At 41.7% G+C, this 143,314-nt stretch overlaps 10 protein-coding genes across 16 annotated transcripts in view; 6 read left to right on the forward strand and 4 right to left on the reverse strand.

Moving 5' to 3' along the window:
• The window catches only part of LOC311061771 (uncharacterized protein), a gene marked incomplete at both ends in the record, with an annotated part of 38,227 nt that extends 32,363 nt beyond the window's left edge, over positions 1 to 5,864 (reverse strand). The window contains one exon of the mRNA XM_084080463.1: positions 5,819 to 5,864. Coding sequence (XP_083936589.1) covers positions 5,819 to 5,864 — 46 coding nt within the window. The remainder of the gene's footprint in view (positions 1 to 5,818) is intronic.
• A 4,162-nt stretch (positions 5,865 to 10,026) lies between these two features.
• LOC311061123 (tubulin beta chain) lies at positions 10,027 to 27,429 on the reverse strand. The gene is made up of 7 exons (XM_084079663.1): positions 27,261 to 27,429; positions 21,310 to 21,418; positions 18,007 to 18,117; positions 16,591 to 16,835; positions 13,953 to 14,620; positions 10,782 to 11,934; positions 10,027 to 10,340 (listed from the first exon to the last, which is right to left on the reverse strand). The coding sequence occupies exons 1-6, from the start codon at positions 27,315 to 27,317 to the stop codon at positions 11,790 to 11,792; spliced, it is 1,335 nt and encodes a 444-aa protein (XP_083935789.1). The 5' UTR covers positions 27,318 to 27,429; the 3' UTR covers positions 10,027 to 10,340; positions 10,782 to 11,789.
• A 681-nt stretch (positions 27,430 to 28,110) lies between these two features.
• Positions 28,111 to 39,461, forward strand: flot1a (flotillin 1a). Its single transcript, XM_084079983.1, has 13 exons — positions 28,111 to 28,157; positions 30,974 to 31,030; positions 31,489 to 31,564; positions 31,944 to 32,034; positions 32,223 to 32,366; positions 32,595 to 32,714; positions 33,466 to 33,561; positions 33,776 to 33,928; positions 35,674 to 35,855; positions 36,876 to 36,921; positions 37,927 to 38,064; positions 38,917 to 39,081; positions 39,306 to 39,461. The coding sequence occupies exons 2-13, from the start codon at positions 30,985 to 30,987 to the stop codon at positions 39,324 to 39,326; spliced, it is 1,278 nt and encodes a 425-aa protein (XP_083936109.1). The 5' UTR covers positions 28,111 to 28,157; positions 30,974 to 30,984; the 3' UTR covers positions 39,327 to 39,461.
• Positions 39,462 to 44,253: 4,792 nt separating this feature from the next.
• On the forward strand, positions 44,254 to 63,678 carry znf384a (zinc finger protein 384 a). 5 transcript variants are annotated; one of them, XM_084081499.1, is made up of 13 exons: positions 44,254 to 44,386; positions 47,055 to 47,122; positions 47,586 to 47,874; positions 48,995 to 49,084; positions 49,664 to 49,789; positions 50,696 to 50,871; positions 50,989 to 51,065; positions 51,628 to 51,852; positions 53,420 to 53,587; positions 55,213 to 55,291; positions 55,822 to 55,980; positions 58,706 to 59,118; positions 61,127 to 63,678. In XM_084081499.1, exons 2-12 carry the CDS (start codon positions 47,060 to 47,062, stop codon positions 59,111 to 59,113), a joined length of 1,860 nt encoding a protein of 619 aa, XP_083937625.1. In that variant the 5' UTR covers positions 44,254 to 44,386; positions 47,055 to 47,059; the 3' UTR covers positions 59,114 to 59,118; positions 61,127 to 63,678. The 5 variants fall into 5 exon arrangements, with proteins under 5 accessions (XP_083937625.1, XP_083937624.1, XP_083937628.1 ...); XM_084081498.1 differs by having other exon boundaries at positions 58,706 to 59,092; XM_084081502.1 differs by lacking the exon at positions 48,995 to 49,084.
• Positions 63,679 to 65,119: 1,441 nt separating this feature from the next.
• LOC311062052 (carboxy-terminal kinesin 2-like) lies at positions 65,120 to 72,937 on the forward strand. Its single transcript, XM_084080820.1, has 17 exons — positions 65,120 to 65,205; positions 65,356 to 65,436; positions 66,135 to 66,239; positions 66,533 to 66,635; positions 67,031 to 67,090; positions 67,647 to 67,875; positions 68,277 to 68,442; positions 68,642 to 68,830; positions 69,601 to 69,714; positions 70,103 to 70,186; positions 70,296 to 70,493; positions 70,707 to 70,871; positions 71,084 to 71,222; positions 71,530 to 71,669; positions 71,913 to 71,986; positions 72,102 to 72,177; positions 72,517 to 72,937. The coding sequence occupies exons 2-17, from the start codon at positions 65,431 to 65,433 to the stop codon at positions 72,559 to 72,561; spliced, it is 1,893 nt and encodes a 630-aa protein (XP_083936946.1). The 5' UTR covers positions 65,120 to 65,205; positions 65,356 to 65,430; the 3' UTR covers positions 72,562 to 72,937.
• Positions 72,938 to 74,308: 1,371 nt separating this feature from the next.
• On the forward strand, positions 74,309 to 79,475 carry LOC311061772 (zinc finger and BTB domain-containing protein 22-like; the record flags this gene model as incomplete). The annotated part of the gene is made up of 5 exons (XM_084080464.1): positions 74,309 to 74,461; positions 76,350 to 76,583; positions 77,477 to 78,241; positions 78,454 to 78,723; positions 79,191 to 79,475. Exons 2-5 carry the CDS (start codon positions 76,350 to 76,352, stop codon positions 79,473 to 79,475), a joined length of 1,554 nt encoding a protein of 517 aa, XP_083936590.1. The 5' UTR covers positions 74,309 to 74,461.
• Positions 79,476 to 79,687: 212 nt separating this feature from the next.
• Positions 79,688 to 88,207, forward strand: LOC311062104 (carboxy-terminal kinesin 2-like). Its single transcript, XM_084080910.1, has 17 exons — positions 79,688 to 79,825; positions 79,976 to 80,056; positions 81,228 to 81,332; positions 81,626 to 81,728; positions 82,129 to 82,188; positions 82,699 to 82,927; positions 83,485 to 83,650; positions 83,850 to 84,038; positions 84,809 to 84,922; positions 85,311 to 85,394; positions 85,493 to 85,690; positions 85,906 to 86,070; positions 86,347 to 86,485; positions 86,816 to 86,955; positions 87,199 to 87,272; positions 87,388 to 87,463; positions 87,803 to 88,207. The coding sequence occupies exons 2-17, from the start codon at positions 80,051 to 80,053 to the stop codon at positions 87,845 to 87,847; spliced, it is 1,893 nt and encodes a 630-aa protein (XP_083937036.1). The 5' UTR covers positions 79,688 to 79,825; positions 79,976 to 80,050; the 3' UTR covers positions 87,848 to 88,207.
• A 1,334-nt stretch (positions 88,208 to 89,541) lies between these two features.
• LOC311062103 (zinc finger and BTB domain-containing protein 22-like) lies at positions 89,542 to 104,448 on the forward strand. Of its 2 annotated transcripts, none has more exons than XM_084080908.1 (5): positions 89,542 to 89,694; positions 91,405 to 91,638; positions 92,567 to 93,310; positions 96,008 to 96,283; positions 97,823 to 104,448. In XM_084080908.1, exons 2-5 carry the CDS (start codon positions 91,405 to 91,407, stop codon positions 98,897 to 98,899), a joined length of 2,331 nt encoding a protein of 776 aa, XP_083937034.1. In that variant the 5' UTR covers positions 89,542 to 89,694; the 3' UTR covers positions 98,900 to 104,448. The 2 variants fall into 2 exon arrangements, with proteins under 2 accessions (XP_083937034.1, XP_083937035.1); XM_084080909.1 differs by having other exon boundaries at positions 91,411 to 91,638.
• Positions 104,449 to 118,880: 14,432 nt separating this feature from the next.
• Positions 118,881 to 134,756, reverse strand: daxx (death-domain associated protein). Of its 2 annotated transcripts, none has more exons than XM_084080684.1 (11): positions 134,433 to 134,756; positions 132,828 to 133,086; positions 130,787 to 131,224; positions 128,398 to 128,529; positions 126,688 to 126,804; positions 125,600 to 125,831; positions 124,354 to 124,520; positions 122,907 to 123,102; positions 121,873 to 122,377; positions 120,665 to 120,800; positions 118,881 to 119,018 (listed from the first exon to the last, which is right to left on the reverse strand). In XM_084080684.1, the coding sequence occupies exons 2-11, from the start codon at positions 133,047 to 133,049 to the stop codon at positions 118,959 to 118,961; spliced, it is 2,205 nt and encodes a 734-aa protein (XP_083936810.1). In that variant the 5' UTR covers positions 133,050 to 133,086; positions 134,433 to 134,756; the 3' UTR covers positions 118,881 to 118,958. The 2 variants fall into 2 exon arrangements, with proteins under 2 accessions (XP_083936810.1, XP_083936811.1); XM_084080685.1 differs by having other exon boundaries at positions 132,828 to 133,089.
• Positions 134,757 to 136,615: 1,859 nt separating this feature from the next.
• On the reverse strand, positions 136,616 to 143,051 carry tapbp.1 (TAP binding protein (tapasin), tandem duplicate 1). Its single transcript, XM_084080806.1, has 8 exons — positions 142,846 to 143,051; positions 141,367 to 141,549; positions 140,290 to 140,538; positions 139,452 to 139,811; positions 138,616 to 138,939; positions 137,968 to 138,069; positions 137,765 to 137,790; positions 136,616 to 137,653 (listed from the first exon to the last, which is right to left on the reverse strand). Exons 1-8 carry the CDS (start codon positions 142,904 to 142,906, stop codon positions 137,642 to 137,644), a joined length of 1,317 nt encoding a protein of 438 aa, XP_083936932.1. The 5' UTR covers positions 142,907 to 143,051; the 3' UTR covers positions 136,616 to 137,641.
• Between the last annotated feature and the right edge of the window lie 263 nt (positions 143,052 to 143,314).

Genomic DNA, 143,314 nt, shown 5'->3' on the forward strand with positions numbered 1-143,314 from the left:
TATAGCAACAGGGACGGGAATGACAGAAATGAGTCAATTTAAGAGGATACGTACAATGTTGGTATTTTTAGCTGTTATCTAACTCAACCAATGAGTGAGCAGGTATATACTCTTAAAGCAGGATAGATGGTTGCTGATTGGACATATTGGGAATTGGCTGTGGTGGAGGGACAATTCTCCGACCTTCCAATTACAGGATGGCCTCTCCTACCACTATAGGCCAACCTGCCTGAACTAAACACATGGTATGAACCATGAACTATCTGCAGTGAATTACACTTGATTAAAACCATTTCTTGGCAGATAAAGCCAACTGCAACTCACCACAAAGGTTAAACAACTGTAGATGGTCATGATAAGCATGGTTTGTCAATAAACTCATCCTCGCCCTTGTTCTGTCAGTCATGTTCGTTTCCACGCTTATATTCTGCAGACATACGTTTTATTATTCATATTTATTGATGTAATCCACATATTTTAATGCTATTCATAACTTCCTCAACATTCATACTCTTTTCTTCCATACATCACTCACTCATATTGTGTGTAATTGTTACTTATATAGTACATTTCTCATGACGTGTAGTTTTGCACAGCATGTGTGTTCAAAGTAATTTCCCTCTGCGATCAGAGCTTGTCCACTGAGTGAAGGCTCAAGTCATTTGTTCGCAGAGACCGCCTCCAGGATAAGATTTTGCTCAATGAACGAAATAATTAGTCATCCGTTCGCACTGATACACAGTTACTGAGTGAGAGACCACCACTTTCCTTCAGTAAACGAGAATATTATTATTTCAATGACGCAAGTCATTTAGTTTGCAGGCATACACACCTGAGGAGGGATATCCGAGACAAACAGAGCCGATCATCCTCAAGGAGCTGTATTTCAGTCCAATGGCTTGAGCCTGGCATTAGTGCCAGAGATACAGGTTCTAATCTATGCTCTGTGCATGGAGGCATGGCGGGTTTCATTCTATTTGTGTGCTTACTGTGTACAGCAAAATTCTGAGTTAAAATAACATCAGATTTTACTGTGTTGGCAGAACACTAACACTGCTGAGGCTGTAGCGTAGGGATTTCCAGGGAGGCTTGTCCAGCTAAAAACAACTCTATGTATATACATGCATCCCCTGGGACATTATTGACCTTCATGTTCTTACTTGAACTGAAGGTTTGCACAGGCTGTTCATTCACTTTGTGTGTCTTATTTTCTATTAAGGCAGATGGTAGGAAAGCTGAGAGACTGTGAGTTCTTAGCTGTGGCAAAATCCTAGGCCACAAAGCGTACATGCGGTTCTAGAGGTGAGTATCTACACCGCTGAAGGCATTACATAGTAATATGTAATGCCTGTCAGAATCATATTAGGGTTCTTTAGGGGAACAAACTAATGATCCATGACACCAAGTGAAAATTGCCAAGACATTAATTTTCACTTGAAAATGAAGACAGATATTGGATTTTCACAACTTCCACATTTGTGCAAACTGCATTAACTGAGGTATTAGTCTACAATAAGACAGGTTCCAATAACGGCGTGGCTTCCACGTGGATCTCATATTGAGTCAGTCGTGACTCAGTGGGATGTTCTAAATCATTTTTTTCTGAAAACCTAAAATGTACTATATTCTGTTTACTAAAGAGCTGGAGAGACCCCTGTGACCGAACAAGCACTCTGTAGCAATGATTACTCAGAATATTGTACTTTTTAACCTTTTTAACAAAATAAAAAAAGATTACCAAAAAATATCACTTACCCTACCTTTAAGTTAAATATTTCAAAAAAATAAAACATGAAAAAAACTAGCTGAAGAATGAATGGTAACCTAACCTACTAAGTTGGCCTACTGGAAGTGTGCACAAGAAATGTGGCACTGATCAGTGCAGTGGTTTGCAATATTGGCTCTGGACAACAGACAGATAGACGGCTATAGTCTCCAACAGAGCCAAACCGATATAATCTATCTTTCTGCCTATTTATTGACAAACCAACACTGACATTTTAAATGTTGCCCAAAACATCAATCCAGGCAGAGACATTGCAGGGGAGGTTCTGATTTGGAACCACACCATAAATTGTAACCACAGCCCTGTGAAGCATGTTTGAATGGTGTAATGATAATGTTCACCAGTTCAATTAGCTTATTGCACGTTTGGGCCGTTGTGTTGTGCTGTCATGGTCCATAAATCATGGGTTTAATTAATTCATGGAAGTCAAGCTTCATAAATCTGGAGAGGTGACATGGGTGGTCCTCTGCGATTATGAATACAGCAGGTGATTTGCTTTGTCACATTTGCTCAATCACTTTCGTTTTCTCTCCCACACTAAACAGACACATATAGAGGAGAGAGAAAGGGATCTGGACATTAAACATATTCAAACACACATATACACACGTACATCTACTCACACACTTGTGTAGGCGTGAATGGGATCATCTTAAGGGCTTTGTTATCATTTATTAGAATTGCAAGGGCCTAGAATTAAAAGTGGTGTCTGTACAGTCACACACTCTCTCTCTCTCACGCACGTACGCACGCAACCACGCACGCACGCACGCACGCGCACACACACACACACACACACACACACACACACACACACACACACACACACACACACACACAGGCTACAGTAAAGTAATTCTGCTCTGGATGAAAGCAGCAAAATTAAATTAGGTGACAACATGATGCAATGAAGTTAGGATACACTTAACCAACACTGTAAAATCCTGTGTGTTAATTTAACTCTGTACAAATTTGACCAAATAGCCCTGTAATGCGATGTCCAGTGTCCACACCAAGCATAACTGTAACAATACCCTAACGGAGGCAATACCCTTGCGGCCCACCAGTGGGCCCTGGGCCCACATGTTGACAACCACTGCTCTAGACCAGTGGTTTTCAACCCTTTTCATATCAAGGTCCATTATTTATTCGGCATTTGAGCCACGGACCACCGTTTGATGATATTTAGCTTCTCAGACCCCAAACTTTGAATATTTTGGCGTTGGATAAGATTTTGTCCACAATTCCATGCTGTATTGATGTTGGTACCATAGGAGATAACAGGAAAACGTTGATCAAAAATAACAATTCTTCTACATTCTCTAATTGTGTAAACTTCTTGTAAATTAAGTAATGATTATGTTTAACCATAATTTAACTCTTGAGAGTGTAAAATGAAACCAAATGGACCCGTAAGGGTCCATTTGGTTTCATTTTACACTCCCAAGTGTTAAAGATCTATAAGGGTCCATTTGGTTACCAACTCCTCCATAATTTAGCTGGGGACCACCTGGAACCCCCTCAAGGACCACTGGTGGACCCCGGACCACTCGTTGAGAACCACTGCCCTAGACGTACCCATCACTTAGAGTTATTCAGCTACAAGATAAGAATGTAATCTCATGCCATTGTTGCAGTCATTTTAAATCAGAGCACTAGTGGCTAAATGCCAAGAGCCCTTTAATGTTATACGCGACATAAATTTTTACCACGTCTGTCTTTAAGTAGGGATGGTTGCATGTTATCAGCAATTACTGTAGATCAGTCGGTCTATACAGAGCTCAGGCCTGACTACAGTTTATTTGACACAGTGTCCTTCCCTCCCATTTACCGTACTGTAAAATCCGCAAGGTTAATTTAACGCAGAGTGTCACTTGGGTTAAATTACCAGAGGAAAGTAAAACAGAGTAGCCTAAGCTGTTCTGATTTAGTCTTTTAGTTCTATTTTAGTCATGTGAAATTGTTTAGTCTTTGTCGACTAAATATCAAAATCTTAGTCTTTTAGTCTTTTAGTCTTTTAGTCTTTTAGTCTTAGTCAACAAAATTAAATAAACACTGCCAGTGTTAATTTTGACAGCACATTCTGATTTAGTCTAGTCTTAGTCGACTAAATATCAAAATCTTGTTTTTTTAGTCTTAGTCTTAGTGAACAAAACTGCTACATCATTCTCTTGTGTCATTGACACATTATAATCAAAATGATCATACAGTGCAACATGCAAAATATGTCAAGTGTAGCCTAATCAGAAGAAGAATAAGCAGAAGAAAAATGAAAATGTACATGAACATTTTACAGAATGCCTACTTTACATATATTTTGAAGTTGTTATTTTATGTCATCTAGGGCTAGGCAGTGTTTCTCAAAAAGTTTCATGTCAAGGACCCCCAAATTGATACCAGGGACCCACATCAGAGAAGATCATAGTTGTTAGATTAGATTAGTACATAAGTCTACAACTATACAATTCTGGGCATGTCATAGGTACACACAGCGGTTAGGTGCTGCACGCACATCCAAAAAAATGCAACGGGTGCTGGATCCGACTAAATAAACAACAACGTTTCGGCCGATGTGGCCTTCGTCAGGTACCTGACGATGGCCACATCGTTCGAAACGTTGTTTTTGACCGGTTCATTCATTCAATTATTTTGGGAGCATTAAGACGGTGTGCGGACCCTTTCCTTTTGTTCATAGGTACACACACACACACACACACAGAAATGGAAGCTAAAATAGCCAATCTACAAGCTCACAGCGTGTCACAGCGTGTCACAGCGTGTCGCATCGTGACGCACAGCGAGCTTGTAGATAGGCTATTTTTAAAATAGGGCTTGACTGTGTGAACTGTTCCTAATTTTGCTGGTGACCCCCTGGAAACCCCTGGGGGTCCTCGGACCCCACTTTGAGAACCACTGACCTAAGAGGCTTTTATTGAGTCTCTGGTGGCGAGAGGTGTGGAGACAAGATCCTTCTGTCTGATCTCATCACCATGACTGACTGGCACCCATTCTGACTGGCAAACTTAAGTGCCCGTCTCTTCTCACACGTGAGGAAGAGGAGGAGTGACATTAGTCTTCATCCTACGGATCTTTATCTCTCTCTTCTGTAAATCATGTGATTTCTCTCTCTCTCTCTCTCTCTCTCTCTCTCTCTCTCTCTCCCCCTCTCTGACTGTCTCAGCTCAGCTTTGGCTTCCTCTATCTTATATTTTTATCGTGTCTTCATAGCTATGAAGATATATGTATTTATTTTTGTTTGGTTTTGTATGACTTATGTATCAATATTGTAGATGGTATATTGTAAATATGTATTTGATGTATCCCCCCCACACACACACACATACACACACACTATTTGAGTGGCAGGTACGTACACCCACGCATCCACTCACAGACTTCTTCATATGTGCCCAGGGACACATTAGCACATCATGAACTCAATACAGTACATTTCATGCACTCACCAGCACCACACACTACATGTCATCGATCATACACACCTCATGCTAAGAACCACAATAGAAACAAGCCGTAGGCTTTTTTGCGTAATCGTTTTGATTATGGTGGGTCAGATGTATGCTACATCTGACATATGTTTTATTTCATGATCAATAAAGAAATGAATCAATCAATCAATCAATCAATCGCTGAAGTTTTTTTCTTGTTTGCCTTTTCTCGCCCCTCTTCCAGGATATACTCTTCTCTGTTCTGCATCCCCCTCGTCGCGGACCTTCCCCTTCCACTCATCACCCCTTTCTCCTGCCCTCTACTCCAGTTCTCAAAGTGGGGTCCGGGGACCCCTGGGTGTCCCGACTCCCGACTCATTTAGAGAGTTAGGGGGTTCCCAGCAAAATGGGGAACAGTTTAAACACTTTAAGCTATTTTATTTTTAGGCTATTCGAGGGATGGGCCGTGGGGCTATACACGGCCTATTCATTTTGGGGTTTACTTGACATTAAAATGTTTGAGAAACACTGCTTTAGTCTAAATGTATGCAATGTTTTTCATCTCCTCATTGTCTTCTCATCTCACTCTCACCCTCTTCTCCTCCTCCTCCTCCTCCTCCTCCTCCTCCCATTCATGCAGCCCATAAAACCAATGGAGCATCACAGGGATGGTGCGACAAGGGTGTGTCACTAATGCCTCAACTGGGACTTGGCTGGGGCTGTCCCGTTACCGCGGGGGCGGGGGGGTTTGGGGGGCGGATGGAACATGGAAATTGGAACATTTAGCATTTGAACTTGACTCGTTCACTAGTTAAAGTGTGGGACTGACTACAGAAACAACTGTATGAGGGTTTTTTTGTCTCTCCCCTGTGTCTTTTTTTTAATTTTGTTTATAAAATTCTCACCAACGCGCGCTTTCTTGTACGTAAACCCTCGCTCTCCATCCTCCTATTCCTTCCCTTTCTCTCCTTTCATTATCTCTCTCGTCGTTCTTTCTCATAACACGACGCCACCACGTCGCCACTGACGAGATAATTAACCTCAAGTGCTCCCAAAAGACTTCAGCCTTTCTCTAGTGTTCTGTGTGAAATAACGTCAGCGCCTACAGTAGGCTATGCATGGTTCTGCTGTGCAGCAGCACAGCGGACATTCATTGTCATTTGCGTAACGATTTCCAAGAAAGGTAACAGGATAGGTGGGCACTAAGAAGAGTGGGCACCTCGGTGTTAAATTGGCTATTCTTTCTATGTTAAAAAAAAAATAACAAATTTGGAAAATGTTTTTAAGTAAAGTAAAGTATACAATACATGATTAGAACATGCTTAAACATTCGACAATTAAGGTCTAATATTTCTACAATTGCTACAAATTGCTATATCCAGTCATTTTTGGGCATACAAAAGTTGAAGGATAAAATGAAGTCTGATAATGATGTACCGTGCATGTTCACATCATGTATACATTACTTAAGACCATTTTTCAAATATTTCTTTTTTTACATTTTTGACAAAATAGCCAATTTTACATCGAGGTGCCCAGATGTCGCTATAGTGCCCAGTGCCCACCTATCCTGTATCCTCCAAGAAAATACCCCTGATAGTTGTGGAGGGTATCCCACCACGACCTACACTGTGGGCTGGAATACATAATGCACCACCACAGGCGCACAGATATGGGCAATAAAATAAAGGCTATAAAAAGCGTCAATATCTCTTTGTTTCCCGAAACCCGATTCCAGCGTTATGAATTTGATCATGAAAAATAGGCCTATACAGTTCAACACTGCAGAGATGCTGTATTCCTTTGAGTAAATGTAATATTCAGTGAAATGGGGACGATCGACGGACGCCATCCATCCATGAAATGCACAAAAGCTTTTCCACCTGAGTTTTTTTCTCCCATATTCACGGCCACACAGTCACTTGCACTTCACGTCTCCCATGTATACCTACACGTTTGAAAAGCCTGATTTCAATGAATGTCACCATACTTATAAATTACTGCCATATAAAGAGCCTATGTCGCTGGTTACACGCCCTAAATCAACCGTTATTCGGGGCATTTCAACATGAGAATAAATAGGCTTAAACTAAAGGGAAAGAACAGCACATTTTAACCCATCAATTTCTTTGATACAATGCAAAACTAAAATAAAATAATAATAATCAATTAGGCAACAACACACAGTAGCTATCGTTATAGGACGCCGGCCAATTACCTTTGATTAGCAGCCTTGAATCCCAAATAAACAGCGTGCAGCTGGAGCCTGGAGGCGGGGTACAGTAGGAGGGAGTGGGATTATTCGATAAATCGTCGTTGTTTTTCTGCTTTTATTAATGTCTTCCACCCCCTTTTCTTCGAGCCCCCTCAAACCCGACCAGAGACTTGTGATTAGCTGGAGGAGAGCTTCGGGTGATGTCGTTTTTTTTTTGTTGGAGCATCTCTGAGCTCGGCGACACTCGGAAGTGTTCGTGAGAAAGCGACAGTGTTTGGCTCGGTGCCACCGGCCACTGCAGGTTATCCTCAGGCAACCCGGGCTCTCCCAGGACCCCAAACACGTTGAAATGACCACTGGTGGAAGAAGTAGCCTACTCAGATATACCTAAGTAAAAGTAGCAATACCACAATATAAAAATACTCTGTTACTAGTGAAAGTATATTTGTCTGCCATTTAATGTTTCGATGAATTGAGTAGGCTACAAATTACCCCAATAGAAACAAGCCATGTAGGCTTTCTTGGTTTTAAAATCCTCTTAGCAGACCTTGTATTGAACTGTACTTTCCTGTGCTTTTTTCTTTTTTTTTGCAAACTGCTAATAAAGTATTCAATCAATCAATCAAATGGCCTATGTTAAAAGTGTTACTTGAGTAAAAGTACAACCGTATTGGCATTAAGCTATAGGCTACTTAAAGTATGAAAAGTAAAAGTTCTAAAATGTTTGAAAATAGCAGATCTACAAGCTCACATGCAATGTGAGCTTATAGATCGAGTATTTTCAAATAGCCTATATAAAATAGGGCTAAAGTGGTTGATGTATACATGTTTTATACTATAACTTATATCTGCAAAGTAAATAGTAACTTAAGTTTTCAAATAATTGTAGTGGAGTAAAAGTACAATATTTGCCTCTGAGATGTAGGCTAGTGGAGTAGGCTAGAAGTAAAAGTAATGAAAATTGGAAATACTCCAGTAAAGTAAAAAAAAAAAAAACTCAAAATAGTACAGTACTTGAGTACATGTACTTAGTTACTTTCCACCACTGTTGAAATAACACGGATTGACAAACCCTCAGGTGACCACACACGCCAAACAACAGGCGTCCCAGTCTGACTGATCATGATTCATTCTTCATCATTCGCTGTGCCTCCAGCAATACCTACAGTGGCCGTCACGTCCCGTCAACTGAATGATGATAAATAGATCTCTATATCAAGATAAATGCACAGAGCTACAATCTAACCCACCACCACCAAGTCTGTGTTGACTCATGCAGCGCATTAAATGCACAACAAATATGTCTCAAGTTTCTAAACTGTCAGAATAACATCAGCAAGGCATGCCCTTCTATCCTGGCAGCTGTCTATTGTCAGCGATTTCTCACCTCGCAAGATTCACTCTGACTGGAACACATTCTAGCAAAAAACAAATCAATCCTAAGTTCCTAAATGGTTCCAAAGAATTGGCCTATAAAACATGTTCCCAATCTGTGTGATGAATTTTGTAATATGCACTGTTTGTATAGTATGTAGCCTCCAGTTTATGTCTGTACAAAGTAGGCTATAGTAATTCCTTTCATGCTGTTAAATTGATGAATTAAACTTTTGAAGACATGCTGAGAATAATATAACACACCCATTTCAGTTGGAATTAAACTAACTAAGATATACAGTGTAGCAATAAGAATATTCACCAAATGTTTCAGAGGAAGAAAACTGTTCCTACAGGCAACTGTTTCTGGAGATTTCAAATTGAGAACATACAGTAAACTGGAGAAGGGTATGGCTCTGTAAAACATTCATAAAAACTGTTAAAACAAGTATTAGTAAAGATAGATAGGCATTTCAATATTTTACACAAGATGCACCCTGCTAATTGTCTTTTTGCTACATTTACAGACATTAATGTTCTTGTACCTTTTGCAATCATCATTTTCTGATTTTCTCACCTATTTTGTTTTTACTGAGATATCCCCAAATGTTTGGACAGAGTCTCACTTCTTTGAAGCTGCTGACTCTTTCTACTTTTTAAATCTTAGGTATCTGTTACTGTGATAGTCCAGATGATGGCGCTCTTGAACATTTTATTAATTTCATTATGCTAAACCACTTAAACCCTTTATAGCCTACTTCATTGACAGGGTACTTAGTGGTCCCCTCCCTTTTCCCCTCTACACCAAATCTCTTTGCTGAAAATAGCAGATATACAGTACAAGCTGACAACAAATCATGTGCAACATCACAACAAATGTACCGGTATAAGCTATTGAAACATATTTTTTTCCCTAAATGTTTATTTTTGTGTATGTGTATTCTAGTTTTATTTATGTATTGTCTTTTATTGTTTATCTTTTACACATTTATGTCAATTGCCATTTGATCTATATGTGCTGCTATTGTTTACCTGAATGTTTGCATATTATCCTTTTCTTATACATAGATATATTGAAGTGGTATCAGTAATGGCTTAATTACTTTCTGGTATTGCATTATGAATATGCAGAGAGGCAGTAAACAGGCTAATAATCTACATCTTCTGCTAATGATGACAAATGATGGAGACATTTTTCTACAAATACCATTTTATTTCTCCCAAACATTTCACTTTCACTAAGACCCCAAGTCAAAGATATAAAGATTTAAAAAAAAGATTAGATTACGATAGAGAAAATACACATACTTAATAGACACATAGACGGGAGGATGCATACTGTAGTGGCTCAGAGTGTAAACATTTAGCGGAAAGCAACTCGTAGAAATTCAAAACTCTCATGGTGGAATCACTGGAATGAGACAGAATGTGGCAAATGTATAATTCTCTTGCCATGTTTTCCAGCTGTGTAAACTGCCATATGCTGAGATACAGCTTTATATATTTCGGGCCCTGGAAGCTACAGTACACGGCAGTAGGGGTGTGCCGATACACTAATTTCACGAAACGATACGATACGATATTTGACTCACAACTTCGATACGATTTCGATACGATACGATACGCACTTTTTTTATTATGAAAATATATGGAGGAGAAAAAAAGAAAATGCAAACAAATAATTCTGTTTTTGCATTATTCAGACATGCAAACTTGTAGCTTTTCAGCTACAATAGCCGTTTTGAATCCAAATAGTATGACACCTGACCCGAAAAAAAAAACATGTTGTCACTCTTTTCACTTCGGGGACGTTTGCATGCCTGATTATTATGATTGTAAAAAAAAAAAAAAAAAAAAAAAACTTTTTTTTATTTTTTTAAAAACGATATTTTTTTTTCCAAAACGATACATATCGTCGCGAAAACGTATCGCGATATATCGCGGGACGATATATCGGCACACCCCTACACGGCAGTCAATTAAATGGTAGGATTTTCCTCCTACTATGGGGGGAAAATACTGTCATCTCAAGACAGCAACATGGTTTGGGCGAAATTCAGCTTAAGCCTCTTCTAAACGTTGGCTGGCGTCAGAGAGAGGACTGCTTTTGTGGTTACTGACTGTGATGTAATGATTCAACCTTGTTTCTCAAAAACACAGTTCATCAATATATGAAAGTCACCTTCTCTGATGACAGTTGTGGGAATTATAGGGCATGTGTTTTGAATAAGTGTCACGGACGCATATATGACTATTAAATCTGAAGCGAGAAGGCAGAAGACATTACACCTATTTGAATGCAAATCACCCCCTTAGTTCAATCAATCATAAACCACTTTGCTCTTAGCTTTACTCAGACAGGTTCTCTCCAACTCTGATATCGTATTTGTCAAATTTAGCTCTGGGATTAATCCCACTCCTGTGTCGCCCACTGTTCTTTCTTTCAGATTCATCCTTTTAGACCAGCGTGTGCAGAAGAAAGGAATTAAATTACCGCAGGCAATGAAATGCCTGTGATGTGCTGCACCCAGTGCACTTGACCCTCAATGTCACACCTGCGCTCACCCATCGGCCGTTTTTAAAGTCTAAAGCTGGGTTTGATAAAATGCAGGGACTAAGTCCTGTCCTTACCCCCCCGACCCCATTTACTAAAAGTTAAGAACATAGCACTAATAGAACACACATCTATATTATAAAACAATAAACTACAAACTGTGGCACATTTATTTGGTCATGTAATTTCTTTCCTCCCAGTCATCATCTCCTCTCTTGTAATACTGTCCCCTACAACCACCGCACTCCCTCCCGTCACCCCTCTCCCCCACTCTTCATCCTTCCTGCGACATTCCTTTGTTTCACATTTTAGCTTGATTTATTTTTTTCTCATTTTTTGTGTTGTTTTCTGTGAATCACCCCACATTTAAAGAGTTTTTTTTCTTTTTTCGCTTTGTTTTGCGGCGTTGTTCTTTTAGGCGTCCTCCTCTGCCTCCTCCTCAAACTCTCCTTCTTCCTCTGCAGTGGCGTCCTGGTACTGCTGATACTCCGACACCAGGTCGTTCATGTTGCTCTCCGCCTCTGTGAACTCCATCTCGTCCATGCCCTCGCCCGTGTACCTGGAAGAGTGGAGTTGCTAGTGAATGTTTGCAAAAAGAAAAACCCTAACCCGTTGTCTTTCAAAGATTTTTTGGAACAAAAGTGGTAAGAAAATAAAAGCATCATCATAGCAAAATAACAAAACAAGAATGACCTAAGTCATAATAAAGCCGCATGGGGCAGGCTTTTTTGGCCCCAATCTTTTCATACACCTGATTACTTATGTTTTTTGGATTGCTTGTTTCTCTCGCCAAACCTGGCAACATTAGCCTTAGCGTCGCAGATTAACGCTTGAATGTTTTTTATATAAGTGGTGGCAACATTTTGTGACACCACACGGGTCTTCCCAACAATAGCTGAGATTGAAGTCAGTGTGAACATGGGCAAATAATAACTTAATAGCCAAACTAGGTCTAATGAAGGGTCACCAGACATGTCGACCCAAGACAGCTCGACCAGCCGCGATTTTGAGACAGCTCGACCCAGATCGACCGGGTCTGGTTGTCTGAAGTAGTAGCTCTGTGTAACCCCTAGAGGGTAGTAGAGTACAAGGTACAAGGTGACGGTGAGGGAGGTCCTGAGTATATTTATAGTATATTTAAGACTTAAGAGTAAATATTGTAAGCATGCTCCCCCAGTTGCATACTTTTTTTTAAGAAGTGTTATAGTATATTTAAGAGTACATATTGTAAGCCTGTTTTGTCCTCCTCTCCTCTAAAATCATTTGAAAGTAGCAGATCTACACTAGTTGCCATCATTAAACACAACACAAGAGGTGAAATGAATTAAAGTAACTGTTATTTTATTTGACAAAACAGGGCAGTGTGAAACAATTTCAATGATTGAAAAAAAGGTCAAAAATAGTAGTATATTACAAAAAGGCTGAGTCTGATCGAATGTGCACTATTTCAGTCATACTATCAAACTATCAAAAATAGTTATATAAAAAAAAATGGGGGAATAAAAAAGAGAAAGGAGACCAGGCTAGACCTCGCTGTCCGCTCTTGCCAGTCCGACCCCGTGTGGGTAATAGACACACTGTAAGGATTTAGAGCTGAGGTAAGGAGGTGTCTAATGGCTGTGCTTGAAAGCCTTATCACATCAAGAAGACAATAGGGCTTGAGGTAAGGAGGTGTCTATCTCAATGGCTGTGCTAGCTTGAAAGCCTTTGGGCTTGTTTCACCCTGACAGACAAATAATAATTCTTTGGTAAATCAATGTACATATTATTATTATTATGTCTCTCTCCCCCTCTGTCTGTCTGTCTGTCTGTCTGTCTGTCTGTCTGTCTGTCTGTCTGTCTGTCTGTCTGTCTGTCTGTCTGTCTGTCTGTCTGTCTGTCTGTCTGTCTGTCTGTCTGTCTGTCTCTCTCTCTCTCTCTCTCTCTCTCTCTCTCTCTCTCTCTCTCTCTCTCTCTCTCTCTCTCTCTCTCTCTCTCTCTCTCTCTCTCTCTCTCTCTCTCTCTCTCTCTCTCGCGCGCGCGGTCCGGGTCGAATTTGGGTCGAGTTGTCGGGTCCAAGCGGGTCGACAGGTCCGGGTCGAGCTGTCTTGGGTTGACATGTCTGGTGACCTAATGAAGCATGCTAGCATTTAGGCTAACCCTCCTGGCTGGCCGTCTCCCTTTCTCTCTCTCTCTGCTGTGTAACTCTGTGCGTTGCCTTGTTGTGATGTGTGTTCGTCCATGCTGGCCCCTAATATGGTCTGCTTCCGGGTGGTTCAACCTAACTTAACAATGAGGATCGTTCTGATTGGATCCCTTCCCAACTAGTCCCTCAAAAAGAGTAATTCTGATTGGATCTCTTCTCCATTCGTCCCGCCCTAACATTTTCGTCTCGTCTAATTCGTTGACTAACGTGTCCATTACATTTTCGTCTCCCCATTGGCTTAAAAGGGGGTCTTAAAAGGGGGGAAGTGTGATGGACAGCCAGGACAGCCAATGACACTCAGGTGTCGACACTTTTCACTCGACTAGGACTAGTGCTGTTTACAGAGCCGCTCGCTAGCGCATGCGGCTAAAAAGGGTATCTGAGTTACATACCAGTGGAGGAAGGCCTTGCGACGGAACATGGCAGTGAACTGCTCTGAGATGCGCTTGAACAGCTCCTGGATGGCCGTGCTGTTTCCGATGAAGGTGACGGCCATCTTGAGGCCGCGTGGCGGGATGTCGCACACGGCCGTCTTGACGTTGTTGGGGATCCACTCGACAAAGTAGCTGCTGTTCTTGTTCTGCACGTTGAGCATCTGCTCGTCCACCTCCTTCATGGACATGCGGCCGCGGAACACGGCCGCCACCGTCAGGTAGCGGCCGTGGCGCGGGTCGCAGGCGGCCATCATGTTCTTGGCGTCAAACACCTGCTGGGTGAGCTCGGGCACCGTCAGCGCCCGGTACTGCTGGCTCCCCCTGCTGGTGAGCGGGGCGAAGCCCGGCATGAAGAAGTGCAGGCGGGGGAAAGGCACCATGTTGACGGCCAGCTTCCGCAGGTCGGCGTTGAGCTGCCCGGGGAAGCGCAGGCAGGTGGTCACGCCGCTCATGGTGGCCGAGACCAGGTGGTTGAGGTCGCCGTACGTGGGCGTGGTCAGCTTGAGCGTGCGGAAGCAGATGTCGTACAGCGCCTCGTTGTCGATGCAGTACGTCTCGTCCGTGTTCTCCACCAGCTGGTGGACGGACAGCGTGGCGTTGTACGGCTCCACCACGGTGTCAGACACCTGGACAGACAGACAGAGAGACAGAGACATGTGCCTAATTTACACTAAGTCATAACACAGTTTTTTCACAGAGCAACCTCTGTGAAAATTACTAATTGTCAGTGAAAGACAGTGGTGGAAAAAGTACTCAAATTGTTTACTTAAGTAAAAGTGTCAATACTGCAATGTAGAAATACTCTGCTACAAGTAAAAGTCTGGAAATCAAAATTTACTTGAGTAAAAGTACAAAAGGATTGGTATCAAAAGTACTTAAATGCCAAAAGTAGAAAGTACTCATTATGCAGAATGTCCCATTTCACAAGTTTTCAAATGTATAAAATGTATTAAAATCTTTTGAAAATAGCAGATCTACAAGTTCTAAATGCGTCGCATCGTGTGAGTAAAGCTAAGAGCAAAGTGGTTTATGATTGATTGAACTAAGGGGGGATTTGCATTCAAATTGGTGTAATGTCTTCTGCCTTCTCGCTTAAGATTTAATAGTCATATGCGTCTGTGACATTAATTCAAAACACATGCCCTATAATTGAAAAAGCCCACAACTGTCATCAGAGAAGGTGCCTTTCATATATTGATGAACTGTGTTTTTGAGAAACAAGGTTGAATCATTCCATCACAGTAACCACAAAGCAGTCCTCTCTCTGACGCCAGCCAACGTTTAAAAGAGTCTGAAGCCGAAATGTATACAGAGCTGAAGTGGGTCATGTAGCCTATATTTTGTAATAATAATCAAAATCTACAAAGTAACGATTAACTAAAGTGGTCAAATAATTGTAGTGGAGTAAAAGTATAATATTTGCCTCTGAGATGTAGTGGAGTAGAAGTAAAAGTACTGAAAATTGGAAATACTCCAGAAGAGAAATACCTCAACATTGTACTACAGTACTTGAGTAAATGTACTTAGTTACTTTACACCACTGGCATCCATGCTACTTCAGAGTTTCCGTGAAAGAACACGATGCATCATAACATGACTTTAAAAACACTTTCACGTAGGAACCTCCAGCTTTTCCTATCTACAGCACACACCTGCACTGCAAAATCCTGAGTGACAGTTGAACTCATTTTAACTTTCAGAAAGACCCTTGCCTGTTACAGTCACAGTTAGATTAACAAAAAGGATTTTACTGTGTGAATAAATCCATACATGCACTCCAGCAAAATCTACAAAGTTGCTAACAGCACTCGCACAACCGTACTACTTCTAGGCTGCAGCTAGAGCAGGAACGATACAGTATTCAAGATCACTGCATGCCAGTGCACACCGGGAGTGTTCAGATCGGATTATTATTTATTTACTTCAGATAGTCGTACAATATAATTGGAGCGAACAATGCATTTTGCATCCTGGCTTCCTCAGGTTCACTGCTGGCGTTCCTTGCTTGCTCAGCAAACCCGAGCATGCCAAGATGCAAAATGTATAGTTTGTTCCAATTATGTTATACAACTATCTGAATTAAAATTAAACCAGAAGTACTGCATTGCAGTTGTATGCCTCTGCCAACACTCATCCGTGTCTGTCCAGACTCATAGTGAATGAAGACCTTCACCTTTGACCCTTGACCACCTACTTCATTAATCATTTCATCCTTGACTCCAAGTGGACTTTTGTGCCAAATGTCATGAAATTCCCTCAAGGCATTCCTGAGATGTTGCATTCAGTGTTGGGACAGACAGACGGACGGACGGACGGACGGACGGACAGACAACATAATTCCTCTTGGCCTAGGTTGTCGCAGGCATGAAAAGTTGATCTGAACATTCCTGGTGTGTGCTGGATTACTTCGATCTACATACAGTACACACACACACACACACACACACACACACACACACACACACACACACACACACACACACACACACACACACACACACACACACACACACACACACACACACACACACACACACACACACACACACACACACACACACACACATACAGTACATACATACATGATATTCCTTACCTTAGGAGAAGGCACCACGCTGAACGTGTTCATGATCCTGTCGGGGTACTCTTCGCGGATCTTGCTGATGAGCAGGGTTCCCATGCCCGAGCCGGTGCCGCCACCCAGGGAGTGTGTGAGCTGGAAGCCCTGGAGGCACTCGCAGCTCTCAGCCTCCTTCCTCACCACGTCCAGCACCGAGTCCACCAGCTCCGCCCCTTCCGTGTAGTGACCTTTGGCCCAGTTGTTGCCCGCCCCGCTTTGGCCTGGCGGGAAGGAAGAGGAGCGGTTACTTTCCCGGGGTACCGGCAGGGTGGGTCGCCTGGCACAACATGATGGGACAAACGCTACAGGGGCTGGAAAATCACCGTGCCTGTGTCACTCAGTTGGTGGTGACTGGCAGAGATACAGCCTGGGTTAAATGGATAGTTCACCCCCAAAATTACTTTTTTCCTATGAATTACGCACCCCATGGAGACTTGAATTCATGGAGATTTGTTTGTTTTTGTCACATTCCTAAGACAATAATTTGATGACCGGCGGCGGCTCTGGTAGGAGACATTAGCATCTTTCCGCCGGTCATCAAATTAGTGGCTTAGGAATGTGACAAAAACCCAAAAGTCTCCATGAATTCAAGGCTTCATGGGGTGTGTAAATGATAGATTTTTTGGGGTGAACTATCCCTTTAAAGGTAGGGTAGGCCTAAGTGATATGTTTTTGTTCAAAGGTTAAAGCACAATAATCTATAGAGTGTTTGTTGACAGCTTAATTTTTTATAGTGTTCCAGTTCCAATTGTGTCTGGTAATTTCTTAGTGCGATCACTTCCAATTTCACTTGTTTAATCTGTATTCTGTGCAAGTTCTCTCTCCCGATTGGATAAAATAGGTATCTCGACCTGAAAATGTATTTTCTATTTACTAAAGAGCAGGAGAGACATGGAAACTCCTGTTACTGAACAAACACTCTATAGCGATGAGTACTATCAGAATATAGAGCAATTTAACACATACTTTTACAAAACAATATCACTTAACCATACCTTTAATCACTTGACCAACCCAGGGTCCCCCAGGAGTCCATCATTGGCCCTCATTTTCTCCCTCTACACCAAATTCATTTGTCTATTTCCGCCAATTGTTCGCATATTATGACATGCCCAGAACAGGAATGCTAGAGTTCGGGTGGTTAATTCTCTAAAAATATTCGCTGTTTTTGAGAATTTCGAGAATTTTTCACCTATAATCATATGCTCAAAATAGGAATGCCAGGTTGAAAGTGGTTAAGGGGGTCTATTCCACACGGACATGGGTATGAGTTCCATTCATCTCTGCCTGTCTTTTTCGTTGGATTCATCTGCCTCTTGTGTGTTTGTCCATGTATCTGTATATCCAGCCACCTGTCTTGCTGTCTGTCTTTGTGTCCTAACCCCTCCTTACCGAAGACAAAGTTGTCAGGTCTGAAGATCTGTCCAAAGGGTCCAGAGCGGACTGAGTCCATGGTACCTGGCTCCAGGTCCACCAGGATGGCTCGGGGCACATACTTGCCACCTGCACGCACACACGCGCACACGCACACGCACACACGCACACACACACACACACACACACACACACACACACACACACACACACACACACACACACACACACACACACACACAGGCTTAATAAACAAAACAACATAGAACATAGAAACAACAACAACAACAACATAGAAATACATTGAAATAATCAATCACAGAATGTATTACACACACTATAGGTAGGGAAGTGAACCTAAACTAAAGATCCATTTAAATAAATTATATAATTAAGTGTTCATTCTTTATTCTATAACAGCAAGATTATAAATGCAGTTTCTGCATATGACCCCTAGATGGAGTGTAACATAAAATACAGCAAAGATCCCTGCTGCAATACTATAGAACACAGTTGCCCAGATGTGGAAACCGGGAGAAATTACCGGTACCTATCGGCAAATAAGGACAAAGGTTGATACAGAAATAGATAATATATCGTATAGTAGAATTGGTATACTTTTGTTTGTTTTTAAACCGCAGCCATGACCTTTTTAAAACTACAAAAAGTGGTTACTGGCGCTTACCTTTTGGTGGGCAAATCTGATGCAAAAATTATAAGACATATTTTCTCTCATTTTGGGTAGCAGGATCGATATTTTCAGATCAACTTTTACAGATACTTTTTGATTTCCATCTTAAAACATTTATTTTCTCAATACCTCATCCTAAAGTCTAATCTATATTTCCTTCCCAAGAGTATTTAAATGCTGAACAGATGGGAGATGTGGTGAGAAAACAGCAAAGCTATTAGTGAAAAAGAGTAATTAAAAAAGTAACAAAAAATTTAAATCCTTTTTTCCCCTCTACACAAAATCTCTTCGACAAAAATCTTTTCGCCTATTATGACATGTCAGAATAGGGGTTCATGTGCTTAATCATTCTATTCCAAAGTACCTTGCCTTTTGGTGGACACATGCACGGGCGCACACACAGGCAGGCAGGCAGGCACGCACACACACACACACACACACACACACACACACACACTCGGGCGACACAGCGGAGGAGTGGATGAGAAGTGGAGCATGAAATGTGCACATAGATGATAGAGGACATGGTTCCACAGTGATTATACCTTCATAGAAGGGTACCTGTTCACAGCTAAATACCCTCTTTCACACCAGAGCTATTTAAGGAGAGGGACACCAACCTTGTAAATGGGATTTAAGGGCATTCCTCTGTATGTAGGCTACTGTATGTCTCATGACTGTAAAGAAGAATTAGATATCGCTTTACTTGTACACCAGTAGTGTGGTGCCCTGACGATTCAGGAAGTAACAAGACTAGGTCATTGCTGACAGGGCAGAAACCTCTTACAGTGGCCTGGGCCGCGGCGTGGTGGTCCAGCCTGACAGCTTGTCGTGGGTTCGAGTCCCATTCCCGACGGCCTTTGCTGCGTGTCACTCCCCATTTCCTGTCAGTCTACTGTCCAATAAATAAATGCATAAAAGCCCCCCCCCCCCCAAAAAAAAAAAATCGAAAATGAATGTCCTGGACCTACATGATCATACTAACTACAGCGTCATACAAAAGCATAAAAAGTAGCAGATCTGCTACTTCTGAACTTGATGAAAGGATTTTTTTTGGTTTCCACCCGACAGAGACGATATATCCTCGCTGTTGGGCGGAAAATAGTTACTTTTCAGGAAATGGAAAAAAAAAAGTCAGAATGTCTCAGAAGCTCTTGTTAATACTTTTTATCTGTTCAATATTTATAAAACCCACACTTAACCACTTTCAGTTTCACCTTGTTCTACAATCATATCTATAAACTCACAACTGAGCTTGTAGATCGGCTATTTTTGCCACTTTTCATACGATGAAGTGGGGCATTCATTTACAAAAAAAAGAAGAATTATGGAGATGCAAGGTTTCTGCCAGACAGCACCAATATATAATTGCAGAATGGGGGAAGGACAACATATATTGTACAATATCCACTGAAGGAGGCACGAGAGGAAAGACCATGGGGTCGCCAAAATCGGTACGGTTCTTCCTGCAATCTGTCTGTTAGATTATGAGATACAGTATCTCGCGTGCAAAGTTGATATCTTGGTCTATCTGATTATACTTGCTGCATCTGTGTACCTCGAGGGTCCGTGGACAGCGGATGCAACGTGGTTGTGATTATGCAACAATTTGGTGTCTGCAGGTGGTGGACAAGCATTCAAGAGCAAGAGCAAGAGCACGGGCTGCACTCAATACAAGTGACAACTGAAGGACTGCTATGGCAAGAGGCCATTGTGAAAAGAGGTCTACTGCCCTAGTTGTACTCTATCTTGCGTCAATCTTATCTGTGCATTCCTGTTACACTCTGAAGTACAGATGCTAATAAAGCTTCGATAAGACTTTTTTTTAACAAACCTGCCAACGAACATCACTTCAATTTCAGGCCCTTGATTGTCACATAATATAATAGCAACGGATCTCCTCTCAACCTACTCCTTGACCACTTAAACCCCATATGGTCTTTTTTGCACAGGAAGATTCATCTGGTTTCCAGGCTACAATAAGATCACAAGTACAACGTGTCGCAGTGCGACACAATATGGTTAAGCTGAGCATCTATTTTTCTTTCGTCATGGTTTTGAGCGCATAAAAGAATATGCTGTCACAAAATCTGGGATGCATGCGGATGTCCTCGCAGACATGAGTCAGTGATAAAATGTATATCATATGATCAGATGCAGCAAGTATAATTTGGCCTTAAGGGTGGTGTTAGAGGCTACATCACAGGGTCCCTAAAATGGTTAAGGGTGATTCATTACATTTTGAGGTATCTAGCGGCTAAAAAATACAGCATGGACCTCATTGTGACTGGTATCATGGGTTGACATGTCTCTTCCTCTCTCTATCCACTCTCTCACCACTATACTGTTGAATGAAGTATAAAAGCCTGGACAAATCAGCTTAATCTTTTTCTTTTTTTAAAGGATTTTTTCCCCGCTCATTAAGATGGATAAAGTAAGAAAGAGGCAGGGGTTGATTCTATGCCATTTGGAGTATGTATAGAGCAATGCTCAATACAGAAGTAAGCACCTTAACTACTACATTCTCAATGGGGAGTAGCACATTCCGCAAATACTTACCTTTTTTTATATGAAAGTGTCTGAGGATGAACACATGAATTATACATGATTTATTACGAGGTTGGATTTACCTGTGGCCTCGTTGTAGTACACACTGATCCTGTCCAGCTGTAGGTCACTGTCTCCATGGTAGGTGCCCGTCGGGTCGATACCATGTTCATCACTGATCACCTCCCAGAACTGCATACACACACACACACACACACAGGAACACATGCACACACAGTCACACCAAGGTCATGTAGTGTTACTATGCACCCAAAAGAAAATCGAGAAAGAGAGAGAGTGAGAGATCAATACACAGCATCAACAGAGAGTGCTTTACTCGGATGCATTAAAGACTAACACATGTTGTATTGAAGTTACAACACAAACCAATCTATATCTCACAGACTGATGTGTAAATGAATGCATTACTGTTACATAACCTCGGTTCCACTGAGCAGGCAGAGTATAATTCTATCCTTCATGAAGACTTAATTTAAGAACTGAATTCCCACTTGGTGGGGCTGTTTGACTTAGCTCAAAGTGCACATTAGCACAGACGCAAATACAGAGACGCAACAGACAAACCACGATATAGAAACCATACATAGAATATAATGTGACTAATGTATTCAGGCGAGATTTCTGGAACATCTTCATAGTCTATGTTTAGAAATGTTCACTCAGGGAAAGCTGGGACTTTTAAAGTGGAAGAAGGTCACTTCACTCATGGGGAGAACAGCTGAAAACACTGCTGGCTCACAATCAGCCTCTTTCTTTCTCTCTCTCTCTCTTCCAGGGCCAAGCAAACTGATATCTAATTACCCTTCTGTGGTCACAAGACGCAGAGTTGTGAAGTTCTAAAGTTTGTCGCCTGAACAACATTTTTTTCCCTTAAATATATTTGACTGTGAAGGAGAGTATTTTACTGTAACTAATCACCATTTGACTGAATTGTACTGTATGACTGACTGACAGTGGAGGGGAAAAAAAACGTGATGCGACGTGTTGTGAGCTTGTAGATCGGCTATTTTGGTTAAAATGGTTAATGAATGTTTTATAATATAATAATTTATATCTGCAAAGTAACCAGTAACTAAAGTTTTCAAATAATTGTAGTGGAGTAAAAGTACAATATTTGCCTCTGAGGTGTAGTGGAGTAGAAGTAAAAGTACCTCAAAATTGTACTTAAGTACAGTACTTGAGTAGCCTGGTTCTAGACAAATCTGCCATTGCAAAAAAAAAAATTGCCCTTGGCAGATTAGGTCTGGCCCCTCTCAATAGAGATTTTATTTCTCTCCCTCCAAAGTTGTGAGGGACCAATCAGGGCCCAGTATGCAAATATGGGGCGGGTTTATCACCAGATGCATTTTTTTTATTTGCCCCTCGGAAATGCAGGTTCCACACAGAGATTCCAGACTAATATCTACACAGTGATATTAGTCTGGTCATGCCAGGCTAGTACTTGAGTAAATTTACTTGGTTACTTAACACCACTGCTGACTGACTTGTGGGAGCTGCAGTGGCTCAGAAAGTACAACGACGAATGTCTGCAGTCAGATCTCAGGTCCAGGCCCGGCCAAGTACTGTATATATGTCTTGAGCAAGACACTGAAGCCCTAAGCTGCATTCACACTAGTGCCGACAAAGCAATAGGCTACAAGTAATTTCCAATGAAAGCCAGCAAAACCGATGCTTGACACTTGTCACTGCATGGCGGCCGTGATGTGCTACAAATCAGATCAGCTGGCTTCAACTCCAATGCACTCCAATGACGCAGTGAAGCGTCATTCATTCATTCATTATGTATTTGTTTGACTAAGTCCACTCCCCTTCTCTCTTGGCCACAATTCCTGCTCTGTTCCTAAAATAGAAGAAAAACTCATTCTTGCTCTTAACCAGTGCCCTGTGCTATTTAACCCTATCCTTTTCATTTACACAGTGTGGCTTGAGCAACACTTCAACGGCGACTCGGCAGCAAATATAGCTGGCCACGCTTGGTGGTTTTGTAGCTTTTGTCGCCAACAGTGTGAACGCAGCATAACTGTTTCCCGGGTGCTGTTCATTAGTGACTCTTAATAGTTAGAATGGGTTTAATAAAGAGGACGAATTCCAGGTATGTGTAAATAATAGGCTATTTGTGTGTGTGTGTGTGTGTGTGTGTGTGTGTGTGTGTGTGTGTGTGTGTGTGTGTGTGTGTGGGGAAAGGCCAAACATGCAGGGACCTGTACAACTGGAAATGGATGAGTTGTGCGTAATGACAAGGATCCAAGTAAGTTTGGGCCCAGATCACAGAGCCTGAACAGCTGCTGATGTAAGAACCCCTGAAACAACTCTGTACTACATATGTAGCAGTTTATCCATTTAACCTTCTGCATGTATGACTCACAAGTAGTACTACTCATTAATTAAACACATGTATAGGCCCATCCTCACTTTCAACCTGGCATCCCTATTTTGGGCATGTTGACATTTGTCCAAAATAGCAAAGAAAATAAGATCTACAAGCATCATGATACGTCTTCTTGTGAACTTGTAGACTGGCTATTTATGCAATTTTTTGATTTTTAAAAAAATGTATAAATAAGGGTTAAACCAGAAGTGACTCTCAGAATCAGCTTTATTGTCACATCTCAGGTTTACAGAAGTAAAGAAGTGGGTGAAATTCGTTTTTGTGCATAGTTCGCATAGTATCGTTATTTCCATAGAAGAAAGAAAGGGAAGAAGGAGATCAAACAAGATAAAAACAAATAACACATTATCTACATATTATTTACACATGGTACCTGAGATAAGATGCTGTGTTCACACTAGCGACGACAAAAGCTACAAAATGACAGAATGTGGCCAGCACAGTGCTGCTGATTCATGGTTGAAGTGTTGCTCAAGCCGCACTGCTCAAATTAAAAAGGTAAAGTGAAATAGCATAGGGAACTGGTGGTTAGCAGCGAGAATTGTTTTTTCTTCCTTTTACGGAACACGGCAGGAATTGTGGGGAGAGAGAAGGGATGGTGAAACAAAAACATATGATGGATTGTTTTTGTTTGATGGATTGACACTACGTCATTGGAGCGCTGTCTTGTTTTTGCAACGCACCACGCCTGTCACGCAGCGACAAGGGTCGAGCGTCAGTTTGTATCTTCATGTCACTGAAAATGAAATTGTAGCCTGTTGCTTTGTGGCCACAGCATCAGTCTTCTCTGGATGGAACTGGAAACCCACATAGCTGAAATTCAACACAATATTAATGACTTTTATTAAGTCAGGGCTAAAAGGGAACCAACACTCACACATAATACAACTTTATGGACATTGTTTGGCTGCCCCTCTTTCTTTCTCTGTAGGTGCTGCGAGTGCGAATTCGTTTTTGCTATCCATACACTAAATAGAATGCACCTGGTGCAACAGGCACAAGATTGTTGCAGTGTCAATAGTATAGTGATGTCAACATCAAATAAAATAAACAATCACTGATAAGTAATGACTTAATCTGTATACATGTTATTACACAATAATACACATCAGAAGAGTAACAATGTGTAATATTCTGGTACTATATTCTCTTCTAACCTCTTATATTATGCTCTAATACTTTCTATTGTTTCAATCGTTTATTGGACGCATTTTTACCTCCGCTGTATTTCAACATTTATTTTAGTTCCTCGCTACTGAAATTGCCCAACAAGAGTTGACTTTACTTAATCGACTCTTAAGTCAATTTATAGAGCAGCGAAACCAAGTCGGTCTGAATCTGTGCAGATTACACAGGTCCTTCTTTAGCTGATGGCAGGTCACATGAAAGTCCCATGAACAACACCTCACCTCTTTTATTTCCTTGACTTTCTTGAGGAAAGGAAAGGGCATTTAAATAAGAATGTTTAATCGAGAAAGTTGAGGAAAATATATACTTTTTTTTGCTAATCTAACACTTGGGGACTCAGACTTGAACTTGAAATTTTCCAAGGAATTAAATCAGTGTCATTTCAGTCACAAGACTGCTTACTACAGCTGTGTTTCCCTCATTGAATCCAGGTTAAAACGTTAGCTTTTGAGGTGAGACAGTTGGCCCTGTGTCAACAGGGAGAAACATTAATGCCAGTCTTGTTAAAAACGAGAGCACTAACTGTCAGACTAACTCAATCAACTGGCCCTAATCTCTGCCAAGGAGTAAGAAAGTGTATGTACGTGCTTCTGTGTACACCGCCTGCAGTAGAGAAAGAACGTCTGTGTGAAGGGTAGAGCTAGAGAGAGAGAAGTTCTGCAAGTATGAGAGGGAGAGAAAAAGAAAAAAAGAAAGAAAGAAAGACATACTGTATATTTGAGAAGTGAATGAGTCAAAAACAAAGGGAAGGAGCAAGAGAGACCAAGATAGAGAGAGAGATGGATGGGTGGGTGGGTGGGTGAGAAAGATCTTTTATTCAGCCCTGACCTCGCTACCTTTTGTTTTTTTCTGCAAACTTCTAATAAAGTATTCAATCAATCAATCAATCAATCAATCAATCAATCAATCAATCAATCAATCAATCAATCAATCAATCAATCAAACAAACAAACAAACAAACAAACAAACAAACAAACAAACAAACAAACAAACATGTTCATGACATGTTGAGTATGAAATGTCCCTGTCCCTTGTGTATAAAATGCACCACATATTTTGTTTACCTTGAATATGAGTTACAGTGAGATTACATTGTTCTTACACTAAAGCCTAAACTCTAGATAATACTTTGTTGCACTGAAAATATGTTATTTTTAGTGACACAAAGCACATTTTAGATAGTAGGCTACACAGGGGTCAGGCCACAGCCACTGTCACACTGACAATAACAGATTATAAATACAAATATATAACTTTCTGGAATAAATAAATAACAAAATTAACAATCTGATCTACTCAAGAGCACAATAAATCTATGAACTTAATGACCATGGACCCAATTATGTGTTGCTGGGAAGTGAAGGAATTAAAGGCTGAATTCATTCAGTTAATCCATTGCTAAAACTCAGAGGGGGTGACATCACACTTGCTTAATGTCATTAATACACTTGTTGTCAGCGCACACTACTGAGTTCAGTCTGACTCACTCCATATGTTACTGGCCATTTAAATTAGCTCATCTGTGTTTTCATGCCAGACACTAGTCTCTTGTTATCTTTCTCCCTCTCCCTCCCACCCACCCAGACGCCCCTATAGACACAGTTTCTGCGTTCCTCTCCTCTGTCTCAGCAAATTTCCCGACTTTTCTTTCTTTCACACTTTCTCTGTAGTAACAAAGACTTATTCTCAGAGACACAGGCCGGCCAAGCAGTGTCTCTAAGACCAAGTTCATTAGGAATGGTTCAATGAGTTCACTATTCATCTTCTTCATGGTCAGTCCTCAACACAATGTTCTAGTCAGCAAGTTAGATATTATGTGTAGATACAAATCCAACAGCTGTGTGTAGCCTACTTATAGTTTAAACAAAAAACAAGGAATAGGCTATACCTAACACAGTATTGGTCCCTCTAGACACAACAGTCTATTCTCCTGTAGGCTAGCTTAATTCAGGATGAAATCTTTTGATTTCCACAGATGCTGAGAGGCATTTCTTTCTTTCCCTCAGAGATGGAAACAAATAGCCTTGCAGCAAAGTTGAGAATGGCAATGTTCTCATAAAATATAGAAAAATATGTTCATTTAGATTTCTATGTCATCCCTCAGGTCAGGCAGCCTTGCAGAGTGCTTGGCAAACCCATCACTTTCTAGAACCGTTATTTCAAAACAATGGACCATTAATTCACATAATTTATTGTTAAAAAAAACAATTTGTGTTTTTTTTTCTGAATTCGAGCCCAGAGAGAAGTTTGGCTAGTTTGCTTGTAACAGTTCATAAGGAAAGGAAAACAATTGGTTGCAACTTTTAAGACAGACAAATATTTAAAGTCAACAATATAAAACCAAATCAGTGCACTGTGCACAAGTTATTTTGCAAATAGGCTACAGTATATTCGTCTTTTTTTAATAAACTTTAAATGTTTTGGACTGCATCTTACCTTTGCACCAATCTGGTTGCCGCACTGACCGGCTTGGATGTGGACGATTTCCCTCATTGTGGATAAATAGTGTTGCAGAAAAGTTAGTTTTGAGAGATGATGTGGATAATACTGACCTACTGACTAAACTGACCAGTTTACAGACTCACACAGCTACTGACTGACTGGCTGATTGACTGTCTGCCAAGTGAAAGAGGCGGGACAAAACTTTATATAGGTCTATATTAGCGTTGCCATGTCTGTTTATTATAAGCGACTTTGGGCTTGTTTTTCTGTAAAGTTGCTTGTAAATATCGGTAGTTCAGTCGTGGATTGAGTTTTTTTTGGCTTGTTTGTAAAGTGTAGTTGCTTATTTGGGCTTGTTTCCTAATGTTGTTTAAACATTTTCATGTCAAGGACCCTCAGGTTAATATGTAGGCCTATTTGTCCTCGGACCCCCAACCTGAACATATTTGACCCCCCCCCCCCCCCCCCCCCCGTACCAGATTTGTGTTGTTAAAATGTTTTGAAAATATTCAAAAATATTTGTTTGAAAATATCAAATATAATATATTTTCAAACAGCAATATGTATAAAGTGCTTATGTGGCTTAATTTGGGTTTTGCTTATTTCTCTCTCAAAATCTGGCAACGCTGGTCTGGATCACGCAGCCATGAGAAGGCTGCGCTGCTGATTGGTTGCGGTGGTGGGAGCTCAGCTGCTGATTGGCTAAGGTTAGAATATTTTCCAAAGGGGTTTCTCTTTTCCACTTCCACGGGCCGGAAGAGGACAGGGAGTGCCGGGTTGTGCTGTCATCTCTTCCCTGCTGGAGGCTGGACCCCACTTTATGCTGCTGGAGCCCCCCAACAACATCCATACACACTGACTGTCACTGCATCCATATTATTAGTGGGAAAGGTACTCACATTTCTTACTTAAGTATCAATACTGCAGAAATACTCTGTTACAGGTAAAAGTCCAGAATACAAAATGTACTTGAGTAAAAAGCACAAAAGTATTGACATCAAAATGTACTTAAAGTACCAAAAGTAGAAAGTAGGCCTGCTCATTATGCAGAAATTCACAATGTCCCATTTCATACGTTTTCAAATGTATAACATTTATAAAAATAGCAGATATATAAGCTCACAATGTGTTCAAAGTTTTCAAATAATTGTAGTGGGGTAAAAGTATAATATTTGCCTCTGAGATGTAGTGGAGTAGAAGTAAAAGTAGGCTACAGAAAATTGGAAATAAGTACAGTACTTGAGTAAATGTACTTAGTGTTTTACACCACTGGCATCCATGCTACTTCAGAGAGTTTCCATATTAGAATAGAATAGAATAGAATTTAAATTTCAAGTACCCCCAGTGTGATGTGCATTTAGCCCCTCCCCTTCTAAGAGAATAGAATAGAGTAGAATAGAATAGAATATGGGTATGCTATACATCTGCATAGAAGCCCACTATTACGTCTTAATACATTGACTTGAATGTACATGAATAAGCATACATTGTGATTGCTCCTGAATTTAAAAGAAGGAAGACATACTTTACTTTAATGAAACACTGAGGGACAAGAGAACAGAACAGAATAGAATCTGTATAAAAAGCCTACCATTATTATCATTGCAGCATTTGTTTTGGAACTCCAGTCTGTGTCATAAACACAGGATTGTAGCAAAGCCAGAGATGTCCAGTCAAAAACCTAACAATGTTCTAGTTCACTTTTTCTCCACTAGATGGCAGAAGAACCATGGGGGTCATTGACGTTTGATCGCGTCATCAGTTGCCTGACAACCAACCAGTGTTGCCATGTAGCCGCATTATAAGCGACTTTGGGCTTCTTTTTCTGTAAAGTTGCTTGAATTTTTTTTTAGTTTGGGCTTGTTTCTAAATTATACTTGCTTATTTAGGCTTGCTTCCAAAGAAAAAAGAAAAATTTAAACCAGTGGTTCTCCAATATGTTCATGAAAATGTTTTGTGCCAGGGAGCATTTGTGTTAGAATGTTTCAAAAAATATTCCAAATATTCCACTTTTAGTTTTTATTGCAATAGTTTTTGAAAATAGCAGATCTACAAGCTCACAACGCGTTGCATCGTAACGTGTTGTGAGCTTGTAGATTGTCTATTTTCAAATAGCCGACGCATAGAGGTTTAAAGTGCTCATGTGACCTATTATTTGCTTCTTTTGGGCTCGTTTTCCTAGACCTGTTTGCTTATTTCTCTCACAAAACCTGGCAACACTGTATCTGACTCATGCCCACCATAATGGGGTGTCTGGGAGCAAGCCTCACAAAATAATAAATAAATACAAGTAATTATATTAGAAACTATCTTGCACCTATTTAAACATCAAGATACAGTTTTGCAGCATATTCCTTTAATAACTGGTGAGTGGATCTATGTTAATTATGCATCTATTCACGTATAGTAGCTACATCAATTAAGCAACATCATGTAAACACAATATTGCGTCTGTGGGTCGTATTCAGCAACGAGTTTAGTGCCACTAATGCTAGGTCTACTTGTTTTGAAACAAGATATCATATGTTTTCTTTATGATTGCTTATCATGTTTTTTTTGTGAGTTTACTGCGTATTAGAGATTTAGAGATTGATGATATAATGGCTGTGATATTACATGCATTTCATGTATTCCAAATATGTATGTATGTATTATTTATATGCCTATGGATACACTAAATGTATGTAATATCACAGCCATTCTAGGGCTATAGATTTGATAGCCTTGCAGCTTATTGCAGATCAGCTCAGAATCTCCATCTCGTCCTCTTTAATCTGTTAAAACGTTTACGGAATTGAGGTACCGGGTGTGTTTTTATAATGCGAATTTCATTTGGAAATGTTTATTTAAAAAATAAATTAAACATTAAATATGAGAGTTGTTGTGTCATGCAGGCCTATCAAGAAATACATCTAGAATATAATTTCCACGTTTTGATTGGAAATGTTTTTTTACCCTCCTAATTAAGCAGAGCATCCAGATTAATGCAATATAATAATATACTGTACCAAATTAAGTGTTATCAGGCAGATGTGTTGGGTGGACCTACAGTAGTCCTGTATCCCCCAAACTGTAGGCTACATGCTTCTTTTTGCTTGTAATTACTTAAGTACAGTATGTTCATATTGTGTGTGTGTGTGTGTGTGTGTGTGTGTGTGTGTGTGTGTGTGTGTGTGTGTGTGTGTGTGTGTGTGTGTGTGTGTGTGTGTGTGTGTGTGTGTGTGTGTGTGTGTGGGTGTGTGTACTGTATATATTCCCATTCATCAGTACAGGAGTGGTCATAGGCAATAAGCTTTGTACTTAGCCCCTACACAGCATGCACACTGCAGCAACACATCCTGCATTAACATTGCAGACTGCTCAATAGAACTTGAAGAGCCGGGAGATAAAATACAACCACCCCAATTGTATGAGTTCTATTATATTAACATATTCTACATACAGATTGGACACAATTGCATTTTATTCATTAAAAAAGTTACATAGTGCACCGCTTTAATATAAATATATAGCCTACGTTCTGCATACAGTACAATAGGGCTACCATTCTTTCTGGTTAAGTGGGAAATTTGTCAAAACTACTGTATACTATTTCACCTGCCTCAAAGCAAAGCAGCGCCGGGACCTATATATTGTTTAGGTGGTGCAGAAATGCTGAACAAATACAGAGGAAATATTGTTGTTTTCTTTTCCCTCATTGTTTCCAGAAACTCCAACCATGTTGTTCTACACCTGCGGTCCCAATGAGGCTATGGTGGTATCAGGTAATTACTTAGCATCACACCCTAGCGTTGTCCTTATTGTTTGTAGACCTGTTGTATTGGTTACGCTGTACAGATCGTTGATGTCGGGCAGGAACCTCTTATCTCCATATTCTAACTTTTTGTATTTTTTCATAAATTAGTGCCACACAAAAGTAGCAGAAGTAGCAGATCTGCAAGCTCGAAACGCGGCGCGAAGCGATGCGTTTTGAGCTTGTTGATCTGCTACTTTTGCTGTTTTTGAATTTGAATCCTGAAAAGTACTGTATATGATCCAAAGAGTAGAATTGATTCATTTTGTTTGCCAAATATTACAAAAAAATACTATTATTATTTTAGCCATTATTTTGCAGCCCTATAAGCTAAGTGAAATGAGGATTGAGACATTAAATCAAGAAATAAATCAGGTGGTTGCCTTCACTTAGCACTCCTTTGTTCCTTTCTATTCCTTCTTCAAAAAGGGTTGTGGCGTTCCCCGCCCCTGATGGTGCCTGGAGGCAGAGTATTTGTTATCCCTTGTTTCCAGAAGATCCAGAGGTAAGCACACCATTCTCCTACAAGGTACAAGAACGCTCACCCCAAAACACGCTCGCTGAACATAACCTTATTCCTAACCTTAACCTCAGTAAAACCATGCCTGAACATAACCTTATTCCTAACCTTAACCTCAGTAAAACCATGCCTGAACATAACCTTATTTCTAACCTTAACCTCAGTAAAACGAATACAAGAATAGTACAAGAACCGCTGGGGGCGAGCAGTCCGCGGAAAAAATGTGGGCGAGTGTGTTTTGGGGCGAGCGTTCCGGTTACCATATATATATCATTATGTGTCACAGATCTTGTTGTTTTGTTTGTGTTCAGTTTTCAGTTTTTTCTCACACAGACTCAGAGACTCAATTTCTCTCTTCCTCCAGGATCTCTCTGAACACTCTGACGCTGAATGTGAAGAGTGATAAAGTATACACACGCCATGGAGTGCCCATCTCAGTCACTGGCATAGCCCAGGTCAGCACCCACTCTTATACACTCTTACACACGCGCACGCACGCACGCACACACGCACGCACGCACTACAGATAGCGAGATAGAGATAACACACAAGAGATAGCGCCCCCGCCCGAGTATGAAGTAATGTGGCCACTGTGTGTATATACGGTCAACACCATAACATTTGTTTTGATTTGCTGAAACAGATGAAGATCCAGGGTCAGAACAAGCAGATGCTGGCTGCAGCCTGTCAGATGTTCATGGGGAAGTCCGAGGCGGAGATTTCTCACATTGCACTGGAAACTCTAGAGGGTCACCAGAGGGCAATCATAGCCCATCTGACCGTTGAGGTAATGCTTGGCTGAGTGGTTGTTCGTGTGTGTGTGTGTGCAGTATGTGTCTGAGATTGTCCGGATATAATCTCACAAACCGCTGAACTGATCACTGCCACATTTCTTGGTAGTAGGCCAAAGAAGTACCTCCATGCATTTGTTTTGGTATTAATCTTCAAAATATGTCTCTGTGTATGTCCACTGTGCAGTAACCATGATTGTACCACCACGTTGTTGTTCCTCCAGGAAATCTACAAGGACCGTAAGAAGTTCTCGGAGCAGGTGTTCAAGGTGGCCTCCTCTGACCTGGTCAACATGGGCATTAGTGTGGTCAGCTACACACTCAAAGACGTGCATGATGACCAGGTGATATAGCACAACTGTCAGACACAAGTCACAAACCATGGGGTTGGGGGTAGCATTAGGTTCCACAAGAGAGCTTCTGACCTGGGTAGGGGTTGCCGGTTCAAATCCCCACATTGGCCTCTTTTGCATTCTCTGCAGAGAATGCGAAAGAGAAGAACCGTTCTCCCCATCCCCAGGTACTGAGATCCCCGTAGACCAAGGAATGTGTCAGAGAATGGGGATAAAGTGTGGGATACTGACAGACACTCTTATTTCTTCATGTACACTATCCTTGAAGAAGGCCACAAGCCAAAACATTGGTTATCTTTTTGTTCAGCTCATGTGCTTAATTTGACTAAATACTGTATGTCGTCAGTATATACTGCATGCAATCTACTTTTGATTAAGTGTTTTTCTTATAGCTTCTGTAGTGTATTCTCACAAACATGTAGGATATTGAAGAGACATGAAAACTGTTTTTATGTGTGACTTACATAGAAACCTGTTCACCTGTTTACCACTCAATGGTACATACAGGTATGCATTTAAAACAAAACAAGGAGTAGACGTGTTCATGTCTGTTGGATAAAATAATGAGTGAATTAAAGCTAGCTCTACACTGGAATTAAAACTCCCTTGGGAAGGTAATGCACAAATGCATTTTTTTTCTTTTTGCAGTGTGTGGATATATTTTCCATATACCTATGGCCTTACACGCAACGTGCCTCTTACATTACATCTCACCTCCCTCTCTGTCTCTGTTCATCCTCAGGACTACCTCCATTCCCTGGGCAAGGCCCGCACCGCCCAGGTTCAGAAAGACGCCCGCATCGGCGAAGCAAAGAACAAGAGAGATGCTGTCATGAGGGTGAGACATGACATGACTAGCCTCGGTACCCAGGCTTTCTCTCTCGATCTCTCTATCCTCCTGTCTAGCTACATTATTGCTACTTTGTCTGTTTTCTGACTCCTGCCTCGGTCTCTCTTTCACTTTCTATATGGATCCCTCTCACCTGCCTCTCTCTCTGTGTCCATTTCTCTCATCATCATCAACCCCCCCCCCCCTCTCCCAACCGCTACAGGAGGCCCATGCCATGCAGGAGAAGGTGTCCTCCCAGTATAAAAATGAGATCGAAATGGCCAGAGCGCAGAGAGATTATGAGCTGCAGAAAGCAGCCTATGACATTGAGGTCAACACCAAGAAGGCAGAGTCTGAGATGGCCTACCAGTTGCAGGTATTTGGCTTGATTTAGTTTAGTGTGGACAATGCAAAAAAATGGAAAGAGGGTTTGCTAAAAGAATATGGTAATATATACTGTATAATGATTACACACACTGAAAGATAAAAGAACAAGAAGAGGGCTGTGTAGTTCTGAATAAATATGATATTTTACTTCACATGCAGGTGTGCTTTAGAGCAATTTGGGGAGGGAATGTAATAAAGATGAAGAAAGTCCAAGGCTCTCTTCGTAGAATTAAAAGCCTTTAATATAGGGCTAGTAAATATCAAACCTATTAAAATACCATGATTCAGCCACACATGGCCTTCATCAGGGTTTTTTGCCTTCACTGTTACACCCTGGTGAAAGCCATATGTGGCTGAAACATGTTGGTGGTATTTTAACTACCCCTATATTAAAGGCTTAATGGACTTTATTTGGTCTTGGTGCCTTGTTTAACTATCTATCTATCTATCTATCTATCTATCTATCTATCTATCTATCTATCTATCTATCTATCTATCTATCTATCTATCTATCTATCTATCTATCTATCTATCTATCTATCTATCTATCTATCTATCTATCTATCTATCTATCTATCTCTCTCTCTCTCTCTCTCTATCCAAAATGGTCTTTTCAAATAAGAGTCTCTTAACCCTATACTTCGTTGACTGGGGTCCCCCAGACGTCTATACTTGGCCCCCTCCTTTTCCCTCCACACCAAATCTCTTTGCAATAGCCGATGTAGATATTTTGGCCGAATGTTCACCTATTACAGTATGATATGCCCCAGAATAGGGACGCTAGGGTCTATGTGGTTGTTATGGTCCGGCTCCAAGACCACAACAAAGAAGGGAAACAGGCAAGGGATAAATGCAAAAATGTATACGTTTATTAAATAGAATAATGAATTTAAATAGGTAAATCAAATGTCTCCAACAAAAACCTGGCAGGGAAACTAAACTGCCAAACAAACTGATTTGAATCAAACAAACAAAATGCTCTGTATGGCCATGCTCGGCTGTGGCCCAGGTGGAAGAGAAGGAAGGACTGTGAAAGATGGCTCTTTTATAGTGATTGGAGGCCCAATCCTTGAATGCCACCACTCTCCAACCATGTCCCAGTCAGTGGTGGAAAAAGTGCTCAAATTCTTTACTTAAGTAAAAGTACCAATACTGCAATATAGAAATACTCTGTTACAAGTCAAAGTCCACAACTCAAAATTTACTTGAGTAAAAGCACAAAAGTATTGGCATCAAAATGTACTTAAAGTATCAAAAGTAAAAGTACTAAATATTTGAAAATAGCAGATCTACAAGCTCACAACGCGTCGCGATGCGACGCGTTGTGAGCTTGTAGATCTGCTATTTTCAAATAGCCTATGTATAAAATAGGGTTAAATTGGTTAATGTATGTTTCATTATATCTTAATTTGTATCTGAAAAGTAACTAAAGTTTTCAAATAAATGTAGTGGAGTAAAAGTACAACATTTGCCTCTGAGATGTAGTGGAGTAGAAATAAAAGCATTGGAAATTGGAAATACTCAAGTAAAGTACAAATACCGCAAAATTGTACTTAAGTACAGTACTTAAGTAAATGTACTTAGTTACTTTCCACCACTGGTCCCAGTACACTGAAAAGACCTTGGGATTAGCAAGGCACACACAAACCCTGACATATAGGGCCATAATAGACATTTTTTCAAACATCTCTTGCTCTTGCTCCTCCCTTCCTCTCCACCCATGTGCCGACGAAGGTGGCAAAGACCAAGCAGCGCATCGAGGAGGAGAAGATGCAGGTGCAGGTGGTGGAGCGGGCTCAGCAGATCATGCTGCAGGAGCAGGAGATCACCCGCAAGGAGAAGGAGCTGGAGGCCAAGGTCAAGAAGCCAGCCGAGGCCGAGAGATACCGAATGGAGAGACTGGCTGAGGCAAGGCGGTGAGTAGGGCGGATAACTGAGTTATACGCAGTGGTGGAAAAAGTACTCAAAGGTTTTACTTAAGTAAAAGTATCAATACTGCAATGTAGAAGTACTCTGTTACAAATAAAAGTACGTAATTAAAAATGTACTGAGTAAAAGTACCAAATATTGGCATTAAAATATACTTAAAGTACCAAAAGTAAAAGTACTAAAATGTTTGAAAATAGCAGATCTACAAGCTCACAACGCGTCGCATCGCGACGCGTTGTGAGCTTGTAGATCGGCTATTTTCAAATAGCCTATGTATAAAATAGGGCTAAAGTGGTAAATGTATGTTTCATAATATCATAATTTATATCTGAAAAGTAACTAGTAACTAAAGTTTTCAAATAATTGTAGTGGAGTAAAAGTACAATATTTGCCTCTGAGATGTAGTGGAGTAGAAGTAAAAGTACTGAAAATTTGAAATACTCAAGTAAAGTACAAATACTTCAAAATTGTACTTAAGTACAGTACTTAAGTGAATGTACTTAGTTACTTTCCACCACTGGTTATACGTACAGATAAATCTCACCGGTCTCTCTCTCTCTCGACATTAAAAAGCATTATGATGGTAACCCTTTAAGATCGGGAACGCATCTGTGTGTCATTTTTATATTTCTGCCGCGCTATGAGCTTGTAAATCTGCTATTTCTTTTTTAAATCGTGAAAATGTGTGCAAATCTTTGAATATATATTTTTTAAAGCGATTTATTTTAACTTATGTTGCTTTTATCAGTGGTTCTCAAACGTTTTCATGTCAAGGGCCCCCAAAATTATATGTATTTGACCACGGACCCCCATCTCAAAATATGTTGTTCCAGGGACCCCCCTGAAGCAAAGATTTGAGTTAAAAAATTTCGCAAAGATTTGCAAAAAAAACCACGATTTTATAGTGATGGTAATGATAATGATGACAGTAAAACAGTCTTCTAGCTCTGAAACCATGTCTCTTCCTCTCTTTGGCTGTATGTCCCTCTGTCATTCGGCCTGTCCAGTCTGCAGTTGATCATGGAGGCTGAAGCTGAAGCGGAGTCTATTAGAGTGAGTCGTATAGATCCCTTCCAACACAATTCCATCACACCCGACCACCACTATGACTGGATAAACCCTTCTTATTCTGTTGACTTTCCTCTAGCACCTCCTTCAGTGAATATACAGTACAGTACAGTACGTGAATATAGGCTACTGTATGCATAAACACAATTCTGCCCCTAATAGTCTTATAAAGTCTTATTTATTTATTTACATTTTTAGCCTCTCGTCTTTTGAGATTGCAGTGCTCTAAGCATGTCGGGATTGCAAGGAGCAGCACAGTCTCTAGGGGCTGCTAGCGGTACATTTGTTTTGTTTAAATGATGCCATTACCAAGAAGACATTCACATCAACGGCTGATAACTAATCAACAGTATTTGCTACAATGACATGTCCTGGAGAGAAGGTACAATGGTAAACGCTCAGATGAATGAATTCTATTATTGAGCTCTCTAGATGTGTCATCGACTTACAGTAAACCAAAGACATATCTGTCTATATTCAACTTGTCTATAGTCACCTTTCTGCTGCATGGAAATGGTCCAAATCCCGCCATTTCGTTTTTTCCATTAGGCAAAAGTGCCTGGTACTTTTTAGTATCACCTTCTTCAAGGTTCCAAGCGAACTGAGGCTATATAAAAAGGCCTTGGAAACCAACCGTTCCCGAGCCATGTGGCCCACAGGTCAGGAGCCCATCTTCTGTTTGCTCAGCATGAGGCAGCTTCGGCTTGATCTACTACGAAGTACTGTACGCCCCCCTGGACATGATGCTAGTATGTCGTCGCAGGGACATACCCTCACCCCTTGATTCTGAGTGCCAAGCAGTGAGGAATTGCAATGGGTGCCATTTATATTTTTATAGTCTTTAGTATGACTCGGCCAGGGATTGAACCCCGACCACCCAGTCTAACCGTTACCACAATGCCAGTGAGCTGGTTGAGACGGTTATGCGGTGGAAAAGCAACATATGAATTATCTACAAAGTAAACTTTTTATCCTTATTATCTATGTCAGGTTAAAGGGGAAGCCGAGGCTTATGCCGTGGAAGCTAAGGGCCGTGCTGAGGCCGAGCAAATGGTTAAGAAGGCAGAGGCCTTCCAGCAGTACAAGGAGGGAGCCATGGTGGACATGCTTCTGGAGAAACTGCCTCTGGTGAGCAATGAGACAACATCATGACAAACTGATTTATATAATTCTAGTCCATGCCCTACCCAGGGATGTGCACGCCTCAACTATGTGCAGACTGGGGACCACGACTACATATGTCATAGCCTGTGGCAAAAAATTGAATAAACTGCTTAAATTGCGTAAAAGTTAAACAGAATCTTTGTCCGTCCCTGCATATGCCAATGGTCAATGTGCAATTACAGATCGATTGATCAACCAACTAAGGAAACAAATGCATGTGAATGGATGAGGATGGATAGAATCTTAATTGAGCTATACAGAGTTCACAAATATTGAAATATCATCTTCATCAGTAGTGCATATGCCAATGGTCAATTCTCATGAGCAATTTAAGATAGATTGGACAACCCATGAGGTGAAAAAAGGATAATTAATTTTATAGTAGAATATGATATAAGTATGGTTATATATGTATTAGGTTGGTGGAAGGTTGGTCTGGAAATAGTAACGCTGAATAATGACTAATCGATTGCTGGTTGGATCCATTGCATTGACAGGAGGATGTAATCCCTTTTAGGAGCTGGTGAGTGAAGGAAGTAGTTTATGGTGAGGTGCCCTTGAGCAAGTATGCTCTAATCTCTGTGATGAAATTCATACTTGGGTATCAATAGGAATCAATCTGCTTTTTAGGGGAGAGATTTGTCTATATAACTTGACAATAACAATTTGAATCATGTCCATGAATTTTCATCAATGAACATAGGCTTTTATGGATATTCTTATTTTGCCGCTTGCTTTTGAGTTGTTTTTTTTGTGCTAGCCTTGGTGATGAATTGTAGATTTGCTTAGTTTAATATCCCACGATTTCCCCACCAGATAGCAGAGGAGATCAGCAAGCCACTTTCCAGAGCCCATAAGATCACCATGATTTCCAGTGGAGGTGGAGAGGTGGGCGCAGCTAAACTGACAGGAGAGGTGCTGGACATAATGACACGCCTCCCAGAAACGGTGGAGAAACTGACTGGAGTCAGCATCTCCCAGGTAGCGCGCGTGCACACACACACACACACACACACACACACACACACACACACACACACACACACACTCATACACACACACACACACACACACACAATAAACACACAAGTCATTTCACGAATGCTCACAAAAGCAGATTTCTCAATTACTTCACGTTTACAATGATTCCTCCATCTCTCTCTGTCCCTCTTTCCTCCTCACCCCCAAATCCATTCATCCTGTAGGCGGTCACCCGTACAGAATGAAGAGAAGGGTTCCAGCCTCAGCCACGACAGGCCAGTGGAACAACTGGCCTTATCTCAGTGTCTATATTTACACGTGTCTACTAACACAGCCTTAACCCCCTTTCTACCCTAATCTCTCTCTTCCTTTCTGTGTGTTAGGGCACTTGCATAGATGTGTGTCCCTATATAGTACCCTGTTAAGTGAAGCGCACGCCACAGCAGACGAGGCTGACGTCAAACATCGCCTCAAAGGTTACATAAAATGAATGGGAGCTATTTAACCACTTTCAATCTGGTGTCCCTATTTTGTGTATGTCAGGTGAAGATTTTCCAAAATGTTTAATTTATTTATGCATTTATGCATTTATTTATTTATGTATGTATTTATTTATTTCAGAAAATAGCTGATCTACAAGCATCGCAACATGTTCATCGCAAAATAGTATATGTATAGGAGGGCATATTAAAGTGGTTAATGGAACAGTCTGCTGTGGTATGCGCTTGCCTTTATGGTGACACTTGCTTTTTTCTCTATTGTATTGTCCCACAGTTGTGATGTCACACTAGTGTAGAATCACCTTGTTGTGGTGCCGTGTGTGCCATTTTAATTGTGTCTTCACACCGATTAACGTGCTCATGTCTCTTTGGTTACAGTTAAACTTGTCATTTCGATGCTCAAAATCCAGGTATTCTAGGCCAGCTATGACTGCCACCTCCACCAATCCTACTACTACTGCTGCTGCTAAAACTACTGTTAACAGTATAATCACTACCACCACCACTACTGCTACTAAGAATTTCTGGTATAGATCTGCTGTTGCTTTACATATACCGGATATTTAAGTCTTTGTTGAACGTGGGAGCCTCTAGACCTGGATTCCTGGATTTGCCTGATGCCATTGAAATGATAAATATAACTGTAGCCTCTGTGTGTCTCTTAATTGTTGTAATTTTGACAATCTCTGCCTTAACAGCTGTACGGTATGTCCTTCCCTGTCTTCTCTCACGTTGCTTCATTTACTCTGCTTTTCTTCTCCCATATTTTCCTTGCCCCCTCCATCCCTCCTCCTCCTCCAAAACTGCCCGTGTCTTGCTGCCAAACCTAGTCTTAAAATGTGTTTATAATAGCACGCTGGTCCAACCCCTCACCTGACTAAAACCACAACCTATAATTTCACTACTTGTTTGTTTTGTTTTTTTTACCTTATTTTTTATTTATTATTCTGGGAGACATTTCTGTTCTGAGAGACATTTTATTACAAATAAATAGGTACCTAATCAGCATTACACTATAATTTCAATATTGTCAAAGTATTGCTCATATTTACAATGTTTTTTGTAATTTGTCGTGATTGTGTTTTATCATCACTTTTTGCTGAATTTTTCGTGACTTGGTGACACTTTATTTAAAGTGTACAATACTGATCATGGATTGTAATGAGTTAACAGTGCATGAGCCATTAGTTCTTTTTACATACTAAACATGTGTTACATGCGACATATATGATGATCTTGTTCAAAAACATTTGCATGCATTTTTGAGAAATGACAGCTTTTTGAGCTGACTGCGTGCTGTTTGATAATTAGGAGTTAACTTAATCGATCAGTTCCATCACCTGACTATTGTTTGCTTAGTGCAGGGCCAATTAGAGACTGCCAGGTGTAATTTAATTTGCGTATAGATGGAGGGCATTATTATGTACAGTATCACAAGTTAATATCCACACTTTGGGTGCATTACAAGTTATAATCAGTATCGCTATGATGCTTTAGGGATTTATACTTTACTTAAAGTGTTACCATGTACTTTTACTTGAGCCAGTTATGTAGTATAGTTCTCATAATGTTGTGACATACTGTAGCTAAAGGGGTATGTGCTGTAAAAAATAGCTCTATTGTAGCAATAGAATATTTCCAGTGAAAAATAAGTAATTGTACTGTACTGACAATGCTAGATACAGTATAAGTATGGAATCCCTAAATGAAGTAAAACAGTTCCTTAAACTATGATTGTCAAATTTTATAATGAGGGCTTGAATTGGGAAACAAAGTGTTATAAAGCAATGTCTTATTAAGTAACATTGCTGATAAGGAATGAGTCATGGATATGTTGTTATAGGTCAAGAAATGGTAAACACGGGTGATGGATTTTTGTTGATTTGTTTGTTTAGTTAACACTTTGGATCACTTTTCACACTACTACTTTAATGTATTTTTCAATGACAGTAGTCAATTGTGTTGTGTTATGTACTGTTGTAATATAAATGTATTTATTTGTTTTGGTCCCATAACAGTGTATCACAGATACAATGCATCCTTCAGGAAGTTACATTTGAGAATATGCATTGAGTGAGCACTTTTCATTGCACACCTTTTCTTTTTCTTCTATAACACAATCATCATTATCATCATCAGCATGAGCCAGCAAGGATGATCTGCTAGAGACATAGCAGGCAGCTCGTCATTGTTACAGTAGATCTTGTACTAGATCTTGCAAAATGCCCTAATTTGCCTTCTATCGTGATTCTATCACACTGTAGCCCTCTACCTCATCATAGCCTTGGCTGGGAATTGAAATACCCATCACTGCTATCCTCATTTAACCCTAAAATTGGTGTCAAATGTTTGAGCAAACATTATTAATGGTTTAGGTATCGAGACATGTTTAAAGATGTTCCCACAATGGCAGCTCGAGTTCTCCTCTTGTCAATGACCATTTGTTGAAAGAAACGCCATGATCAAGCATGGTTTGTTTCAGTTTAAATGTGCAGATGATGACATGCTAACCTGAATTTTACACAGAAAATTGTTTATTTAACTGATAAAGTATAACCAACAAGCTGCTGTTTAAGAACTGATTGATTTCGAATTATGAGAAAGTATGATAAATGTTGGTGTAGTCACAGCAGAGTTGATATGTCAGCAACATCCTGCTGAACAGTACTTGTGCATGACAAAATAAACCTTCACCTGGTCATTCATTTCAAGCTTCTCTGGAAAATAATGTATTGAAAATTGTGAGTCTTTCTTAGAAGGCATAAAGTATGCTGTACTGATTATGTATTGAAATCTTATTTTACAGTCTCAAATTATTTATTTTCAGATCAATACTACTGTATTGTGCTAGCAATGAAATCCATCATAATTATGCTGTATTTTAATTGTGCAATTTTATTACATGTTATCAGTTGGAATGTGCACAAGCGTTACTGTTTAATTACCAAAACTAAAGACTGCTGCAAATATTCCCTATGGTCTAAATGTTTGAGTTAGCGATGGTAAAGGGAAATTTAGTGTTTGTATTTTGTTTTATGTTTTAAATAAATGACATATAGACTACTGAAGAATGTCTATGCTTGGATACTAGTGAATTATCTGTTTCATGTAACACTAACCACAAGTCAATACTAACTAATCAACTATTAACTAATTGGTATTTAACAACAAAAACTGTCTTTTTTGTGTAGTTAAAGTAATTTGTCAAAGTACTGTATGTGCTTTTGAGTACTATCCAAATATGGGGCGGTGGTGTTTGATATTTTACTTCATGTGCACTTAAACAAGTTTGTATTTTATTTGAAATGTGTGAAAATAAAATACATAAAAATGTAGAATCACAACATCTGTTGTCACCTATTCTTGGCTCTTTTTTTCACGAAAACATTGCTTACCTGTTTGCCTCCGTAAAGGAGCATTGGTATTTGAGAAATACCAATGCAGTAACTCTGTAACTGAAAAGCAGAAATGGTACCAACTTGCAATGAGCATTAGTGAGGACCAATTATATGAAGATATTGTAAGGTTGAAAATGGGCGAACTGCTCCATTAAGCTTATATAATTATAGATTTCTAAACGTAACTAGTTAAAAATGTAAAAGAAATTTAGTTTGTGGGGATCAATATACAAGGCCAACTCCCCATCACCCATGGAAGTGGGAACCACCGTCATGGATTACTTCCCCAAGTGGTCAGAGTCAAGAGTTTGGCAACCACATGAGGAGAAACTGTTCAACAAGATGTTCGACCAGTTCGTGGCCCCTGAATAAGAGCTCCACAGTGACCAGGAACACAATTTCGAAGCCCAAGTGTTCCAGGAGGTCTGTTGGCGGCTAGGGGTGAGGAAAAGAAGGACCATTCCTCAATATCCCTGTCTAGACTGATGGGCTGGTTAAGCGATTCAACCACACCCTGGCTACCCCAGGTCAGGACTTGGTTGCATGGCACACAGTCGCACACCCAGTTTTTGTGTATTGTTTCAATGTTATTAAGTTGTTATTATTCGCTATGGGAAATGTACTCCACAATTGAGTGAGTTGGTTTTTGTGCTTGGTATGTCATATAAAAGAGTGTTCCTACATCAAAATTCCTTGTTTTCTTATTTAGAGTATTGCCACCCTCCTCTGACATCCTGACAAGCACTAAAGATGATCTGATTGACAGGTGACAACAACAACGAACATGCTTGACCACCCATACCGCGTTGCTGGGTTGAAAAGAAAATGTAGAGTGTTGTAAAAAATATAAATGCCCTGTCTCTCTATTTCTGCGCTAGACAGAAATATAAACCTTTAATCTGCCCAAGAAAGACAATTCCAATATGTGTCTCACATGAATTTGAAATGTTCCAGACATAAAGATTTGTGTTAAGTTGTAAGTATATTATTAGAGTCATTTTAACATTATCTATATATATTAAACACATACACACACGTATATATAAATATACATATACAAAAATATATTTTTATATATATAAATATATATTTATATGTATTTCAAGAAGACTAGACAGGGACAGTCACAGAACCACAGAAACCCCGCAGAGGAGCAGACCGGATATTAATAACCGGAAGAGTACAGCGGAGGAATCGAGCAGACCCACAAGAGAGCGAGAGGCAGAGGGGAAGAAAAAAAATTAAGAAAAAAAAAAAAAAGAAGGGAGGAAAAAAAACATCTGAGAGAGAGAGAGAGAGAGAGGGTTCGGCCGGAGGGGGCGGATCGGGATTCGGACTTAAAGTTTGCGAACTGTCCCCGGTCCGTGGAAGCTCCGAGGTCCGTTGACCGGGACTCCTCTCCAACCGGTAATATTAACACCGAGTTGTTTAGTAGTGAGCGGTGTGTGTTGTTTCTTCTGAGTGTGTGTGTGAGTGTGAGTGTGTGTGTGTGTGTGTGTGAGACTGTGTGTGTATGAGCGAGCTGCAGCCGCTTCTCTCCGCCGTCTCTCTCTCTCTCTCTCTCTCTCCGCCGCCGGAAGTCTGCATGCAGTCTAGCGTCTTGTTTCCCTTCTCTTCTGTTTGGTTTTTTTTATTCCACACTTTTTTTCTCTTTTTTTATTTTGTCACGGAGAGAGAGAGAGATGGACGGTGGGATGGTTGGTGGAGAGAGAGATGGAGAGAGAGAGAGGACGTCTATTATTTAGTAACAACAGGGTTATTATATAGCTTACTGCAGGCCTCGTTGTTAGCGAAGCTAAAGCGAACAAAAGCTGCACAAATTAAATGGAGGCAAGTTAGCAGCACAGACTAGTTGTTGTTTTGGGAGGAGGTTTGTTTACATCCCTGGCGACGATCAGCTGATAAATGTATCCATTTAACTCTTTTAACTGCGAGCGTAACAAATGTAACCAAAATGGACCTTTCGGGTCCATTTGGTTACATTTGTTACGCTCGCAGAGTTAGATGGATACGTGATAAATGATCAGCTGATGAATGTATCCATTTAACTGTATACATTTAAATGGATAAATGTATCCATTTAACTTTTTATCCATTTAACTCTGCGAGTGTAACAAATGTAACCAAATGTAACCAAATGGTCCATTTGGTCACATTTGTTACATTAGCAGAGTTAAAAGGGATACATGAACACAGAGGATTTTCTTTTACTGTACAGCCACTAGCCCTGCTACAGCTGTGCTCCCCATCAAAATGGCGTTCATTGTGAGACATGTACAGAAATAACACCCTCCTCACTCACATATTTTTTGACGCAGAATTGTCAGCCATTCCAGCTGATGAGAAGTGTATTAATGACAGACAGACACACACACACACACACACACACACACACACACACACACACACACACACACACAAGTTCTGCCCCACCTGAAGGAGAAGACATGGAAAAAGAAATAGCATGCCAGATGCATTGCTCTGCTCAATGTTGTCTGTCTGTCTGTCTGTATACTCTAGGTTTGAGTTTCAAATTTTAATTCATCGCATAGATGGTTCTTTCAAGTACATTCTCCCCCCTTTGAAAACTGCATTTTGCATGCATGCTTTTTTATGTGAACACTATGGCTGTGCATGGCAATCATGACAGAAACTTCACAGGCATACAGTACGTGAAGGTTAAAAAAAAAACTTGGTGACCTATCACATGAAAATATGCAGTAGGTCAAATTCAAAACAATGAAACGGAAACTTCCACACACACTTACAGTAACTGAGTGGTTAGTGAGCCCGCATGGTGAGCCAGAGCCCCTGGTTGTCCCTGGTTCGATCCCAGGCCAGGCCAGCAATGTGTCAATGTGTGTCCCTGAGCAAGACTCTTAACCCCTAAATGCCTCCCCCAAGCGCCGTAGAATGGCTGCTCATTGCTCTTAGTAGTTATAGGATGGGTAGATGCAGTTTCACGTATGTGCAAAATATACAGTGACAAAATCGCCCCAAGAAGTGGGGACTATTCTATCGTATCTATTCTATCTATCTACTGACTCAATTATCTCTTGTCTCACTGGGAGAGGATTAACAGAGTATCAGAAGAACGGTGGGATTGATGGTGAAAAGTTGGGAAGCAGTTCCACAAGCAGCGTTGTTTCCAGAGAAAACCATATCACAAAAAGCATGTGTCATTTTCATCACATGCATACTCACACATTGATTGATTGGTTAATGTGCAGCTACAAGTTAGTAAACTAATAATGTAAATAGTACAGTAGGCCTAAGAGTATAAAACAGTCGTGCAACATCAACTGAAATATTTGAAATATTACTGTAAATGAAATATCATGTGATAAATGACGTGGTATCGAAATGGCATTGACTGCCATACTCGCTGATACCAGAATTTTAGGCAATATCGGCAGCTTTTCCGATACTGGTATCGGAATTGGAACAACTCTAGTGTTTTCTCAGCACTTGTCTCTGCTCTGATAATTCTTTGGCATTCTCTCCAAAGATTAAACATCTTTTACTTGATTCCTTTTTCATGTCCTCTTCTCTGTAAACTTTGTTTTGTTTTGTTTTTTGTTTTTTTCCCAAGAGTTTGGAGGGAAGAAATATTCCTTCAAAGAGCAAGATCCCGGTCGGGAAATGCTTTAATGTCCACCAGCCAATGTGACTCGTACGTTAGCATTTGTACCAACCAAATTATTTTTAATTGAAAGAGGCCCAAAGATTATTTTTGGTCACCTGCCAAAGGTAAAAGTACCGGTAAGTAAGAAACTCACCAGTGAAAAATGTGCCTATATTTGGTTAGTGGCTGGTGTTAATTTCCCACTGTTGAAAGAAAGCAGTCAGAACTTGATGTTGTGTTACAACTTAAAATCAGTCATCACTGGAGGAGAGGATGCGCGGAGGGGAAACAAACCAAGATGACTTGAAACGCAGGCCGTGCGCGGTCTCGTTTGAGCTGAAGGAAAATACTGCACAAGAAACAAAGCAAAACGAGAGCCTCGAGGAGGAGGCAGGAGGCGAAGGAAGCAAGGACGGGTGTTTTGCTAAGTGTGTTGCTTTTTAATTACAGAAATAATGGACGAATCCCATTTCAACTCGTCATACTTTTGGTCTCCCGTCCCCACTGTACAAGGACAGGTAGAGACAACCTTATTGAAATGTTGGCATTGTCATATAATACACATGTGTGTAGTGGTACAGTGTAATGTGCTTGGGTGATGACATGCCCCGCAGGCGAGTACTGGCAGTTTGCGTTGACTCAGTCATAATGGTACCGAATAGATGAATGCATAACACCAGTGAGAGACTTGACTCAGCATAATAATGTTGTTGATAACACTAACGAATAGCGCTCGCATCGACTGGTGAAGTTGGCTAAAGCACACACACACGTGACTATTTTTTAGTTTGACTTTGTTGCTCTAGGAAAACATTTTCGTCCCTCGGCCATCTAACCACTCCCTTGCCCCCCTCCCCTCTTCTCCTCCTCTCACCCCCCCCCCCCCCCCCCACCCCATACCTTCTCATATCTTTCCTGATTCCCATCCTCCATTCACCCCCCCTCCTTCCCCACAAAAATCTCCGTACACCCCCCGTTTAGATCGAGAACGCCATGTTCCTGAACAAGATGAAGGAGCAGCTTGGTCCCGACAAGGGAGGCCCTCCTCCATCCTTCCCTCACCCCTCCTCCTCCTCCCACTACCAGACCGCAGTGCTCGCCGGCTCCATGGACATGATGGGGGCGGGGGTGCGGGTGGTCCCCAAGCAGGAAGGGGGCACAGGCGGAGGGGGCGTTCCCCTGAGTGCGGTCGGGGCGCACCTCCACCAAACCCATGTCTCCCAGAACAGCACTATGGTGCCCGTCCCCTCCATGGGAATCATGACTGCAGGTGAGCGGCTCAGCTGTGTGTGTGTGTGTGTGTGTGTGTGTGTGTGTGTGTGTGTGTGTGTATGTGTGTGTGTGTGTGTGTGTGTGTGTGTGTGTGTGTGTGTGTGTGTGTGTGTGTGTGTGTGTGTGTGTGTGTGTGTGTGTGTGTGTGTGTGTGTGCATGTGCATGTGCGTGTGCGTGCGTGTGTGCGTGTGATCTTCCGCCTGTCTTTTTAGTGGCACATGTACAGAATAGTTGTGTAGGAAATAGTTTTGTTTACATTATCTTTTCATTAATGGACATGAGTATTGTCTCATATTTGGACAGTGCTTGTAAGATGTGTCCACTTCAGTTCAAGTTATTTGTCTGGTATGGCAACTTTTCATTTGCAAGTCGCATTCAGAGTACCTGTATTCAGTTACATGGCGTTACCATCAAAATGTCTGAGGCAACTATGCCTGCCAACAACTTAATTGTTCAGTGTCATTGAGTAAAACTACAGTATTATGAGAAGCCTTGTGTGCTCCAAGTGTTACCGGTGGCATACAAATGCGTATCTGTGGCATCTTTTGTCATGGCACTGTGACTGACAACAGCAGAACATGGACATCATGAATAGATAGCTAAATAGACAATTCGTTAATTACCGTTTCACTCATTCAAAGTCACTCCAGATAGCAGCAGAGTGTCCCTGCAAACTAAATTAATTACCATGATGACAGGGAAGGAAAGCCCATCGATGCCAAAACATCACACAGGCTATTCTTTCTGAGTCACTTTAGATAAGAGCACATATACAGCATGCAAAGGTGTGTGTTGACAAGACAAGCTACTCCTTGGCACAGCAAACTTTTAATGCTTTACTGAATAGTAATATCCTAATTGTAAAAGCCAGGATGCATTAACTGGTAGGTCTGGAGACTCCCAAAGTCCCAAATTAATTCGACAAAAATCTAAATAAATATGGCAGATCTGTAACAACAATTCTTAGTAGTTGTAGTGGTAGTAAATGTACTATAAACTCGAAGCCCATTTCACATCAGCAGTGTCAAAATGCTGGCACGTTCTGATTGAGCATCAAGTTTCAATGCAAAGTCTATGGAGACAATTGTCTCAACACTTTTCCATGCCCTCTCTATAGAGACGAGCGTCTCAACACTTTTCCATGGCATCAACAAGCTTCAAAGTTGGGAAAACCTCAACTTCGCTGTTGGTGCATCGGCGTCCAACGGTAACCAGTCATAGACCCCCTTGTCCGCCATCTTTTCTTGCACCACGTTAAAACCAGGAAATGCTCTTACCAAGATTATTTTCTTTTTAGTTGTTAATCAGTGTATATAATATACAGTATATATTTTTCTCAGTGAATCTCTTAGTTACACCACTGTTGTTCATGTGAAGCAGTTTGTTTATGCTTATTTATTATGATTATAAAGATTGCTTTAGATGTTGCAGCTGCCGTGCTGTGTGCAGTGTCGACGCTGTTGGTGTGAATTAAGCGTTAGACAGATTTAACACAAGCTTAAAAAGGCACGGGGCATCCTGGTGGCTCAGTCAATCGGACCCTATTACCTGTGCTTCATGCCCCCCCTCCACCTCACCCCCACCCTCTTGTCTCCCCTCCCTACTGCACTGTCAAAATTTAGCAGGGATGGCCGGATTACTGCCCACTCTCATAATGAAATGAAGAAGATGAAAGTTGAACCACAGGGTGTGAGATACATAGGTCTTAACATGAATGTAATGTAAAATGTATATACTGTGTTGACGGAGCATTGGGCTCAGGTCAAAGTGTCTCTCTCCCTCTCAGCGGGGTTAGTCATCACCACACCCCAGGGCACGCTGGTCCCCACCGCCTCCACGCAATCATTTGTATCTGGATCCCACACCGCCACCACCATGATATTTTCCGCAATCAACCCCCCCTCAAACACAGGTAAAAAAAAAAAAAAACAGGGTCAGGCACAATTGGCTTTTCAATTTTAGTTTCATTTCCTTGCGCAGGTTTAAAATGGAACTAAAGGTGCAGGTTGTTAATTTGTCAGCTATTTTGATGATAGTTTTCTTTTTTTTGACAGCTACTAAGCCATGTAAAGAACGATAGTTCTGTAGGTTAAGGTCCATGTACAGTATGGTTAGAATGTATATAATGGAGGAGGGATTCTGCTGAGCATGTAGATTCTGCTGAGCACCCACTACTGACCCTTCAACTCCCACTGTCCCGTTAGCTTGTGTCCACTCAGACAAGTCCTGATGGATTTCGCCTGCTTTTTTCCCCAGTGTAAATCAAAAAGACGCTGTGTGCAACATACATAGACATACACACGCACTATTACACCAACCCCTTGACTATTACAAATGTACAATACACAAATGCAGCCACACAAAAGGGGATGGAGTTCTTTTTCTGTTGTTTTTTTTGTGCAAAATCTCAGATTTCGTGGTGACATAACTCTCCTTCCGACAGGATGTTTTCCAATGACATGATTACATGTGGCATTGTCCTCTCACACACACACGCACACGCACACGCACACACACACACACACACACACACACACACACACACACACACACACACACACACACACACACACACACACACACACACACACAGTCTCCATCCAAAAGACCCCAGAACAGAGATACTATACTAGGGGAGATATTCCTAGGCCTTATTACGTCAAGTTTGTACAGTTTCTAATGCCTGCTGTCCCTCCCTGTCTCTTTCTCTCTCTTCCACCCACTCCCATACGCAAAATCTTCCTCTCCTCTTGGGTTTTCCTCTCATTCCATCTCATCCGCATTCCTCTCCTATCCCCCATCGCCATCCATGTTTCAGACAAGAAAGACGACATTGCTGTCCATCCCCAAGTCATGCCAACGCCAGGGAAACGAGGCAGAAAGAGGAAACAGGTGATGGGCAGACTTGGCGGACTGGGCGGACTGGGCGGAGTCTTGCCGCCAGGAAGTGACGCGTTAATATTGGCACACCTGGCTGCCGGGGGACAAGTAGGGGTGAGTGTTCTCCTCTCTTCTTCAATTTAGCCTAACCTTTCGTATAGATGTTAAACAGACAGTGGGAAATGCTCATTATTAACACTGTCATTGTCAATGGTTCTGTTGTGTTAACAGCACCACACTGCTGACCCATACGACCTGTCCAATGACGAGGATGAACACACCAACAAAGATGGCCCCAAATCCTACAGGTAGACGACAGGACAGGATTGATTGTGGCCTTCTAAGTGTGTCACATGTGCATTATGTCCTTTTATACTGTATAGACAGTTTTATGTCAAGTCATTGATGAACACTTTATAGGTAGCCTGGCCAGACTAATATCTACGCAGGGTTAGTCTCGCTGTTGCCAGACAGTTAGATATCTAACATAACATTTGATGCATGAAACCATGCGTCACCAGTACACGCACGATTGCACGCACACAGACTGTGTCTCTGTATCCACTGATTCTCTATAGACTGAATATGCAAACTGGCAAAGCGAATTGATCCAGGACCTCTCCTAAGACAAAAACATTTGTGACAGACCTATGAATTGACTATTCATACATTTTGGAAATGCTAAGAGACAGAATGGGGTGCAATCACCCCGTCCAACTCCACTGGTGGTGGAAATGAATGAAATAAACTAAAATGGAGATTGATAAGTGAACAAACTAGTCATTTAATCATGCAAGCAACCCAGCCAACCAATCACTCACTCAAATCAGTCAACCTTTTTAAGTCTCTCTCCCATTCTTCCTTCCAAAGATGCAGGATGTGTGCTGTGACGTTCTTCAGCAAGTCAGACATGCAGATCCACGCCAAGTCGCACACGGAGGCCAAGCCCCACAAGTGTCCCCACTGCTCCAAGTCGTTTGCCAACTCCAGCTACCTGTCCCAGCACATCCGCATCCACAGCGGGGCCAAGCCGTACACCTGCTCCTACTGCCAGAAAACATTCAGGCAGCTCAGTCACCTGCAGCAGCACACACGGTAACTGTGTGTGTGTGTGTGTGTGTGTGTGTGTGTGTGTGTGTGTGTGTGTGTGTGTGTGTGTGTGTGTGTGTGTGTGTGTGTGTGTGTGTGTGTGTGTGTGTGTGTGTGTACGTGTGGTGCCACATCACATTGTTATAATAGTAGAACACCATACATTTATCATCATATTATGTTTTCCAAGTTATTTCATTCATTTTGTTAGTTAGAAACAATTTATACTGTCACTGCACAATCATTGTACAGTGGTACGGTGCTATGATTGCTTTCTCTCTGTTATACGTGTGGTGTTTGTCATCTCATATGTGCCACAGCTCCACCTGTCCTATCTGTGCAACACTCTTTTAATTATGCACTTTTTGGATTGAACCTGGAATAAAACATCACCTGTATTTTTACAAAGTGCTCTTTAAAGGCCACCATTTATCACTGGAGTCTTGCATGATGTTCAGTTATGCAAACAATTCAATACGTAAAATGCGGGTGGCAAGTTGGAACTGTATCAGGGTTCGAGGCACACATCTGCCCTGTTTTAGCATCCTTGGCCAAGCACTATACCCATGCTCTAGAATCTATAATGTAGTTAAGCCAACTGTCATGGCATGCCACCCTTTCCAGTGTAACCCAATAACACTGTAAAATAAACTGTGAAAATATAATTATTACAGTTTTTATGTGATAACATTGAAGCACAAATTCACCACTTATTTTACAGCAAGCAAGTGGTCATACATTTGCATTTTAGGCATTTTAGTCTAGAGTAACTTAGAATGCATGATCAGTTAGTGGTTCAGCATCTTTCTCATTGGCACTTTGACAAAACTGTGATGAACGTACATTGGCTGTCGTGGGGCTCGAACCTGTGACAATTCCATTAATGACCTGGGTACTCCATCCGCCAGCCCACTTCACTCCCCATCACTAAAGCTACTAATTGAACCTTGAGGATACCTTCGACTGTAGCAACTATCTCCACCTCTTTCCATTGCTTTCCACAAAGTGATGCATGCATTGTTTGGTTTCACATGATATGGTCCCATCCCAGATGGCCACGTCAGCCCCCTCCCCCAGACCTCATTTGACGCCCTCTCACCATTTTGTTGCTGTACTCGGCTTCCCCTTGTTCCACGTGTTTCAATTGCCCTTATCGCCACACCCTGGTGATTTCTGTACCTCCGTAGCCATTAAGCTTGAAGTGGCAGATGTACACACTTCACTAGCCTGCCACTTTCCTCAATTTACATTTCAATGTGGCTGCAGCCGACACAGACGGCTACTCACAAACTAGGACATGCTAGGCGAAGAGAGCGACTGCGAGAGAAAGAGAGAGAGAAAGAAAGAGAAAAAGAGTTGAGAAGGGTGACTGTGCTTGCTGTGTGTTTTTGTTCTGTGTTATCACAACTCAGACACAGCACAAAGAGCACACTGTCAGACTAATACCATGTATCAATCAGCCCCTTTTATTCAAGTTATCTCAGCTTATGAACTCTAAAAGTACCTCTCTCTGTTTTCTTTCTCTCTCTGTTTATCTCTCTCCACCCCCTTATCCCCCCTATCCCCCTGTTAGAAACCATACTGAGTCCAAGCCCCACAAGTGCCCCCACTGCTCCAAGTCGTTTGCCAACTCCAGCTACCTGTCCCAGCACATCCGCATCCACAGCGGGGCCAAGCCGTACACCTGCTCCTACTGCCAGAAAACATTCAGGCAGCTCAGTCACCTGCAGCAGCACACACGGTAGGCGACTTGGCTTGGCCCGTGAACCCCAGAGAGATGTAGTTTAGTTTGTTATAGTTTTAGACGCAGCCCTGTTCTATTTGCACTGTAGATGCAAGAACAGTCATGCCGTTAACTTGGTAATACTTACTTAACCAGTAGACAGAAACACACTTTGAAGCCCTTTTACTGCAGGCCAGGATAAACAAGGGATAATACACATGAGTGGGTGGATAAGGGGTGGATGGATGGATGGATAAAGAAATATAAAGCCGTCTGTGTTGTCAGAGAAGAAATACCACAAAAATGTACCTTCTATTTTGGCGGAAGGCAAGATAGAAGGATGGATTGACGTAATAGCAACCACATCGACCATGTCCAGCTCTTCCCACAAGAATCTGTTGATGAGTGCAAACAAAAACAAAAAAATGAGTTCCCTGATGGATTGGTCAGTTTAGTCTACTAATCAGGTAACACATGGCTGATGTGGGGTTAACAACCGACTAATCACATTTTTGGTTTGCCTTAAATCCCCTCTTGAGTTTTCTTTTTTCTTTTTTACTTTGAAATAACCATGAGAATCGACCTGCTAGTCTGCTTTGTTGCAATGGCTGTTGCTATAGACCCCTTAACAGACGACGTCACACTGATAAGAACCAGTATGCGTGCAACCAGTATGCGCTAAATGAAACCCATTCTATCAGGTCTCGCTAGGACGCGCCTCACTAGCCAACACACAAGAGGGGGTTGGGATGTGCTGAAACCAGCGCACCCCGAAACAACAGGTTGGAAATTGATTGCGTGAAACAATCACCTGCGCATCCAGTCTCAATGTTAGTAAACAATTAATTGGTCTATAGGTCCTGTCCTGACATGATTTCAACCCCTTGCGCCGATTAGTGAGAAATCATCTTGAAAAGTATCAGTTGGTAATGAGGAGGTGCATTCTTTCTCTCTTTCACTCTCATTGTATTCCAAAACTTATAACTTCTTATAATCACACTTTGTGCACATAAACAAACCAATATCTCTACCAATATTTTTTTTAAAGAGTCCTGTTACTTAGTTTGGGGAAAGTTAAATGGCACTATTAATGTTATATTAATCCTAAATGGCGCTTTTTAGCATGGCAGAATCCGACGGGTAACAATTTGTAAAATGTCTGCATCTGTTGCGTCTACATGCACGTTTGGGGACCAGAACCGAAACCTGTCCGGTGGACATTGGCTCAAAGCTTAACCCATTCAGCCTAATTATTGGGACAGACTAGTCAACTAATATCAATCAGATAACCCACCAAACCTAACCTGTCATTCTGCATCAGTGTTTGCTTTTCCATGTATGTCCGTCTTTCTGGCATGCTATGTTAACACATCCTCCATTAAGTTTATTTTACCCCCCATGGCTTTGCAGGAACTCTGCCATACAGAATCCACTTTATCTGACAACACAACTCGCATTCACATTCACCTAACCTGAATGAAACAAAATGAAATAAAGAAATCAAAATAATGTAATTTCATAGGTGATCATAATGTTCATCGTGTGTGTGTGTGTGTGTGTGTGTGTGTGTGTGTGTGTGTGTGTGTGTGTGTGTGTGTGTGTGTGTGTGTGTGCGTACTTGTGTTCATGCGTGTTTTCCGTAGAATCCACACTGGTGACCGGCCGTATAAGTGTGTCCACCCTGGCTGTGAGAAGGCCTTCACTCAGCTGTCCAACCTACAGGTACCTGCCTAGCTACAGTACATTTCAGATGGGGGAGGGGATCTTTATTGAATTAGCATCTCAACATCTTTTAAAGCAGATGTCTCCACATGTTCCATTCTTCAATTCTTAAAATTAGCTGATAGCTGATCTGCATTGGAAATCAGTGAAGCTTTCTCGTCAAATTGGCAGATTCTCCATATCTGTTATGAAAAAATGTAAATGGTGAGTTTGTCCTCATCTGCGGACGCTAAAGAACTGTATATTAATGGTTGGAGATATCCCATTATCCCATAATGAATGAATTAACTATCCATATTTCTTCTCTATATTTTCCCACTTTGAAAAACATTGGGTATTTTAACGGCTTAACTCTTTCTTAAGACAAAAGTATTGAACTCACAGAAGTTGTGTTTATTGCTCTGTCACTCTCTCTCTCTCTCTCTCTCTCTCTCTCTCTCTCTCTCTCTCTCTCTCTCTGTCTGTCTGTCTCTCTCTCTCTCTCTCTCTCTCTCTCTCTCTCTCTCTCTCTCTTCCCCTCCCCCTCAAAGTCTCACCGCCGACAGCACAACAAAGACAAGCCGTACAAGTGCCACAACTGTAACCGTGGTTACACGGACGCTGCCAGCCTGGAAGTGCACCTGTCCACTCACACAGTCAAACATGCCAAGCTGTATTCCTGTGGCCTCTGCAACCGATCCTATACCTCGGTAGGCTCTGTCAGTCAAACCAATCACTGCCAAAAGACCCGCCCTCTGTTTAGTTTTTTTTTGTTGTTCCTCTGAATCCTCTTTAAAAGGAGGATTCACAGCCAGGGATAAACTTAAGCCTAGTGTATACTTCATCGTATGACCGCGTCTCTCGTTCAAAGTAACTGATTAACCACTTTTAACCTGGTGTCCCTATTTTGGGCAAATCACAACACGACGTATCACAACATGACGTATCACAACATGACGTTTCACAACGCATCGCATTGCAACGTGTTGTGAACTTGTAGATTGGCTATTTTCTTTCCTATTGGTTGTACAATGAAGTATATAGATTTTTAGGAAGTATTTAGGATCCCATTAGCTGTTAAAAATGGTAACAGCTACTCTTCCGAGCGTTCACAAAACAATATACAAACATATATACACAAAGCAAAATATACTGTATTGTTAAAGGGATATTTCACTTTAAAACATGTTTGGGGTCATTTTAACGTGTGAGCACCCCATACAGTTCTTAGGTTGCTTGATTCGGTATTTAGATATTTTATATTCATTTCATCAGACACACCCCCTTCCTATATAAACCCATTATAACTTAAAACTAAATTTTAACCATATCAGACTCATTGAAAACACCCATGCTTGGTTCTGGTGACTGATATTGGCCTTCTAATGCGTGAAGGGCCAAGTTTTCCAATTGGGCTGGCAAAGTTCGTTGGAGGGGGGCGTGTTTTGGGCTGCGTAGCCAAGAGCAGCCATGCTGGTTGTGTCACTATACCGACCCACCCAATAGGGCACTCTATTTAGCCTGTACAAACAGCGGTACATTAAACACCTTCCGTGTCAACCATGTTAAAAGCCAGCTGCAAGGAGAAGGGGAGCTATGTGGACAAGTTGGATATAGACTCACTAAAACGGTACAAAGACAAATTGTATTTAATTAATGGCACAGATCCATATGAGCTTCCATCCAAAGACTGGAGCCTCGACTCTGCTCTGCTGCCTCCCATTTCACAAGTTCATAATGTATACAAATCTTTTTAAAATACAAGCTCACAATGCATCGCATTGGGAGCTTGTAGATCGGCTATTTTCAAATGGCGAAAATATATATAGGGCTGAAGTGGTTAATGTATGTTTTGTGATAAATCAGCAAAGTAACTAAAGCTGTCAAATAATTGTTGTGGAGTAAAAGTACAATATTTCCCTCTGAGGTAAAATTATTGAAAATGGGGAAATACTCCAGTAAAGTAAAACATCCTCAGAAGTGTACTTAAGTACAGTACTTGAGTAAATGTACTTAGTTACTTTACACCACTGATAGAGTAACTTTTCAGATGTATAAAATGTGAGCATGTAGATCGACTATGTAAAATGTTCTCTGCCCATCCATATTATAATGATCATCAACAGGTGATTTTAGTCAACTGAACTGGTGACCTGAGCCATCATCAGGACCTGGTTCTATTTGCATTGAATGAATGCAGCTTTAGCATTTTGATCACCGTTTGAATGGATATCAGGATAGGCCTATGCATTTTAATCAGGTAAAAGAAAGCGGTTCTATTAGCATTGAATGAAAGCACTATTGAAACTAAATTCACACACAAATGCATCTTTAGCTTGTAGATCGGTTGTAGAGCGGTTCTATTTGCATATACATAATCATTTTATGTAGACAAACTTCACTCTGTAAGTCAATGTCACATGTTGAATGTGTCTTTTATTTGAAAACAGTTACAGGTTACTATAAAAAAAAGGAACATAATATAGCTACAGAGCATAACCTCATGTCTGTTTTAGCTATGCAGAAAGGTACAAATAAATCAGCAGATTACTCAGCATCCAGTTTCAGAACCACACTGGTGCACAAGTTTGTCAGAGCACAGCACGCTCGGACGATCTTGTCAAGGATTGTCATGTCCTCGACCACTCCTGGTTTACGCATCATAGTGATGGGTACTGTACCATTTAATATCTAGTACTTGTTGCGTATAGTGCCTATAACTCTCTCTACATGGATTCTGAGGTGTGCTATCTTTCGTGTTTCTTCCACGTCTTTTGCTGTCATCTGTGCCAGGTCACCCAAGCGTGTAGGGGTGATCACCTTTGCCATCATCAGTCCTACACTGTGTTTGATATCGAAACCACGGTCAAATGTGTAGTCGGCTCTATGTACAGCAGACAACCAAGCCATGCGTCGTCTCTTTGACACGTCCGATATCTGGCTTGACCCACTAGTCCATTAGCTATTTTATCCCCTTTATTCTCTCCTCGTCGATGGTGAGAAGCCTTGGAACAGTTTTTCATAACAATGCACTCCCATTTTGGCAAAACACTGCTGAAAGAGCACGAACACTAAGCTACTTTCCACCTGCTAGGCTACTAGCGATATTCCGAGTGGAGTGAAAGAGATGTTGTTGTTGTGAGCCTGAGCCCTTTGACACCACCAAGAGGGGGCGGGGCCAGCCGCGGCCGCGGAGTGATGCGAGCCTTGCCTGCCCAATTGCTTTTTTCTATAATTTTTTATAATTTGTTTTGAAAAATCAAATAATAAAATAAGATACATGTATTTTTATGTATTTTTGCCAAATGCTCCACCAGAATAGGGATGCTAGGATTCATGTGGTTAAAATACTTTTACATTATTCTTATTTTATTCAATATGATTCTATTTCTGTCCTAGTTCATCCCCATTGTTTCTGTCTTCTCCCTCCTATAGGAGACGTACCTAATGAAGCACATGCGGAAACACAACCCAGACCCTCTGACGGTGGCGGCGGCCGTGGCCGCCCAGCAGGCCCAGGGCCTCAACCCGGGAGGCCCCGGAGGAGGGGGGCGGGGCCGCGGGCGCGGCCGGGGCAGAGGACGGGGGGGCGGCGGAGCGGGCCAGCTCTCCAACCAGCTGAACCCCAACCAGAACCCCAACGCCGGACCGCCCGGCAGCTACCAGCAGCAGCAGCCCACGGAGGCCGTGGTGCCGTGCCCGTTCGACCTGCACCAGTACAAGACGGTGGCGGCCAACGAGATCCAGTACAAGCCGGTCAGCGTGGCAGACCTGGTGGCCCACAAGGACCTGTGCCTCACAGTCTCCACCTCAGCCATACAGGTGGAACATATGAACTCATAATAAGGGTGAATTTTCTTTTTCCCCCTCCACCCGCCTGCCCTGTCTTGAAGGGGTCACTACGCTGCGAAAACTTTGACGAGTCAGATTCAGTGCTGCACCGGAGTCTTGTTTTTCATAAAACAAATGAAGATTCTGTCCTTGTGGGGGAGAAAGTAATTTGTTTCCAGTTGAACTTGTTTCAAGAACTTCCTTTAATCAAGTGGCCTTATCTTGGAGTTAGTGGATCTGCCTTATTCAAGATTTCACTTGAGTTAAAGGCCCATTTCACTGGGAAACATAATTGTCACATTTCAAATGTGGTTATGTATCATTTGGGCAGTGTTTTGACACGGGAATATTGAAAATTGAGGTTAGCTAATTATTTCAGACTCCATTTGACCTAAAACTCAGCTTCACATCAATTGTTGGCTTCAGGATTGCAATCAAAGTGTATTGAACTGCATTCAATGTCATTGGTTGCATTATTATGTCCCTCCCTTCATTGCTGCACCTAGCGTCTCTCCTTCGCTGTGAGTAGGTAGCTAGCTAGCTAGCAGTGAGCTAGCGTTAGTATTGGATTGTCAACCTGTCAATCAACACACAGTTGGGAATCTAAGTGTGATACCCACAAATCAAGACAGGGGCTTACTAGTAGAGAGGTGACTGATAAAATAATTTGAGTGTTTGTAAACATGAAGCCAAAGATGCTTTCAGTAGAATTGTTGCAAAGGTTAAAGGTGCCATGCCAACAATGTCAAATGGATTTTAGCCAATGGAATGGGTCTTTATGAGGAGTTTTGAAACTTGAAAAGTGACTGCATTGGAAACGGAAAGTGGGTTTGCCCCATTTGCAGATTTTTCTCTGTTTTAAGAAGATTAACATTCTAAACCTAGAGGTGTGTATAGTTGAGCTGTGTTGCTCATCATCTGGTAGTAAGTTTAGTTTTTTTTTCTGTGTGTTTTTTTCAGCACCCTCTGGTGGACAGTATTGCAGACAGAGTGACATACAATAGTTTTGCATTGCTATGCGGCTCAACTAATAATACCAGATTAAATTACTTGTTAAGATTTTTTTTTTTTTTGGGCAGTCTTCGCCTTGATTCCTGGCTCTACATAGGACTGCTGGTCTGGAATATGTTTTGGCTTTCTGACCACTGTGAATACGACAGCATAATGGGTTCTCTGCAGTAGGTTTACACAATGGCATCTTGAGAATAAGTTGCCGGTTGATGACACACACCTGCAAAGATTTTACGTCCCTCCACTCACTGCTGTTTTATGTTGAGTGGAGATGGCATTTACATTTTGTAACTGACCTGACCAGGTGCATCTTTTGATATCGTCATAGGTGGTTCACTTCGGATCAGATGTTCAATGTGTCTTTGGTATTATTTATACCTGGAGTTAATGTATTCAGTCTTATTCAAATACAATCTGATCACTGGATGCATGGTGAAGCTAGCTGTGAAAGATGCCCTAATCTAGGGTGACCAAATATTCAGCCCCTCAAACCGGGACCCTTAAATCAATGTGCACGCTCGTCGTGCACACGCGTGGTCACTCATGCACGTTCATGCACGCGCACATGTATACACACCATAGGTGTTGCATACAGGCAACGACTGATTGACAAACATCAGCGTTGAATTCAGACACGCAATGCATTTGTTCATGTTTTCTGGTTGGTTAGGTGAGCATGTGTACATGAAAAGAGCATGATAAACGTTTATGCAACCACTGAAAACAAATTATTATTATTTAGATTCTGGCGAAAACCGGGACAATGTCGTAGTGAATGTTGAAAACCGGGACATATTAATGTTTTAGAGATATTTGTCGGGACTCGGGACACCCAGCTTGAAACCGGGACAATCCCGGCCAAACTGGGACGTCTGGTCACCCTACCCTAATCGCTCTTTGTTCCATTGTAAGTGAATGGAGGGAAGATAGATGATCTTAGTCTGAATTTGCATTTGCACTGGGAAAGTCGGACACGGTGTAAAAAACTAAACCCAAACTCATAATGTCTTGCAGTGGCACAGGCGAAGTGTGCCGGAGGATGGATGATGGATGTCGATAAAGAGCCAGTCAGAGCCAGAGAAGAGACATGACAAACGGAGAGGGGAGCAGGACAATGAGTGTTGCAGAATATGACTGACACCCCTCCCCCCACACAAACACACACACATACACACTGGGATCAATTTGCTTTGCAGGTTGCTGATCTGGTCTGGATCTAGAACAGGAAACGGTGTGTGCACGCGTGTGTGTGTGTGTGTGTGTGTGTGTGTGTGTGTGTGTGTGTGTGTGTGTGTGTGTGTGTGTGTGTGTGTGTGTGTGTGTGTGTGTGTGTGTGTGTGTGTGTCTGTGTCTGTGTCTGTGTGCCTGCGTGCGTGCGAGCGCAAATTACCAGATACAGTACACCAGATCTGACTGGTTAATTTGAAATAGAAACCAGGTGTTCCACAGGGCCTGGTGACACAAGGCTGACACACACATACCCAGGGCTGAGTCTCCAAACAGCATTTACTTGATTCCTCAAAGTGTGCTGCCAATCACCCCCCCCCCCCAACTCATCGCCCACCTTGTCATAAAGTCTTCTCATTTCCATAGGAAAAGCCACGCTGCGTAGCTTGATTCTGTGTGAGTAGTCACAAGGGCCCGGTTATAATTGGTTACGGACTGGTGCCGAGTGCATGAAAATAGCCGCCCTGTAAGCTGCGACGCATTGTGAGCTCGTAGGTCAGCTATTGTCAGTGTGCACGTCTCTAACACGCAGCCAAGTATAATCACTCTAAAAAAGAGTCACATTGTGACAGAGCCAACAGTGTTGAATGAGCGCGTCATTAACGGTTACAAAAAATGCACTTAAATAGGAGAAGACGGCAGGAGTTGAGTAAAGTAAGAGGAAAACGTAAGAAGCTAAAGAAAGGGGGTGGGGTCAAATGGGTTGGATTGGGTCAAAGGAAAGCACTTGATGCGCTTCATCTAAGTTTGTCTCATTGTACTTTTTTTTGTTGTATATCATATGTATGTATTTTTCTACCAACAGACGAATGCGTGAACAAATTTGAGAGAAAGCGAAGTGAGTGTACTGTATGAATGTGAAGGGAAAGGAGTGAGAAAGACAACACCAACAGAGCAGTCGTTTTATTATTTAGTTTTTGTATTATTACTACTCAAAGAGACCATTTTCCATTATATTCCAACTCTAGTCAAGTTGACTCTGTATTGAAGCATGGCTAAAATAGGAAGCGATGATTGTTTGGCAAAAATGTCCGACAGGTACTGTTATCAAGTTTGTTTTTGTTTTTTGAAAACTTTCATACAAAATATTACTACATTCATTATTATAATTGTATGCAAATGTTATACACATTATTATCTGAGGCATTATTGTATTACAGTATCCTGTACATAAAATAGATAGAAAATACTTTTTTTCCATTCATAAAAGGGAAGTATGTCTGCTGTAAACCATATAGAAAGGAATGGAAGGAATTCACAAGTACCAATTAATTGGCTGTGTCCTGGATCACCTTTATAATGCATAGAACGTGAACATTTAAAACAATGGTTACATTGAAGTAGCGGTTGTTTTTATATACACAGGCGATATATATGGGCTATTTAACAGCTCTAAAAGGTGTGAAAACTGGATTCGATTTTTTTCCAAATGGAACAATTTAATTTTTCAATAAGTCTTGAAGGGGTTGAAGAAAGATGTTGCTAAAACATCTGAACAAAAGTTACATAAATAACATTTTATGTAGTAGCAGATCCCAGTCATACCTTTTAGTTCAGCTTTTTCATCACGATTTGAAGGTTGTGTTTATGTTTTTCTCCTTTGGTAAGATTCCATTTGTGTCACACGTACAGCAAGCAATACAAAAAAAGAAAGAAAAACTCCATATATTAAAAAAACTGTCTCATCTCCGGTTATTCAGTTCAACACATACTGGTAGCTTTTATTTTATTTTTGCAAGTTCCTTCATTCAAAGACTTGTACAGAGTTACAACGTTTCTGTCAGTGATAGTCTTTGCTTTTTGGTTGTTGTTTTTTTCACATCACAAACAAATAAAGACAGGACAAACCCATTTACTGTAGGGTTAGGCAGAGTGACCAAGAGTGATCAGTTTGACCACTAGTGGACCATCATCAGACCCTTGGTCCAACACACACAAAATAAGGCACGTAGCTTTTAGGAGTGGTGTGTCATTGGTCTGATAATAGGAAAAGCAAAGAGACCACCAGGAAGGTGATCTGGGACACCGACGCCATTTTTGTAGTTGAAAACTTGTAGGTTATCTCCGCCCAATCAAAAAAAAAAGACTCATTCCCAAACAGACTGTTCTCTAATGTGTCCTCCTCCTTGTATTTCATTACATGTCTTTTTATGAGAAGTAACACAAGTTCTCAATATTCTTGTTAATGTTGTTATTACTGATGCTCCTGATATTACAATTATTAACTACCCTCTTATGCTACACTCTTGCATACTGTATGCACAGTTACACTTCTTGTTCATCTGAATAGACTGTTTCCTACAGAAGGACATTAAAGTTTGAGAAACAGTTGATGAAAACCCATGTTGTCTGACTTTGTTTACTAGGGGGAAAATTATTTACTGCAAGACTGCAATACTGCATGAAATATTGCTTTTTCAAAATATGATGGGGGGGGCTGAGGCTTAAAGGATTTTAACAATTGACACATTCTACCATCTGTGCAGCTTGTAAGACACTTTCAACCTGCCATCCATATTTTTGGCATGCCAACGGTAAAACTTTACCAAACTGTTCACAAATAACTGAACTGAATAATGTGAACTTTTTGTGAGCTTTTTTACATTGTTGAATGCGTCTTAACTAACTTGCTTAGGAGGTAGTATGAAACAACCTTTTCACCTAAGCAAAAATCACACTATGTTACTTGGAAATTGTGTCCATTATTGAGAGCTTGTTATTGTTTTGAATGTTCCTGAAATGTGTGACAAGTTGACAACACATCAATCTTTTGCAGTCACTTTGGGACAATTAGCAGCATTTTTTCTCAAAACTTAGGGGGGAGCGTGGGGGATGGTATCTAATCTACCTTGAAGATACCACCGCTCCTCGGTGCCTTGAATATGCAGTAAAACCGGTTTAGCTGAATCCCGGGTCATCCATTTGCTAATGGGGGCTTATATCTATTGTGTGTTAAAGTGTCTCTCTGCCATAGAGAGAATCTCTCAAGATATATTTTCAATTGCCATTGAAAAGAATACAAGTTATTTTATTTCATTTGAGCTCATTTTGCTAGGGTGGGATGGCCCAGGATAGAGGACAGGATAGAGATACTCAAGACCTCAGAGACACCCTACCTGTCAAACTACTTCAACAAGAGTCAATGGCAATGCAGTGTAGCCGCCGGTCGGCTGTTTTCGGCGTGCCACACACCGTCGTGCGGCGGAGTATAAACTTAACAAGCTGTGTGATATTTCGAATCAGATTCGAACGCGCAAGCCAGTGTTGCCACATTTTGTGAGAGAAATAAGCAAACAGGTCTAGGAAAACAAGTCCAAAAGAAACCGGCTATTTGAAAATAACCGATCTACAAGTGTTGTAGCTTGTTGCTCTGCTATTCTTTTTTTATTTTCATAAAATGTGGAATACTTGGAATATTTCTTAAACATTCTAACAACACAAATCTGGTACAGGGCTCCCTGGCACAAAACATTTTCAGATGGGGATTAGGGACAAATTACATGTTAAATTGGGGGTCCTTGACATGAAAATGGTTGAGAACCACTGGTTTAAACAACATTAGGAAACAAGCAACTACAAGCTTGTTTAGAAACAAGCGCAAAAAGCGCAACCACATTAAAACAAAAACAAAAAAAGCCCAAAGTCGCCTATAATAAGCAAACGTGGCAACATGGACACAGGCATGCGCATGGCCGCGGAGGCGGAGCGTGCATGTGCTGTTTCAACCAATCAGCTGAGCAGATACCAAACAACCGGCCAGTTTAAATCCAAACGGCTGCAGCTGCAGCGGATCCATCCATCAGGCGTTTGTTTGGTAGTTTTTTACAGCCGGAGAGGAGAATTCATTGAAGTCAGCAGCAAACACAGTAGGGAAACGAATTAATTTATACGTAATTCATAACGGGCAGCCAACCAGGGCATTATACGGGTTTCTGTCTCATATGCTGACGATGAAAAATGTCCACTTTGTTTCTATACTGTGTGTGTAGTGAGTTAACAATCCTCTTGTCTGTTAGGAGAAAAACAACCAATCTGCTACCCTGTTCGCTTTAGCAGTCTTGAGAAACTAGGAGAGCAAACGAAACTACAACATGGAGGTGGGTGCTGTTAACTTTGTTTATTTACAAATACACGACACCCATATGGCAATAAATTATAACTTTGGATTGTTATGTTTTGGGTGGATCCTTGCTGGCCTTGGTTCAAGACTATCATAGGTGTATTTTATCAAGTCTGACTGACTTGTATCTATGCAAAAAGAATCGTTTAAATGCCAGTGTTTTTTACTTAAGTAAAAGTATCAATACTGCAATGTAGAAATACTGTTGCAAGTACAAGTCCGGAATTCAAAATGTACTTGAGTTAAAGTACAACTTTATTGGTATAAAATGTACTTAAGTACTCATTATCAAAGTACTCATAATGATACGATGGGAACTATGCACAAAAACGAATTTCACCCACTTCTGTAAACATGTGATGGGACCAAAGCTGACTCATTATGCAGAATGTCACATGACATTTCTCAAGTATTCAAATGTGTTAAAGCTTTTGAAAATGGCAGATCTACAAGCTCACAATGCGTTGTGTCATTCTGGACTGTAGTGGAGTAAAAGTACTGAAAATTGAAAATGCTCCAGTAAAGTAAAAATACCAAGTACAGTACTGAGTAAATGCACTTAGTTACTTTATCATAGATGTATTTTACATAGGTGTAGTCTTGATCCGAGGCTAGGTCTGCTATAATTAACTTAAATTATTATGTGTGTGTGTGTGTGTATATAATATCCAACAGAACGCAGACCCTCCCAAGTCGGTCTCTCGTCTACCCTTGCCCATGAGCTCCACAAAGAGGATCCTGGCTAACGCTGCAGAAAACCATGAAAGCCAGCCTGCCCAGGTTTGTGTTGCAAACATTCCTAATTATACTGTAAATACTTGACCATCGTGTAAGGGGTCACTCTGGGATTACTAGAATGCCCCGTGACTTAATAGCCTAGCCTTGTGTACATTTTTGTATCCCACTCCCAGGTCAGGACCACCTGAAGTTTAGTATGTTTTTGTAAATTGCTTGAATTTCCTGCTAAATATGGCAACCACAAGGGCTGGGAGAAAGTTGTGGTTGTACTATATTTATAATGCCGTTCGTTGGCAGTTTATTGTTCTGATCCCTAACCTTTTCTGTTCCTGCAGAAAAGGCAGCGCAAGGACCCAGAGGCGGTCGTCAGACCAAAGGCAGCAGCCACTGTCATCGGCTCCAAGAGACCCACAACAGCCACCGCCAGACCCTCTGTGTGTAAGTCGAAAATGCTCAGTGAGAGACTCTGACCGTGTACAAATGTAACTATATGGGTGCCCTGTAAGATTTGTGGGTCCAACCCATCTTTAGGACCATGTCTTGCATTTGACATGAATTTCAGCTTTGATTTTAGTTCTATGAATACAATTTAGGCATTTCGCAGACTTAATCCAGAGTGATTTAGTATGGATAACACAAGGTAATCCATCAAATGCATAGAAATGGTAATCTAGGATCATGGGTAAACCAAGAACCTATCATCAGTTTAATCTGTCAATTTGAAGCTATACACACTATAGGATGCCAGGTCTACCAATGACCTGGCAGCTGTCTACATAACATGCTATCTAAATATCGTAACCACTGTCAACCTTTGTGCCTCTGCCTCTCAGCTAAACCAGCCAGATCCATGGCGCCTCCTGCTGCGACCGTTGCTGCTGGGCCTTCTAGAGGTAGACTGTCTGCATACATCTAATTTATCTATTGTCTGCATACAGAGGTTAAACTGTTAAAAGCAACCCATAGTATTGCGATGTCAGAGCCAGGCCACAAACGGCAATAGATGGCTGATTATAATTGTCAAGTGCTAAACACGAGGCACAACGACCTAGATTGGGTAACCTAATCAAAAGGAATCTCCCCAGACCTAGATATCAACCCTAGTCTTTGTGCAGTTTTGAACACTGCCCTGCTAAGCATAGACTTTTTGCACAGAGCCCAGGAAGGCCTCCAGCGAGCTGATTACACCCCAGTAGCTCTGGGTGTCTCCCATAGACCCACATTGTCTTTGTGCTGCCCTGCACAAAAGAAGCTAAAGCAACAAAACTGCGTGGCCCCATGACCCGCTCTTATGCCTGAACGGGGTTAATGGTTCCAACGCCTAATGACTACAAAGGGCAGGAAAGATATTTGCGGCTTGATTTGCTCTTCAGTTCATCACATTGTTAAACCAAACCTGTTGGTATAAAAGTAATAAATAAAACTAACGCACATTCTGATGTCCTACAGGTGTTTCTAAAAGGCCCGTTTCAGCCACAGTTCCAAAAGCAGGTGTGTCAGCGCCCTCCGCGGGGGCAAAGCGACCCAGCTGGGACTTAAAAGGCAAGGTCGCTGACATGGAGGGGAAGCTCGCCACATACCAGACCAAAGTCAAATCTTCTGCCCAAGACAACGTGTCGCTGAAGGCTGCAGTGACCGAGAAGGACTGTAAGATCAGAACCCTGCAGAGTCGCCTCAGGTATGTCATATCACTAGGGATGTAATGGTTTGAGCCTGACCGATTGTGGCGAGTCCTTGACCACTGATTATCAATATTTAACGGATGTTTTGTTTAAAAATTAATAAATGTCCATCTTAGTTTATTTCTTTAGGTACGTAATGCATATATCAAATTGTGTATTCATTGTAATTAAGTTAAATGTTCATACAAATAAATGATACACGCAAACTAAACTTTATTTCATTTAACCACTTGTGCCCTGTTCAAAAAATGTAAAAAGCTATAATGACATTGCCAAAATAGGGACGCCAGGTTGAAAGTGCTGAAATATCAGGACACATCATCTGCATAATTACTGGTTGGGCTCTAGTAACGGTATTTCGTTTTTGGCCAATAAAACCGTGCGTTTTCCCCACCAGTGAGTATGAGGTGGAGCTACAGGTCCTGTCTGGGGTCAAAGCTGATCTCCAAAATGCAATCGGCAACAATGTTGAGCTACAGAGGCAGCTGTTGCATTTGGAGCAGGAGCACAAGGCCACAGAGACCCTCAGAGACAATGTGGAAAGAGAGCTGCAATCTCTAAAGGTAAGCTATTCATCATTACCATGCATTTCATTTCTAATAAATAAAGCCTCTGAACTTGTCTTGAACACACTGTCTCTTTTGCTTTCCCCACCCAAGGTTTATTGGGTTTTTTAGGCATTATGGACAGACTAAATTAAAATTCAGTTGACTTGAAACCTATGGTTCTTAAAATGTAATGTTCTCTCCGCTTCTCTTAAAGGTGAAGCTGTCTGCAGCCGAGTCCAGCCTGACTTGTGTCCAGACGAGCTTCAGTTGTACCCAGACGACACTCCAAGAGACCGAGGAGAAGCTGGCTGCTCACCAGGAGACTGTAGCCCGCCAGAAGGATGAGCTGCACTTTGGCGAGATGGAGCGTCGGCGCCTACATAACATCATCCAGGAACTCAAGGCAGGTTTACCATTGTAGGGCTCTGGCTGCATAGAGGGATGGAGAAGGGTGTTCTGTTTGCCTCTCCATAGACATTAGTGCACCGGTACACGCAAGATATGCCCATAATTGTGAACCCTCACAGCTTGTAATGCAGTGGATTGCAATATGTAATGTTTCAAATTCAGTGTTTGTTTTCCTTGAAGATTGCACTTCAACCTCAGTTGAAAGGTAACTCATCATGGGTTGAGGCTTCTTGAGTACTGCATGCTCTTTCAAAGACGGTGATGAATGAACAGTTACTTGTTGACCTAAACGGACAATTGTTCTAAGCGTTTTGAATTTTTTGTTTTACTGAAAGTAATACATACTGCTGACAGGTGTAATACTACAGTTCCTTAACCTTCCTACACCAGCCCTGCCCTACTAACAAAAAATACTAGAGGGGGAACAATTGCATTCAGTAATGAGCATCAGTTGTAGTGCTGGTATCTTTTGGACTGTAAATGGGACAGGTGTGCGGCTTTCCTTTTCTACCAAGTCTTGTGGAGAGATATGAGCCACTCTTCTCTGGTTCAGTTCTAAGAGTCTGGTATTAAACGTAACACACATGCTGTAGCCCTAATTTATTATAAGCCTTATTATAAAATGTGTGCACTTAACTGTATCTCTCATTTCTTAATATCATATACGTGTGTATATAGACAGTCTATTGTGAGTATGTATGCAATATTTTCTTTACCCTGACAAGTCATTGTTTTGAATTCAAACAAACTGGTTTCCTTCTATAGGGCAACATCAGAGTTTTCTGTAGAGTGCGCCCTCTGATGGCTGGAGGAATGGATAGTCACATCCAGCTCCCTGCTCATGACAACAAGTCCCTGATTCTGGCCAAGAGTGAGGAGGTGAGTCCCATTATGCCCTTATCAGTTGGTTGGACCAATTTGACATAAAAAAAGATTAAACACTGAACTTTAATCTAATAATACTTGGACTATTATATACAAGCTTGTGATGCGCCATGGCCCGTTGTGAGCTTGTACATGGGCTATTTTTTTTAAAGGGAAAGTGAATGGGGTTTATGGTCGAGTCTGAAACTTTGCCCAAATCTGTAGTCTTAGAATAGACTACTGATGCCCCAGACTGACCCCATGAAGTCTGAGAACTACATTGGGTGTAACAGTTATTGGACCGTGTCTTGCTTTGTCGTCACTGGATTCATATTGGCAATGTTCCTTTATATACTTTATCGTCGCTGGACATGGCATCAACTAAATTATTTGTACCCTTCAGTCTCATACAGGCCGAACAGACACGCAGAAGAATTACTCCTTCTCCTTTGACCAAGTCTTTGGGCCCCGTTGCTCACAGGAAGAGGTATTTATATATATGTGTTTATATATATTCTCACTCACTGACCTGTTGGCTATGTTAAGACTTCTTAATTAGCTGTTTATATTTTTTTGTTTCTCTCTCCTTCCTCCAGGTCTTTGCAGAGATCTCCCTCCTTGTGCAGTCGGCCCTGGATGGTTACAATGTATGTTGTTTCGCGTACGGCCAGACGGGGAGCGGCAAAACGCACACCATGGAGGGAGAAGACACGGAGGATGGCAGGGGAGTCATTCCACGGGCAGTCCAGCAGGTGTTTAAGGCAGGAAGGAAACTGGAGGAGCAAGGCTGGCAGGTCAGTCATCCTGTGGGTTTCTTTTTCCTCCAGAAAGGCATCTGGGTGAAATATTGGTTACTATTGTAATATCCTCACACTAAATGTGAGTCTGGGGGTGATCTGACGCTTGACAGTACTTAAAGTTGAAATGTACTTTGGTCTAGGTTTTCAATTAACCTTATTTGTGGAGGAAAAGTTTTCTCACCAATAATCCTCCCCGTTTCCCCTCAGTTCTCCTTCACAGCAAGTTTCGTGGAGATTTACAATGAGACTCTGCGTGACTTGCTGTACACCGGCAAGGCCAGCAACCGGCCTGAGCACGAGATCCGGAAGGCTGCCAACAACACTGTGACCGTCACAAACCTCACCTACAAGAAGGTCACTTCAGAGGACAAGGTACAGCAGCACACTTATATTTCTATGTCAGTAGTTGTCCTGTGTAATATTTCTTACATTGCCACTTTCAACCTAGTGTCCCCATTTAGTTCGCTAAAGCAGTTGCTATTTAAAAATAAGTCCAATAGCTGGGTGGTGGCCTGAAGTGCCACATCATGCTCATTTCTCTCCAAGCTGACTGAATATGCCAATTCTATGTCACCCCATGTCAGGTTAACAAGCTGATAGCCCTGGCAAACCAGAATCGTGCCACCGCTCAGACCAGCGTCAATGACCGCTCCTCCCGCTCCCACTCCGTGTTCCAGCTTGACATCGTGGGAGAGAACGCGGACAGGGACCTGAAGTGCAACTGTGAGTATCATTTAAAAGGGGGCTTCAGCCACTTAATCACTAATCATTTGCGTGAAACATTCCATCCCTGTCTTCGTGTAATTTATTGGTGTCCGCGTTTTGCTTGCTTGGTTACTGCACCAACCCTATAACGTAATGTTCAATTCTGATCTGGGAACCTGTGTTTCATAGAGTCCGTGAAATTGTCTGTACAAATTGCTTTAAAATTTCATTGATGGGTTTTCAAGCTACAATTTTATTGACTTGATTATTCAACTATTTTTCTCAAACCAACTTTTTCTTATCACTGACTATGTACTCTGTACAGCTACCCTATGCCTGGTGGACTTGGCCGGCAGCGAGCGTGTTCAGAAGAGCCAGGCTCAAGGCGACCGCTTCAAAGAAATGACGGCCATTAACGGCTCCCTCACCAACCTGGGCATTGTCATCACTGCCCTGGCAAACAAGGTCTGTGATTCTCTGAACCCTGCTCATCTGATGCTGAATTGAATGTCACTCACTTGTTTAATTTCCAAGTCTGGTGCTTTTTTGACTGGAGCATCTTTAATATTGATGAAAATATAATTGAGTTTTGGGGTTCACTTATGCATTGCGTAACGCCTTCTTGGAAATATTTATGATGCCTTGTGTTGGTAAGGAAAAACTTCTGGTTTGGAGCCAGGCTAAAACAATACTTTCCTTGTGTTCCAGGAGAGTTTCATTCCATACAGGAACTCCAAACTGACTTACCTTCTGCAGGGATGTTTGGGAGGAAACAGCAAAACGTGAGTTTGCTGAACTCTCTGTGCTTTGTGCACAGAGCATAATTATTCTGAACTGTACACACATTGTCAGAACGCATTATGACTGATTTTTACTGTCTTTTTCTCACCCCATCAGGCTGATGTTTGCCAACATCTCCCCAGAGACTGACAACTTTGGGGAGACTTTGAACTCTCTGAGGTTTGCTAGCAAGGTGGGTGGTACTTATTACGTATTCTTTCTTGAGCACACTTTGTAACCATTTAAACTGGGGTTCAAAACACAAATCTGTCTCCCTGGTAACCAAACATAATAAATTAATTAAGCACTGTATTTGAAAAAAATAGAAGTAACTTTGTGAGCTAGAAGATCAGCATTTTTGAAAATATATGTAAAATTGGTAAACAATCCTATATTTGAGAACCATGCTATATTTTTTCAAAAGATGACTGTTAATATGCTTCACTAGTGTTGCTCGTATTTTGACTTTTGTTCATGTCAAGTCGGTGTTGGTGAACTTCTATCATCTATAACATTTTTTGTTCTTTTCCAGGTGAATGACTGCGTCATTGGCACGGCTACAGCAAATAGGAAGTAGCCGTCGCTATGCCTCGGATGACGCATTGGCCTGTCCTTCCACCGGCTTCAGGTGGTCCTTCTGGAACCTCAAATTGTTGCCCTCCACTCGAAGTTTTAATTGCGTATAGTATGTGCATATTATATGTTTTTGTAATTGCGTATAATGCAGCCATATTATACGTAGACCTATATTATGCTGTCTTATTGTTGCTGGGGGGGAAAAATGTTTGTCTAAAGCAGTTATCTCTTTTTCTTTTTTTTTTAACTGACCGATTGTGTGAAAATGACTCGCGACCTGTCGCAATGCAACGTCTCGTGACCTTGTAAATCTGCGGTTTTCTTTTTTTAACATTTGTACTTTTAAAAAGTGTCCAATAAATGTTTTTCATGCCACATGTTGTGTTGTTACTTTCTGACTGGGATGTTTTGTTTCATCACTACATAGAAGATGAACAAGACATTTAGAGTGGTTCATGGAGTAGTTTCAGAGGCAGGGAGGGTTAAATGTGTGGAACACTTTGGCAAAAAAACACCTTTAAACCTGGTGTCCCTGTTATTAAAAAATGGCAGCTAAGAAGTTCTGTCAGGAGCGTGGAGCATGTCGATCCATTTTTGCTCATGCATGTACGACGCACTAACCTTAACGTCAACTATCAGGATATTTTAGAGCACTTTGTGCCTCCGCTCTGTATGTTAAGCTTTATGGAGATGCTGATTTGTTTTTCCAGCAAGACTTGGCACCTGCCCAGTGTGCCAAAACTGCTAGTATTTGGTGTACTGACCATGGTATTACTGTGCTAACTGATATAAAGTTTCACTTTTTGAGTGAAGTCTGAAGGTTATGTATAATCACATCTACAAAGTAACTAAAGTTTTGAAATTAGTATAGTGGAGTAAAAGTATGATTTTTGCCTTAGATGTAGTAGAGTAAAAGTATTGAATTCTAAGTGCTCCGGTAAAGTAAAAAAATACTTCAAAATTGTACCTGAGTAAACTTACTTTCCACCACTGATTATGTAGGAGATGGGTCAACGCAATGCTTACATTTGTAATGAGAGTTATTTATCATGTTTGTTACCAAATCCCACATTTGTCGTCGTGAAATCCCTTATGTCTATATATGGGTCCTTTAGGGGATTCCAGGCCCCCTCCAGCTAAATGATACATAGTTAGGGACCAAATGGACCCTTACAGGTCTAACTGAGTGTACAAATGGAACCAAATGTTGGACACTTGCAGGTCCAAAATGTTATATAAAAATAGCCGCTCTACAAGCTCAGAGTGATTCGCGTTGTGAGACAAAATGTAATGCCTGAACTCCTACAGTGCTTGTCAGGGTGGGGGGTCCCCAGTGCAAATATAATTATTTGGCAGGGGGGCGTGGGCCGCAAAGGGTTGAGAACCACTGGCATAGCATACTGTACCAGACTGGGGGTCCTTGAAATTAAAAATGTCTGGGTACCATCTATACTTCACTCCCCAATACTCTGACTTGAATGAAACACAGGTTACAAAACGATGTATAACAAGTGCTTTTTATTGGCCGCATTGCATAGCAACCACCTGATGAGACACACACACACACACACACACACACACACACACACACACACACACACACACTCACATCATCACATGTTTCCATGGGAACAGTCTAGACAGCTGTGCTGCTGGGTCTCTTTTTTTTCTGTCGGCTAAAGTCTGGCTCGTCTGTCTGGAATGCCCTTAAAGGGGACGCGTCCCTTTTAATGCTGTCTGTCCGCAGCAGAACAAGATGGACAGCAACATCCTCAGCAAAGCTTTGCCTCAAACTTTAGGGGCAGGTTAAGACTGTGACAAGCCCCCCGAATCGGGCTTCCCTTGAGCAAAAAGAAGCTCGGCCATATTGTGACGAAGAGGAGTGGGCGTCATCTTTATCGGTGAGTTTAATGATCTCTCGACACGTATTGCATGCATTTTAGCTTTGCAAGCCCACTTGAGCTATGGCTAACAGGCTAGCATCATCCAGTGGTTCTCAAAACCTTTTGATTTCAAGGACCACCAGAACTCTGAGAGTGTGCAAATGGGACCCAAATGGACCCGGTCCATTTGGGTCCCATTTGCACACTCTCAGAGTTACAGACCTGCAAAAGGGTCAATTTGGAACCCCCCTTCAAGGAACCCTGATGGTCCCTGCCTGGACCCCAGTTTGAGAACCACTGGACCAGACTTCTTCTTGTAATAGAAGTAATAATAAATAATAGAAGTAATAATGTAGAAATACTCATGTTACAAGTAAAAGTCCAGTATTCAACATTTACTTGAGTAAAAGTACAGAAGTATTGGCATGAAAATATACTTGTACCAAAAGTAAAAGTACTCAATTTTCCCCATTTTCACGAGTTTGCAAATGTATAAAATGTATGAAAAATCTTTTGAAAATAGCCGATCTACAAGCTCACAATGCGTCGCATGGTGACGCATTGTGAGCTTGTAGATCTGATATTTTCAAATGGCCGAAATGTATATAGGGCTGAAGTGGTTAATGTATGTTTTGTAATGATAATCAAAATCTACAAAGTAACTAGTAACTAAAGTTAGTAGTGGAGTAAAAAGTACAGTATTTGCTTCTGAGATGTAGTGGAAGTAAAAGTAAAAGTATAGAAAATTGGAAATACTCCAGTAAAGCAAAAGTACCTCAATTGTACTATAGTTACTTTCCACCACTGATTATACCCCAATGTAGAAGCTTTATATAGTGCCAGTATTATGTCATTTCCTATGCCAATCTGGTGGCATTGGTGAAGGACCAACAACATGGACAGTTTATTAAGTGAAATAGAAACATTCTGGCATTCATGTACAGTATATACACATCATTCATTCATATTCAGCGCTCTGTTCAGGCAGTATGGCAACTTTGATTTCATCTGCAGGTGCACTGCCTGTTGCACTTTTACTGTACCTTGATATAGCTACCTCACTGAGTATGGAAAGGTATATGAATTAAACAATATATAGACATGTTTTTGTCTTTATAAATGTACACATGACCACGATGGAAACAAGCCGATAGGGCTTTTGTGTTCTCCTTTTGATAACCATTGTAAACCGTACAATCTGCAAACTGTTAATAAAGTATTCAATCAATCAATCAATCAATTTATCAATGAGGGTAAAGAAGTACACAAAGACTTTTGTAGATACATTAGTAGACAGTAGTGTATAACAAGCTGTGCATGACCATGCTGTTATGTTCATCTAGAATCTTGATAGTAAACAAGGTTGACACAAGAAAGTAGCAATTGAGAGATTAAAGCAGGTGCCTTACTGTAGATTATACTACCATATTATAAGTGGTATAATCTAGAGCAGTGGTTCTCAAATATTTCCACCATGTCAAGGACCCCCAAATTGTATTTGGTTGCGGACCGCTATCAGAAAATAATTTATGCCAAAAAGTGTTGTTAAAAAAAACATTTTCCCACAATCTTTATTTTTAAATGGACAAATTAGGGTTGAAGTAGTTAAACTGATTATTTCCCTGGGGACCCCCTGAAACCCTGCTCAAGTGGGTCAAAGGGGGACCCCTGAGTGCCCCAAGACCCAACTTTGAGAACAGCCTGTCTTTTGAATTGAATTGAATACTTTTATTAGTAAAACATGTAAACAGCACAAGGTACAGTCAGACATTAAGGCTAAAGGATAACACAAAAAGTCCTGGGGACTTGTTTCTAGGAGAAGTGTTAATGGGTTAAATGTTAAATGTTAATACCACTTATCGGTCATCATTTCATGTGAGGTTGTAACTTGATCTCAATTCCCCAGATGCAGTCCCTGTCTGCGGATGCGGGCTGCACTAGCAGCTCAGGGTCCAGCGGCACCCCCACGGGGTCCATGGTGCAGGTGTGCTTCCCCAGCGCCCAGGCCTCCGTGCTGGACAGCCTCAACAGGCAGAGGGAGGAGGGCCGGCTCTGTGACCTCTCTATCCAGGTCCAGGGACAGGTGTTCAAGGCCCATCGCTGTGTCCTGGCCGCATCCTCACCCTACTTCCATGATCAGGTTGGAAGAAAGGGGGGGGGGGCACATAGAAGTTCATTGTTTATTTCTTCTGCCGGTCTAGGTAGTACCGATCAATCTGTCCTCTTATTGATCTATCGATCGTTTTCTTGCATGCTGTCATCAGTAGCAAAACAATGACGCCGCCGTTTCTGCCTAGAAAGGCGACAAATGCACTCCACATACATTTGTGTTCATGACAGGGACAGGCAGTTGGTCAAAAAATGTATAAAGTGAAATAGAATGTTTTTACCCTTTCTGTATCCATTTATTTATTGTATTCTTGTCTTTGTTTTTTCCTCCGATTCTTACCATTTTAACATCAACTTTATATGCAGTCTAGGACCAGTAAACGATGGTTGGCTACCTGCCAGTGTGAGTGGGACAAACTTACATAATCAAAATTCACCAGCATCAGGCAGGAAGGAGGTACTTTGGGTGGAGTTAACAACTTATGCCCTACATATTTCATCATATGACGAATAGCGGAAAATAGCTGATCTACAAGATCTCAACCTGTAGATACTGAAGGCTATTTGCGCTTTTTATTATTATTATAATTTTAAAATGGACAAGATGGACAGGAAACAGGGATAGAGAGATGGGGAGAGACATGGAGCAAAGATTGTCAGGAACGGGACTCGAACCCGCGATGCGCTGTCAGGCTATATTAGAGCCTAAGTGCCCGGACCTATTTTTTACAATTTCCACCTAAAATGACATGCCCAAAAAAAAGATGCCAGGTTGAAAGTGGTTACGGTTAAGAGAGACAAAGGCAGAGAGAGGTAGAAAAGGGGGGGGGGGAAGAGAGAGAGAGAATAGTGCATGAAGAGAATGAAACAAGCATTACACTCATACTCATCACAACCTGTACCCCCCCCCCCCTTCCCCCTCAGGTACTACTGAAGAACATGTCCACCGTGTGCATCCCCGCCGTGATGGACCCGCTGGCGTTCGAGAGCGTGCTGAGCTGTGCCTACACGGGCCAGCTGCGCATGTTGCGGGAGGACATCGTCAACTACCTCACAGTGGGCAGCGTGCTGCAGATGTGGCACATCGTGGACAAGTGCACCGAGCTGCTCAAAGAAGGCCGCGCCGCCACGGGGGCCGGCGGGGGGGGCGGAGGGACCAGAGGCGGCGGGGGGGAGGACGTTCAGACGGGTGGTGGCGTCAGCGGCGGAGCGGGACCATCCAGCAGCAGTGGCGGCGGCGGGTTGTCGATGAGGGCAGGAGGCGGAGGTGCCAGCGGCGGTAGTGACGGCGGTCAAGGACAGGCCGTGGGGTCCAACGACCCCCAGCGCACCCCGCAGCCCCCCAGCCACCCGTCCCTGAGCGAGAGCCAGTCGCCCAGCAGCACCAACTACTTCAGCCCCAGGGACGCCGGCGGCTTCGGGGGAGGCGGAGCGGCCACCGCCGGGGCCTCGGGAGACGGAGCCGGCGCCAACCACACCCCCGGCTACTGCACCCCCTCCGGGGGAGAGGAGGCCTTCCTCATTGAGGAAGACGAGGAGGAGGAGGAGGAGGTGGAGGTGGAAGAGGAAGAGGTGGTGTACCACCAGAGGAAGAGGGAAAGAGGAGGGAGCGCGAGGAGGAAGAAGATGAACTCGGGGTTGGAGCAGGAAGTCGGGGTCAGCGATAGTTTCGGCGTGTCATCTTATCAGGCAAGAGTCACGCGCACACACACACGCACACACACACACACACACACACAGAATACTTTATTTCACACACTTTCAACTCATTGCATACCTATAAATAATATACATATTATTTGTATATGTAATATACATTATTGTACTTTGTTACGTAACATGTTGTTAAAAAATTTTGTATCGTTCTATTCTTCTGTATGCATCGGCTGTGGTCCGTACAGGATGGAGACGAGTTGGCCCAGAAGCGGCCCACGTACAGCCAGCCCAGCATCATGCCCCGCAAGCAGTGGGTGGTGGTGAAGACGGAGCGCGCCGATGACGACGACCTCATCGTGGTGTCCGGGGACGAGGGGGGCGAGGATGAGGATGAGGAGGAGGAGAGGGAGATGGAGATGGCGAGGGAGAGGGAGAGAAGCAATTTCAACATCTCCAACGTCCGGAGCCTGCATGCCGAGCTGGGGGGAAGAGCAGACACAGACATGGACACACAGGTCAGCGTAGGACCTATTTTGGCCATGCCATTATAGACATTAAATCAATTATAGACATGTATTTATTTTTTAAGAAATCTGTTTTTTGTATTTCTGAAGGGCTAAAGTGGTTAATGAAAATGATGTGGTTCTTTTATCATTATCAACAAATGATGACATATAAACATTAAATCTCTTGGGATTCATCTTTATAGTTACAGTACACTCCTGAAAACAGAAATAGAGCTAAATTGACATGGGTCAAGTTAAGGTTAAGGTTTGTGTTTTGAATCAGTGCCACCAGGCCCAGTGTCAAAGGCAAGCATGTGGACAACTTTCTCAATTGACACATTCTCTGTTGATTTGTTACTTTTCAAAGTAAGTCAACATATTATGTATTATTTGTATTATATATATGCATATTATTTTAACCTCTAAAAGATTTGGACATAACCACCCCCACCTTCCACTTCCCCATTCCTCTGCAGGTGGACTACTGCCATACTTCAGAAGACTACCTCAAGTTTGAAAGCAGCCTCATGGACCAAACTCTAGCCCAGCACCTTCACGACAGCGCAGGGGGCCCGAGCCAGAGCAGTAACCGGGCCGTCTCAGCCCTGCTGGGACAGGTACAGTCTGCAGCCTGTGGAATATTTGGAATATTTTTTAAACATTCTAACAACACAAATCTGGTACAGGGCTCCCTGGCACAAAACATTTTCAGATGGGGATTAGGGACAAATTACATGTTAAGTTGGGGGTCCTTGACATGAAAATGGTTGAGAACCACTGGTTTAAACAACATTAGGAAACAAGCAACTACAAGCTTGTTTAGAAACAAGCGCAAAAAGCGCAACCACATTAAAAAAGAAAGAAAAAAAAAGCCCAAAGTCGCCTATAATAAGCAAACGTGGCAACATGGACACAGGCATGCGCATGGCCGCGGAGGCGGAGCGTGCATGTGCTGTTTCAACCAATCAGCTGAGCAGATACCAAACAACCGGCCAATTTAAATCCAAACGGCTGCAGCTGCAGCGGATCCATCCATCAGGCGTTTGTTTGGTAGTTCGTTTACTTCGTTACAGCCGGAGAGGAGAATTCATTGAAGTCAGCAGCAAACACGGTAGGGAAACGAATTAATTTATACGTAATTCATAACGGGCAGCCAACCGGGGCATTATACGGGTTTCTGTCTCATATGCTGACGATGAAAAATGTCCACTTTGTTTCTATACTGTGTGTGTAGTGAGTTAACAATCCTCTTGTCTGTTAGGAGAAAAACAACCAGTCTGCTACTCTGTTCGCTTTAGCAGTCTTGAGAAACTAGGAGAGCAAACGAAACTACAACATGGAGGTGGGTGCTGTTAACTTTGTTTTTCAAGTCTGACTGACTTGTAGCTCCATAAAGAACCTCTCACTCCGCTATACAGCTCCGAGATGAGGTTCTATGTCGTCCTCTCCCAGGATCGGTCGAACGTCCGCCAAGGCTCCGCTGTTTACCCTTTTGTAAACGTCGTATCCCAAAACTAATGGTAGATTCCAAATCTCACGGATGTTTTAGGTTTGGACCGGAGCATAATATTTTAGGTCCTGGGCCAAACTACCCGTTTAAATCGCTTATTTAGTCAGCCTGTGGCCATGTTTCCCATTCAACCCGGAAAACCCCCCTACGTCCGCTGCCAGTACTGCTCCCGGTTTGGCTACAATGGGAAACATGGCCACAGGCTGACTAAATAAGCGATTTTAAACGGGTAGTTTGGCCCAGGACGTAAAATATTATGCTCCGGTCCAAACCTAAAACATCCGTGAGATTTGGAATCTACCATTAGTTTTGGGATACGACGTTTACAAAAGGGTAAACAGCGGAGCCTTGGCGGACGTTCGACCGATCCTGGGAGAGGACGAAATAGAACCTCATCTCGGAGCTGTATAGCGGAGTGAGAGGTTCTTTATGGAGCTAACTGACTTGTATCTATGCAAAAAGAATCGTTTAAATGCCAGTGTTTTTTACTTAAGTAAAAGTATCAATACTGCAATGTAGAAATACTGTTGCAAGTAAAAGTCCGGAATTCAAAATGTACTTGAGTTAAAGTACAACATTATTGGTATAAAATGTACTTAAGTACTCATTATCAAAGTACTCATAATGATACGATGGGAACTATGCACAAAAACGAATTTCACCCACTTCTGTAAACATGTGATGGGACCAAAGCTGACTCATTATGCAGAATGTCACATGACATTTTTCAAGTATTCAAATGTGTTAAAGCTTTTGAAAATAGCAGATCTACAAGCTCACAATGCGTTGTGTCATTCTGGACTGTAGTGGAGTAAAAGTACTGAAAATTGAAAATGCTCCAGTAAAGTAAAAATACCAAGTACAGTACTGAGTAAATGCACTTAGTTACTTTATCATAGATGTATTTTACAGTGGTGTAGTCTCGATCCAAGGCTAGGTCTGCTATAATTAACTTAAATTATTGTGTGTGTGTGTGTGTGTGTGTGTATATAATATCCAACAGAACGCAGACCCTCCCAAGTCGGTCTCTCGTCTACCCTTGCCCATGAGCTCCACAAAGAGGATCCTGGCTAACGCTGCAGAAAACCATGAAAGCCAGCCTGCCCAGGTTTGTGTTGCAAACATTCCTAATTATACTGTAAATACTTGACCATCATGTAAGGGGTCACTCTGGGATTACTAGAATGCCCCGTGACTTAATAGCCTAGCCTTGTGTACATTTTTGTATCCCACTCCCAGGTCAGGACCACCTGAAGTTTAGTATGTTTTTTTCAATTGCTTGAATTTCCTGCTAAATATGGCAACCACAAGGGCTGGGAGAAAGTTGTAGTTGTACTATATTTATAATGCCGTTCGTTGGCAGTTTATTGTTCTGATCCCTAACCTTTTCTGTTCCTGCAGAAAAGGCAGCGCAAGGACCCAGAGGCGGTCGTCAGACCAAAGGCAGCAGCCACTGTCATCGGCTCCAAGAGACCCACAACAGCCACCGCCAGACCCTCTGTGTGTAAGTTGAAAATCCTCAGTGAGAGACTCTGACAGTGTACAAATGTAACTATATGGGTGCCCTGTAAGATTTGTGGGTCCAACCCATCTTTAGGACCATGTCTTGCATTTGACACGAATTTCAGCTTTGATTTTAATTCTATGAATACAATTTAGGCATTTCGCAGACTTAATCCAGAGCGATTTAGCATGGATAACACAAGGTAACCCATCAAATGCATAGAAATGGTAATCTAGGATCATGGGTAAACTAAGAACCTATCATCAGTTTAATCTGTAAACTTGAACTATACACACTATAGGATGCCAGGTCTACCAATGACCTGGCAGCTGTCTACATAACCTGCTATCTAAATTACAATATCAAAACCACTGTCAACCTTTGTGCTTCTGCCTCTCAGCTAAACCAGCCAGATCCATGGCGCCTCCTGCTGCGACCGTTGCTGCTGGGCCTTCTAGAGGTAGACTGTCTGCATACATCTAATTTATCTATTGTCTGCATACAGAGGTTAAACTGTTAAAAGCAACCCATAGTATTGTGATGTCAGAGCCAGGCCACAAACGGCAATAGATGGCTGATTATAATTGTCAAGTGCTAAACACGAGGCACAACGACCTAGATTGGGTAACCTAATCAAAAGGAATCTCCCCAGACCTAGATATCAACCCTAGTCTTTGTGCAGTTTTGAACACTGCCCTGCTAAGCATAGACTTTTTGCACAGAGCCCAGGAAGGCCTCCAGCGAGCTGATTACACCCCAGTAGCTCTGGTTGTCTCCCATAGACCCACATTGTCTTTGTGCTGCCCTGCACAAAAGAAGCTAATGGGTTAATGGTTCCAACGCCTAATGACTACAAAGGGCAGGAAAGATATTTGCGGCTTGATTTGCTCTTCAGTTCATCACATTGTTAACCAAACCTGTTGGTATAAAAGTAATAAATAAAACTAACGCACATTCTGATGTCCTACAGGTGTTTCTAAAAGGCCCGTTTCAGCCACAGTTCCAAAAGCAAGTGTGTCCGCGCCCTCCACGGGGGCAAAGCGACCCAGCTGGGACTTAAAAGGCAAGGTCGCTGACATGGAGGGGAAGCTCGCCACATACCAGACCAAAGTCAAATCTTCTGCCCAAGACAACGTGTCGCTGAAGGCTGCAGTGACCGAGAAGGACTGTAAGATCAGAAGCCTGCAGAGTCGCCTCAGGTATGTCATATCACTAGGGATGTAATGGTTTGAGCCTGACCGATTGTGGCGAGTCCTTGACCACTGATTATCAATCTTTAACGGATATTTTGTTAAAAAAATAATAAATGTCCATCTTTTGTGGCGAGTCCTTGACCACTGATTATCAATCTTTAACGGATATTTTGTTAAAAAAATAATAAATGCCCATCTTTTGTGGCGAGTCCTTGACCACTGATTATCAATCTTTAACAGATATTTTGTTAAATTAATACATGTCCATCTTAGTTTATTTCTTTAGGTACATAATGCATATATCAAACTGTGTATTCATTGTAATTGAGTTAAATGTTCATACAAATAAATGATACACGCAATCTAAACTTTATTTCATTTAACCACTTGTGCCCTGTTCAAAAAAATGTAAAAAGACGTAAAGCTATAATGACATGGCCAAAATAGGGACGCCAGGTTGAAAGTGCTGAAATATCAGGACACATCGTCTGCATAATTACTGGTTGGGCTCTAGTAACGGTATTTCGTTTTTGGCCAATAAAACCATGCGTTTTCCCCACCAGTGAGTATGAGGTGGAGCTACAGGTCCTGTCTGGGGTCAAAGCTGATCTCCAAAATGCAATCGGCAACAATGTTGAGCTACAGAGGCAGCTGTTGCATTTGGAGCAGGAGCACAAGGCCACAGAGACCCTCAGAGACAATGTGGAAAGAGAGCTGCAATCTCTAAAGGTAAGCTATTCATCATTACCATGCATTTCATTTCCAATAAATAAAGCCTCTGAACTTGTCTTGAACACACCGTCTCTTTTGCTTTCCTCACCCAAGGTTTATTAGGTTTTTTAGGCATTATGGACAGACTAAATTAAAATTCAGTTGACTTGAAACCTATGGTTCTTAAAATGTAATGTTCTCTCTGCTTCTCTTAAAGGTGAAGCTGTCTGCAGCCGAGTCCAGCCTGACTTGTGTCCAGACGAGCTTCAGTTGTACCCAGACGACACTCCGAGAGACCGAGGAGAAGCTGGCTGCTCACCAGGAGACTGTAGCCCGCCAGAAGGATGAGCTGCACTTTGGCGAGATGGAGCGTCGGCGCCTACATAACATCATCCAGGAACTCAAGGCAGGTTTACCATTGTAGGGCTCTGGCTGCATAGAGGGATGGAGAAGGGTGTTCTGTTTGCCTCTCCATAGACATTAGTGCACCGGTACATGCAAGATATGCCCATAATTGTGAACCCTCACAGCTTGTAATGCAGTTAATTGCAATATGTAATGTTTCAAATTCAGTGTTTGTTTTCCTTGAAGATTGCGCTTCAACCTCAGTTGAAAGGTAACTCATCATGGGTTGAGGCTTCTTGAGTACTGCATGCTCTTTCAAAGACGGTGATGAATGAACAGTTACTTGTTGACCTAAACGGACAATTGTTCTCTAAGCGTTTTGATTTTTTTGTTTTACTGAAAGTAATACATACTGCTGACAGGTGTAATACTACAATTCCTTAACCTTCCTACACCAGCCCTGCCCTACTTCCAAAAATTACTAGAGGGGGAACAATTGCATTCAGTAATGAGCATCAGTTGTAGTGCTGGTATCTTTTGGACTGTAAATGGGACAGGTGTGCAGCTTTCCTTTTCTACCAAGTCTTGTGGAGAGATATGAGCCACTCTTCTCTGGTTCAGTTCTAAGAGTCTGGTATTAAACGTAACACACATGCTGTAGCCCTAATTTATTATAAGCCTTATTATAAAATGTGTGCACTTAACTGTATCTCATTTCTTAATATCATATACGTGTGTATATAGACAGTCTATTGTGAGTATGTATGCAATATTTTCTTTACCCTGACAAGTCATTGTTTTGAATTCAAACAAACTGGTTTCCTTCTATAGGGCAACATCAGAGTTTTCTGTAGAGTGCGCCCTCTGATGGCTGGAGGAATGGATAGTCACATCCAGCTCCCTGCTCATGACAACAAGTCCCTGATTCTGGCCAAGAGTGAGGAGGTGAGTCCCATTATGCCCTTATCAGTTGGTTGGACCAATTTGACATAAAAAAAGATTAAACACTGAACTTTAATCTAAAAATACTTGGACTATTATATACAAGCTTGTGATGCGCCATGGCCCGTTGTGAGCTTGTACATGGGCTATTTTTTTTAAAGGAAAAGTGAATGGGGTTTATGGTCGAGTCTGAAACTTTGCCCAAATCTGTAGTCTTAGAATAGACTACTGATGCCCCAGACTGACCCCATGAAGTCTGAGAACTACATTGGGTGTAACAGTTATTGGACCGTGTCTTGCTTTGTCGTCACTGGATTCATATTGGCAATGTTCCTTTATATACTTTATCGTCGCTGGACATGGCATCAACTAAATTATTTGTACCCTTCAGTCTCATACAGGCCGAACAGACACGCAGAAGAATTACTCCTTCTCCTTTGACCAAGTCTTTGGGCCCCGTTGCTCACAGGAAGAGGTATTTATATATATGTGTGTATATATATTCTCACTCACTGACCTGTTGGCTATGTTAAGACTTCTTAATTAGCTGTTTATATTTTTTTGTTCCTCCAGGTCTTTGCAGAGATCTCCCTCCTTGTGCAGTCGGCCCTGGATGGTTACAATGTATGTTGTTTCGCGTACGGCCAGACGGGGAGCGGCAAAACGCACACCATGGAGGGAGAAGACACAGAGGATGGCAGGGGAGTCATTCCACGGGCAGTCCAGCAGGTGTTTAAGGCAGGAAGGAAACTGGAGGAGCAAGGCTGGCAGGTCAGTCATCCTGTGGGTTTCTTTTTCCTCCAGAAAGGCATCTGGGTGAAATATTGGTTACTATTGTAATATCCTCATACTAAATGTGAGTCTGGGGGTGATCTGACGCTTGACAGTACTTAAAGTTGAAATGTACTGGTTTAGGTTTTGAATCAATTGACCTTATTTGTGGAGGAAAAGTTTTCTTACCAATAATACTCCCCGTTTCCCCGCAGTTCTCCTTCACAGCAAGTTTCGTGGAGATTTACAATGAGACTCTGCGTGACTTGCTGTACACCGGCAAGGCCAGCAACCGGCCTGAGCACGAGATCCGGAAGGCTGCCAACAACACCGTGACCGTCACAAACCTCACCTACAAGAAGGTCACTTCAGAGGACAAGGTACAGCAGCACACTTATATTTCTATGTCAGTAGTTGTCCTGTGTAATATTTCTTACATTGCCACTTTCAACCTAGTGTCCCCATTTAGTTCCCTAAAGCAGTTGCTATTTAAAAATAAGTCCAATAGCTGACCTACAAGCTCACAACATGTGAAATGTGTTTAGCTTTTAGATGGTCTGTTTCTGCCATTTTCCTGTGGTGGCCTGAAGTGCCACATCATGCTCATTTCTCTCCAAGCTGACTAAACATGCCAATTCTATGTCACCCCATGTCAGGTTAACAATCTGATAGCCCTGGCAAACCAGAACCGTGCCACTGCTCAGACCAGCGTCATTGACCGCTCCTCCCGCTCCCACTCCGTGTTCCAGCTTGACATCGTGGGAGAGAACGCGGACAGGGACCTGAAGTGCAACTGTGAGTATCATTTAAAAGGGGGCTTCAGCCACTTAATCACTAATCATTTGCGTGAAACATTCCATCTCATTTGCGTGAAACATTCCATCCCTCTCTTCGTGTAATTTATTGGTGTCCGCGTTTTGCTTGCTTGGTTACTGCACCAACCCTATAACGTAATGTTCAATTCTGATCTGGGAACCTGTGTTTCATAGAGTCCGTGAAATTGTCTGTACAAATTGCTTTAAAATTTCATTGATGGGTTTTCAAGCTACAATTTTCTTGACTTGATTATTCAACTATTTTTCTCAAACCAACTTTTTCTTATCACTGACTATGTACTCTGTACAGCTACCCTATGCCTGGTGGACTTGGCCGGCAGCGAGCGTGTTCAGAAGAGCCAGGCTCAAGGCGACCGCTTCAAAGAAATGACGGCCATAAACGGCTCCCTCACCAACCTGGGCATTGTCATCACTGCCCTGGCAAACAAGGTCTGTGATTCTCTGAACCCTGCTCATCTGATGCTGAATTGAATGTCACTCACTTGTTTAATTTCCAAGTCTGGTGCTTTTTTTGACTGGAGCATCTTTCATATTGATGAAAATATAATTGAGTTTTGGGTTCACTTATGCATTGCGTAACGCCTTCTTGGAAATATTTATGATGCCTTGTGTTGGTAAGGAAAAACTTCTGGTTTGGAGCCAGGCTAAAACAATACTTTCCTTGTGTTCCAGGAGAGTTTCATTCCATACAGGAACTCCAAACTGACTTACCTTCTGCAGGGATGTTTGGGAGGAAACAGCAAAACGTGAGTTTGCTGAACTCTTTGTGCTTTGTGCACAGAGCATAATTATTCTGAACTGTACACACATTGTCAGAACGCATTATGACTGATTTTTACTGTCTTTTTCTCACCCCATCAGGCTGATGTTTGCCAACATCTCCCCAGAGACTGACAACTTTGGGGAGACTTTGAACTCTCTGAGGTTTGCTAGCAAGGTGGGTGGTACTTATTACGTATTCTTTCTTGAGCACACTTTGTAACCATTTAAACTGGGGTTCAAAACACAAATTTGTCTCCCTGGTAACCAAACATAATAAATTAATTAAGCACTGTATTTGAAAAAAATAGAAGTAACTTTGTGAGCTAGAAGATCAGCATTTTTGAAAATATATGTAAAATTGGTAAACAATCCTATATTTGAGAACCATGCTATATATTTTCAAAAGATGACTGTTAATATGCTTCTCTAGTGTTGCTCGTATTTTGACTTTTGTTCATGTCAAGTCGGTGTTGGTGAACTTCTATCTTCTATAACATTTTTTGTTCTTTTCCAGGTGAATGACTGCGTCATTGGCACGGCTACAGCAAATAGGAAGTAGCCGTCGCTATGCCTCGGATGACGCATTGGCCTGTCCTTCCACCGGCTTCAGGTGGTCCTTCTGGAACCTCAAATTGTTGCCATCTGAAGTTTTAATTGCGTATAGTACGTGCATATTATACGTTTTTGTAATTGCGTATAATGCAGCCATATTATACGTAGACCTATATTATGCTGTCTTATTGTTGCTGGGGGGGAAAATGTATGTCTAAAGCAGTTATCTCTTTTTCTTTTTTTTTTAACTGACCGATTGTGTGAAAATGACTCGCGACCTGTCGCAATGCAACGTCTCGTGACCTTGTAAATCTGCGGTTTTCTTTTTTAACATTTGTACTTTTAAAAAGTGTCCAATAAATGTTTTTCATGCCACATGTTGTGTGATTAAATTACTTTCTGACTGGGATGTTTTGTTTCATCACTACATAGAAGATGAACAAGACATTTAGAGTGGTTCATGGAGTAGTTTCAGAGGCAGGGAGGGTTAAATGTGTGGAACACTTTGGCAAAAAAACACCTTTAAACCTGGTGTCCCTGTTGTTAAAAAATGGCAGCTAAAAAGTTCTGTCAGGAGCGTGGAGCATGTCGATCCATTTTTGCTCATGCATGTACGACGCACTAACCTTAACGTCAACTATCAGGATATTTTAGAGCACTTTGTGCCACCGCTCTGTATGTTAAGCTTTATGGAGATGCTGATTTGTTTTTCCAGCAAGACTTGGCATCTGCCCAGTGTGCCAAAACTGACCATGGTATTACTGTGCTTAACTGATATAAAGTTTAAGTTTTGAAATTAGTATAGTGGAGTAAAAGTACGATTTTTGCCTTAGATGTAGTAGAGTAAAAGTATTGAATTCTAAGTGCTCCGGTAAAGTAAAAAAATACTTCAAAATTGTACCTGAGTAAACTTACTTTCCACCACTGATTATGTAGGAGATAGGTCAACGCAATGCTTACATTTGTAATGAGAGTTATTTATCATGTTTGTTACCAAATCCCACATTTGTCCTCGTGAAATCCCTTATGTCTATATATGGGTCCTTTAGGGGATTCCAGGCCCCCTCCAGCTAAATGATACATAGTTAGGGACCAAATGGACCCTTACAGGTCTGTAACTGAGAGTGTACAAATGGAACCAAATGTTGGACACTTGCAGGTCCAAAATGTATACAAATAGCCGCTCTACAAGCTCAGAGTGATTCGCGTTGTGAGACAAAATGTAATGCCTGAACTCCTACAGTGCTTGTCAGGGTGGGGGGTCCCCAGTGCAAATATAATTATTTGGCAGGGGGGCGCGGGCCGCAAAGGGTTGAGAACCACTGGCATAGCATACTGTACCAGACTGGGGGTCCTTGAAATTAAAAATGTCTGGGTACCATCTATACATCACTCCCCAATACTCTGACTTGAATGAAACACAGGTTACAAAACGATGTATAACAAGTGCTTTTTATTGGCCGCATTGCATAGCAACCACCTGATGAGAGAGACACACACACACACACACACACACACACACACACACACACACACACACACACACACACACACACACTCACATCATCACATGTTTCCATGGGAACAGTCTAGACAGCTGTGCTGCTGGGTCTCTTTTTTTTCTGTCGGCTAAAGTCTGGCTCGTCTGTCTGGAATGCCCTTAAAGGGGACGCGTCCCTTTTAATGCTGTCTGTCCGCAGCAGAACAAGATGGACAGCAACATCCTCAGCAAAGCTTTGCCTCAAACTTTAGGGGCAGGTTAAGACTGTGACAAGCCCCCCGAATCGGGCTTCCCTTGAGCAAAAAGAAGCTCGGCCATATTGTGACGAAGAGGAGTGGGCGTCATCTTTATCGGTGAGTTTAATGATCTCTCGACACGTATTGCATGCATTTTAGCTTTGCAAGCCCACTTGAGCTATGGCTAACAGGCTAGCATCATCCAGTGGTTCTCAAAACCTTTTGATTTCAAGGACCACCAGAACTCTGAGAGTGTGCAAATGGAACCCAAATGGACCCGTTAGGGTCCATTTGGGTTCCATTTGCACACTCTCAGAGTTACAGACCTGCAAAAGGGTCCATTTGGAACCCCCCTTCAAGGAACCCTGATGGTCCCTGGACCCCAGTTTGAGAACCACTGGACCAGACTTCTTCTTGTAATAGCATCCTGATCTGATGCTGTGCTGTAGAAATAATGTAGAAATACTCATGTTACAAGTATAAGTCCAGTATTCAACATTTACTTGAGTAAAAGTACAGAAGTATTGGCATAAAAATATACTTGTACCAAAAGTAAAAGTACTAAATCTTCCCCATTTTCACAAGTTTTCAAATGTATAAAATGTATGAAAAATCTTTTGAAAATAGCCGATCTACAAGCTCACAATGCGTCGCATTGTGAGCTTGTAGATCTGATATTTTCAAATGGCCGAAATGTATATAGGGCTGAAGTGGTTAATGTATGTTTTGTAATGATAATCAAAATCTACAAAGTAACTAGTAACTAAAGTTAGTAGTGGAGTAAAAAGTACAGTATTTGCTTCTGAGATGTAGTGGAGTAGAAGTAAAAGTATAGAAAACTGGAAATACTCCAGTAAAGCAAAAGTACCTCAACATTTTACTTTATAGTTACTTTCCACCACTGATTATACCCCAATGTAGAAGCTTTATATAGTGCCAGTATTATGTCATTTCCTATGCCAATCTGGTGGCATTGGTGAAGGACCAACAACATGGACAGTTTATTAAGTGAAATAGAAACATTCTGGCATTCATGTACAGTATATACACATCATTCATTCATATTCAGCGCTCTGTTCAGGCAGTATGGCAACTTTGATTTCATCTGCAGGTGCACTGCCTGTTGCACTTTTACTGTACCTTGATATAGCTACCTCACTGAGTATGGAAAGGTATATGAATTAAACAATGAATAGACATGTTTTTGTCTTTATAAATGTACACATGACCACAATGGAAACAAGCCGATAGGGCTTTTAGTGTTCTCCTTTTGATAACCATTGTATACCGTACAATCTGCAAACTGTTAATAAAGTATTCAATCAATCAATCAATCAATTTATCAATGAGGGTAAAGAAGTACACAAAGACTTTTGTAGATACATTAGTAGACAGTAGTGTATAACAAGCTGTGCATGACCATGCTGTTATGTTTATCTAGAATCTTGATAGTAAACAAGGTTGACACAAGAAAGTAGCAATTGAGAGATTAAAGCAGGTGCCTTACTGTAGATTATACTACCATATTATAAGTGGTATAATCTAGAGCAGTGGTTCTCAAATATTTCCACCATGTCAAGGACCCCCAAATTGTATTTGGTCCTGGACCGCTATCAGAAAATAATTTATGCCAAAAAATGTCATAAGAGAAGATAGGTGGTGTTAAAAAAAACATTTTCTTTATTTTTAAATGGCCAAAAGTACGGTTAAAGTGGTTAAAGTGGTTATTTTGCTGGGTACCCCCTGAAACCCTGCTCAAGTGGGTCAAAGGGGGACCCCTGAGTGCCCCAAGACCCAACTTTGAGAACAGCCTGTCTTTTTCCCCAGATGCAGTCCCTGTCTGCGGATGCGGGCTGCACTAGCAGCTCAGGGTCCAGCGGCACCCCCACGGGGTCCATGGTGCAGGTGTGCTTCCCCAGCGCCCAGGCCTCCGTGCTGGACAGCCTCAACAGGCAGAGGGAGGAGGGCCGGCTCTGTGACCTCTCTATCCAGGTCCAGGGACAGGTGTTCAAGGCCCATCGCTGTGTCCTGGCCGCATCCTCACCCTACTTCCATGATCAGGTTGGAAGAAGGCGGAGGAAAGGGGGGGGGGGGGGGCACATAGAAGTTCATTGTTTATTTCTTCTGCCGGTCTAGGTAGTACCGATCAATCTGTCCTCTTATTGATCTATCGATCGTTTTCTTGCATGCTGTCATCAGTAGCAAAACAATGACGCCGCCGTTTCTGTCGAGAAAGGCGACAAATCCTGCACTCCACATACATTTGTGTTCATGACAGGGACAGGCAGTTGGTCAAAAATGTATAATGTGAAATAGAATGTTTTTACCCTTTCTGTATCCATTTATATATTTTATTCTTGTCTTTGTTTTTTCCTCCGATTCTTACCATTTTAACATCAACTTTATATACAGTCTAGGACCAGTAAACGATGGTTGGCTACCTGCCAGTGTGAGTGGGACAAACTTACATAATCAAAATTTACCAGCATCAGGCAGGAAGGAGGTACTTTGAGTGGAGTTAACAACCTATGCCCTACATATTTCATCATATGACGAATAGCGGAAAATAGCTGATCTACAAGATCTCAACCTGTAGATACTGAAGGCTATTTGCGCTTTTTATTATTATTATAATTTTAAAAATATATATTTTGGTATATTTTTTCTCCCTTTTATAAGAGTAGTGGAGATGGACAGGAAACAGGGAGAGAGAGATGGGGAGAGACTGTCAGGAACGGGACTCGAACCCGCGATGCGCTGTCAGGCTATATTAGAGCCTAAGTGCCCGGACCTATTTTTTACAATTTCCACCTAAAATGACATGCCCAAAATAAGGATGCCAGGTTGAAAGTGGTTACGGTTAAGAGAGACAAAGGCAGAGAGAGGTAGAAAAGGGGGGGGAAAGAGAGAGAGAATTATGCATGAAGAGAATGAAACAAAAGCATTACACTCATACTCATCACAACCTGTACCCCCCCTTCCCCCTCAGGTACTACTGAAGAACATGTCCACCGTGTGCATCCCCGCCGTGATGGACCCGCTGGCGTTCGAGAGCGTGCTGAGCTGCGCCTACACGGGCCAGCTGCGCATGTTGCGGGAGGACATCGTCAACTACCTCACGGTGGGCAGCGTGCTGCAGATGTGGCACATCGTGGACAAGTGCACCGAGCTGCTCAAAGAAGGCCGCGCCGCCACGGGGGCCGGCGGGGGGGGAGGAGGGACCAGGGGCGGCGGGGGGGAGGACGTTCAGACGGGTGGTGGCATCAGCGGCGGAGCGGGACCATCCAGCAGCAGTGGCGGCGGCGGGTTGTCGATGAGGGCAGGAGGCGGAGGTGCCAGCGGCGGTAGTGACGGCGGTCAAGGACAGGCCGCCCAGCGCACCCCGCAGCCCCCCAGCCACCCGTCCCTGAGCGAGAGCCAGTCGCCCAGCAGCACCAACTACTTCAGCCCCAGGGACGCCGGCGGCTTCGGGGGAGGCGGAGCGGCCACCGCCGGGGCCTCCGGGGACGGAGCCGGCGCCAACCACACCCCCGGCTACTGCACCCCCTCCGGGGGAGAGGAGGCCTTCCTCATTGAGGAAGACGAGGAGGAGGAGGAGGAGGTGGAAGAGGAAGAGGTGGTGTACCACCAGAGGAAGAGGGAAAGAGGAGGGAGCGCGAGGAGGAAGAAGATGAACTCGGGGTTGGAGCAGGAAGTCGGGGTCAGCGATAGTTTCGGCGTGTCATCTTATCAGGTAAGAGTCCCACACACGCACACATACACACACACACACACACACACACACACACACACACATACACACACACACATACACACACACACACACACATGCACACGCACGCGCACACACACACGCACACGCACACACACACACACACACACACACACACACACACAGCACCGACAGAGAGAGAGTAAATTAATAATAATAGGACCTCTTGTCTTTGAAGAATTTTATGCCATTTTGTTTTTATTTCTCTGCTCAATGTACAGCAGCAACAGGTAATCAATATGCATTTTGATGCTCCGACGCAAGCGTGCAGCATCCCTGTCTTATACATGTATATACAAAAAATACAGTATATATACCAGTGGTGGGCAACCATTTTGGACACAAAAGCTACTTAACCTTTTCAAGTCTGGTGAGATCTACCTTTGCCAATGACAATAAAAACCACCACTTCTTTTACGGCTTGCTATAGGCTGAACATTTTAATAATGCAAACATAGAAGTCAATAATAAATACATCTAACATGGAATAGGGCAATATAGTTTCAATCATGAATAATAAAGGCAAGAAAATTTGGAAAAACATATTACGCACATCAATCAATGAGGCTAAAATTATTTATGGGACTTTTAAAATACTGATGACAGGGCTTTATAAGTTTCATGTGGTATGGTTGACATTTAAGCTCCTTTCTTTTTCTCAGTTCATGGTTGACTGTAAAAGACAAGTCAAATGATTTGTGGTTTGATCGAAAGTATCCTTTCAAGTTCCTTTTCTTCACCATCGCTGTGCAGTTGTTGCTAATGAGGCAAATGTATTTTCCTATTGACATGACAAAAATAATTTTCCTATTCTCTTCCTATTCTGCATGAATATTGTACTGTGTGTTTTGTTTAGTCTCTTCCCAAACTCATTCTCCAATAATGTTGTCTTGTCTCGTCTTGTTAGCTGTGGTTGAAAAGTAGTAGTAGTTGAGTGCTAAACGCGTGTCCGTGCGTGCGTGCGTAATGCACACACCCATGCACACACACACACACACACACACACACACACACACACACACACACACACACACACACACACACACACACACACACACACACACACACACACACACACACACACACACACACACACACACACAGAATACTTTATTTCACACACTTTCAACTCATTGCATACCTATAAATAATGTACATATTATTAGTGTGGTTGCCCAACAGGGCAACCAGACTATAGTACTCTATACTCTTTATTTCTTTATTTATTTATAGATAAACTTTTTTTCAGACGCATCTCCTCCCACAGTTTTTATCCCCTAATGTTGTGCCATATATCAAAATGACCGTCTAAATCGGGAATCGTGCGCTTGTATAGGGCTAAGAGATTGTTTGAATAGTTTAATTGATATTGATTTATTAGTGCATTAAATTTGCCCCATCCGCTTTAATGGAAAAGTGACAAAACTCAAATTCAAGTATTTTTTTCTCAGAAACCGTAAGAGCTAGAGTTATCAGATTTGGAGGGATAATTCATAATATTGTCCGAAATTATTGAAAAAAATATCACACCATTCGGCCTCATGGTGGCGCTATAACAGCCCCCTTTACGTTTTGGCCTGTAACTCTTGAACCGTAGGTCCGAAAATCAAAATTTCTTTTCACCTGGATTCCTTGGGTCACTACGCATCTCCCCATATAGGCCACGCCCATTTGCGTCAGGATAGATTTTTTGATATTGATTTATTTCTGCATTAAATTTCCCCATCCACTTTAATGGGAATTGCAAAAACTCCCATTCAAGTATTTTTTTCTCGGAAACCGTAAGGGCTACAGTTACAAGATTTGGAGGGGAGGTTAATAGTTTTTTGCGAAATTATTATGAAAATAATCACACCAGTCGGCCACATGGTGGCGCTATAACAGCCCACTTTACCTTTTGGCCTATAACTCTTGAACCGTAGGTCGTAAAATCAAAATTTCTTTTCACCTGGATTCCTTGGGTCATTACGCATCTCCCCATATAGGCCACGCCCATTTGCGTCAGGATAGATTTTCCGCCATTTTGAATTTTCTTCAAAACACACTTTTTGCTCCTTTTCCTACAATTTTTTTCCAAATCTCACACAAATCGGTACACATGATCTCTGAGCCCATGCGGTAAACATATCCAAACGGCATTTTCATAGACCTTACCGTTCGTCCCTAAATGGCTTCCAAAGTTAGCGGGAGGGGCCCGTTTGACCAAAAATGCCAGAAATCACGAACGAAACGTCCGGTCAATCCCAAATTCAAATCACATGTCGAGGGTGGTTTACTCAACAAACTCCCAAAAGCATTTCCACTTTGACCCATAGGGGGCGCCACAAATGCGCAAAATGTAACCGTTTGATGCAAAAACATTATTTCGGGGTGGATCGATCCTTTCAAAATGAAACGCAAGCGATCTCATGAGAGACGTGACAATGTAATTGGCGCAGCCTCCGACGTTATTCCTCCCGGCCTATTCCTCGAATCCCGGCGGCCGCGACCCGCGACCGGCGTCGGCGCAACCACACTCTGCAATTTCCCCGGAATTGCGACGCGTCTAGTTTGTATATGTAATATACATTATTGTACTTTGTTACGTAACATGTTGTTAAAAAGTTTTGTATCGTTTATGTTCTATTCTTCTGTATACATCGCCTGCGGTCCGTACAGGATGGAGACGAGTTGGCCCAGAAGCGGCCCACGTACAGCCAGCCCAGCATCATGCCCCGCAAGCAGTGGGTGGTGGTGAAGACGGAGCGCGCCGATGACGACGACCTCATCGTGGTGTCCGGGGACGAGGGGGGCGAGGATGAGGATGAGGAGGAGGAGAGGGAGAGGGAGATGGAGATGGCGAGGGAGAGGGAGAGGAGCAATTTCAACATCTCCAACGTCCGGAGCCTGCATGCCGAGCTGGGGGGAAGAGCAGACACAGACATGGACACACAGGTCAGCGTATGCCCTATTTTGGCCATGCCATTATAGACATTAAATCAATTATAGACATATAATCTGTTTTTTGTATTTGTGAAGGGCTAAAGTGGTTAAAATGATATGGTTCTTTTATCATTATCAACAACTGATGACATATAAACAATAAATATCTTGGGATTCATCTTCCTAGTTACAGTACACTCCTGAAAACAGAAATAGAGCTAAATTGACATGGTCAATTCAGCCGGCATTGGAAAACAGTTTTTAAGGTTTGTTTTTGAATCAGTGCCACCAGGCCCGGTGTCAAAGGCAAGCATGTGGACCACTTTCTCAATTGACACGTTCTCTGTTGATTTGTTACTTTTTAAAGTAAGTCAACAAGGCAGTTTTTCTTTTATATTATTTTTTATTATATATATATATGCATATACTCTTTGGAGGATTATGAGATTCTACTTTCTCTTGCTTTGTGGTGGTATGCCTCACCCCAGCTGGTCCTGCAAGTCAAATAATACAAATACAATGAAGCAAATCCAAAACAGTTTGGTGAAATTATTACCCTAACACATTTATCTGCGTATCCCGTTTTATTTTATTAAGATAGTAAGCAGGAAAGCTGAGAGGGAAGGCGTAGATGGAGCAATTAAATGTGTACCCTGTTTAAAAAATTGCTTTAAAAGTCATGTGTATTATTGTTATTTTTTCCATGGTCACCTCTGTACTTTTGTCTACTTTGTACTTCACTTTCGTCACTTAAAATAGTGATTCACTGATTGCTTTGAACTTTTCAAAGCATTAAAGACAATCAGAGACCGTGAAAATAATCGTCATATTGACATCATCCACCGGTCATTATAAAATCTAAGCTTTTAAAAACAGACAGGGCTCAGACAGATTTTTCAAGGCCCAGTCATTAGGCATGCATGTTCTGTATCCGCCACTCTTTGGTACCTGGTTTAACAAGGTTTGAAAACCTGTCTGGTAGAGTGTTAATGTCAAAGGGCATTTGGGAAACCCAGCTCTTATCCTGTTAAGTCAAAATCAGGTAATTCATTGGCACGCAAGATCATTTTTTTTTTATGGTTCTCGACAGTGGCTTTTCTGGGTGTTTTGGCACCCTATGCCAGTGGTTCTCAAAGTAGGGTCTGGGGACCCCCAGGGGTCCTTGAGGGGGTTTCAGGGGGTAGAAACTTTCAACAGTCAGCTGACAATAGTGACCTTTGCCTTTTAACATTATCAGAGTCATGTGGTTATCAAAAAGAATTGTCTCAGATCTGCATCAACGTGTGCTGTTAACTGAACATATTGCACACCCTCTGGCCAATCGGAATCAAGTATTCCCCTTGGCCATGGCTATAAATGAGAATAATCTAGTAATTCTTGCTATTTTCCTTATTTTACAACATATCATTTTTGCAGTCTGTGAATGTATAAACAATTCATCAAATCATATAATACAGTGACAAAAAAAAAAGATGAAAACCGGAATTAGGCGAACCTCTAAAAGATTTGGACATAACCACCCCCACCTTCCACTTCCCCATTCCTCTGCAGGTGGACTACTGCCATACTTCAGAAGACTACCTCAAGTTTGAAAGCAGCCTCATGGACCAAACTCTAGCCCAGCACCTTCACGACAGCGCAGGGGGCCCGAGCCCGCAGGGGGCCCGAGCCCTGCTGGGACAGGTACAGTCTGCAGCCTCAGCCCGCGCCCAGCTCTTCCCCTTGGACATGCAGGGGAACCAGATCCTCTTGTATAGCCAGGCCTCCGGACTCTCCTTGGAGCCCGGCCCAGCTCCGCCGCCACTGACGATGTCCGGCGGCGTAGTTGGAGGAACCTCGTTCAAAGGACCCAACTTGGAGCACGGAGCCGTCCACCTGTCAGGCCAAGGGGGGATGGGCTTAGACGGAGCGGATGGCGCCGGGGGATTCGGCGGAAGCGTCGGCGGTGCCGGGGGCTCGGGGAAAGTCTTCATGTGCCACTGCGGCAAAACGTTCACGCACAAGAGCATGCGGGACCGGCACATCAACATGCACCTGGACCTGAGGCCCTTCCACTGTCCCGTCTGCTCCAAGAAGTTCAAGATGAAGCATCACCTGACGGAGCACATGAAGACCCACACGGGCCTCAAGCCCTACGACTGCCTCGGCTGCGGCAAAAAGTTCATGTGGCGCGACAGCTTCATGAGGCACCGGTCGCACTGCGAGAGGCGCGGCGGGGCCGGGGACGCGGGCGAGGGAGGCAGCATCGGCGGCGAAGGAGGCAGGAGAGGTGGAGGAGGAGGAGGGAGCAGCGAGGACGGGTCCGATCTGATGCCCTCCCCGCACCACCTGCTCTCGCCGGGCGAGGGAGGTCAGGGTGGTGTTTTGGGGGGAGGAGTCAGAGGGGGGATGTCTGTTCTGTCGCCACATCATTCCGGCGGTGTTCTGTCGCCACAACATACCGGCGCTGCTAACGGCGGCAACAGCAGTAGTACCAATGATAATACTTTGGCTATGGCTGCTGCGGGGGCACTCCTAGGGGTCGGAGGTCATGGTCACGGGTCAGGAATGTACGGCAGTCTGACAGGACGGAGCGTGTGCGAGGAGGACGTGTGTGAGATCAGTGCCAACAATAGTAGCATGACTTAAAACCAAAGTAGTTCTCTGTGTCCACCAGGGCCCTCTGTTTTTTTTGCTAGTAGCGCAGACCAGACGCTTGTACGTGTCAGACTGCTGTTGCCGTACAGCGAATGGAAAAACGTGTTTAAACTGCAACACTGTGTTAAAAGTAGGAACTATTCTCAGCTTCTAGCATTTGGGTCCCTCAGTGTTTGGAAACATATTACAGGCTGTGTGGAAATTAACATCAGTTCAACGTAACCACGGGAAAAACAACGAGACGATAAGCCACCGCTGCAGGGAGAGGTTGGTGGTAAATGTAAAGCTGAAGGAACCTCTTGATTGTTTACAGTAAAATGGGAGTTTGGTTTGGGGGGGATTGGGGGATTTGTGTGGTAGTGCTAAAGTTATTTCCAATTACATCCTCTCTCAGTGCTAGAACGTTTCTCAAGAAACACAGTTGCCTCTGTGAAAGTGACCTAATTGAAATGGTCTTCTGTGTTTGGTGAGTAATCTATTCTTATGAATTCAATTCTTCTTGTGACTGTTTTGTTGTGGCAGCATGTTTGGAGAGGAAAACAAGAATCAAGACAGCTGCCACGGCTCTATCACTAGAGTAGAGAAACAAGTGGCCGCTCCGCAAGTGATGTGATTTCCTGCTGTATCCTACACAGTAATGTATCACCGTTGTCAAACCAAAACCAGTTATCTACTGTACAAAAAAATGCTTTTCAGGAGTTAAGACTTGAATGCTCATGTAACAGTATGTGCATTTGTGAAATTAGGCAATGAGGATTTTTGAAGGTTAAAAGTTATGATGCTCAACCTCATGGTGAAAAACCACAATCTATCCATTTCACAAGGGAATGAACTCAACAGGTTGTGTTTTTTCCTTCAAAGGCAGCAACCTGCCTTTTACCTGCCTCACTGTTCCATGTAACCACGTTACTCTCAACACTGCCATATTGTTTTAACCACTTAAACCTTATATACTTAGTTGACTGGCATCCCCCAGGTGGCCTCTGTTCTTGGCCCCCTCCTTTTTTCCCTCTACACCAAATCAATTCACCAAAAATAGACGATCTACAGGCTCACAAAGCATCGCAAATGCAACACGTTGTGAGCTTGTAGTTAGGCTATTTTTGCAGAATGTTCACATGTTATGACATGCCCAGGATAGGGATGCTAGGGTTCAAGTGGTTAAATCAGTGGTTCCGAACTGATTTCGCTCGGGACCCAAATTTTGTTCCAGTATAGGCCTACTAGATAACCCAATGATGAAGTGTTGTCGTTTTCTTTTTCCGAGTCCGTAAACCTGTGAGAATGTCTCACAACCCACTGGTTGACACTGTTTTAGAGAATCCTATGGTGCTGCGTTGAATGAACCCTCTCTTGGATTATAGATATATAATATAATTTACAAAGAAGGTCTGAATTCTCATGACTTCACAATAAAAGGCCCAATGGCATGGATACAGGGTGGGTAACTAGCTAAATTAAAGGTGCATTTGTGCAATATTTGTGATAATATAACAAGGCCAGAAAATAATGTCCGCTGTGTGGTGGTTTAATTGACCAATATGTGCATGCGCTAGTCTTCTGTTGTTTTCTTCCCCCTCCTTACTAAATGCGTGCCCGCCTCTAGGCCACATCCACACTAAGATGTTTTTGTTTTAAAACACATACTGTAGGCCTGACTTTTGCTATGTTTGCATCTAGCATCCATTACACACTACACTGTTTTTGAACCCCTGATATTTTAAAACACTGCTGACCCTGTTTTGTTGTGAAAACTCTGGCATTGCACGATTTTCTGGACGGGCGATTTTAAGCACTGATTGAGTCTTGACTGCTAATGGTTAATTCAACATGGATAACCAATTACAGGCACCTTGTTTATGCTAGCAGCTGTTGTGCTGTTAAATTACGCTACTACTGCCTTTATGTGCCGGCCAAATGTGATATGATGATATGAAAATGACAAGTCACGATTATTGTGGCAAAAATAATTGCGATTAACAATATTATCGCGATAAAACTTAAAATCACACTTTTGTTAACCACTTGAACCCCCAGCATCCCTATTCTGGGGGGGACGTTTTCCAAAAATAGTGATACTGAATTTGCAGCTCAACAAGCTAATTCATCCTAAAATTTCACGATCAATTAAAATCTCTGCGATACGATTATTGTGAGCATTTTTTTATCACGATAAACGATAATAACGATCATCGTCCCATCCCTAAATGTAGGTGTGACCTACTTACATCCACTCTGACATCATCGATATGACTTCAGAGATTCTCTGGTGGAGATATCACTCCACTGAGCTCCCCTCTAGTTACTTATAATTACGTACTGCCACTTGCTGATGAATCTAGGTACTCATGCTGGGAATCCGTTTTGCAATTGAATTGGGCGTGTCGTTCTCTCAGTGCTCTCAAGACTGCCCATGGCCACCTTTACTGTGGAAATCCCGCAAAATGCTGAATGCGCTCAATAGTCATTGGGCACTGCAGGAGGAAATCTCCTTTATACACATGACAAAGTATCAAATGTAAATATCATTTAGTATACACATTCCTGTTAAGTTCCTACACTTAAATCAGTGGCCTAAGAATGTTCTTCATCGTATTTTGTGTGTTGTGCGACCAAATATTATGACAGCAATTATGCCTTTCAGCACAGATCGGCCCTGGCCTAGCTACAGCCACAGACCACATAAACAGAAAGGGGAAACGTTCTTTGAATGTGAAAGCTTTATGTGACCACAAGTACGGTTTCATAGATGTTGTCAAATGGCTGTCAAATGTGGTATGCCCGGCACGTGCATGCCTATGTACGTGAATGGTCATGTGACATGCATTTTCAGGGATGGAGTATGGAAGGAGATGCTACAACTCTAGTGTGGACAGAGACGGTTCTCATTTTAAAACGCTGTTTTACTATGAGAACAACTTAGTGTTGATATGGCCTAAAACACAATCTTGCAGTTTTCAAGCTAAAACAGGGTCAGCAGTGTTTCAAAAGTCTCAGTTTTAGGGGTTTGAAGATGGTGTGGATGCTATGCAAAATGATGCATTTAAAAACGTGAACGGATTAGTGGATGTAGCTTATTGGGGCTTCCCACTATGACTGAATATACATGCAAGATGACTGGTAGTAGCTAGGTTTGTCCATGGTACATTAACCACCATGATGTTTAGTCAGCATTGACTCAATAGTTTATTTATATCGAGTACGATATGCGTATGGCCAAAGCTGTGAACGGACATAGACACGTATTGATGCCCGACGGTCCTTTAATTTATCACAGGGGAAATGTAACAAGACAGAGTTACAGTATAATGGTATGTTGATGATGTCATATTGACACTGTATGTGTGAAGTCATATAGCTGTGACATAATATTGACTTCTAAATAATGGAATTTATTTTCCATTATTTTCCATTCCAGTATAAAATCAAAGTTTTAAAAAGTTAAATATTTCCAAAAGTATAATCTGTGAAAAATATTTGGGGATTTACTTTCTTGGCCTACTGTCAGCGACGCAGCGTGCGTACGAACTTTGACACACACACACACACACACACACACACACACACACACACACACACACACACACACAGACCCTCTTCTAAACGGCTCGGCCCCTAGGAGCCACACTGTAAGAAGAGAGATGCGGGTGGTTCCACACAATATACAGTATTAACCCTTTGGCCTACATGTTTTTGCTGCTATTAGCTAGCTGCTTTCACTTCCTGTGCCATTGCAAGAGTTGCTGTGCTTTTACTGAAGTATATGGTCACTGTAAATAATGTAAAAGTATTGTACTATTATATTAACTCATTTACTCATCAGACCGGGATCAAATATGATTTTTTAATACCTCTTGCTTAGTGTCTGAGGGAACAACGAAATCAACCTGTCATCAAGAAGTATTTGAAAGCATTTCATAATAGATTGTTTGAGTGAGGCCTGAGAACCATCGATATGACCTGGATTTCCCAAAACACTTTGGGGAAGTCCAGCTTTGATGTGCTCTTATCTATGCTATACAGTGTATAGTGTGTTTACAAGTTGTAACTCCAGTAAAATAGGTTTTAAACCCATGGGAAAGGAATGTGTAATGCCCATTATGCACATGACGTGGTACTGTATAGCTTTTTGTATTTTCCTTTAAACTGATTGACAAAGTGTTTAGTGTTTAATAATAATAATAATGATAATAATAATGATTAATAATAATAATATTTTTTGGACTCCAGTGTACTTGTCTCTTACTTCAGAGCTATTAGGACCTGGGTTTCCAGAAGTGTCTTTGTGTTCATGTCTGTGGCAATTGGGAGCATAAGATAAAATCACTCATTGTGGCTATACATCTATTTCTGTTTTGGGGGTGGAGTTATATAATATGCAGTATTTTTTTATATGTTTTTTTTCCTACCACATCCAACAACATTTTGGACATATAGGCGAAAAATAATGAAAATAGCAGATACAAGCTCATCGCGATGTAAGGCGTTGTGAGCTTGTAAATATGCTATTTTCACTATCCGTTGTATGATGAAGTATGTAGGGCTTGTGGTTTAAATATAAGACATTGTTTATGTAATATTTTATGTAACAGTGGCGGTTGCCACATAGAATGCGTGGGTGGTGAATGGTCATTAGGTCAACATAGTGCTACTTAAAAGTAAAGTGATATCACTATATTTATGGACCAAAGTTAGGCATTTGTCGATATCGTCATGTTTTCTATCAGCTTTCTTAGTTACACAATTCCACAGTGTGCCTCTGTCTGTCTCTTTATCTATCTTAATAGGATAGTAATACAGTCAATATATTGGCCAGCACTACAGACCTTTAATGCCAAGATACTTCTGGAGACCCTCAGAACTGGACTGGGTTTCCCGAACATTGTCCCAGTACATATTTTATTGTAGTAATATTAACTTTGTCTCAAATTTCTTTCGGGACACTCAACGCCCAGGCGGTTCTGTTTTAACCTCTGTTTAAAGTTTTTAACTTCACAGGTTTGTCTCAAAGTTTCATAACGTCCAATACTCGTCTTCGTGCATTTCAAGGGGTCAAACGATACAATAAATACTCTTTGTTAATTTATCCAATTGTAGCTCCCAAGAGTATACAAATGTAACCAAATGGACCCGTTCAATTAACGCTCGGGATTTAAGAGTTTAAGAAAAAGTTAAGTCAGACAAACATCTTGCCTTCTGTGAAGGCTGACATTCTTTTCTTTTTTTACATACTGTAGGGTCAAAGCTTGGTGTCTATAAGAGGAAAGGACTGTTTTTGTACGTTGCCTGTCATCTTCCATGTCCAGTGTTTTCTCTGTCATTTCACGCAGCACTGTGGCTTGGGGGAATTAGTATTTTTAGTCTGGGTTTGTCATTCATCCTTTTGTTGGACTCAGTTGTGGTTGTAGTTCAGTATGTACTGAGTACTGCACTGCAACAAGTTTCTCTGGATACTTAAGCAGAACATTTTTACAAACTCATTCCAGAGGTTTTCTTTTCTGCAGTGGTTCATTGCTATAAATAAATGTACGTAACAGCAAGTGGTGGGGTGGACAATATTTTTTTTTCTTTAAGAATTTTCTGCTTTATTTTGATAGTGAAAAGTGAGTAGAGAGACAGGAAAGGCAGAGAGAGGGGATGACATGCAGCAAATAGCCTCTGGGTTGGATTCAAACCATCTAAAACAAGGACTTGAAGGGATTTTTCACTTTCAAACATGTTTGGGGTCATTTTAACGTCTACTCAGGCTTTTGTGACCACCCTAGACAGTTTTTAAGTTGCTTGATTCAGTATTTAGATATTTGACATTAATTTGATCAAACACGCCCCCTTCCTATACAAACCCATTGTAACTTCAAACTCCATTTTAACCATGTTGGATTCATTGAAAACACCCATCCTTGGTTCTGGTGACAGATATTGGCCTTCTAATACGTGTTTTTTCAATAACTTTTTTCATTTATTTTTGTCATTTTCCCAAAACAATAAAAAAAAATACATGTAAAGTAATGGAAAAAACACGGCCCACGACTCCTTAGAAAGATAGCAAGCTGGGAACCCATCGGCAAAAAAAAAGGAGAAAAAAAAGTTCCTTCAAATTCGCTTCTGGGGGCACAGCCCAATTCCCAGTGTAGAGATGGGATGTCAGCTCGTTTACCCTCCTTCAGCCCTCCTCTTCCGGTATGGGGTGTTCATTTGTTTTCATTCCTAATAACAACAACTCTACAATGGGAGTTGCCAACAGCTGCATCTAGAGAGATTAGAAGGACCGTATCAGTCACCAGAACCAAGGACAGGTGTTTTCAATGAATCTAACATGATTACAGTGGAGTTTGATGTTACAGTACAATGGGTTTGTATAGGAAGGGACTTGTCTGATAAAATGAATGCTAAATATCTCAATACTGAATCAAGCGACTTAAAAACTGTCTGGGGTGCTCACAAAAGCCCAAGTAGACGTTATAATGACCCCAAACATGTTTGAAAGTGAAATATCCCTTTCACCTTCTAGTCTCCATTACAAGCTCTACCAGGTGAGCTACCAGGGCTCCCTGGAGGGGTGGACTATTGGTTGGTGTGAACACTGACTGCACCTACTGGATGTGTCTTGAAGTTCCTTGAAGCAGGAGTAAATTACACTATTTTGAGGCTGTCAAGTGCCCGATTATTATACACCCCATGAAGCCTTCAATTCATGGAGATTATTTAGTTTTTGTCGCATTCCTGAGCCAATAATTTGATGACTGGGTCATCGGTCAATAGGACACGGTAGGAGATCGCAGGTCATCAAACTATTGGCTTAGGAATGCGACAAAAACTAAAATATCTCCATGAATGGGGTGTGTAATTGATAGAAAAATATTTTTTGGGGTGAACTAATCCTTTTACTTAAAATAGATTTGAAAATATTACAAATGTCGATCTACAAGCTCCCAACTCCGTGACACATTGGGAGCTTGTAGATCGGCTATTTTGTGCTACTCTTGTGAGACGCTTGTAGTATAAGGAACTAGATCCTAGGATATTAATCTACGGGAAAAAAATTGGAGATACAAGGTTTCTATCTGACAGTGACGATATTGTATCAGCAGTTTGGTATGATATATGATTGATAGTGAGTGGGCAGTATCACTATCAACTAGCTTTAATGATTTGTGGACATCCCAGTGTAGGAAGGAACCCTGTCATCATTGTATTTATCAGGCTGCTTATGGGGTTGATACAAATAGGTTCAGATTAATCTTGAGTTTTTAGTATTGAGTTTACTGCACATGAAATGTGCTGTACAAATACACTTTGTTAACTTTTTGTTTGATCAGGACTAAAATCAACTAAAATCAACCATCTGAATTTAAAAAAATCTGTCAATCTGAAGTGAAGTGATGGAAATGAAAGCTCACGGATACTTATATTCATGCCTCTCGTTTGATAATACAGATGTATGATTAAACTGCTTTAAAAAGACTGTTAGACTGTTGAGTATGCTAGGCTGCTTTTTAAAAATACAAATTTGACTTTTAAAGTGGTGTTTAACTACCTTAGGTACATTTTTCTTGATTTCTTCTCTCTCGTTGCATGGTGATGAAACATGTCTCAAAATCCCACTTTCTTTTTTTGAGAACAAAGTAGATGTTGTCAATAAAATACAAATAATTTACTATTCCTGTTTCACTGTACAATGAGTGAAAGGAGAGACGAAAACGCTTTTCACTGTTGCCCACTCACAGAGCAACAGATATAGATATTTAGACTTCATGGTCAAGGTTCAACATCACTTTTAAGTGCAATGCTTTATAATGTATCATTCACCGAATAACATTTTTTCATGGTAAATGATGGATGCCTGAAAATCTGCGTAGAAAACTTAAGGTTGCTGCTGAACTCTGGAGGTACTATTTTTTTTTTACACTTCACAGAAGTATCATTGGGGTTCATTTATTCTGGTTGACCAGTTGATTGTTAAATTCACATAATGACTGACTGTTGTGTCTACGTGGATTTGGAGTTGTACTAGTGAAGTAGCAGAATTGAATACATCAATGATCACTTGTATCAAAAATAATGGAATAATAAAGTATATAGTACAACTCTTAACTGTACCCGTTTTTTTTTGTATACCATACTCTCTATTCACTTCTATTCACAAAACAATGTAAGCCTTGGATTGAACAATTGTGTCTTATTCAACACCACTAAGTTAAATATTTTTGAGTGTTCAATAAAAACAAGAAAAGAATGTAATCACATAACTATTCAAACAAACACATTTTTGAATGTGGAAATTAAATGGGTGACTACCTAACACAGTAAATGTATTAAGTATTAGGCTTACAGGTAGGGTGATTAAGGGCCTTGATGTACTGTAGTTTAGTAGTCAAAGACATCACATGTGGCTGGGTGATGGTGTGGTGGTCCTACTGTAGCATCAGACTCCGAGTGCAGAGATTCCATGTTCAATTCCCAATTTTCTTATTCTTATTTCAATTTAAATTGACTGCTTTGAGGACAGTCAGGGTATGATTATACAATAACAACAGATAAGATAAATAATTCATTAATTTGTTTGAAAAAGTAATGTCTCAAGCGGGAGACGAACCCAGTCTCCCAAAATAATGGCGGGGGAGTTAAACAACTAGCGAGATACGCCACTGAAGCTACATTTATTAATCGCAGACTGTCTGATAACAAGATAACAGGATATTTTTTTCCATGAGGGAGGAGGGGGCTCTTGACCCCCCCCCCAGGACATTTTTAACAGAGTACATGTCATTTCCAGTATTCCGTATTTACAACGTATCGACGTTGTAAAAGACGTGTCTTTTCAACTAATCTCTCAAGAACAGATTCCGCACAGAATATCAGAAAAGCAGAGGTCGCTGTTTTTCATTTTCTGTGGGGTCTGGCTACGCGAGACTACTTTTCAACTGATATCTCTTTACCCACTGCGCACACACAATACAACGCCCATACGCCGTGCATACGACGTCCATACGACGTCCGAGTCAGACCTCAGTCAGCAGCTATTTTGCAAAAAAAACGTTGAAACGACATCGACTCACGTCTGACTGAGACGTCGTATGGACGGCGTATACACGGCGTTTGGGCGTTGTTGTATGTGTGCCATACCTGCCAACCCCGGCCCAGACCGTCCGATAACAGGAGATGTTTTTCCGGGGGGGGCTCTTGACCACCCGGGTGGTCCCCCCCCAGGAAATTTTTAACAGAGTAGATGTAATATTCCAGTATTCTGATGGATTTTGGGAGTTTGACACTTTTATCAGGCTTTACTTACATACGATCCATTAAAAAGTTAAAAGTACTAACTAAGTCCAGAGCTCGATGAATTTTAGGGACCAAAAAAAAAAGTCACTACAAAGTACTACCAATCAACTCTAAATTGCCTGAAACGTACCCCTAACAGGTTTTTGGGGGGACGATTTTGGCCTCCACACTTAGTGATTTTTTTGGATTTAACTTTCGTTCCGGTAGTGACAAACTTTCGTTTCGGTAGTGAGGGCCCCCAGACCCCCCACTAGCCACGCCCCCAACCAATCTCCTGGATTCTGACAGTCCAATGTTGGCAGCCCTGCCTTTTCTGAGGAGAACTTTAGCCAAAAATAGCAGATCTACAAGCTCACAACGCCTCGCGCTGCGAGGCGTTGTGAGCTTGTAGATCGGCTATTTTTGGCAAAGATGTAGAGGTGTAGAGGGTAAAAAGAGCAGACTAAGTAAACAAAAAAGTTTAATCTGAAACACAATTTTATACAATTATAGAGGGGGTCCCTGCTTCATCTTTCTCTCAGCTAGGGGGTCCTTGGCCTGAAAACGTTGAAGACCCCTGACCTACACTATACTGTAGGTGTTTTTTCATGTTTGTAGCTGGCTGTAATCTTTGGACTATTGGTTGGTGTGAACACTGACTGAACACTGACTGAAAAAAATCTTTCACTGAACAATTTAAGGTTGACATGTAAATCAGTGTGAATGCTAATGTGCACTTCATTATCATCATCAATGTATGATTATTTGTCTAATTGTTTGTTTTTAATGTCACCTTTTCTTCAATAAAGCCCTGCCAACTACACCATATGGCCTGTTCCTTGGAGGAGTTGATGCAAAAAGGACTTTAGCTTGTTATTAATTCAGTTCCTACATTGACACAATAGTATATGAGAAAAGTCATACTAAACTCGTACTGTGTCATAGAAAATGAAGTCATACAATAATTTAGTATAAACAAAATGCCATACAGTCCCGTCGTTAAAAAAAATACTTTGTTCTTGTCACCCTAAATTGTTCACAGCACAGCTATCTATTTTTATATTTAATTCTTGTGTTGTCAGGGTGACTGGTGTGGTTGTCAACTTGTCATGGTTACTAACCATGTGTCATGTGTGTCAGAATGATTGGAGGGCGGAGTGTGTCATCAGTGGAGATCTGGCCCACCTGGATTGTCCTCTATAAAAGAGGTGGCTGGACTTCATTCTTGTTCTCTCTCTCACCGTGAAGCTCACTGGGAGCACTCCAGCCTTTTGGATTTTGCTTGTTAAAGAACAAGATCACTGTGGTAGAGGTTTGGGTTGTGTAGTTACCTTGTCATGATGTAACTCCAGAGGTGAACAAGTAATCTAAAATAATTGCTGTATAATAATTGAATAGAAATTGATCATTCAAAATATGCTCCTTATTGACATTGTACGGTGAAACGGCTCTCAAAGTCACTCTTTTAGCACGTAAACGAACACAAACAAAGTTGATTCAGTCAATATAGAACATCACCAAACCCAGTACTGTTTTTTTTTTAATAAAAACGTCAACTTCCTGTTGATTTTACTATTTGAAGATCCAGATCCGCGGATCCAGTCCGAGTTCTTTTTAATAAAAATAGCAAAATCAACAGGATGTTAGCATTTTTATTTAAAAAACAAACGGTACTGGGTTTGGTGATGTTCTATATAGTCTGAATCAACTTTATTTGCGTTTGTTTGTGCTAAAAGAGTGACTTTGAGAGCTGTTTCAGCCTACAATGTAATTCAATGAGGAGCATATTTTTTTATTATCAATGGAGCAATTATTTTAGATTTCTTGCCCACCTTTGGAGATGCATCATGGCAAGGTAACTACACAACCCAAACCTCTACCAAAGTGGTCTTGCCCTTTAAGCACTGTTAACCACCCCAGTATCCGTATTGTGGGTATAGCTTTAGCAGAAAATAGCCGATCGACAAGCTCACTGCGACACGTTGTGAGCTTGTCGATCGGCTATTTTCAGTTAAAACTTTCCTCATAATAACACAAAACAGAAAATACACTAATATTGAGCCCTGAGGCTCAACGGTTACCCATATGGGGTTAAGTTAGTTTTAATAAAATAATTTAAACGTTCTTTGTTTGTGTGTTTCCTCATTTTGTTACAAACTCAGCCGTTTGCAACACTCTTGGTTGGTTGCTGCAATAAATACATTACATTTAAAGTGGTTGGATTTATGTAATTTGTTATCCCTGAGTCACTAGAATACCTCAAAACGAAGTATGGGGCTCGGCCTATAATTGATAATTGATTTGATTGATATGCTGCATGCCATGAGTGCGAAGTGGTATTTTCTTAAACTTAATTCAGTTAATCATAGAGGATCTGTGGTCATAATACAACACTGTTTGAGGAACTGTAGTTGAAAACTTAAGACATATTTTTTAATGTCCAGTCCAAAGTGAGAACAATGTAGCCTACTTGATTTAACACCAAAACTGCTATAGTTTTGATCATCTGAAACTAAGGAATTTATAAATGACAAAAAGGGTATGAATTTTTATGACATTACGAAACATCTCTCTGTTTCCTTTCAATGAAAGTGTAAATCTGGGTTCAGACTCAGCCAGAGTTAACGTTTTCTAACAGATGGTTTTAAACAACCTAAATCTCAGTCGTGTCATAATGAACCCTTTCCCTGATCATCAGAGGGTGTATCTAGTAGATCCAGTCATTCTGTCAGGGGTAGAGGTGTTTGCTGTGGATTTTCATCTTTTGACCTGTCACCTCTTGCTTTAACTTTAAATATAACCTCAAAATCCTAATTAATGTGAAAGGCCTGGTGGTGTAAGAGTAAAGCATAGGCTTCACAAGCAGATGGTTGTGGGTTTGAATCTTGGTCAGGGAAGATCTCAATTTTCGGTCTTTTTAAGGCGAGAACCATGGATGAAGCCCGCCTCCCTCCTCACGCCCTCTTTTAGCTCCGGTAGGAGAGGGAGGAGCATGGAGGGAGCCCACCTCCAGGGGGAGGAGCTTAATACATTTACATATTAATTAAAGATTTCTATTTTGGTATTTTTTTGTGATTTTATGGCCACTGTTTTTTTTCACATGAGTTTGTTTGAGGCATTATTTTATTGTTTTTTTTCCATCACCAGTTTGTATTGACCACAGTTCCGTTGATTTTTTGTTGTATTACCCTTTTAGTTTTTATTTAGTAGTTGTTTTGAGTGAGCTTTGAACCTCGAACCTTTAGTTTGTGAACCTTTGATTTATCTTTTAAGCCACGCTGGCATGGAAGGTACAATTGGGAATGTCATCCTTAACCCGCCTTTTAGAATTTAGATGGACAGTGAAAATAATCTTCAGGAGCCTTGAACCCCAAACCTTCTGCTTTCAAACCCTGTATTTAACTCTTGAGCCACACTGGCATGGAAAGTACTATTGGGAACGTCATCCTTAACCCGCCTTTTAGAATTTAGATGGACAGTGAAAATGTTCTTCAGGAGCCTTGAACCCCAAACCTTCTACTTTCAGACCCTGTGTTTAATTCTTGAGCCACGCTGGCATGGAATGTACAATAGGGAACGTCATCCTTCACCCGCCTTTTAGAATTTAGACGGCCAGTGAAAATGTTCTTCAGGAGCTTTGAACCCCAAACCCTCTGCTTTCAGACCCTGTGTTTATCTCTAGAGCCACACAGGTTGGATAATACAAAAGAGAACGTAATACTTAAACCACCTTTTAGAAGTTAGATGGACAGTGAAAATGTGCTCCAGGAGTTTCGAACCTTAAACCTTCGGTTTATAAACCCCAGAGTTTTGAGCCATGGTGGCATGAACCATGCAACTGAGAACATAATACTTAAACCACCTTTTCAGGATTGAGATGGACAATGAAAATGTTCTTTAGGAGCTTTGAACCTTAAACTCTTTGGTTCATAAACAGTGACACATCTCTTGAGCCACAGAGACATGAAACATTCAGATGAGAAGGAAATACTTATCCTTTTAGTATTTAGATGCACAGTGTATTTCTACATTAACTTAAACCACCACTTAAACCCTCTATTCTTAGTAAAGTTGCAACTTTACTTTCCCGCTTGCCTTGTTACCATCTACACCAAATCTTTTCACAAAGAATTGTCAATCTACAAGCTCACAACACGTCGACACATTGTAAATCTTGACAAATGTTTGCCGCCAGAATAGGGATGCTGGGCCTTACTTCTCCCACCACTGCTGAAGAGCATACAAGACATTAGACAACTAAGAAACCCCAGTGGTGCAGTTAGAGCATACATGGGCAACTGGCGGCCCGGGGGCCACACGCGGCCCCCACCCTCACTTAAAGCGGCCCGCAGGTTAATATCAGAATACTGATATATTATTGATTTCAGCTGTTACAATTCCAAACATGCAAACATGACCCGCTTTAATTACTTAAGTCTATATTAGTAGCTTGATGACTAGTATTACAATTCTATTGTCTTTTTATGTACAATGTATTTGTAATTAAATTCATAAGGTTAATATAAGTATAACTAAATGCATTTCAAATTAAATACGAATGTTACTTTTCAGGATCCCAATTCAAAAGTAGAAAAAAAAAATCATGATTCCAATAAAACATTTTTAGCTAAAATAGACGATCTACAAGCTCAAAACGCGTCGCAACTTTTGTGTGACATAGAATGGCATAGTGAGTGGAAATATAGTGGCCCTCTCCATTATCAGAGTTGCCCAACCCTGAGCTAGAGATATGTTGCTTCTCAAACCAGAGGTTAGGGGTTCAAACCCAAACTCAAAATATTGAGCCTAGCTCACCCCCATTCTCTCACTGAATGCCAGGCTGCCCAAACACACACCTCACCTGACATAAACTAAAGGTGATGAGGGGACACACAGCAGGAGCTAATCAATCAATTAGGACGTGGGACATCGAAACAAAGCGTGGGAAAAAACAAACAAAAATAAGATCAACAAGCAAAATATACCTACACCAGGGGTCTTCAACAGGGGGTCCGGGACCCCTAGGGGGTCCTCAGAGTTACTACAGGGGGTCCGCCAAAACTTTGTGTGCTATGATTATTATTTTTTTACATTAACCACTTGAACCCTAGCATCCCTTTTCCAGGGCTGCCAACACTCCTGGATCCCGCATGAGTCTCCTGGTTTTTGACCATGTCTCCTGACACTCTTCTGGATCGTCATTTCTTCTGGTTTTCTACTGGATTTGGTATAAAACTGACAAACTCCCAAAATTCACCTGGGGGAGGACCCCCAGACCCCCCGGTTTGGAGGTGTGGTCAGTGCATGCCATCATACAGAGATATTAACTTTTAAGTAATGAATGGTTATTATTAAAGATGGGTCTTACACTTTGTAGTGACCAAAAAAGTCACTACAAAGTACAACCAATCAACTCTAAATTGCCTGAAACGTACTCCTAACATGTTTTGGGGGGACGATTTTGGCCTCCACACTTAGGGATTTTTTCGGATTTAACTTTCGTTTCGGTAGTGACAAACTTTCGTTTCGGTAGTGACACAATGGTGATTTTTTGTTTTTTTTAATGTTAGGGACCAAAAAAAAAAAGGCACTACAAAGTACTACCAATCAACTCTAAATTAACTGAAACGTACTCCTAAGAGGTTTTTGGGGGGACGATTTTGGCCTCCACACTTAGTGATTTTTTCAGATTTAACTTTCCAGCTTTTACCTCACTCTTGCACCTTTATCTAATCTTTCAGTGATGAACGTGCAAGAGACCAGAGAAAGTACTAACCATGGTGGAGCAGTGGTTAAGATACAGGCCTTGCACACAGAATATCCTGAGTTCAAAACCAGCAAGGACATCTTTTCAGCTTTTACCTGACGCTTTCACCTTTATCTAATCTTTCAGTGAATACCACACAAGTTAACAGAATAAATGAGAACCTCTGTGGTGCAGTGGTTTAGATACAGGGCTTACAACCAGAAGGTTCCCAGTTCAAATCCAACTTAAACATTTTTCCAACTTTTACCTGACTCTTGCACCTTCAAATCCCACACATGCTGATTTGCCATTTCCAGGATTTGATTTCCAGGATTTGAGTCTTGAGTCCCAAGACTCAAGACCCAAAAGAGTCTTGAGTCGAACCAATTACTCCCGCGGAGACATCAAATTTCTTTGAGGCCCCAGACCCAAGGCCCAAAAGAGAAATTTGATGTCTCCGCGGGAGTAATTGGTTCGACTCAAGACCCAAAAGAAGGTGAACTGACTGTAATGATTCAAAATGTCATATATAGAATAGAAACCCCATTCAAACTTTAAAATGTTCATCCTAATATGGACATTTTTGCCTGAAAAGGAATCTTTGAAATGTTTCATTGTTTTAGAATAGTACTCCTTTAAAAGTTCAGAGATTTATAATGGAGGTCGATGGAAGATTTTGGGACCTCAAAAAAATACTTTCACCTAGAAACTCCATTCACAGTTCAAACATTCCACCTTACTGTGGACATGCATGCTTGAGATTTTTTCTTTGAAATCATTTGTAGTTTTGGAGATATTTAACTTTAAGCGCCCCATGCATTGTCAATGCGTCAAATGGACATTTAAAGACAGGCTTACAACTACATACTTACGCCTAGTAACCTCATTCTTACTTTAAAATGTTCATCTTATTGTGGACATGTTTGCCTGAAAAGGAATCTTTGAAATGTTTAATAGTTTTAGAATAGTACTCCTTTAAAATTTCAGAGATTTATAATGGAGGCGGATGGACGTTTTTGGGACCTCAAAAAAACACTTTCACCTAGAAACTCCATTCGCAGTTCAAAAATTCCACCTTACTGTGGACATGCATCCTTGAGATGTTTTACTTTGAAATGATTTGTAGTTTTGGAGATATTTAACTTTAAGCGCCCCATGCATTGTTAATGCGGCAATGGACATTTAATGGCAGGCTTACAACTACATACTTACGCCTAGTAACCTCATTCATACTTTAAAATGTTCATCTTATTGTGGACATGTTTGCCTGAAAATGAATCTTTGAAATGTTTAATAGTTTTAGAATTGTACTCCTTTAAAAGTTCAGAGATTTAGAATGGATCTCTTCTGCTGACGCTGTAGCCATAGCTGAATGGTTAGAGAACCTGACTGGCGAGGCATATATTCCAAGGTCGATCCCAGGCCTCAGCAATGTGTTAAAATCCCTGAACAAGACACTTAAAAGAATAGTTTGCTAAAACATACTTATTTTCTATCAATTACACACTTTTGACACATTCCTGAGCACAGCCTCAGACATATTGGTTGGATGCATGGCACATATAATCGGCTACCCATTGTAGATTAGTAGGCGATAATTCCAATATTCACTATACACTCCTCATGTTTAAGCCTAACTGAATTACATATTTATGGACTTTTATATAAATTGTATATATTTTTGGACGACTTGTGCATTCCATTTGTCGGCAATACTTTGCTACGCTTTCTCCCTGGATCCATTTATTGTGGCCGTGTTTCCTTTCTAGCTTATTATACATTTTACTTCCGTTCCTCGTATGATTCCGGGGAGACATCAAATTTCTCTTTTGGGACTCAAGACCTTGAGTCCAAGACTTGAGTTCAAGACTCAAGACCCAAAAGAGAAATTTGATGTCTCCCCGGGAGCCGGGGTCTTGAGTCTACCCAAAAGAGAAATTTGATGTCTCCCCGGGAGCCGGGACCCAAGCCTCAAGACTCTTCAGCTAAAAAGTGTGTGAACCACTGCCATTTAGAACAGTGGTTTTTAACCTTGTTCATGCCAAGGACCCCTAAATTGATATACATTTGGCCGCGGACCTCCATCTGAAAATGTTTTTTGCCAGGGACCTCCAGAAGCAAAGATTTGAGTTAAAAATGTTCGCTTTAAAAATGTATATATATTTCAAAGATATGCACACATTTTCAAGATTTTCAGAAATCTCGCCTGACCTAAATGTAATATCTGGGAACACCACTGTTCCATGAGCTGCTGCAGTGCTGCTGTTCAGCCACAGCGAAGAACGCCACTCTGGTTTTGGGTACCATGATTGGTGAAGTTCAAGGATTCTCGACTTTCATGGTCTTTCATAGGAATATGTGAAGCCTGGCTTACCATCCTGCCCCGACACAGCCCGGCTTGACAAGGTCTAGGTCGACAAAGTCGCTCCTTTTCAGCCTGGCTTGGCGTTCATGGAACGGAATAAACCAGGCTGTATGGACCAGACTTTCTCAAACCTGGATTTGACTTACATCCAGGCTTATTTAATTCTCCTTTCGTGTAATAGGCCCCAGGTAGGGTGATTAAGGGCTTTGATAAGCTTTGCAAATTGTGGCTACAGTGAGTATGGTGGCTTAGTGTGTTTACTGTTTAGACATTCTCCCCATGTTGGTCCCAACATTGACAGACAGTTCAAAACCCACCAAGGTTGTGTAAATGGCCCAAGTTGGCTCTGTACTTGGACCAAAGCTTTGAGAATTTAAGTTTTTTTTTCTCCCATTGCTTTCATTTATTAGTTTGACATGTTTTCTAATTTATTAAGGCAGTTGATCTATCCTTGATTTAAGTTAAGGTGCTTTCTTAATTCATTCTTTCATAATTTTATTTCATTTGATAGCTATTTTAGTTTAAGACATTAAAAAAAATGTGTTTTATCACACCAGTTTGATTTAATAAAAAAGGTGTTTATAACAATGAATTCAAATGATACATCTGAAGTTGGAAAATATGACTCTTAACACAATAAATTAATTTGAACCAAACCACCCTCCTGTACACACGTTGGAAAGTCTCAAGAAAATCACATTAAAAAGTAGTACAGTATGCTTAGGGGAACTGAACACCCAGGCCACTTGCAGAGTTTGCTGCTTTATAAAAAGGTATTGGTCTGTGGTTTTCAAGCTTTTGAGACAATACTTACCTACCACCCCAAAACAATATTTGTATATTTAGTATAAGAAAGCTTAACACCGCATTTCTATTTTATAAACGAAAACCAAAGCTAGCCGATCTACAAGCTCACATGTTGCAATGTTGTGAGCTTGTAGATCGGTATACACACTGAAAGCCCTTAGATAGATTGAACTTTAGATGGCAACAAACTCACAAAAGTGACCAAGGGTTTAGTTGCACTCTTTAAGCTATTGTTGTTGGAGCTCCCTGTCAGCGGTAGAGTACAAAGTAGCATCGTATTTCAACTCACCCACTCAATCAAATAACAAAACCAAAAAAGGCATTATTTATTTAATTTTTCATCTAAAAATGCATTTGATCAAGAGCTACCAACTCCTCCCCACAGAAACATAACATACAACTACATATAAAAATGTAAACAGAACTGGCATTGAGCTACCATATTGTCCGCTGCCAGCCAAGAGCGAGGATAAAAATCATATTATATTCATCTTGCTTTCTCTCGCACCCACCCAATGTTCACAGTTTTAGGCACCGGTTTGGTGAAGTGGCAGAAAATAGAAGAGGTTTCATGCTACAATGAATTAAGCATGTGAACGACAATGGAAGTCAAAGGGAGCAACGTCTCCACGGGAAGGAGAAGGCGAAATACATATTCTTTGCACTCAATATTGCCAGCTGCACTGCTACTGTCCAATGGTCAAGAGCAGGGGTTCTCAACCTTTTCAGGCCGCGACCCCCAAAATAATGATATTATTTCCCGCAACCCCCCGCGTGCACGCGCGCGGTCCCGTTCGCGCGCGCGAAGGTTATTTAATTATAATAGGTTATTTGATAATTGTTTATTATCAATTTTTTTTTGCAAAAAGTGGGTAAATTGAGTAAATTAACTGATAAAACATGAATTAATGATAACATAAAAAAATATGTTGTAAAAAAAAAAAAAAAAAAAACCTTTTTTTTTTTTTTTCAAATTCACCAAAAAATCTGGCGACCCCCCCAAATTATTTGGCGACCCCCCTGGGGGTCGCGACCCCCAGGTTGAGAACCACTGGTCAAGAGAACACAATCAGAATCTAAAGTAAAAATCAGAATCTAAAAAATAGTCAAAACTCTAACCTGCAGTGAGCTTTCAGTGCAAAGAAATTAAGATGAACAGTTCAATTACAGCTTCCTCAACTGGATCCTCCGTTTGCAGGAGGTGTGTATGTTCGGTAAAACACCCTATGGCAGGTTCCCCCAAACTCCCCGATGTATGACATTTCCTGCCAATTTGTGCTATTACCTTTGTTATTTGTCTGTTGATTTCTCTTGCCAGATTATGTTTCATCTGCAGATTCTGTTTTGTATTCTGGAGCTTTTTTGGAAAGCAAACATTATCTATAAAAATTGCTTATGATTTGCGATATGGTATGAGCTGTTGTCTCTTTGCTTTACTTCCTTTTATGTTTCCCTGTAAATATGAATATGCATACAAATGCATAATGCAATATCTACCAGCAAAGTTCCTGGCCGTTTTTCAACATGATATAATTTGTTTCAAAAATATTGTTTTGATAGTTAAATTTGTTGACATTCTACTCAGATATTCAGAAAACGCACTTTACAAATAAAGATCTCTCTACTTCATTCTTTCTCTAAAGCCTGATTTATACATAGTTGCACACCGCAAAATAGCCCGTCTAAAATAGTAAATAGAAAATAGCGATCAAAAATTGTAGAAAGGCTATTCTCGGTGCACGACAAGGGCATACAAATCAGACATAAGACTAAGTGAAGGAGTGCCTTTTTTTTTGGAAAAGGGTGGCAGGATGATTTTGAAGATTGGGAACATCTTTTGGCAGAAGAAAATGTCAGTGTATGGTCACAGGTCACTCTGAGTCTGATAACACGATGATCTCATCCGGATCACACTGTGTGGCCACGTTCACCTGGAAACAAAAAAGCAGAGACACCGTCACGACGGGAGCCATGCGATGGTGTGCACCTCCTCCATGCAAGTCTCCATGTCACTCCACACATGCTTTGCGTAAGTGTGCGTATACATTTTTTCCGCTTGTTAAATGTTAATTTCGGCTATATTAACCCATTAAAGCCGGGAACCAGCTGTGTCATTTTAGATTTCTTTGGGCTATTGATCAAGTAGGGCGTTCATTTACGGAAAGACACAAAAACTTAAGAATACGCAGATAAGAGGTTTCTGCCCGACAGCAAAAATATAATAGTTTAGTTGTGTTGTGAAGAGGGGTGCAGTATGTTAGTCCGACAGCGCATTCCTCCGACAGCGCAGCGCTCCGACGTTTCCAATACTAAACCCGAACCAAACCCTCACCCTAACCCTAACCGCACGCGGATGCCACATAGTCGGAGAAAAGGTCTGTCGGATTAACGCATGCCTCCCGTGAAGAGACGGGTACGAGAGGGTATGACATGAGAACCAGGTCATGAGCTGAATTGGAACCATATACAGTAGATGTTCCTCACCCCACACGTCACTATTCGAGTCGGATGATGTTTTTCTACAGCATGCGAAGGGCTGACTGACAGTTCCAATTTATTCTATAACCGAGCATGGTAACAAGGCAGTTGTTTTGGTTACATATCACATGCGTTAGCTGACGTATGATGGACCAATAGGCCTGCTAACATATATCTATTCATTGTCAAAATGTTTACAATTTCAAGAAATGAAATTTCAAGAAATACAATTAAAAGTCCATCAGTCAATCTTTAAAAATATATATTTTTTATCTCTTACCACTAAGGCCTTGTGTCCACCAAATCTCCCCCCCAGCAGAAAACGCTAAGCGCTCTCGTCCAAATGTTATTGGCAATGTTAAGTTCGGTGTTCCAACTACCACTGAAGCTCAAATGAGAGATCTCCTATAATGGTGCCGTAGTTATGAGACTGCATTGTCTGTAGTGTGTAGATACGGAGGGACTGCCGTCTCTAGCTTTTTAAATCTCTATAATTCAAACCAATGACGTAAACAGGTCCCGTGTGGGACACACACCCATCAGGACGAGCTACCATGTGTAACCCCGTTCAACATGCTTTCCCTATTTCCCTTTAGACGAAAATATGGTATTCACTTTTTTTAAAATTTATTGTGAAAATAGCCGGTCTACTGTTAGAGCGGTTATTCTCACTGCACAGCTAAATATAAAAACAGGGCGTAACCCATTAAAACCGGGAACGCATCTGTGTAACCACTTTAACCATTATTTTATACTTTGGCTATTAAAAAATAGCAGATATACAAGCTCATAGCGCGGCCTTGAGTGCCGCGCTACGAGCTTGTATTGAAAATTTGGGCAAATCTTTGAATATATATATTTTTTAAAGCTATTTTCTCTTTTTTGCTCAAATCTTTGCTTCTGGGGATTCTACAAATATCTTCTAAATCCTAACAGTTAAAAAAAAGAAATGTTGCTATATATATATATATATCAGTGGTTCTCAAACTTTTTCATGTCAAGCACCCCCAAAATATTTTTGTATTGCATTTAGCCGTGGACCCCCCATCTCAAAATATCTTTGCTCCAGGGACCCCTCCCCAGGGAGCTGCCTGCCCACCTTGTTCTTCTTGGGAGGGGGTGTGGACTGGGAGCTGGTGACCAGGTCCTGGCTGGGGCTGTCTGCTCTGGTGGAACGAGCCTGCCGGGGCGGACTGCTGCTCACCACACCCATGTCCAGTGAGATGTCTACATCACTGTAGACAGCAAGGCAGGGGAAGAACAGTTCACAGACAAGGAGGGATAACAGGCGAGATGGGGAGAACAGAAAGAGGGGATTAGAGAGAAGCACGAAGAAGGGAATTTAATTCAATTCAAATAACTTTATAACATTAATTCCACTACTAGGGGCAGTTCGTTTTGAGCAGCTTGTCAAGTACATTTTATTTGTATAGCTCATTTCATGCAGGTGCAAACTCAATGTGCTTCACATTAAAATACAACAATAGCAGCGAAAGGCCTAGGAGAACACAAAGTTTGACGATTTTAAAAGAGGGCAGTTACCGCAGATATCGGGTCATTAGGACATTTGAGTAGGTCCATAGGTCCATAGTGCATCGTTCTTAAATGGCCTGTTATGTGTTTAAAAGTCATATCGCCGAGGGGATGAACGATTTGGAATAACGGTTTGTTTTGCAAGCAGGTAAAACATGCCGATGCCCTGCATAAAACATGTCTAGGAGAAGCCAAAAAATGCTTGCAGCTTTCCAGTATTGGTTGATTGATCAGTGACAGAAAGAACTCAGGTCTCTTTGCTTCACTCTGACAGCGCTGTTCAGGCAGTTTCTATCTTTTACTGTGAGGCTGTAAAACCAGCAGATAAAGGAAAAGCTCAGAAGACTCAATAAAATATAAAAACGACAGAGGATGACGGGCCTCGTAGAAGGTGCATTCACTGTTGCCCCCGCTTCAGAACCACAAAGATGTTCACAAGGACAGACAACAGACAGGACAGGACAGAGGAAGTGTGTGAAATAGAATATTCTATGACAGCAGCAGCACAGTTTTGGCAAACATCCACATAGGGACAACACAGTTGCTGCTCTCTCATATTTGCAGATATTTGGAAAAATGTCTTTCTTAAAAAATTGCTTGAGAGCTTGTAGATCACCATTTGTCGTATGACAAAGTATATGTGGCTTAATAAGTGGTTAGTAGGACACTCCTATGAATGGGTATGCACACGTGCACAAGCGCAGTGGATCTTGACTTGTATAAACACAATGTACTAAGCTTTACAGAAATAATAGTCACTCAGTGTGGCCTTACCTCTTGTCAAGGATGGTGTGGCTGACGTAGGGCGAATTCCCGGTTTCCTGCACCTCCCTCTTCCTCTTCCTACCTCTGGCGCCTGTGTGTGCGGTCGGGGATGACCCGCCATTGGTTACCGGCGATGGAGGCAGGGACATCGCATCGGTCGCCGCCGAGCAGGTGCTCGTCAGCGCGACCGCCACGTGGTGATTGGAGGAATCCGCGGCTTCCTCCTGCACCGCCGAGGAGCTGTGGGGCGGCGGCTTGGCGTCCGCCGGCTCAGCGGCGGACCCCGATTGGGTCGGGCAGTCTATAGGGGAGGGCTCGCTGGACAACGGAGAGATTCCACGTTTGCCGTCCTTGGAGACGGGATCCAGTCCGCTGGTGACCGGCTCCTTCCGCTCATCTGCCTCCTCGGCGCTCGCGCTCGCCGACATCTCCGTCTCTCCTGCCTCCTCGTTTGTGCTTTCGCTCACTTGCTCCGCCTCGTTGTCGTCCTCCTCGTCGTCGTCGTCCTCGTCGTCTAAATAAAGCGATTGAAAGAAAAACAGAAAACTTGCTTTCATATAGGCATGCAACGGTTAATCGAATCGATCAATGTAATTGATTAAACATAATAATCCCTAATTTAATAATCGTGTTGTGAGCTTCTAGATCTGTTATTTTAGGATTTGTTTGCACGACACCGAAGTATAAATTAAGGCTTAAGTGGTTAACCGATGTGTTGATATATTGACTTCTGCCTCTGGTCTGTGCTGAATAGGGACACAAAGAAATGTGCAAAATAAATAAAGCTTGATTTATAAATCATTGTCTGACGCGCCACACACCCTCAAGTAGGAGAACTACTATCTCACAACGCATCACAAGGCCGTACGTTGCGAGCTTGTAGATCTGCCATTTCCGGTGTGTGACGTATCGTACAATGGAGTATAAATTAAGTATAATAGGGGAGGTCTAAATCAGGATCAGATGACATCAGAGGGGAGCGAACGCTGGCGACACAAGAGACAACGGCAAGTTGAATGCGAGGGGGAGGAAATATTCCTCACCTGGTCCATCGTGCTGCGTGCTGGCGTGGATTTCCTCATCAATGTCTGGATCAGACGATGCGTCGTCTTCCTCATCCTCCTCCTCCTCCTCTTCGTTCTCCTCCTCCGGCTCCGTCACCTCCCCGTTCTCTTTTGTTTTGTCTTCCTCTTTTGTTTCGTCTTCCTCTTTTTTTCCGTCTTCCTCCTGCTCGGATTTCTGGACAGAATGAGAAGGAAAGGATTTCTGACATTACTTGGGGTCACAGTGCGGTACAAAGTTGAGCCAGATTTTGTTTAATACTTGGTTATACTTGATCATCATATCACATACTGAAAGTGAAAATAGCAGATCTACAAGCTCACAATGTCACATTGCGACAGGCAAAAGGTGTGGGGAAAAACGTCAAAGGAGGTGGATGTCAGAGTTCATGTGGCCAGCCTGTGTCAGTCGTCCAGGTCATGCTCCATTTATGACACATGACTCAACAAATTTTAAAACATATGTGGAAATTAAGTAGTGGCAGTTAGGGGTGCAGTAGTTAATCAAACTAAACGATTTAATCCATTATAAAAAATATTATCAATTTTAATGGATTTTGGGAGAAAAACAAATGGCACATTTGTCCCAAAAAAATAGCAGATCTACATCTACAAGCTTACAACTCAAAAGAATGTCTTTTCTTGCATCGTTTCGTTGATAAATGAAGAAAATGCACTTCAAAATTCGATTAATCAAAAGAGTAATCCATAGAATAATCGGCAAGAAAATAAACGACAATTGCAGCCCTAGTGGTAGTTCTTCTGTGGCCTATGGGCAGTGTGCACAAGAAATCTGGCGCTGATCAGTGGACCGGCGGTTTGTGAGATTAGCGCCACACGCACAGAAAGTCCGATGTAGACGGACGACTAGACTCCTGCCAAAGCCACGCTGTAAAAAAGGAAAGCAGTGTGGTATACAAAGAAGATGGATGGTAGGGTGGTAAATAAACATCACAGTCTAATGCAGCGGTTCTCAACCTGTGGATCGGGACTCCCACATGATTTTGTGGGGGGTCCCCAGATGACAGGAAAGTGACAATTCAAGGGCTTTTAAGACCTTTTTAATACCTCAAAAAAAGAAAGAAAGAAAAGAAGCAAAGTTACTCAATCAAAAGTAATCAACAAACCATACTATAAATACTGGGCAAACATTGGCCAAATTGTCAAACAGCATAAGAAAGAGGACAACATTTTGAAAATAGCCGATAGCGCTACGAGGCGTTATGAGCTTGTAGATCGGCTAATTTCACAATATTTATGTGTGAACCGAGTCAAACTAAATGTAATGCCTCAACTCCTACATTCCAAGTGCTTGTCAAGTTGGGGGGTCCCCAGTTCAAATATGATTCTTTTGGGGGGTAGCGGCCTGAAAAGGTTTGGAACCACTGGTCTAATGCAACCCTTCTCTGCCCGCTGTTGTGCGACGTACCCCTTTCCTCAGTTTGTTTTTCTCTAGTCGTCTTGCCCTCTGATCCTCTGTGTCCTCCTGCTGGACAGCATACTTGGTGATGACCTCCTCCAGGCTGTTCAGCGCCACCTCCCTGTTGGCTCGCAGCTTCCGAAGCAGAGTGGGGTCTGACAGGGCAGGGTCTGACGCTGGCCGAAGAGAAAAGTTATTGTTGACATTAATTCTGGGGGACTATGAGAAATGGAAAAATTAAAGATGGATTAGGAAAAAAAAGTGCTCCTCCGGAGCACAGGTCTCCGCCAAGTCTGGTAGGTTATTGTGGGCCAGCAATGTTGATGAAATATGAAAAATCGGACAGATCTGTCTTGATGACATGAGTATAGCGATAATATGTACCGATTTGCGTGATGTTTGGGCAAAATCTGTAGGCGTAATATCAAAAGATATGATTCTTCGGCCTGTTATAGCACCACCATGAGGCTGATTTGAAAAATGTAGGGTGCCTGGGTGGCATTTCTTCCTTGGCCTAGTGGGAATATGTGTGCAACATTTCACAGAAATCGCTGCGTTGATTTCAGCCATTTTGTTCAAAACGGACCACTCCTGCAAACTTTGGAAGCCAATCTTAGCAAATCAGGATGGAATATTAAAAATCGAATAGATCCGTCTTGATCAGATGAATATAGAGATACTGTGTACCGATTATGTTTGCAAAGATCGGCCTTCTGGTGGCGCTATAACAGGCCGATGTGAAATATTTTGGGCAGAGGTTCTGCGCTGGCATCCAGGGATTGTGTGTGCACAGTTTCACGTCGATCGAGCCAATGGTGCCGGATATTAGCAGTCCACAGAAAGACACACACACACACACACACACTCTCTTTCAAGCTTCATACACGCAAAATAACTCCCTTTACTGTACACGGATCTGAAAATGATATTCTTAGAAAAGCGCCAAATTGTTGATTATGACTGGTCAATTTATTTAATTAGCTCCTCTGTAGTAGCAGAGCCATCACCATCATATTCTCATTAGATTAGATGTCCTCATTCATTTTGTTCGGGTCAGAACAGACGATATGATAACTAAGTACACCACAGTTAAAGAAAACAAAAACAAGAGGTATAATTCTGAAATAGATCAAACATATACATAATCCTTTTTTTTTTTTTTTTATTAAAGAAAAGCAATGTCCTCTCATTATTATAATGATCATCATAGATTCATAACCATTATAATTATTATTATTATAATAATAATTACTACCTTGCTTGTACACATCAGTGAGGTGCGAGCCGAAGTTGTAGACGAGGTCGAGGTGTCTCCTCTCCTGCAGGCGGCTTCCTGTGTCTCTGAAGGCGTCCTGGGCGATCTGGTTGAGCTTCTTGCGGCTCAGACACAAGTTGTGGCGGGTGTTGGCCCTCAGCACCAGATTCAGGATGTCAGTGTAGTCTGGAGGGGTCTGCTTCGCCTCGGGACTGTTTATAAACCGCTCGATCTTACAGGGAGGAGGCAAACACAGGGTCACGGAAACAAGAAACAACGTTACCAAAGTCTCATTAATATTAGTCTCACCCACTCGGGCCATCTTGGTTATTATGCCCATCTTGTAGTAAGCTCTAACTCGTGGTTCTCTAACTCTCATAGTTACATACCTGTAAGGGTCCATTTAGAACACCCTCTAGGATCGCTATGGGTCCCTGGACCCCACTTTGAGAACTACCGCTCTAACTAACAAGACAAGACTCTCTCTTGGAATTGGGAAGTGGTCTACATCTCAATTTATGACATTACGACGTATAATTTACCTTGAATATTTAGAATAATAAAGAACAAGAAGTGTTCAAATAAGTTGCAAATGACACATGTCACAGACATATTGTTCCTCCTACTGATGCTTGCACGCATGTGCCATCCACCGCTTTCTGAAACGGTGAGAATTTTACATTCTTTATGATAAAGACAAAGGCCTTGATCGACCAGTTGTGCTAATCGCTTCCTCTTACGTTGTCAGTACTGCACCTTTGGTGTTTTCCCATTCTAAAACAGAGTGCTCTGTCTCCTCTATATTATATAATATCTGGAATAGAAGCTCAATTTGACAGAAAGGAGACAGGAAATACTGGTAGCAAATATTGTTAGTATCAATAACACTACCTGGACAAGAACAACTACCACTATTTCCATGAAAAAATAATATATAATAAAAATGTCCATCTAAACAATAATAGAAGACCCAATAATGTCTACTTATCACTGATCATGATAATTCTATGTGACTGGAGTAACTGAAATTAAAAGGTTAGAACCTCGGGTGTATGTATATACAGTAGGTAACTGGGCTGCTACAGTACCTTCTTGTTGATCTCAGGGTAGCGTGTGGCGTTGAATTCGATTCTCTGCTCAATGACCCTGCCTGTTAGAGCGTTGCAGGACTTCAGCTCGCACAATTTGTCATAGATCTTCATCATCTAGATGAGGGGAAGAGGAAGGAGTGACAGATACGTCTTTCTTGTAATATGCAGTGAGTACTGCTCCTGTAACTACTGTTACTCCCTATACTTAGAGGAGAGTTAAAAGGTACAAATTCTGGTTCAAATTCAGTTGTGGCTAGACACTTAACTTACTCTAAGAAAGGAGACCATATTACACTCATCCTTGTTTCTCTTCGCTGGTTACCTATGAGTTTCAGAATTGATTTTAAGATTTTACTAATGACTTTTAAAGCCTTGCAGGCGAAGGACAGGCTCCTAGTTACATTTGAGATATGCTGTGGATACATATAAGCCTGATCACAGCCTGAGCTCTTCAGTTGGGACCCTCTTGGCTGTTTCTAATCATTGCTGCATTACCTGTGGCGATCTGGCTTTTACAGCACAAGCTGTACCTGAGGATCTTAGGCTAGCAAAGTCATCGTCTTCATCATGTCCGATTTACTACTTTTATGTCAAAGCCTTTTCATAGTGTTTATTTGCTGCCTATGTTGTTGTTTTTTTATCTGTGCTATCAATTAGTTTTCTTTGTCTTCTATTCGTTTTAATTTTGTTTATTTTATCTCTTATGTTATGCTGCTGTTAGTCTATTCCAGTCTGGTGGAAGTGTCTGGAACCACACCTCCCGAAATCCTAGAGAGGAAAGCTGTTCGTCATTTCCATTAATGAAAATATATCTTAAAATATCTTTACATAGAATTTTTCAATTTCCATTTCTGCTAAGCAGCAAGCTATATATGCTTAGATGATTTTGATTTATATTCGGATAAATTTGCGCAACTGTAAAGACGATCCGCTTTATCACTTGATCACTTTCAGAGCTTCCGTGCACCAGACTGTATGACTGAATTAAAACATTGGGTGCCACATTGGGAATACAACCATGGAGTGCCAAAACCGTATATATACGTTTTTTTTATTTTTTATTATTAAAACAAAATAAAAAAATATCTTTTTTTTTTCTTTTTCCTTCACAGCACCAGGACATATAATTTTCCTAAGATTTAGACTCCAATCCACTTCCTGGTTAACTTATGACTTCAAAAGCCTGTATCTCGGCTCCTCAAAAATGGTTAAAAATCCTGGCACTCAGTGTACTCTGTTTTAAAAAAAAACTGGCACCCCATGTATTCATTTAACGATCTGTTCCAGCAGTGCTGGCTGTAGTGTACAGTCGCTGCTTGGATTTTGAGCGAGTCGCCACAGAACACGGGCGGGGTCTGGCCTCCAGAACACAGAAGTGTTCTGTGGCAGTATGAAATGCCATTTGGCTGTCAGACGTCAGTTTGGCTCGGGGAGCCCTCCCCAGCCCTTACTATTCTTTCTTTACTGAGACAATCGAGAGAGAACTTAAGATGGAGGGCTCTGTTGGGGATAATGTCTAGGAAAAAGGGTGCATTTGGGTGCATTATATTTTCTACTCTACTGAATAACAGCGAAGAGAGAGGAGGCAACGTGTGACACACGTCATCAACCAGATTCAAATCCATGCCGCCATGGCTATAAATGAAGTGGCATTCATTTTACATGACTGAGGCAGTCTTAAACACCACATTTCTAAAATAAACAAACCTTGCGCTTGAGCTTGTGTTCCTGAATGTACCCCGAGTCTTCCGCCGCAAGGTCGTCCAAACCCAGCTCCTTCTCCTGCAGGTGGCGAATCTCATCGTTGTACACCTTCAGTAGATTTTCCAGGTACGCTATCTAAGAGAGAAAACAAGTGGTTCATGGAAAATAGAATGACCTTACCGTTCCAACATGTATCTCTGACTTTCCCTCAATGAATACTAAAATAGCCATGGACCAACCAGGTATATATAATCTGATCATCTTTGTAGACCCAGCCTTAAATTTCCTCTTTTAATTATTATATTTAGTCTCAAGATAACATTTTAAAAGGAGAGTATATTTTAGGTGGAAAACCACCATGATTTATCTGGGCTTTTGGTATGTGAAACATTCCTATTATTAACTCCACCAAGGGTTAAGTTTTTGCCGCATTCCATGTGCCACAAAGTCATAATTAACTCTAGGGTCAAAAAGGTCAAATGTCAAGGTTCACCAAGCTCAGAAACCTGTGCAACAGTATCCCGGACTTCCTTGTTAGTACCAGGGTTATTATAATTAAAAGGACAACTTCACCCATTTTCAACCTATCTTCATATAATTGGTCCTCACTAATGCTTATAATAATTATTTTTCTAAGTCTTTAGATGGTGGGCCAGAACATAATCTATGTAATTTAAGAACTGGAACTTGTGGCACACCATCTTACAGTATATACAATAATAACTAATATCATATATAGTATATATTGAAAAGGATTACTTGATATAAGATTTGTGTGGTATAAGTGCGCACTGATAGAACTGTATGTGTGTGTGTAATCAAATGTTACAGGTGTAGATAGAGAAGATTGGGTAATCAATCATTTTGTGCAAGCCACACCCTTGAATGTTGCACTTGAGGACATTTAGTTCATTAACATGTAAAAAAAAAAGGACATTGTATCTGGACTCAGACAGTCATACTCTCGAACAGAGATAAACAAGCTCTTTCATAGAATAGGACAGGGTTCCCACACAATTTTACCAATGAATTTTCAAAACTTTTCCAAAGTATTTTCCCCCAGTTCCTTATAGCAATCATATGGTGCAATAATGAGGCTCTTACTCCAGTGTGCTATCAATGCCCCCAAGACAGACTCGAGCGAAGGTGTCATGTGACAAAAAGAACAGATCTATAAGCTAACAACATACCACGGTGCAACATGCTGTTGCTTGTAGATCTATTCTTTTTGACGCGTGACATCCTGCATTAGGCCGCACTCACACAGATTCCGCAGCAAGACATTTTACCTTGTTGCATATTTCACGTGTTAGATGTTAGACATGTTTTGGAACAAAAAACGATGTATATCCAAGCATTTTCCAAAACATTCGATTAATTCCAAAACCTTCTCCAGGCCTGGACAGTTTCTTATTTCAAAATATTTCCAGGAATTTCATGACCGTGGGAGCCCTGATAGGAGCTCAAGGTCTTTTCTTCGATATGGAGAGAAACCATGTGAAACACCTGCCTGTCATTCACACTCAACATGGATAAAATGTTCAGGTGAAGGTAGATTCTCGATTTGGACAGGTCATGCCAGTCAGATATAGTAAATTATTTACAACATAATTTACCAGGCCAGATATATTATCGCTGGTGGGGCATTTCTGGCTCACAGGCCGCCTGTTGCCTACCACTTCTGTCTTGTGTGTTTAGTTACAAAACTAACTAAAATCAGAGAGACATTTTCCTTAGTTTTAGTCTTTGTCAAAGCTCACAACGCATAGCACCGCGTTGAGAGCTTGTAGATCGGCTATTTTTGCTAGTTCTGACCTGGTTGAATATTGCCTCTGACTAAACCATATTACAATAAAACTAAACAAAAACTAACAATAATGACTAAGCCTTAGTAAAAAAATAAAAAATAAACTAGGAAACCCACTTTAAAAACTAATCAAAACTGAAATTGAAACCAAACAAAATAATGAAAAATTCAAAACTACCTATAATAACTTTGGTTGTTACAGACTAGCACCAGCTCCTCCCACACACTGACTCTAAAGCCTGAGTCAAAGTACTTTGTTGCTCCCAGCCCCCCCCCTTCCCCCCCCCACAATACACATACAGTACACAGTATTGTACTGCCTATGTATGTGGTGGGGGGGGGGCTTAGGAAATAGGCAACTGTCATAGAAAATGTATAAATGTGTTTTTTTTTTTATGTTTACTGTCGTTTACTGTGGAACACATTTGCACCCTTACCACTGAGTGCAATCCGTCTAGGATTGCACTCAGGTTTCTGCTAAAAACAGCAAAACTCAAATGGTGTTTCGTCCATTTGAATGCTGTCAGCCCATTATGTGCCCTTTCCTGAGCTCACATCTGATAAGAGCTCTCAGGCTCTACTGACCTGTCTCCTGGATGCCTTCTTTTTCTTTCTGTCCTTCTCTGCCTCCTCCGCGTTCGTTTCTCCCTCCTTGTCCTCCTGCAGCCCTGAGGTGGACGGTTGCTCGTCATCCGCCACAATCTTGTCTTCGTTTTTCACGTCGGCCTTCAGTGATGCAGAGGTAGCTGAGGCAAATGCTGAGGCCGAGGCCGAGGTAGAGGGCTCGACCTTGGTTATGGTCAGCCTCTTCTTAGCAGAATGCTGCCGGAGCACAGTACACAGTTCGTTGATGTAGACGAACGTCTTGGTGCGGTTCGCCTGGGCCCGTGTCAAACAGCGGCCCACAGTGTTGCGGAACTCGGCTGAACACAGGAAGTCTGGGCAGGCCTTGCCGTGCTTAGCATGCAGGAACGTCAGGACCTCGGGGCAGTCCTGAGTCTGGGCCGAACAAAACTCCACAAACTGCAGGGAGAGAGAGAGGGACAGACGCATGGGTGGGAGAAAGGCAACGAGAGCGGGAAGAAGCAACAGAGCAGGAAATAAAGTTGACAATTAAGTTGATTGTCGCATTCCTAAGCCAATAATTTGATGACCGGCAGCGGTTCCGGTAAGAGGTCTCCTACCGGAACCGCTGCCTACCGGTCCGCTGGTCATCATCAAATTATTGGCTTTGGTAGAACCCTGAGTTGTATGTTATATTGCCCTTGATGGCAGTTCTCTACCACAACGAAAATCAATAGGTCATCATTATCGGTGTAACATGTGTGCCGAATTAGGCGGAAAAATCTACGCACCAGGACTTAAATATTGTAGAATTGCACTAAACTGTACTAATATGTAGCGTTGCATGTCCAGGGGCATTAACTCCTCAGGACAGAAGAGGAATATCTACACTGAATCAAGCTACAGCACACGTGTCATGCAAACAGATGCACGCAGAGATAGGTCTGTGACCCAGCCGCCTCCTTCAGTAAATGAAAAGAATCCAGTGTTTGGGGGGCGGGACACAGCCAATTAAAACAGCTCAAGACACAGCACACTAATATTTGATCATCGCTGCTCAGTTTGTTCTCAAGACAGGTCAGACTCAGGATAGTCTGAGTGAAACACATTTTTAACACTTTTTCTCGCTTGCGGCACTGTATGCCAGTAATAAGATTGGGCAGCTGGTACATTTGTGTGTCGGAGACAGAATGAGAGAGAGAGAGTGTTCGAGATGTTCAAGTGAATAGCAAACAAACTAACTAAGATCTCAGTCTATATAAACATTCAAGGAAGAAAGAAAGACATGTTCGGGCAACCAGAAAGCAAATTCCAATTGCCTGAATTATTCTTTTACGTGCCCTGGGCAATAGGGCAACAGTTAGTGTCAACCCCTGTCAGTTACTGTAAAGTCAAGTGTAAACAACCACGTGCCTCCTAGGAGTTGCTAATGCAGTGACACCGCCCAAGGAAATGACGTTGATGCTAACATTCTCCGTGAATCAAACGAGTGTTGTGATTGGTCAAAAAATATCGTTTCCGGGGGAAACACGTAATACGGAAATCCTGTCCACTCAGGACTTCCGAGACACTCGCTGGTTTAGGTCGTGACCAGGCTCTTCTCTTTGCAGATGAGTGAGGCTGGGAACGAGGCTAAAGCCGGAAGCACCGCGGCTGGGAACAAAACCCTCGTCTCTGTGGTGGTGGGTGAGTGCTTTCCCCCTTTCCAAGTGTAACTTCTTAGTCTAACTAATCAATGCACTAATATGTGTCCCACATCCACTAGAGCACTGTTTCCCAAACCAATTTTTATGGGTCGCAAGTAAATATCTCCTTTATCCCGTTTCCTACATTTAAAAAATCAATTAAAAACAATTCCAACATTTTCAAAAGCATTTCATAAATAAAATGAAAAGAAAGCTTAATTAGTAGTGAAAATAGCAGATCTACAAGCTCACAATGCAGAGAGCGAAGCGAGTTTGGGTCCCGGGGCAAACGTCTAATTTCTCTGTTGGGTCTTGAGCTAAACGGTTTGGAAACCACTGCACTAGTAGAGTAGTATCCTATGAGATCGTCTTCTTACCTCCTGGAACAACCTCTGGTTCTCCACCTGCAGAACATGGCTGTCCTTCTTGGCTGACGCAAAGGGCGACTGGGCGATGTGAGTGGGGACGGCCTGCTGGGCCTTGAGCGGCGAGATGTGGTTCGCCAGACACTGAGCAGACGAAGAGGCGGCGGTGCTGGAGGAGGAAGGCTGGGGCATATCCTCTTCATCGTCATCGAGAATTATGATGCTTTCTGCCATCGGGGCAGGGAAAACTACCAAGTGTTGTTAGTCCTCTCTGCTTTGTGTTCATGTAGGAAGGAAGAGAAGATGTTATGTTATTATTACTAGGATGGGACGATATGAGCATTGCATCTACAAGCTCAACATTGCATCTACAAGCTGCATCTATTGTGACTTGTGAGCTTGTAGATTTGCTATTTTTGGCAAAGATATTTAGAGAGTGAAAAAAGGACTGTATCAAGTACGTTCTTTACAGGTGCGTTTTACCAATTCTAGAGAGTTTAAGTGGTACCAGATCTGCAGCTCGGCAAAAGGTGAATTGATCCCAGTGTATGACGGAGGACAATTTCATGTTCAATTTAAATCTCTTTTTAATCACGATAAACGAAATAACGATTATTGTCCGTCGACTTTTTTGTGTTATCCTTTTTAGCCCTAATGTGTTACTGTACCTCGTGCTGTTTGCATTTCTGTCTAATAAAGTATTCAATCAATGCCAGAGATTTGACATGAGCACTGACTTCTGAATGCTCAGAAATGTCCCTAGTAGACGGTAAATAAACTATGATCATAGTTACCAGAAGCATATCACTGATTAATCTAAAACACTATGACTGGCATCTTCCTCTCTTTTTTTTGGCATATACAATTGGGGATGTTTTTCAGTGACCTCCAATCAATCAATCAACTTTATTGTCACAACACAGTTACAGGTAAAAGTGAGGTTGAAACTCTTGTTTATGCTGGCTTTTGCGTTTGCAGTTCAATGGATAAAAGATAATTAGAAGTAAAAGGAATGAAAAATAAAAAGCACAAAAGCCTGAGTACAGACAGTGGCACAAACACACATATTGGAACTCAATGGCCACTTAATTGTTTAAGTGGCCATTTCATTTGGCAAATATATTCACTTTCGGTGGTGGTTGTAGCATACATCTTGGACTATATGACTGTGAGCCAGAGGAATTGTCACCGGCCAGATAAAAACGCAATGGCTGCTAAATACATATCCTCTTCTACCTAAATTGCATTTGTTTACATTGATTGATTGTATGCGTGTACATGTCAACAACATATGTAAACAGAGATCAAAACTACCACAATACAGTGCGTGTGAAAGGGAAAGTATATGTTTCTCTACACTTGGAGCATTAACATTACATCAGCCTTGGATCAAGAAGACCATCATAGATGTATTTTATAGAGTGTGACTTTTGCTTTAAAGTCACACTCTATAAAATACATCTATGATGGTCTAGAGCCAAGGCTAACATTACATATAAACACACACATACATGATGAAGGAGAATAATAACAATACAACACAAAGAAACACGTTAGACCTCAGTGTAAGAGACACACACAAACATATGGTCCTGTCCGTTTCAGTGACACACGTACCTTTAACGTGTTGACCGGCTCGTCTTCAGTACTAGACCGTATCATCCACCATGACCCAATATTGAAGTTAAAACCTGCCTGTGCGAACACTTAGCATTAGCCGGTTAGCAGCCAGTCTGACACTGTCTGCTTGACACAATGTTATGATAAAAAACCCAAAAATAAAAAAAAAAGGAAGCCGTAATTAAACCAACATATGACTGGCTTAAATTAACGTCGTTTATATATTAATTGGGTCGATTTCAGTTGATTGGAGAGAATTGTTATTGTGAAATGTAACAGACTTTAACCTCACCAAACAATACTCGTCAACTTAACTGTGTCTGCGCGCCCGACAACAAAAAATGACACGCGAGCGTCGACCTCTCCCATTGGTCCTCGGCGAAACGTCGCTCAGCAACGGCTTTATCCATTGGTTCGTTTGTAGCATCGAGTTGGTTGTCATTGATGCGCGTAGGACTCACACAGGGGTATTTATTTGCCCATGTCTTTTCTTGATATTAGAGTTAGACACATACAAATAATATCAATGTATTGTAGCTGAGAGGGAATCCGTCAAAAAAATCATCATTGGTGACAAGTTTTAGATTTTTTGGCAAATTGGCATGGAAGGTTTTCAAAAACCATCGCAAACTAGTTGGGCTCGCCCCCTAGTGGTCGGTTTGCAATTAATCTAACATTAGATTGGTCAGTAGGCTATAATATGGTTGGAACCCCACCCCAAGTAATTGATAAAATACATGTTCCAATGGATTCTGTTACTACTATTGGGTATGCTAAATAACATACAAAAAATCTGAGAAAATCTCACTGCTGGAAAGGCACAATGTTCAAGATGGCATATATTCCCTCCTAGGCATTTTAAACTCCCCGCAGCCATCGTGGACGCCATCTTGAAACTAATGCCTTTCCAGGAGTTAGATTTCCTAAGTTATTTAGCATACTCAATAGTAACAGAATCCATTGAAAAATCTCTTCTATCAATTATTTGGTGTTTCAACCATATACTGACCTATCTAATGTAGGATGTATTGCAAACCGACCACTAGGGGTACATCATAGTCATGTACATCTCTATAGTCATCTCTGTAGCCATCTCTTTCATCTCTGTAGTCATGTCTGTAGTGATGTCTAGTCATCTCTGTAGCCATCTCTATAGTCATCTAATAGTCATGTACATATCTCTAGTCATCTCTATAGTCATGTACATCTCTGTAGCCATCTCTATAGCATCAAAAGGTCTATCCCCCTTTTAACCCTGCTCTTGGCAGCGCAGTAGCAATCAATGGACAGACAGACAGACAGACAGACAGACACATAAAGGAGTTGGTCCCTAAATAATTAGATGTCGGTTGAATTAAGTTAATAAAAACTAACGTTATAAACTTGACCGGCAGCTAACATTTTGGATGTACAGAACATAGAACATTAGTTAATCTTAAAGGTGGCTCTCCACCAAACAGACTAGTCAGTCGAATGCAGTCGGGACGACTCTGGTGATTAGTTGGTTGGAAGGTGTGGGAAAAAGTTGCTGAATGCACCTGAGCTGACACTGCTAATATGGTGCTAAAAATAGCCCATGGCTTGATGTCTTTTTCAACAACAAACACATGAACAAGTAGTTGCTTAAATCATTTGAGAAATTATAAAGATAACTAGGCTATTGCACTGTAGTGCAGGAACCAAAAGCCCAAAAGTTGACTATACCCCTCCCCAGGGTAGAACAAAACGTGACATTGTTTTTTAAGATGTCCCCTTCATGAAATTGATTGTCACAAGTTTTACTTTTAGCCTACTGCAAAAGCCAGGCAATTCATCCATGAAGTGACTCCCCGCATAGGCAAAAGTCAATCCTTTCTCATTTTCTACCTGCTGTTTGTTTTTACATCATACTTGCACAGCTGGTCTACAGGTAGTGGCCCTACATCCCAAAGCAACCAGGATGCCAACATTTGGTTCTATTGTGAATCAGCAGGCTTTATGGCCTTATTGTAGGCGTAAATAGCGAAAAGTTTACTTTTCTGAGGAATATTTACAGATACTGGTCCTACTCTTCTATCAGGGATAGAACTAAATATGACATTGTTTTTTCATATCCTCGTGAAATGGATAGTCGGAGGTTTTACTTAATTGTTCAGTCATGAAATTCATCCATGAAGTGACAATAGAAAGCAATAAATGAATACATTTTAACACTCATCTTTTAATTATAATCATTACAAACTAATAAAAGAACCCTACATAAACAAAGTTGTCCTTTAAGGCTTAGGATAATCTACTCTGAATGGGACATAGTAGGCCTACACATGCCTCATAGAGGCAAAATAGGCCTAGTCCTATGTCAGCTCTACAGGTAGGGGTGCTATTAAGTTGCCTGGCAGAAAGCTAAAACAACAGACATGAAATGCATTTTAAGGAGGAATATGACATAACGTTTATTGTGCAACGAAGCCATTGTTGAAGCCATTGATGCTTTAGAAATCTGTTAACATTCTCCGTGAATGAAACGAGTGTTGTGATTGGTCAAAAAATATAGTTTCCAGGGGAAACGGAAATCCTATCCACTCAGGACTTCCTAGACACTCGCTGCTTTAGGTCGTGACCAGGCTCTTCTTTTCGCAGATGAGTGAGGCTGGGACCGAGGTTAGGGTAGTGCAGTAGCTGCTTTTAGAGCACAATGTAGCAGTCTATTCTAGGTTATGTACTCTGATCTGAAATCATTCAACTTGCTTCTAACATGCTTGTTTTGTATATGATTATCTTTGCTGCTAACATCATATTACTGACACAAAAATATTATTAAGCAAGGTCTTCTAGTGTTTTGCATATTCCGTGACCTACAAATCATGTCAGAAAACCTTTTCATTTACTTCAAACTAGCAAAATGCAAAGTTTTAGCATTTTAACTTCTTTTTTTTTTTACATTTACAAATGCTGAAAAGAAAATATTTACAACCTGCCCATTACATGTTGTCATACCTATCATAATTACAATAACAAAATACTTTTTGTCACTAAATGTACCAGAGTTGTATAAATAGTCACAACTCTATAAATATCCTTGGGAAATCACTATCTACAACACAAGCATTCACTCGCTACAAAACATCCATCCATCTTTAGGGCTTACATTCTTTTCACAAAGTGTAAAATCGAACACCAGAAAGAAGTAATTGGAACAATCATGGTTCCTTGTCCTTCCGTCATGTTTACTTCTCTTTCTGTAATTGGGAGAGAATTATACATAGTTACAGAAGAGAAGTACCAAACAAAGGCAAAACGTGCAAAGATTTCAGAAGATAACAATAGCATCATCATTACAGTAGAATTACCTTGTCACGGTTAGCATCATCTGTGCCTATATAAATCCACAAAAGGTTGATAGTTAGATACCAAACCTGATACACCCTTGTATATTATGTTCTTATTGTTGCTATGTCAACAGTGAATAATAGCAGTAGTAATATTACAAATAGTTCATATTACAAATATAGGATATTGAGAAGGTTGTGTTTCTTTGTATAATTTTTTTTACCTGAGCCACTGAAGGTCCAGGAGACAACCTTAATCAGGCCATAGAGCACTAATGCCACACCAACCATTGCCATGGAGTCTTCAATGGAAGGACTGCTGACCCCTGCAAGGTAAAAGTTACATAAGTACATAAGCAACATAAAGGAAAACAAAACAATACAGTGAAGAAGTGTGCTTCAGTAAAACTGCATGCTTGTGGTCACTTGGACTGTAAACGTTTAATGCTAATGAAAAAATCGCGACGCATTGTGAGCTTGTAGATCGGCTATTTTCAAATGGTCGAAATGTATATAGGGCTGAAGTGGTTTTGTAATAATAATCAAAATCTACAAAGTAACTGGTTACTAAAGTTTTCAAATAATTGTAGTGGAGTAAAAGTACAATATTTGCCTCTGAGATGTAGTGGGGTGGAAGTAAAAGTACAGACAATTGGAAATACTCCAGTAAAGTAAAAAATACCTCAAAATTGCACTTAAGTACAGTACTTGAGTACATGTACTTAGCTACTTTACACCGCTGCTTGCAACCATTATTCCCAATGGCAGCTGCAAGGAGGAGTTGCATTGGTGTGGACTGGCCTTAAAACGGATTTGTTGCAAGGAGTTGCGACTAGTTGCTTTAGCGCCGTCTGGCCTTAAAAGAGTCTCACCGATGACATTGAGGGCAACAGCAGCTCGCCGTGTGCCTCCAGGATGGACTGCCACACAGACGACCTCCCCCCCTGTGCCCAGGCCCAGCTTGGCCGTGTCCAGGTCCAGCCTGGTGTTCTGGCTGTAGGTGCCATCCCAGCCCTGCCTGTGACCGGTAACACTGCCTGTTCCCAGGGGCCTGGTCTTCCCATCAGCCCCCTTGTACTCCCAGCTGAGCTCCAGAGAGAGGGGAATGAAGCCAGACGCCTCACACAGCACCGTGACCACCTGGCCAGGAAAGGAGAGGGGCAGCGGCGAGGGGTAGATGGAAATGGATGGAGGTTCTGGAGATAGATAGTGGAGAGCGGATAAGTAAAGAAACACCACATAGAGTCTAATAACAAAATGACATGGCCTCCGTGTCCAATCTTTAGCTATAGTAAGTTATTGCTGTATTTGTGCAGTTTTTGCAAATGGAAATAACACACACACAGGCAAGTGTTTTAAGCTTGTAGATCTTCTATTTTTGGTGAACATTTCCCCCAGAATAGGGATGCCGGCGTTGAAAATTATTAACCAGCCTTCGTGAGTTTGTTTCACTTTCAATTTTATGAACAGGCATTTTAGTGAGATGGTTTTGTTTCATGACATTATGGACGTAGAATGGGCCTGTCATTGGTATTTTATCTCAAAGGCCGCCAGCACTGGAATCAACCTCCTGATGAACCAGTGTTACACAACAAGATCTTGCACTCTACCCATTCATTCCTTTCCTGTCATTCCTAACTATCCTCAAAAACGATCCAAAAGAAAAACACGTCAATGTGTGCCATTTTATCACCCCTGCTGCTCTTACCCACAATCTCCAAATCCACCGACACCTGAGCCAGAAGGTAGGGCAGGAACACGGCGCAGATGTACGTCCCCGCATGGCGCGCCTTGGCCTCCTGCAGGATCAGCGACGCGTTGCCCTTCTCGTGGAGACCCCCAAAGTCCAGCGTGGCCCCTTCCTCCCCGCCGCTGGCCAATCGGTCGTTTTTGCCGTCGTAGGCCAGGACCAGACGGCCGTCGCCTCGGAACTGGTAGCGCCACTCGACGGCGAAGCCCGACCCAGAGAGAGGGGAGGAGGGGTCGGCCCACAAGCTGCAGTCCAACACCACTGGCTCTCCGAGTCTGGCCTGCACCGAGACGCTCTTACTGGACACACTCAAAACCACTGTGGAAGGAGAGGAAAGATAGAGAGGAAACATGTAAAAGGCTAAGACAAGAGAAAGAAATGCAATAGTGATTTTATTATTAATATAAAATGATTGACTGGTGCAGCCTACAATGGCCTAGCCAATAGCTTGGCTGGCAATTGTAGATTTCTCCAGTCTTGTTAAAGGAGTAGTTCACCCCAAAAATGACTTATTTTCTATCAGATTTTAAGCCAATAATTTGATGACCAGCGGAGTCTCTGGTAGGAGACTCAATTGACCTGCATTTGAGTCTCCTACCAGAAACTCCACCGGTCATATTATTGGTTTAGGAATGCGACAAAAACAAAAAAATCTCCATGAATTCAAGGCTTCATGGGGTGTGTAATTGATCGAAAATAAGTCATTTTTTGGGTGAACTATTCCTTCAAAGGACAAAATAGATCTCACGCCCCAAAAGGTTGCTCATCCTAGCTCTAGTCCATTATGACAATTTACCGTTGGGTTCTTTGGTTGCCGTGGGAGCGCGCATGACACTGGACACTACCACCTGTCTGTCGAGGCCCTGCACAGCAGCCGAGAACCAATCGGCTTGCAGGTAGATGGGACTGAGGGCAGATTCGGTGAGCGAGGCGGCCCAGTGGACGGTGGAGGGCTGAGGCACGAAGGGGTTGATCTCACACTGGGGCTTCTGGATGGAGCCTCTGGGAGCGTGGAGAGAGGCGTGGCAGAGAGTCGCTTCTGGGTCTGAGGACATAAGAGTCAGCAAGGAGATTATGATGAATACTATTACCTTTTTCTTTATAACAAAAACAGATGTGAATGCTATTTAAGATGATTGAAAACCTATGTTAATCCTAGTTTAGATGATAAAGGAAAAAGACCCCCAGGGGATTCAAGGGGGTCCCCAAGCAAAATTTGTTAATACAGCATCACAATAATTTTAACCACTTTATCCATATTTTATATGTTGGCTATTCAAAAATAGCAGATATACAAGCTCACAGCGCGTCACTTTGTGCCGTGCTGCAAGCTTGTAGGTCTGCAGTATTTGAACATTTCTGAAAAATGTTGGAAGTGTTTGAATAATTTTGATAACACAAATCTCCTCTTCTGGGGGTCTCTGGCACAAAATAGTTTCAGATGGGGTCCTCGGCTAAATAGATTTGGGGGTCCTTGGCATAAAAAGGTTTAAGAACCACTGCTCTATAGCACCTCTGGACAACTGATGCTCTACTGATGCTCTCAGTCTTTATTACAGGTTACAGCAAACCTTCTCCAATCACCACTTGTATAACTTCATGTTTATAACTTCAAGTGCACATCACTGGGTAGGAATAAGGAGCTAAAACATTAGGAAACGAGCTTGGAATGAGAAAAATGTCGAGTTTGAATCATTGTTCCAGCTGGGGAAGTCTGAAGGGGAAAAGTCAATTAGTTTCTCCCCTAAGACTACAGCCGACATGACAGTGCTCATGAGCAAACATCCAGATGTGAATGTGTGTAACTGTGTGACTGAAAGAGTGCTGAAAAATACAAAAAGAAACCTCTCAAATCACACAAATAAGAACTAACCAGTGATATAATAGATCATCTCAGGGCTCATATCTGAAGACAGCTGGTGTGGCGTGTCTGTCAGCTGGTGGTGTGCATCCGTACTGATGTGTAGCAGGGAGTTCTCCTGGCTCATTCCTGTAGAGGCACCAGTCCTCTCCTTCACAAACCAACACTCCAGCACTGGACAGCTGCAGGCATAACCTGGTAGGAGGTCAGTGGGGAGAGGAGAGGAGAGGAGAGGGGATGAAGCAGAGCATTGCTTACACCGTCTGTTTTTGTAACGCTAGACCGCCATGTCTACTTTATCTTCTAATACTTGCGTTTAAAGAGAACTTTGTATACATATAAATTATGTTGCTATATATTAGAGCAACAGCTAATGTGACATAGAGGTGACCCGGCTTGAAAGGTATATAACAACGTAAAGGTGTTCAAGAAGGGTGTTGTATAAAATTATGTACAGTAGCTTGTTATTCCATCATTGAATTCTATGTGTGCACATTGCGCTCTATCTCTTTCCATGGCTTAAGTGACACAGACAAAACACAAACTACTGCTTTGCTCTCTCTGTGAATGGTGCTGGGTCACACCACACATGGTCTGTCGCTGTCCCATCGGTGGTGGTGCTGAATTATTTGCTAATCGATGCATGCCAATGCCATGTATAGTAGTAGTACTAGAGAGGAGAGGAGTGATGTGCAGGTTTGTCCATTCTATCCCCAAGGGCAACCTGTTTGTTTTTTTGTGTTCCTCCAGAACAAGCATTGCGGCTTGCTTGGCTCAATAATAGTGTCAGCATGTGCAGCGTTGCTTATGATGGGATATTATCAGCTATTTTAAAGTTGTGAATTTTTAAACGTTTTTTTCAGAAGGACAAACCTGTTTTCTATGTACTGTCTGTAGCCTATGGGCACGCACACGCACACACACACACACACACACACACACACACACACACACACACACACACACACACACACACACACACACACATCTCTAGAGCGGATATGCAAACTCAAACTGCGACACGCAGTCTACTTGTAAGTATGGTGATGCAGATTCAATAATAACTTTTTAAGATCATTCTGTTATGGAGGGTGATGGGGGGGCGTTCCCTATGAGACTGTACAGATCAGTGTACATGAGTAGCAAGCTACTGCTATAGTTATTATTACAAGATTATTATTGTATAATAACGACAAATCGTGTTTCATCATAAAAGGGTGGCCACCACAACCACAAAGACGTTTAGATTGAAATAATGTTGTAGATTAATTTGTATTTTCAAGAGTGACTTTTCACTGTTTTCAGTGACTTTTCGGCGAGACTTTTCGGCGAAACCAAACGCTAGATCAGGGACAGGAAGTCTCCAATATATCCACCTATTCTTACAACGCGATTCTATCGATTATAATTCAGACACCACATTATGCAAATCAATAACTCTTTCACTGGTCTGTAACGTGACAACTTTAACATGAAATCAACAAACTGTACCTTGGATGAAGCAGCAGAACGCAACCAGGGCCAGCTTGTAAAGTGTAAAGACGTTAGTCATGGCTGCACTAGACAGGTTCTCTCTTCAGTTCTGTCAGATAAAGAAAGAAGACCTGCCGAACAGAGAATAATAACCGACTTGATCGACGGAGATCCCCTGTTATTCTCCCTCTTCATTTTAGTTTCACTTTCTGCTATGCCGTGTGAGTGTGTGTTTGTGTGTGTGCGCATGGTTAAGGATCTGTTCTCTTCCACCGGTAGATGGCGTGCTAACATAACACGTCACAGACAGCAGCGCGCGCGCGCGCGTGTGTGTGTATGTGTGTGTGTGTGTGTGTGTGTGTGTGTGTGTGTGTGTGTGTGTGTGTGTGTGTGTGTGTGTGTGTGTGTGTGTGTGTGTGTGTGTGCGTGCGTGCGTGTGCGTGTGTGTGCGTGTGTTTTGTCTTTTTAACTCATCGCCAGGTAGTTA

The sequence above is a fragment of the Gymnoscopelus microlampas genome (genome assembly GCF_963454915.1).
Source record: "Gymnoscopelus microlampas genome assembly, chromosome: 15".
NCBI lineage: Eukaryota > Metazoa > Chordata > Actinopteri > Myctophiformes > Myctophidae > Gymnoscopelus > Gymnoscopelus microlampas.

Coding starts and splice junctions, on each gene's coding strand:
- LOC311061123 (XM_084079663.1), bottom strand. CDS start 27,317: ATGAGGGAAATCGTCCACATCCAAGCCGGTCAGTGCGGCAACCAGATT. Junction 16,836..18,006: donor ACCTGACAACTTTGTCTTCG/GTAAGGAGGGGT, acceptor CCTTCCCGCCAG/GCCAAAGCGGGGCGGGCAAC. Junction 11,935..13,952: donor CGCAAGGCCTTCCTCCACTG/GTATGTAACTCA, acceptor CCACTCTTCCAG/GTACACGGGCGAGGGCATGG.
- flot1a (XM_084079983.1), top strand. CDS start 30,985: ATGTTGTTCTACACCTGCGGTCCCAATGAGGCTATGGTGGTATCAG. Junction 32,035..32,222: donor CAGTCACTGGCATAGCCCAG/GTCAGCACCCAC, acceptor TTGCTGAAACAG/ATGAAGATCCAGGGTCAGAA. Junction 36,922..37,926: donor CTGAAGCGGAGTCTATTAGA/GTGAGTCGTATA, acceptor TATCTATGTCAG/GTTAAAGGGGAAGCCGAGGC.
- znf384a (XM_084081498.1), top strand. CDS start 47,060: ATGGACGAATCCCATTTCAACTCGTCATACTTTTGGTCTCCCGTCCCC. Junction 55,981..58,705: donor GCAACCGATCCTATACCTCG/GTAGGCTCTGTC, acceptor TCCCTCCTATAG/GAGACGTACCTAATGAAGCA. Junction 59,093..61,126: donor TCTCCACCTCAGCCATACAG/GTGGAACATATG, acceptor AATGTCTTGCAG/TGGCACAGGCGAAGTGTGCC.
- LOC311062052 (XM_084080820.1), top strand. Junction 67,091..67,646: donor TGCTGCTGGGCCTTCTAGAG/GTAGACTGTCTG, acceptor GATGTCCTACAG/GTGTTTCTAAAAGGCCCGTT. Junction 67,876..68,276: donor ACCCTGCAGAGTCGCCTCAG/GTATGTCATATC, acceptor TTTCCCCACCAG/TGAGTATGAGGTGGAGCTAC.
- LOC311062104 (XM_084080910.1), top strand. Junction 83,651..83,849: donor GAGAGCTGCAATCTCTAAAG/GTAAGCTATTCA, acceptor CTTCTCTTAAAG/GTGAAGCTGTCTGCAGCCGA. Junction 87,273..87,387: donor TTGGGAGGAAACAGCAAAAC/GTGAGTTTGCTG, acceptor TCACCCCATCAG/GCTGATGTTTGCCAACATCT.
- LOC311062103 (XM_084080908.1), top strand. CDS start 91,405: ATGCAGTCCCTGTCTGCGGATGCGGGCTGCACTAGCAGCTCAGGGTCC. Junction 91,639..92,566: donor CACCCTACTTCCATGATCAG/GTTGGAAGAAGG, acceptor CTTCCCCCTCAG/GTACTACTGAAGAACATGTC. Junction 96,284..97,822: donor ACACAGACATGGACACACAG/GTCAGCGTATGC, acceptor ATTCCTCTGCAG/GTGGACTACTGCCATACTTC.
- daxx (XM_084080684.1), bottom strand. CDS start 133,049: ATGGCAGAAAGCATCATAATTCTCGATGACGATGAAGAGGATATGCCC. Junction 125,832..126,687: donor ACCCTGAGATCAACAAGAAG/GTACTGTAGCAG, acceptor CCTCCCTGTAAG/ATCGAGCGGTTTATAAACAG. Junction 124,521..125,599: donor CACTGATGTGTACAAGCAAG/GTAGTAATTATT, acceptor CTCTTCGGCCAG/CGTCAGACCCTGCCCTGTCA.
- tapbp.1 (XM_084080806.1), bottom strand. CDS start 142,906: ATGACTAACGTCTTTACACTTTACAAGCTGGCCCTGGTTGCGTTCTGC. Junction 141,550..142,845: donor GTTCTGCTGCTTCATCCAAG/GTACAGTTTGTT, acceptor ACCTCCTACCAG/GTTATGCCTGCAGCTGTCCA. Junction 138,070..138,615: donor TGTTGCCCTCAATGTCATCG/GTGAGACTCTTT, acceptor TTTACCTTGCAG/GGGTCAGCAGTCCTTCCATT.